The sequence below is a fragment of the Dreissena polymorpha genome, chromosome 3 (genome assembly GCF_020536995.1).
Source record: "Dreissena polymorpha isolate Duluth1 chromosome 3, UMN_Dpol_1.0, whole genome shotgun sequence".
In the NCBI taxonomy this organism is placed as follows: Eukaryota; Metazoa; Mollusca; class Bivalvia; order Myida; family Dreissenidae; genus Dreissena; species Dreissena polymorpha.
The window spans coordinates 91,108,378-91,252,556 of NC_068357.1; the positions used below are offsets into that span (position 1 = coordinate 91,108,378).

Consider the following 144,179-nt stretch of genomic DNA (forward strand, 5'->3'; position numbering starts at 1 on the left):
GGTTTTTTTACTTAAGTTTGCTCAATTATATGTTTCTCAGTTTATGGTACTGGCCTTTGTATAATTATTTTTTAAATATTTATGGTATACTTCGTTGACGCTTTTAAAGAATTTTCCACTCAATGGTTTTATCACGTATCTCAAATATGTATAACATTTGAAAACTAATCAATAGTTGCAGATTGCATATTCCTATCACGATAGTAATGCACTGTACCAAACACATGTATTCAACAAGTATCATGTAATTTTATACACAATAACATATTTGATGAAACGATATGAAGGAAAAAGACCCAAGCAAGACTATAGAGTCGTGCAGACAACACTTAAATCATTTGAAAGATTAGCTTCCGCAAAACAAAAATCTAAATTAAACGGCCAAAACAAACGACTATTTGCATACATTAAATTAATCAATGGCTTCGTGCATTCGTTTTATACCATTATATATCAATACTGATTCAAACGTAATCATTTATTCGCATAATATTTGATTATCATATTTTTTAGAGATGTCATTCCCATTTTGGAGGAAGTTTTCTATGACATAAATCCTTAAAACCATATGATTAATTGAACAAAATTTAAATTAAAAACATAGATGATGTAGATGAGAAAACAACTATGTCTTTCCCGGGATTCAACAACGGCTCTCTTATGCTAGTCCAGCGAACAAGTATGATACAAGATTTGTAGAGTGTAACAGAAAAACTACATAACGTAAAACAAAAAGCAGTCATGACATAGTCATTTATTACACATGTGATCATTTGACTATATTCTGTGCAAGATTACGATAAATCATTTATCCGTGACTATCACACACTTTTGCACGTGGAGTAGGTGGGGTTTCATTTTTTGCACGTGAAGATGGTGAAACGCGAAATGATTATAATTTTATTTCAATTTCTTCCTTTTAGGTGTGTTGATAACCAAGAAAACATAAAATTAATTCGTCTCGTATACAATTTCAGGAGCACAACATTTTGACAGAAGTATACATTAAAGTAAACCTACGCGTTATGCGGGTTGTCATGTATTGTACAAGATTTATCCGATTCTCAAAACATGGGTATGTAAGTATTATTATGTGGTGTTTTAACACGGATGTATTTATGCATTTACGCTACTGTAAGTAAACAACCATTTAAAGTATCGGCCAGTTAATCAACCTGTGGAGTTACTAGTAGTTAAATTCAGTCAATGGACATTCCGTTGTAGTTTCTCTTGAGCTATATACTTTTGGTAGAGTTGCCAGAAATTATATTCCGTGCAGGAAGATTCCGTTGTAGTTTCCCTTGAGCTATACACCTTTGGTAGAGTTGCCAGTATTAAATTCAGTGCAGGGAAATTCCGTTGTAATTTCAATTGAGCTACGTACCCTTGGTAGACATCAAAACGTGCCTCGTCATATTTTCCTTTTTGAAATTCTGGGTATTATCAGAGATACCAGCAACACAAGTTTTGCCATAAATCTATGCAATTTCTTGCCCTTTTTAATTCATAATAATCCTTTTACTCAGAAATATGTTTGCAAAGTAAGATACTTTTATATTGGTAACAAATACATTCTTATGATACTGTGACGGCTTCCGTTTTATGTAACCTAACGATAAACAGCAGTCAATATATATAGCTTTTTGGTATTTCAACTAATATCCGTTGATAGATAATTCTCATACATATGATCCGTCGCATACAGTGTTATTTTAATAATTAATAAAATATATTCGAAATCGATAACATCAACCCAACAATCATTTATATTTTACGGATTACTTCTATTAATAAGTTAAATAATTACCATAACGAATCATGTTTTAAATATGTATTATTTTGTTATTAAACTTATTTTAATTGCAACTGGACAAATGAAATCTTTCAACAATTATTATAAAGAATAAAAATTACATGTAAGCAGATTAGAAGTACAATGCTTTAGTATACCATCATGATAACGAGCAGGTATATTGTCAATACAACACAAGTATCAATTCTTTGTGGATTTTTGTCGCGTCATCGTACGGCTACCCAGCGATTGAGTATCTTTAACTTCCCGTGTTTATAGGCGAACCTCTGAATCTCTCATCCTGATGTCGCTGAAAAACCGGAGATCCCTGACATAATTTAAAATATATCTGGAAACCCACATTTGCATTTCGTGTACCATCATGTATTAGTATGCATCCGGACCCCGGTTTAAATCCTCGTTAGCTTGGTTCGGTCGTGTGTGAGCTATTTTCAACCTTTTAGTCGCTTGCATTGCTTAACCAGTTGACGTATTTTCTTTAATGCACGTTTATGCGATTTTGCAAGCTTATAAACAGCGTCATTCTTAATGTTAATGTAGGATGGGGTTTCTGTGGGCTGCTGATTTTCTGTGACAATCAAAAAGTATATCCCATCAAGTTTTGACGGTTTTGGCCTGTGGCGATCCTTTTCGATATACAGACTCACCTCCGTTTGTATTATTTGTGAAGTTGGAGATTTAAAGTCAAGCTCATTTTAACGAATAATCAGGTCTGAGTTCATTATTGAAGTTTTGTTGTAGAATTCCACTTTGCCAAAATATGCTGAAAATCCAGAAAAAAGTACGATAACATACAATAGACGTACCTACATTACTGTCAATTTTAAAGCATTGATTGTTTACATGAACATAATACTTTAAAATGATATATTTGCATACATGTAACAGGCAAAGATGATAGAAATAAATAATTTTCAAAGAACATACAGCTTTTGTCAGCGATAAGCTTAACTTGCAAGCTTTGAACAAGACTTCACGTCTGATTACGCAACCTGAGCTTTATTTTTTAAATATATTCCATATATACATACGGCGTATGGCATAGTCAATACAAATTGAACACCTTGAATAATAAATGAATGTACATTATAAAGTACATACCTGTTTTCGTTCGACAGGCCTCTTGCATAAGTCTTGTTGATTTCCACAGTTTGGTTACTCTAGGTGCGTTCCAGAACTTGTCGTTGTTCGCTGGGTGATACAAACACGGTAGATCATTTCTTGTGTAGGCCCTTGAAATATCATCTCTGCAACATCTGTTTAAAGTTTTTTAAGAATCAGCATACATGATGATATTTTCTATCGAAAATATAACCCATATTAACCTGTTTCGAATAATATTTTTGCTTTTAATTTCAAAACTCTAAATACAATGACAGCAAGATATACTGAACGCGCAAATAGAAGTACAATTCAATCACCAATTGTAGATAGTATTCGTATTCTGTCTAATTAATTCATATAAACATATTTCATTTACTTTTTTTTAAATGAAGTCTACTTACGTGTAATCCTTGTCAGGTTTTCCAGAATGCACCACAGTTTTCGTCCACGTAATTCCACAACACGTTTGAAAATCCGGTTGGAAAGGAATGTAACCGCAACACTTGTAACCTTCTGGCAGATCTTTACCAAGTTCGCACATGCGCTTTAAAAAAGGCGGAAGAATGGCGTTGCTTGGTTGAGATGTGTCGGTTGTCGACGAAAGAAGGGTTGTCGTTGGTATCGTTGTCGTTTTTGGTACAACTATACCTGTCAATGAATTTAGATGTGTAGATACATGTTCTCTATATAAAAGTTATAAATATTACTTTAAATGAGGTATTCGTCAATGTGTGTTATATTTAGATATTAATACATTATAGGTAGACATTATACACATGCATATTGGATTTGATTCGTTCAGTACTACCTTCTGCGCACATGTATATCTCGTTGTCGTACAAGTCTAAACTTCCTGTCCGCGGATGAAGACATGTCAGAAACGCAGCTTGGCAGTCAGTTAAACCTGTAAAAAAGAATTGCGATACATTCACTTCACGATGCTAAATATGTATATGTCAGTTTACCACACTAAAAGGGAGCATAAGTATATGCAAACCACACGTTTTTTTTCGAATAAAATGTAATTCGGCTATAACTTAATTTTCTTTGGTGTGTAACAACATAACGAAAGACATTTTGGAAAGGTATACTTTTGTGTGTGGATGTACGGTTCTGATTCAAATATTGTATCAAATTATAATTATGGAATATTCTCCATGAGAAATCTGCACGTATCGACAGTACAGCCCGATTCAAGTTTACACTGTCTGCAATATAGCAGACTATAACAGAATGTTTTCTAAATACAATGACTAACGAACTAAATTTGAAAGTAACGCGAGTATCGTTTGACGAATGCGTATTAATTATACTAAACTTATATCATTATAATGTATATTCAAGAATTTGCCAATTAAAAAACCCCATTTCATTAACTGAATAATGTTTTTATATTTGATATGTTGATAAGTACAATAAGCACGCGTGTTATCAAATATCTGTATGAACATGCCGTCCATATAATACTACTATCCACCAAATTTTAATAATCCTCGGACGATTACTATATATCTGAATAAAAGATATTTACCGACAACGAGTGTAATTATCAACAGCATCGTGTAGTTCAATACAACTAAAGAAACTGCAATTCATTAAAGACCATTTCAAACGGGTATACCCAATATAACTGGTTACCATCGTGATAAATTTAAGATAAAAAAAACCAACACACGTCAAAATTTGTGAGAGTACCGGTATTTTGTAATGCAGAATATGTGATATATTTTTGTATAGACTTTTTCACAAGCGATCATTCAATTAGATTGAACTAGTTAAACTAGTACGGAACTTCATTACAGAACACTATTTAATCATCACCATATTAAATATGCTTTCGCGTTAAATGTTACAATTTCATGAGCTGAGTATTCATTATCTGAGATTAAGCTTCTTATTTCGTAAAGAAAACCTAAATTTATTAATTAAAGTACAATCTCATGTATGCTGAACTGTTTACACCACCTTATGATTTATTTAAGTAATACAATCAATACATATGTACTTATAAGAAAGTTTATGTTGGACAGGTAAACAAGTACTTGATAAGTGGAAATCGGAAAATTCAGCCTTGCAAAATTATTTATAAACTAGAAATTGAGCGGCAGAGGCCGACGCGTATCCCCACGCCGCATGTTTGACCCAGGGGCGCCCCAAGGTTGGTAATGTGGCCATGCATAGTTGAGATTGACCATATTGTCATAAGAGAAGTTCAGTATCAATTAGAAGTGAATCGGTGTAGAAATGAAGAAGTTATAGTAAAAGGCAATTTTGGGTGGGTGTGGCCTATGTGAGCGGTGCGCCCCAGGGTTGGTAATGGGGCCATGCATAGTTGAGATTGACCGTATTGTCATAAGAGAAGTTCAGTATCAATTAGAAGTGAATCGGTGTAGAAATGAAGAAATTTTAGTAAAAGGCAATTTTGGGTGGGTGTGGCCTATGTGGGCGGGGCGCCCCAGGGTTGGTAATGGGGCCATGCATAGTTGAGATTGACCGTATTGTCATAAGAGAAGTTCAGTATCAATTTGAAGTGAATCGGTGTAGAAATTAAGAAATTATAGTAAAAGACAATTTTGGGTGGGTGTGGTCTATGTGGGCGGGGCGCCCCAGGGTTGGTAATGGGGCCATGCATAGTTGAGATTGACCGTATTGCCATATGAGATGTTCAGTATCAATTTGAAGTGAATCGTTGAAGAAATGAATAAATTATAGTAAAAGGCAATTTTGGGTGGGCGTGGTCTATAAGGGCGGGGCGCCCCAGGGTTGGTAATGGGGCCATACATAGTTGAGATTGACCGTATTGTCATTAGAGATGTTCAGTATCAATTTGAAGTAAATCGGTGTAGAAATGAAGTAGTTAATGTAAAATAACATAAAAAATGAGTGAAAATCTCTGACCCGGCCCCACCCCAACCCCCATAACTTTTGACCCAGAGGTAAGATCAAAATTCCAAATAGTGCAGGGTCGCACATATGCTCATAGCTACCATGTGTGTAAGTTTCAAGGTTCTAGTGCTTATAGTGTAGGAGGAGATAGTGGCCAGGACGGACGGACAGACAGACGGACGGACGGCGGAGTTAACCACAATATCCCCACGCTTTTAAAAAAGCGTGGGGATAACACAAACAATAACTGAACATGTATGACAAATCTGGTTTAATCCCGCGCACATCATCGCAACCATTTATTAGAGTACTGGCCTTTGTGTAATCATTTTTAAATATTTAAGGTATACTACGTTGACGCTTTTTAAGATTTGTCCACTCAACGCGAAAGGTTTTATCACGTATATATATATACCATTTGAAAACAGATTGCATATTCCTTTCATGAAAGTAATGCGCTTCACCAAACACGTGCATTCAATTATTCGAGGCATGTAATTGATGTTAGTATATTCAGTACATACATGAAAACGTACGCACTTCGCAAAAAAGTAACGTTCCATTGCTTGGAATCAATTACTATGCCATTGCAGCTTTTTGCATTACGTTATGTACTTTTTCGGTTACACTCTGCAAGATTTACAAATACAACTTAAGTCAAAACCTATGACTTAAGCTCGACTGCATCGAAAGTCGCTCGGCGGACACAATATCCACTACGCCAACAGCTTCACCAGCTTTGAAAGCTTGATGCTAAACATGCACAAACGCACACACTTTTATTATATGTTCTAACGGCTTGAATATGTAAAAAGCATTGTTTGTTATCTATCAAAAAAATAAGATTTAATTGTTTGGCTGAATTATATTTTTTATCAAAAGAATTATGTTTTGTACCCAAGAATGTCCTGATATATGAATATTTACTGATTTATTACGCCACATCGGTATCAAATAATTGTTTGCCCGTAAATAAGGTAGCACATATTATTATTTTATATTATATACTATATAGGGCCCAATTAAACATTCATTCTTAATGGGGACATTTCACGTTTTGGTAAATTGACAAAATTTAAAAAATGTTTCAGATTCGCAAATTTTCGTTGTATTTATGATATTTGTGAGGAAACATTAATACTGAACATTTACCATGCTCTAAAATATCCATTATATGCATATTTTGACGATTTAAAACCTGAAAATTATAAAACGTTGCAACGCGAAACGATTGAATAGTTTGGAGAGTTCTTATGTTGTTATTTTTTGTGATAATAAGAGGATTGCTGATATAAAGTATAGAATACATCATTCATTGTATGAGCGCGGGTTGCCGAGTGGTCTTCGCGATAGACATTTACTCCAGGGGTCAGTGGTTCGAGTAAAGTTAAGTTTTTTTTTTTCTTTCTTGAATTTTATTCTTGTTTTTACTGGAGCTTTTTAGATCCAATGTTTACATTTATCAATAAACAGCATTTAATGACAAAGTTCAATACAAGCCAAAATATGTGAAAAAGACCCATTTTAAAGTGAGCTGCAACTAATCATTAAAGAGTCTAAAACGAAACAAGTAAACTATTCAAAATATATCATTTTCTCATAACGCCTTTTTTCAATATTACAAAAGGAAAAATCGAATACAGTGCATCCATCTGATTTGTTTGAAAAAAGTTTATAGACGGAACTTAAAACACTTAAAACATGCAATTCGCATTGGTGTAAAAATAAATAAGGGTTTCCGAACAATGTCGTCAAAGTTTTCGTCAAGTTCGTAATTTTTTATATAGTTATTCAGACAAAGCTCTCGGTATGACAAGTCGTAGATTTTTTAAAGTCATAAACGTTTCCTGTCCGAATTTATCTAAAAATAAGATAATATATTGAGAAACACATAACTGAGCAAACTTAAGTAATAAAAGACTACGCAAAGAAATGCTACGATATCAACATTTACGCCTGGGGTATAAAATCGCATAATAATATATGTACTTTGAAGTATATATACAAGAGACTGATCGGTCTTACTTATATTCTTAGGTCAAATAAAGCGGATTATGTCATCCACAATTTCAACTTAAAATTCCGAAGCCGTTGGAGATAATACACGAACACCTATACTTATGTATGGTATATTATTTATCACAATTAAAATAACTATAACTAATAAAGCCACCTTTTTCCATTGAGGTAATTGATATATTTATTATTATTATTATTGTCATAATCTTCTAGCAGAAGTTCAAAACAATCAAACACAAATGCTCGTGGAGTGAGCCAACCAAATTTATTGCAATAAGTTTGATATATTAACAAAAATGACGCCATGGGCCAATGAAGTTTTTTTTAAATTGAAAACACTGGTCAGATATCAGCAATAACTTTCAATGAAATATCATTATGTGTTTCGTCCATCATTTTCATTTGCTGTCCTTACTTACTGATTTAATTGACAAAGGGCTAAAATATCCTTACAAGTCAAGGGAACGACCAAGTGCCATCTTGTATCAGTATGTAATGGTCAGTCTTACCTGTGCAGTTTTGCATGGAAAGCATATCTACATATTTCTTTGATAAAAACACAACATTCCAAATCATTGGTAAAGGTTCACAACATTCCAAATAATTGGTAAAGGTTCATGTACTGTGGAAATGCTGTCGACAAATATATTAAACGAAGATATGAAGCTTATTGCTAACTAAGATACTTCATATTTGGCTATTAGTCTAAACAGCGAGAAGTACAAGCAAAGCAAATATTTCTAACCCGGCAGAAATATCTTTGGGACAAATGATCTGATCAAGTTTGAGGAACATTTGGCAATACATGTGTATAAAAAGCTGCTCGAATAATAATTAATTTTAAACTGCATTTGAGAATAATTAGACCAGAAATTAGAAAAACGTTTCCTGAGATGCATTTAACAGTGCGAACTTTTACTATCCTCAAGTGACCTTTTGCCGGTAACAGGAGAATACAATTAACAGAATCTCTGAGATAATCATTATAAAACGATTAACATGCAAATAAATATTTAATTCCCGTGAAATCCATATCAAATGTGTTTATTTGCACACTGTTTTTGCGACGCATGAGATGCTGGTTTCATGTACACTTTAATAGCATTAACAATTACCATGGATGACCTAGTTCCGGTGATGTCACACAAAATGGAGAGTACTCAATTGCATTTAGCAATATATATTCTGCGTTCACACAAGTTCAGTCGTGTCTGAACTTTTATGCGAAAATTTCTTTAGGGGACCACTATACTATTCAAATGTATGGAATATGGATAAATTTGGAATAGTTAAGTTGAAGCAATAATTTTAAATGTATTAATACTTTTTCCCCCGTTGTTTATGTGTTTTTATTTATTTTCAATCGTAGTATTAAGAGTCAAACAACAGTCACAATTCTCTTTCTTAATTAAGCAAATATCACCGGAATAAGGTCACTTGATGATAATTATTTTGGAATTGTGCTTTCTTTATTCGTGTAACATGGGGTATATTTACTGCCAATCATGTATTAAATAAAATGCTCTCTTGAATGACCCAACACAATTAAACAAAAGCTTTGTTATTATCTTGATATCCAAATGTAGAACACACAATTATGGTCAAATGACTTGATAATAACACACGTGTGACGTCGTTTATTTAAAAAGCGTTTTAATGAAAAAGAAGCTTCCATACTATTTACAAAGGTTCTACTCGAAACAATGTATTAACCAATCTGAATACAGTTGAGAGATTAAAATAGTATGTTTTGTGTACATACAACGTAAAATATCCGTTATTTAGGTTAGTATGTATCAAATTAAAAGTGCAAATACATATAACGCTATGTATAGAATAATTACAGTTACTACTTATTGTACCTTGATTAAAACATATTTTTGATTCATAAAAATGTTGTAAAATGAATGACTTGCTTTATTTACCGACCGTTAAAACTTTAAGTTATTTCCTTACCTTATGCTTTCAGGGGTGAAGAATTGATTGAATAAACCATACTTAACCACTATCCTAGAAAGGAACTCTGAAGATTTCCTATCATTCTAGATTCATAATGTTTTTGAGTTCAATGACTGCGTAGAGATTAGGAACACATATTTTATGATTGTTTGTTTGTGCATTACTAGTATACACTTTAAATACCATCAGAACTCCCCTATTTGATTACAGCTATATTTTTACGTTATCATAATTGCACCTTATTATTATTTTTAGTAGCCCTTTGTTTTCACAAATAAATGTGTTCATATATGTAAACTGCTACATAAGAAAATGAAGTAAGCTGTCACAACAGGTAATGTCCAAGCATGCACTTGTACATCATATATTATATTATAATAACTGGATTCTAATTAGCATTATAATATGATGTAAACGCTTATGTATATTTCATAAGCTAGGTAACTAAAATATTTTTCACCATGTTTGTAAAATGTTGAAACATTTAATACTATATCATGTTATGTGATGTGACCAGGTTATCAATCGAATAACTAAGCAGCTTCAAATATATAATGCAGTAACTGTAGGAACATAATGGGGTTGTTGGTGTGAGTTGATGGTCTGTACAAATACACACATCAGTTGTTGACAACTACATGAATATATATAAAATATGGAAAACATGCTGATTTAAACTTTCCTTTTACAGCCAGGTTGTTGGTATCAATTAATTGTATATGTGAGGGCACACATCAGCTGTTATTGCATACAAACATGAATATAAAATTATAAACCTTCGTTCATTTTAACATTTTTCATATCTAGGAAACTCTTATATGCATGGGTCATTACTATTAAAATGATGAAGCTTTTAAACTACATGATATATTATGATGTGTTAGTTGATGTTATATGCATGTCCACACATTAGTTGTTGGTATATACAGACATCCATATAAAGTGTGCAGATGAAAACATTGTTCATGCTTTTGCTTGAACAAAACTATGTAAATTAGATAGTTAATGAACGTGTTTATAAAATGGTGAGGTATAACATTGTGAGGCAACCAGGTAGTATATTATTGTTAACACTGGTTACTCGGGATATGATATAAACGTTGCGTTAGATACAGGTTCCGAACTAGTAGAATCTCTAATTTATTGTTCATTTATGTTTTTACTGTTGATTTATATTCATATGTATCTCAGTGCTCAGGATTGTCTGTTTTGTTATTGCTGTGTATGTACACATTTTCATATCAACCTTATAGTTAATAACATAAATTCTCTTATTTTAAACCATTATAAATAAATACATAATTCATGTTAACACTCATTATAACACTCTTAGGGACTAAAATGAATAAAGTTCTATAACTGTTATAGGTCAAAACAGAGACTCTGATCTAAACCATGATAATAACGGTAACATGTATTCAAAAGAAAATTATAAGATAGTGTGTTTACTTCAAGCATCACATGTATGTGGGCTGTGTTGTAATTTTAGAATATGATTTCAATTTAGACTGCTCTGTTTGATGCCATGTGGCATGGTGGGCATTTGTTACCAGAACAGGATACCAGTTGGTCATCATTTTGTAATAAAGATTAGCAACACTGGTCTGTTCTGGTGCTCGCAGAGTCTGCTTGTCAAATATGTCAACACTTGCAATAATAAATACCAATTAAATGCTAAGTCCTATCTGTGTCTGTCCACACATCCAAATATGGGAGGGTGGGCAGAATTGCATGAAAAGCCAAGTTGAGAGAGAGGCTAGGGAGAGTGGAATGGAACGTTGAGATGTAAGAGAGAAGGAGTATGAGAGACTTATTCATTAGTGTATATATTTATTCTTGTAGTGTGTAAATAAAATGTAGAGTACATATACTGTGTGGTGAACTTATGAACTTCCCCCCCCCCTCGAAAATTGTAACACTGGTGGCAGCGTCGGGATAAGGACTTTAACACGCTTGTGAGGAAAGTGCTTATTATATAATTGTGTCAGGATTAAAGTGAGCTGTTGGACTTACAAAATCATCAGGGGACTGTTTCATTGAGGTTGGACATATGGGAATGTTACGATGTCTTATTTTGATTATTGGTGTTGTTTCAATGTTTGGAGTTTCGGTTATTGTTGCCCAAAAAGATTTATTTAGCACAAGCTGGTTAGTGGAACCCGTGGAAAAGATTTATTTAACTGCTAGCTGGTTAGTGGAACCTGTGGACATGTTTGGACTGGATTCTGATCGGAATGATCACAGAAAGTTTAGGGATCGATGGAAATGTCTTCAGTAGTGTGATTGTGACAACAATCCCCTCTGGTTGGAAGTGTTATTGCAGTATGATTTTCGGATACAACACCGAAGTGGCCGAAAACATGTTAATGTGGACAGCCTCAGTCGAATACCGAGTGAACCAGAAGTATGTGAGTGTTATGAAGGACATCTAACGCTAGAGGAGCCATCATGTAAGGGATGTGACACATGTTTGAGGAAACATAAGCAGTGGTCAGATTTCTCTCAGTTTGATGACGCGGTACCTTTATTTGCAAAAAGGATTGTGCAAATCTCGGGGTCATCGAAAGCAAGAGTTTCCAGAGTAAAACTTCAGGAATCCGGATTCTGGGGTTGGATTTTCTTGCTGCTACAGCTTCAGGTGGTGAAGTTGTTGAACTGTGTACGTTTCATGTATCGTGGGTTACTCAGAATTAGGAAATATCGTCGCTACCGGATATTCCGACTGCGCTTCCGTGAACATTCTGAAAACTCTGATGCAGAATACAGTTCGAAGTCGGGTGACAGAAACTACGAAATGCAGAATAAAGACAGAGCCCTTACATTAGGTGAATTGCCATCTTCTGTTAAAAGTCTTGTCAAATTCAGCAAAGTCTTCTGTTCATCGGAGAGAATGGCCAGACTCCAACAGCAGGATCCAGATATTGACGTTGTTTTGAAGTGGCTTAAATCTGACAGCCGAAGACCTCCAAGAGATACCGTTTCTGGTTATTCACCTAGTGTTCGAAATTGATGGCTAAATGGGGACTTTAGGTTGTGCATTAATACTGCAAAATGTTAAAGACTATCAAAGAAAACTACACCAAATGTATGGGAAGGACCTTATCAAATATAGTTTAAATCATGTGGACAGTGGTTTGAATATACTGTGTTTGTTGCACCAATTCGTGAAGACGGACTTATTGGTATGGATTTTCTGTATGACTTTGATTATCAATTAAGTGCTCACAATGGATTACGTTTGAATGGGAAGAGGTGTGCAACATTTGTTGAGAAAATATCTCTCAGGGCAGTTAGGGTCACATCACGAGCCAAGGTAAAAATTCCAGCCAATTCGGAGTGTATCATACCTGGACAGACAATAAATCTTGGATCAATTAATTCAACTCTTGGGATTCTATGCCCTTCGTCAAATAAGCAGCCAACAAATGGGATATCATTAGGGCACACTTTAAGCTCCCCAAGGACAGTTAAAAGCCATCAAATACCAATTAGACTGCTGAATACTTCTTTCAGTAATGTTTCGCTGGTTAAAGGTGCTACACTGGGATTTTTACAAGAATTTGACCCCAATGAATTGTTGAAAGAAAATGTCGACTTAAATTCAGAAATAGAATCTGTCAGCCGACAAGATCATTCTACATGTGTGTGTCTCCACTGTAACAATAGAAAATGTAGTGTCACTGTGTGCGCTTTTATAGTGTTGTTTTTTGTGTGTGTGTGTATTTAATTCCAAACCAATGACTTCGGTATATATGTTTTGCTAATTTGTTGGATTAAGTGAGTTTTTACGGAGTGATTGAAAATTTCACTGGATTTAAAACCGTGTACACTTGGATTTATTCTTTTTCAGAATCAAACATTGCGCCATATTTTCATATAGAATTGTTTATACTATAACCATATGTTCATTTAATAAGTAAGGCGCACAGGACAATTAAGCAGGACGACTGCTACTTATAATTGTATGAACTTAACAAAATTGTTGTGCCTAAATTATACATTCGTTAATGTTAATTTAAAGTAATAAGTGTAAGGCACTTAACGCGGATGCATTTTAGGACTTGTGTGATAGTGATATGTGTGATTGTGTGAATATGTGCAACTAAATATTAAGACTTTCAAGTGATAAGTTGGACAATAAAAGAAGATTTTGTAGATGTGATTATTAAACAGAGTGTTTACTTTGCATATGACTAAGAATGTATATTCTTGCTTTCATATAATCAAACTGTTACGATGTTTTAGATATACTAGTAATGCATGATGTTGAAGAATAATATTTCTTTGAATGTGTTTCTTGTTAATTAAAAGGACAATACTTTTAATAATTCATTATATTGATGGATAGATCTGTGTAATTTTTTATTGAGAAGTTATTTGCAATACAAGTCAATGTATATGGATGTTAAATGCCATGTCATGTAGTAATTTACAAGTAATATTCCTTGTTGTGGAGGTTTCTAATCATGTACAAGTAATTTAAAAGGGATGATTCATATGATGATATGTATTATCACAATGTATCATCATCTCATAGTAAAATTCCTTATTTGTAGAAGGTTTCTAATATAAGTATTAATAATACATATAGTTTATTTGTATCTGTAGATTTGTGATGTAATATTATATTCATATAAAGTGTTTTGATAACAGTTTCCGTTTAATATGTTGTGAGTGCGAGTCTGGCTATTTAGTCATGTATGCAACTATTTGGCTTAATTGAGGACAATTAAGAAGCTAAGGTGAGGGGAGTGTTGTAATTTTAGAATATGATTTCAATTTAGACTGCTCTGTTTGATGCCATGTGGCATGGTGGGCATTTGTTACCAGAACAGGATACCAGTTGGTCATCATTTTGTAATAAAGATTAGCAACACTGGTCTGTTCTGGTGCTCGCAGAGTCTGCTTGTCAAATATGTCAACACTTGCAATAATAAATACCAATTAAATGCTAAGTCCTATCTGTGTCTGTCCACACATCCAAATATGGGAGGGTGGGCAGAATTGCATGAAAAGCCAGGTTGAGAGAGAGGCTAGAGAGAGTGGAATGAAACGTTGAGATGTAAGAGAGAAGGAGTATGAGAGACTTATTCATTAGTGTATATATTTATTCTTGTAGTGTGTAAATAAAATGTAGAGTACATATACTGTGTGGTGAACTTATGAACTCCCCCCCCCCTCGAAAATTGTAACAGCTAGCAAAAAACAAATGACAAGCAGAATGAAGTTGAATCCGTGTATATATACAATAGGAGGTTATTGTTATACAATACTTACTCCAAACCAAGACAAAAAGAATGACAAAATGATCATCACCTAAAAAATCTTTTATAATACAATACAACAAAAAGGATCTGGTTATTTTTAACTTAATAATAATGTAATTTTAAATGAAGATTTAACACTTTAGTTAAAGAGCATTAGCTTTAGTTTTCTACAATGTCTCAAAACGAAATCAGGACAAATTACAACCTTCTGTTTTGACAAAGTTAAGTGAATGTTTAATATGCGAAATTGATTAAAATCAATGCTGTCAGATTATTATATTCACTCATAAACTATATATTATCGACCACAAATGAAAATGTTGTAAAACACAATGTATCTCTTCAATTCATTCATTTACATTAAAGTTGACATAATTTTTGTGTTTTGTATTTAACTGCTCGATTATTATTAGTCTGAAGTTTCAAATTGTGAACGTTTTTCGTCAGAATACCATGTTTCCGTCAACGGCGCAAAATCAATGCTGTCGTCTCGTAGCAATTGCCCGACTAGCACATCCTTTTTATTACTGAATGACAGTTTAATGTAAGACAGATAACATTCTCTGTAAAATTACTGAGTGTGTTTGATCGTTTTGGATATATCAGATTTGATACATTAACTCTATATTGTTTCCTTTGTGTGTTGTAACTATGGTGTGTTACAGTTCCTGATCGGCGACTTCTAAACTGTTTGCTATGTACAGTTATAGCAGTTGAAATTTGTCGAGGCAAATATTGTAGGTTGATGATATTCACACCTTGATTGGTGTCCCAAACACGTCTACTAACTAATCCACTTCCCCTTCGGGTACCTCGATGCCTAAGAATACCTAACTGATTCAGTCAAGCAAAATGACTGGATTTGGTTTGCCTATTGTATATTTGCCAATATTGTGTAGACAATGGCTACTGTGCTGCTTGACGGTTGAAAAGTGCTCACTCGCTGAGGGCAAAATACACTCCAATGTAAATCCAAATGGAAATAAAGTATTGTCTCTTATAGTCCAATTGACACAAATGCACAAAATAATTCCACACAAATGTTTCATATAACCACTTTTCTCACATTCATACAACTTCATGACAATTTTCGTCGCAACGACGATTTTAACTGTAATACACTTCAGCGATTTTTTTGTTTCTTATATAGTACATGTGAAAAGCACTTTCCCACTGTAGGAAAAAATACAAATTTCCCAATTGCAGTTCGAAGATTCCCGAAAGGAAGGAAAGTTGTATCAATACGCATTATATTTAAGTACAAAAAAAAAGAATAAATAAAACGAGCACTGAAACTGAACATTTCAGCAAAAAGGCATGAAAATGAATATTTAAGCAATTAAAAAGACCAATAATTCCCAATCATCAAATTTCAAGACGTGAATTTTCCTAATTAAAGGGTTTACACGCTAATGTTTCCCAATGGGCGCGACACCGGTACTTTTTCCGATTGGGAGTAAAACGCTGCTTTACCTTTTACATATAGTAAAAAAAAAGAAATCGTATTAAAATCAATTTTAAAGTAAATAAATATGTGATACGGATATAAAAAATAAAATTGCGCAAAGCGGAAAAAGGAAAACGCAATGCTGATAAAACTGACACAGAATTAGGCTGCGTTTTCAACTTCGCAATATGTGACATCTCGATGATCGAAATGCTTATTAAGGCGGCCTTTATTGACCTCCTTGGACAGAAAATCGCGAACCATAAACGACCATTTCTGCAATGTCTCCTTGACGTATTCTCTGTCCGCTTCGTGATAGCGAAACAGAAAACGTTCGGGCATTTCCAGCAGCTTTTTCACGTTAAAAACCGGATCCTTTGCTAGGAAGCGTTCTCCACGGGACGCCATCATGTCAATTATACTTTCGTCAAGGAAGTCCTGTCCATAGTCCGGATCCGCCTCTATCATTCTTCGGGACCCTACTCGCTTTCCCTCTTTGTCCCGATCACAGAAATACTCCGGATGATGGGGGTTGTGCGTGTAATGATGCTCAAGCGACAAGGTCCATTCTTCCTTTTCATCTGGCTTTTCAAGCTGTCTGAAGTCTTGGCCTCCTTCTCCGAACATTATAGCATACCCTAGCACTTCCCTGTGGCAAAATTTGCTCAAGTCGTGGCGATCTATCAAATCCGGCATCATGTCCGAGAATTTCACTCCGACTACAACGCACAGTTCGTATGACTTTCGAATCCAGAATCGATGAGAGCATACTACCTTTAAATGTCCGGGGACCTTTATTTCGACGAGCATCTGATAAATGGACTTTATAATGTCATCCTGGTAGTTCATGGTTCCTGACACCTCTCCAGATAGTTTATTGACTTCTCTAATAAGGGCCGCCTCAGTTGGATCCGTAGGTGATCCTGTACCTACTTTATTCTCAAGCCAGTCCTCTACCAGCAAATATAGTGCGCGTTGGAAGTTGAGATAATCCGTGTTTAGAACAGCCACGAACTTCCGAATAACAGCAATAGCGCCAGGTGATAGCGGGAAAAGCCTCTAAAAAGATGAAGGACATTGAAATAGCTTTTATTTTTGAAGAAAAAAACACAAGAAGAAAAAACAACGATATCTGGAGAAACAAACAACAAAACGAATAGATATTACTCAAGGTTAAGATTTGTTCAGGGAAAAATCTGATTTCGCTTAGACTTTGACCTCCGAGGTGAATTAAGCACTTTTCTATTAAAATGTGGGTGGGTGTATACTGAGGTTTATGAGGTGTTTCCGCGCCTGAAGCTGCATTATGTGTTGACCCGGAGTGGGTCCTTACTTACTTTACTTATAAGACTAACGAAAGTTGGGACACATTTTGAATTATACTAAAATAGCTGCAATTTCCAGCTATACATTGGTAATTGAAATACTTTGCAATGTTGGTGTGGACATGGGTTGGGTTGGGTTGGGTTAGGGGGGGGGGGCAGGGAAGCGGGAGTATGGTGACCACCAATCAAACTCACATGCCTCTGGGAACTGGGATGCTCCACAATGCTATTCGGACAAACAAAAACGTTATATACGGTGCGTTACTATAATATAAAATAAATTAATAATAATAATAATAATATTATTATTATTATTATTTATAATTATTATCATTATTATTATTATTATCATTATCATAATAATCATTATTATACAAATTTTAAGTAAAAAACAATTTTGTTAGTAATGAATGAACAATTTAACAATAAGTGCAATCAGAAATTTCATGGATCACCAAAGCGGGTTGCTAATACACAGTCTAGGCCACCGTTGTTGCTTGTTTTATTCCGTGTTTCTGTTGTTGTTGTTTTGTTGTTGTTGTTTGTGTGTGTGTGTGTGTGTGAGGGTGTGTGTGTGTGTGTGTGTGTGTGTGTGTGTGTGTGTGTGTGTGTGTGTGTGTGTGTGTGTGTGTGTGTGTGTGTGTGTGTGTGTGTGTGTGTGTGTGTGTGTGTGTGTGTGTGTGTGTGTGTGTGTGTGTGTGTGTGTGTGTGTGTGTGTGTGTGTGTGTGTGTGTGTGTGTGTGTGTGTGTGTGTGTGTGTGTGTGTGTGTGTTTTATTGGAGGGTTAATTATAGATAGAAGGGTTAAAGTAGGCCCTTTGCCGCCTCAGTGCAATTTTTAATATCAAACAATTTAAATCTCCATTTCCATTGCCCGTACACAAGCCAGTGACAAACGCGAATTTACAAAAAATAAAGAAATAAAAAAACTCACACACAAAACATTCATGCATTTGTAATGAGGTTGGTCTGCGTGGAGGGCTTTTTCAGTGAATTAATGCATGAATACTGGATGGATACATGCAAGAATGAATGAATGCAAGACTGAATGAATTAATGCATGAACGAATGAATAAATGCATAATGAATGAATAAATGTATGTTTGAATGAATGAATGAATGAATGAATGAATGAATGAATGAATAAACGAATGAATAAACGAATGAATAAAAGAGTGAATAAACGAATGAATGAACGAATGAATGAATGAATGCATGAACGAATGAATAAATGCATAATGAATGAATAAATGTATGTTTGAATGAATGAATGAATGAATGAATAAACGAATGAATAAACGAATGAATAAACGAGTGAATAAACGACTAAATAAACGAATGAATGAATAAACAAATGAATGAATGACCGTCGTTTGGGCATTAGGATGTCTGTTTACTATAACACTCTCCGCCTGCGACCGATTTGTGTTCTCCAACATCCTCTACCACACCCTGGACAGGCATGTCTGTGTAGAGTTATTTATAGTTATTTTTAAAGTGATATTATGCGCATCTAACAGTATATGCAATGTTTATAGGTGTCTATTGCAACCATTATTTATTTTTTGTGTTTTCACTTCTTTACACTTATATTTGTTCATGCAGCATCAACATACTAAAACAATATCCTGGAAAGAGAAAAAATGCATTTGAATATCAACCGTACTTTCACACACACACCGGACAACTGATCATGCATTAACGATGTGAATCTAAATTTAGTTTTAGTGCAGATTCGTTTATACGACACCAAGACACAATTTTGTTTTACGGATCATTTTAATTTCCTGCAACGATATCTATTCATATGACACACGCACACTTTACTCCGATCCTATTAAAAAGACAGTTCCGTTCGGCTGGACTGGGATAGTCATGTAAAATATCAAATATAATTTAAAATAAAATTATTAACAACTGGTAGCAAGATGAGTTCCAGATAATTGGTCAGTTACCACATTTTAACTAACTCTTTTGACCTGTTGATTCTTTTCAGCTCAATTCAACCGTGAAAAATGCGCATACTTTCACTTTAATGCCAACAGCGCGATTGAATAGATTGAATTAATCTATTTCATACCGTTTGTGATCGTGTGTGGTATGTTTGTGCGCTATCCCCAGCCAGGTGTGATAACTATGATCAACTATTATCATCCTAGTAAATGAGAACAATGTACAGAAAAACTCGCTTTAGGTCTCTAGGCGATTTTTTGCAATGTAAGCTAGATTACCGGTATGTTAAGTTTTTATGTTAACGTGGCGTCGTTGAAAACATTAATGCGCTACCGTTACGGTTAATTCCAAATCGCTATTTGCAATCGGAATTGATGATAAAACATTTTATTCGAGGATGAGTATTTATAGACCATACTTCGCACATTGTTTTTGTGACCTCATTCGTCATGCAACGTAGTGTACATTTAGCAAACAACATATATATATATATACCGCCTGCGTTATTTCCGACGCACAAAAATCACTATATTGCACGTCTGAGAAATCCGTGGAAGACATTTTCGAAATGAATCCCATGTATATTTCCCATCTGTACACAATTTAGTTTCAGTTTGAAACTCCATTGGGTTTTTCGCTACTGTTACATTCAGCATATGTGGGTTATTATCCACCGAATTCGATTTTGATGAAAATCTTATATGTACATAACTATTAACAGGAAATTAACAAAACCTATCGCTATACAATTAAAGATTTCAGTACATGGTTGTGCATCGCTAGACAAGATTATATTACAATGCATGCATTGATTTCATTTAGTATGTTTCACTTTTATTCACGTATGTTGTCATTTTGAGGTATAATCGTGTGTGTTTTCGGCAAAGCTGTTAAACCACTAAACCAGGGATCTATACAAACAGATTAAGATCCCTGGTTTAACCCAGCTTTTCGCCGGAAATGACCTTTTACATAACGCCAGCAGACCCGAATGAATACACTTCATTGATTCCGTCGGCTGAGTTGAGCAAAATCGCCCGGAACATTTGCGACATTACCGCGTCTTTGTAGTTTAGTTCAATTAAGGGAGATAAGGACACACATTTTGGCCCAGTTACAATTACGGATTATCGGTAATTTCCATCACCAAGACTTTCAAGGTTAGAGCTGGGTCAGTATTTCTTCAGGGATGTTAATAAACGCCTTATGTTGATAACACAGTATTGCGGTCAATATATCAAATAACACAAAATTTTAGGGAAATACATGAATGAAAACCTATCCGTAAATGCCATTGTCTTGCATTGTAGGGCAAAACTACCGAAAAAGTATAGTGTTCATGATATCGCTAAATTATCTAGCCACACACGTGTGGCGTAAGCAAGACAGAATAAGCTAACGACATTTGCGAGTTTGCTATAAATAACACAGTGTGACTCAAATTTTCTATCGCAAAGTATGGTGGTTTGATGTTAAGTTAACAAGACGCATAAATATTTTCAAAGACCCGCGTCATGCAAAAATGGGTCTTAAACAATATACGTCCAGCGTGCTCCAGCTTACCCTTTGCATCGTCGCTGTTTTGTCAGGATATGCGTATTGAAAGCGTAGCCCCTGATCAGACTGCGCAAGTGCATATGCCATTAGACCAATTTTCGCATGACGAGGATGTAACCGTGTTATTTAAATGTGTTGAAAGAAAAATGTCTCTTAAGCAGATATCAACACAGCATTATGTTTCGTTGAAGAAATAAAGTCATAATAATCCATTTGAGGACCCATATTATGTGATCTCACTTAGTAAAATTTGTATCTACGAACACTATTATGTGATTTTATATTATGTGCACTTCATAACAAGCATTTCATGCGGTGTATGTATGCGATTGTAAAGTGAAAAAACAACAACAATACTTAACCCTTTGTTTTTAATTTAATAACTTAGAAACGTCAATTTTCTACCTTCATTTGAAAGTCAGGAAATACGCAAAATATGCTTTTTTTCCCGATATTTCGTGTTTCATTTTAAAGGGGCCGTCCAACAGATAAAGCGTCGTATCGACGCGATGCGATATTTTGGGAAACTACGAGGATTGCTTATATAGCTAAACAATACATCTGGTCTTAATGTGAACGTGGATGGTCGAGTGGTCTAGGCCGGAGCCATTTTACTCCAGGAATCCGGGGTCAGTGGTTCGAACCCTGTTGAGGGTACCTTTTTTTCCCCTTTTTTAAAATTGTATTCTTGTTCTTTTTTACTGGAGATTTATAGTTCAAATGTTTAAATTTATCAATATAAAGCATTTACAGCATTTAATGACAAGCTTAAATACATGCCAAAATCTGTTGGACGGCCCCTTTAAGTAGTCTTTTTGTGTCGAACTTCTTTATTGGTGTGGCTGTTGTTGTTTTTCAATGTTCCTATTAACTATTTAATAGATCCACAAACTTTTCAGGGTACAATCATTTTCTAACTTTAAATCATTTGCTCAATAATTTGTTTCTAGTTTGAGAAATATTCTGATAAGAGCATTTAAACAAAACAAACACAAAAAAAAACAATTATTTTTTATTAAAGTCTCAATCACATTGCATGTTTATACTACAATTGACACATACAATATGACGTATTGACATGAATGTAACCAGTCATAAATGACTTATTAGAGACTATACATTTTAAAACTTTACATTTGACATGACAACAACATTTATAAAAAGCAAGTTTTCTTTCTACTTAAAGACATTTTTACCATTAAAACATACTAAAAGATATTCAAAATTAAGATACTGTATGTACATATATACAGTAAAAGTATGGTTAAGTCCTGGAGTATCAAAATTTTTTTCGTTCATATACAATTTTAAAGCAGGTTTTGGCAGCAACATATGCGTTGTTATCATTTTTAAATGTCACAAGTAATTTTTCCTCATCTGACAAATTTTCATAACTAGAGATAAGTTCTGTTCTACACTCATTGTACAGTGGGCAATGATATAGTACGTGCTTTTCATCTTCTACAACATTCTGGCAATAAAGGCACCATCTGTTTTCTAGTGCTAAGTTCTAATATCTTCCCGTCTCAACTCGTAATGGTGCAACACCGCATCTAAATTTTGTAAAAGCTGAACGGTAATTAAAAGGTATATTTATTTTCAAATAATTCTCTGTACAAAAATCAGATTTAAAAATTCTGTAAGTTCTCAGCTTTTTTCCACCATTTCCTCTGATAGAGGTATTTCTATCTAACAATGCTTTCCATTTAAACTTTTCAACATCAAACAATTTATCTTCAAAGTAATTAAACTGCTGTTTAAACTGCTTATAGCTCAATCCCTTACACGACGGTTACATAAAATTATTTTATGTGAGAGCATGGAACGACAACTCTTCGTGGAGATTATTATTATTATTTATAAATACCGTTTCGGTCTAAATATAGCGCTGGACTTTCCAGTGGAGTTTAACAATTTTAACAATCGTTTAACAATTAAGTTCGGTATAACTATTCCATTTATTATTTTTAATGACTGAATGATGTTACGAGATCTCAATATTTGAAATTTTATTTTTACGGACTGAATCGTTATCATCTAAAAATATAATTAAAACTAAATTTGCCAAATCAGTTTATAAAGCGAGTGTATAGTGATATGTATGTATAGTTAGATATATCAGTTCACAAATTTGGCACATATCAGGGGCGGATCCAGGATTTCTGGTAAGGGGGGGCGGGATATTGAAAGATTTGCTGGGGATCAAGGGGGCCGCTAGGCAAAGCTCTGCTAGGGGTCCAGGGGGGGGGGGGATGCCCACCGTAATCTTCACGATTTTAGTGATTTTGAAGGCTTTGACAAACACTTCTCGACCATGTCACGCCTTATACTTTCATCAAAGTACTTTCTTATAATGCCAAAAAAGTGCATAGTTTGTCGTTTAGGGGGTCCAGGAGGCGAAGCCCCCCGGAAGCTTCACTATTTTAATGATTTTGAAGGCTTTGACAACCACTTCTCGAGCATGTCACGCCTTATATACTTTCATCAAAGTACCTTCGTATAATGCCAAAAAATGAATAGTTTATCGTTTAGGGGGTCTAGAGGGGCGAAGCCCCCCAGAAGCTTCACGATTTTAGTGATTTTGAAGGCTTTGACAACCACTGCTCGAGCATGTCACGCCTTATATACTTTCATCAAAGTACATTCTTATAATGCCAAAAAAGTGCATAGTTTATAGTTTTGGGGGTCTAGAGGGGCGAAGCCCCCCCCGGAAGCTTCACGATTTTAGTGATTTTGAAGGCTTTGACAACCACTTCTCGAGCATGTCACGCCTTATATACTTTCATCAAAGTACCTTCTTATAATGCCAAAAAAGTGCATAGGTTATAGTTTTGGGGGTCCAGGGGGCGATGCCCCCCGGAAGTTCCACGATTCTAGTGATTTTATGGCTTTGACAACCACTTCCCGAGCATGTCACGCCTTATATACTTTCATCAAAGTACCTTCGTATAATGCCAAAAAATGAATAGTTTATCGTTTAGGGGGTCTTGAGGGGCGAAGCCTTCCGGAAGCTTCACGATTTTAGTGATTTTGAAGGCTTTGACAACCACTTCTCGAGCATGTCAAGCCTTATATACTTTCATCAAAGTACCTTCTTATAATGCCAAAAAAGTGCATAGTTTATAGTTTTGGGGGTCCAGGGGGGCGAAGCCCCCCGGAAGCTCCACGATTTTAGTGATTTTGAAGGCTTTGACAAGTCTAAATAGGTGATTTAGATCTAGTTAAGTGTAAAACATCAAATGAATTTACTTTACTGGATCCGCCTATGCATATGCAGGTTTTCATTTCATTATACTGACATTTGAATTTTAAAAAGTATAATAAGAAGGGCGAATTTAAAAAGCAAATCTAAACGTTTTTCAATAGACCAGAATGCCCCAACATGTCACTTTTGTTTGAAAACCCCACTTTACGAATCAAAGTATGGAGGTTCGCATGTTCACATGCTTGAAAATGTGTATAGAAAATTTAACTACAATAGCATAATGGTTTTTAGTAGCACAGAACACAAGTTGAACAATGTGTTGTTTTTTTCTGTATATGGTGTACTTAATAAACTACACGTATGGTTATAAGTTTATTATGCATCCATAATAAATATATTATCAGGCAAGCTGATAGTGCGCGTGTATGTGTTGAGCGCTAGCAATATACTGAGTAAACTGCGGAGGCATGTATGTATATACTAACAGAGTGGCACTGGGTATGACTCATGCATTCAATTTAAGGCCTATACTGTTACATCCTTTCTCTTTTACACAAGATAGACGTAATCTTTAATGTACTAGTAATTTAGAAAAGTAATTATTTTTTGCTCAAGCATGTGCACATAATAAGCAGTATAAATGATCTCATGTTGCCTTCATGAATTCATGCAAATGATAAATAAAATACAAGTAACGCATGTGTAATGTCAAAAGTCTGCATCTATTTACAACACACTATTTACAAAGTTAAGCACATAGTCTTTGAACCGCTCAGGGGGCTTAACTTGTCGACCTGATCTAGTTGTTCTTATCAATGGTTCAATAGATTGTTTTTGTTTCTCCGGCCCTTATCATCCGGAAATTCGATGGGAGGTAATTCTGGTTCATCAAATAAGTGTTCATTTTTACGATTGTCCTCCCTTGGAGTGTAGAGTTCTGGTGTCTTTCTCAGATGGTTTGCGATTTCTATTGATGACGCCGCCAGATTCTGTTCTCACATCATACGAACGAATTTGGGGTTTTGCCTCAATTGTTCCCCTTTTCCATGTTGTGTTCCATTCCGTTGGTTGTATGCGAACGGTGTCACCGACGTGTAATGGCTTTATGTCACGTGCATTGCGGTTGTATTAATGCGCTTGACGTTCTTTACTTTCGTTAAGCTTTCGGTGTTCGTGATTGGGTACTGCAGGCTGGAGCTTCAAAGACTTGATGGGTAACAGTGTTCTTGTTGCTCGATTGAACAACTGTTGCGCTGGGCAATAGCGAGTAGATTGTTGCGGAGTATTCCGGAAATTTAGCAAGGCTATCATAGGATCAGTGTTCGAGTGTTTCGCTTTTTTCATTATGTTCTTGGCAAGTTTTACAGCATTCTCGGCTTTTCCGTTACTCTGGGGAAATCGAGCTGACGAGAATGAGTGAGTAATGTCCCATTCATTTTCAAAAGCTTTGAACTGCTCAGACTTGAACACTGTAGCTTGATGTGACTCAAGCGTTTCCGGTACTCCGTGTCTTGCGAAGTGTTGCTACAGCTTTCTGATGATAATTTTGGACGTGGCTTGTTCCAAGAAATCGATTTCAAAGAAATTGCTAAAATAGTCCACTGTCACTAAGTACTCATTGTTGTTGAATGTAAACACGTCCGTTGCTACTTTAGCCCATGGACGATCTGGTACTTCGTGGCTGATAAGCGGATGCTTACACTGCTTCCTTCCGAACGACTGGCATGTTTCACAATTGCTGACGTAATCCTTTATTTCTGACGTCATGTTCGGCCAATAAACACTATTGCGTGCTCTTGCTAGACATCCTTCAACACCAGTGTGAGAATGAATATGTTCTAGCACGTGTGTTCGCATCGATTTCGGTACCACTACGCGATCTCCTCGGAATATAATTCCATTTTCGCATGAGAGTTCATCGCGCACTGATACATATGGCTTTGTTTCTGGTGGCGTATTTGACCATCCGTTGCCTACTGTGAAACCATTTATTTTCGACAGCACAAAATTTCGTCATTTTTATAAAAATGACGATTTCGTCAGCACTTAAATTCGCCGATTTTTGGTTTTGAATTTTAAAAAAATGCGTCTGTCAATATCCAATTTGTGTGTAATACATATTCGCGATCAATCGCAGTTGCAAAACATCGTGGAACGAATGCGGTAACACACTTGAGAATCACTGCAGGAGGTGGGGCCTGTTTGTCACATGCCAATTAACTAGTCTTTTGTTATCAAGGGACAGTAATGGACCCTCTTAATGTATGCCATTCACACGTTCATTGTTATGATTAGCGGACAAGTGGGATCGAATAACCGTTAACGAGTGTTTGTAACAACGAAGCCAATTGCCAATTAGTCTTATTCTATTATTAGAATATTATCCAGATTGTTAAGTGTTTTTTTTCAAATAAAATGCTTTTTTATTCTGATATCAACATTAAAATTATAAACTCTATGTGTGTGTGTGTTCTTAAAAAGTAAACTACCGGTATATTAATCAATGTCAATAATTTAAAAATAAATAAATTGATACATATAAAATAGTAATAAGTGTGGTTAAACGCAAACAACAAACAACAAACAGCAATTAAAATATTCTTTATTAATTTGTGATAAATACGCATGTTGATCACACATCGTCATCTCATTTGGTTTATTGTCTTTCATCGGCATTCGCTGCGTGATGGCTAATATGCAACACCCCTGAAAAACACAATGCACCTAATGGGTAATAAAGTTATAAACAATTAGCGCTAATTCATTACCATTCTACATAAACGAAGTCAACGCATTCGATACATCTTTACTGCACACGCGTTTAAAGAAGTGTAACGTGTCAGTTAAGTACCTTGTGTAATCTACATCCCTTTGTGTCAAAACCGGATTAATCTTGATAACGAAACAGCAGTGAATGTGTGCATGGATTATGTTGGAATTTAATGCCTCATGTCTACGGTAAAGTTTTAAAATATTGTTTAACTTGGTGTTTGCTTTGTTCAAACATAGAGCATGATTGTTCGTTAGGATCTTAAATTCGCCGATCGGTCGACTGACGAAATTTATGAAAATTAATGCCTGACGATTAATAATGGTTTCACAGTATTTGATCAATCACACGATTCTTAAGGTCAGGGTCTGCTAGTGTTTGCTTGCGTAGATTGTCTTGTTTTGCTTGAGAAAGCACAAGATAGTCCGTCATTTTTGTACTTTCAATCTCTTTTTCGTACTCCGAGAGTAGAACGCCGTCGAGTTTCGTTGAACCATGGCCATGATAAGCTCTTGAAAGCGTATCCGATATGTACATGTGTTCGCCTTTCTTGTACAAAATATCATAATCGTACGTTTGCAGTTTGAGTAGCATCCTCTGCAAACGTTTCGGAGCTCTGATCAACGGCTTTTTGCTTATTATTTCAAGCGGCTTATGGTCACTCTCTACAGTCACTTTCCGACCATATACATATTGGCGAAACTTCTCAAATCCGAATAGCACAGATAAGAGTTCCTTTTCGAGTTGCGCATAGTTTATCTCCGATTTTGACATTTTTCGACTTGCAAATGCAACAGGTGATCCCCCTTGAAACATCACACACCCCAATCGGTATCGGATGCATCACATTGGATTGTAGTTTCGAGCTCTGAATCGAAATATCGTAGCACAGGGGCATTACACACTGTTTGCTTGATCGCGTGTAGTGCTTCGTCGTGCGCATGGGACCACTGGAATAAGTTGTCCTTGTGTGTAAGCTGGCGTAGTGGCTCACACATGTCCCCGAGGTTGTGTAGAAACTTTGTAAACTTTGTGAAATAATTGACAAGACCCAATAGTCTCTGCACACCCTTCTTGTCTGTTGGTTTCGGCATTTTCATGATTGCTTCAACTTTCGCGGGGTCCGGTTTAACACCTTTGTCCGTTAATAAATGACCAACAAACGGCATGCTTGTCTTATGTAGCTGCAACTCGTCCTTGTTTAGCTTAATGTTGCGTTCTATGCATCGTTGCAACAACTTTTTCAAGTTGTTATCATGGTCTCTTACGGCTTCGTCGTATGTGGAGCCTTTGCCGTAGATAATGATATCGTCCGCTATGGCGCATATTCCACGGAGACCACTAAGGCTTTCTTGCAAATACTGCTGGAAGTATTCCGGTGCTGGAGATATTCCAAACGGCATTTTGAGCCAACGGTACTTTCCGTAAGGCGTTTTGACATGCCAAAAGCAGTTTGACATCACATTTACTTTTGCTTGTGAGAGCTCTAGTAATTAATCTTCAACCACTGGCATCAGGTAGTGGCTACGCTTCAGCGCTTTGTTAAGAGGCTTAGGATCGATGCATAGACGAATCTTTCCAGAAGCACGTTTCACAATTACCAAACTAGATAACCAGTCAGTGGGGGTATCAATTTTCGCAATTGTCTCATTATTCTCAAGCTTATCTAGCTGCATTTTGAGCTCAAGTTTCAATGATAACGGCACGCGTCGTACAGACATTTTCACTGGTTGAACCGTATCATCAACGTTCATATGAAGTGGCTTAGAAAATTCACATTCACCAATGAAGACTGTTAAAAATTTCTGTTCAATATCATGCATTGACAAACAATCAGAGTTGTCCACAGGGCATATGTTTTGATATTGAATTTGTCTTAATTGCATTTCTTGGATTGCTTCTGCGCCCAGTAGCGGGTTTACATCTTTATCAATCACTAAAAATTCAACAGTGTGCCAAGCATGTGTCTTAGGAATTTTTATCATTAATTTGCATTTTCCTTCAGCTTTGATACTGATTTGTCATGCATTCGCAATTTTGAGTCAGTGTATTCAATTTCAACTCCTGGTATTAGAGACCGTGGAATGATATTTGTTGTCGCGCCCGATTCTAATTGTTGTTTTCCCGAGTTTCACTAGTAACATGTTTGCATAAATTTTGTTCTGAAAACACTTTCCTGCGTTAAGTGTTAATATGTCATCGCAATTCCCATCATCTGAAAGGTCACATTGTTTTACATGGCCTTTGTGTTTTGATTTTCTGGCTGAGCGACATTCCGACGCATAATGATTAAGCTATCCACATTTTCGGCACTTTACACCTAAGGCCGGGCACTTGTTTGGCATGCAATTTGTTCCACAATAAGGACATTTCTTGACGGCTGACTTTGGTCCTCTGTGATAGCTTTGCTTTTGTTGCGGCTTTGATTTTGGTTTGACGACATGCTCATCATCGGACACACCTGACGCACCATGGCTAATTGTCTTGCTTTTTGCACTTGAGGCTTCTGCGGCCCTGCACATATCGATGCATTTTTGCAAAGTTAATTTTTCTTCTTGTAAAAGACGTTTACGCACCTGTGTGTCGCGTATTCCGATAACCAATCGGTCTTTGATTAAGTCATCGTTCAATTGTCCGTATTCGCATGTCTTGGCAAGTTGGCGTATTTTTTACAAATACGTGTCAAATGAGTCCATCTCACCTTGTACGCACGTATAAAACAGGTATCTTTCGTACGTAACGTTGGTCTTCCCAACACATAATGCTTCGAATTTCTGTAGAATGACGTCTATGTCTTCTTGGCTTTCGTCCTGAGTGAATGCGAACACGTCCATAGCTTCCGGTCCTATGCATGTAAGGAACGTAGCGGCACGTAAATCCTTTGCTTTGGCACTTAGTCCTGATGCGTTTTCGTAGTTAATCCACGAGCGCTTAAATTGTTTCCAGTTTGTGGCAATGTTACCGTCCATGTCAAGCTTTCCAGGAAACGGTTTTAACGATGGCATTGTCGCTGGCGCTGCTATCGCGGCTGCTGGCGGTGCTTCATCACCCATGGCGTAGATCCAGATAATTGGCACAGTTAACAAAATGTTGTTTTTTGAAACTGTCCGAACGGATTAATCCAATTAACAGCTATCCCACTTCTGACACCATGTTTATGGTGTACTTAATAAACTACACTTATGGTTATAAGATTATTATACACCCATAAGAAATATATTATCAGGCAACCTGATAGTGCGCGTGTATGTGGTGAGCGCTAGCAATAGACTGAGTAAACTGCGGAGGCATGTATGTATATACTAACAGAGTGGCACTGGGTATGACTCATGCATTCAATTTAAGGCCTTTACTGTTACATTTTCGAAGAGCAATCAGGACGCAAATGTCGACAAAAAACAATTTTGTATAACAATTCAAACTCACAAGCTAGTCAAAATATTGAGACATTTTATCATTAAATGGACAATACTTCTGCAGTTATGCGCGACACAATTTAACAATTTGCATTGTTTGAACATAATTCGTACACTGGTTTTGTCGAAAAAGAACGCATCTTTATATGGAGGTGCGCTAGTTCACATGCTTGTTAATATGTTCGTAAAGTTTGACCATTATATAAGCAAGACTTTTAAAGTCAAACATCCGAAAAACAATATCGAGGTGCGCACGTTGTGGTTTAACATGTTTGTATTTTTGTATCACTCTAGCAAAAAGTTCATACTGTGGTTAAACATGTTTGTAGTTTTGTATCACTCTATCAGAAAGTTCATGTTGTGGTTTAACATGTTTGTAATTTTAAATCACTCTAGCAAAAAGTTCATTTTGTGGTTTAACATGATTGTAGTTTTGTTTCACTCTAGCAAAAAGTTCATTTTGTGGTTTAACATGTTTGTAGTTTTGTATCACTCTAGCAAAAAGTTCATATTGTGGTTTTGTAGTTTTTTATCACTCTAGCAGAAAGTTCATAGTTTGGTTTAATATGTTTGTAGTTTTGTATCACACTATCAGTGATACAGTTTGGAAGTAACGAGCAACACAAAAATCCGACGGATGGAAGGATGTGCATTGGAGATTAAAACATATACATATACCTGTCAATAATACCCGAAAGGGGAGTTAGACAGTATAGACAGACAGACAGACAGACAGACAGACAGACAGACAGACAGACAGACAGACAGACAGACAGACAGACAGACAGACAGACAGACAGACAGAAGACAGACAGACAGACAGACAGACAGACAGACAGACAGACAGACAGACAGACAGACAGACAGACAGACAGACAGACAGACAGACAGACAAAGGGGGAAAAAATAATGTGAAGAAGCACGTATATTCTGTATTCTTATATCTAAAAATGGATGTGTGAATACTGGCATTGGAAGAATGTTATTTTGATTTATGTTCGTCACCACTGGGGTCTACCGACTACACTTTGGCGTTTGTTTGAGGATATTCAGGATTTTTTTACTGGTATCTAACCTTCTGCTGGTTTTACAAATTTTATTAATTTTAGCACGAATTTTTCGCTTCTTCCGAAATTAAGCAAAATGACAACTTCGGAAGAAAAATATAAAAAGCTTGCTTCTGAGTATGCAAAAGTAACCGACAACTGTTTATCTATATATGTTTGTGTTGTTTTAATTATGTGTGTCTGCACATAATACTCGACGTAAGCAAAATGTGACAAAGTGACACAATTCGCTGTGGACACTCCCACTTCACTGTTCACACCAGTTATTCTAATTTCTAGTGGTCAACTGACCATTTTAAATAATGATGTTATATTTCGTTTAGACAGTTGTTTGCATTTTATTTTCAATAATTCGATTGTCTTTCTTGTGGACTGTCGACCTCAAGATTACCGTTCTTTTTTTATCACAAAATTAATTTGACATGCAATATCTAAGAATATTATCACATTTGTTTTGATTCACATCTTAATTTAAAAAAAAAACAATTCTGACAGAGCTTGCAGAAATTATAGTTTGGGAGGATCTTTAATAAGCTCAAGTTAACAAGTTGGAACTTGAGCAATATTTGAGCTACTTTTAATGTGTGTAATATCACTAATGCATGTAAAAAGAAAAGTTCTAAAATACCGTATTTTTTACAATAATTAGTTTAAATTTATTAAAATATCTCAACTGGTATATTACATTAATTGAAAAAGTTGTTAAGTTTTCATATTTTCTGTAAAACTGTAAAAACAGTTCGAGCGATCCGATAATTCGACCCTCTCAAAGTTGAGCCATCCGACAGAAATTTATATGAATATGTAGCAATAAAAAATGGGTGCTTACGGGAGAGTTTCAGCCAACCAAAAATTCCAGCCAACGGGTTTCGACTGTACTATGCTATTGTTGCACCAGCCACTAAAATTTGGTGCCAGTAAAATGTGAAAAAACATCTTATAAAATTAGTGACTGTGTTTTTATAAATCTTTAAGTAATGAAATATTTAAATATATTCAGGTTGCAGTTTGGCTTGCAATTAAAAAAAAAAAATAGTTTGGAAATAAAAGCTTTATTAATCCAGATTTTAGTAATCATAAACTTTTTTAATGTGCCTGTACTACCCAAAGGTTCATACTTAACGATTTTATTTGTTAATTGTAAATTATTTGAAAATATTGTATTCAAATTAAAAAACATTTATCAATCAATGTGTTTTTACAAATATTGTTTAACGTGTTTTACAGTTAAAGGCTCAGGTCCCAGTTTTAAAGAAAGCATTTTTGGATGAACAGTCATCCCACAATGAACTGAAGGTTAGTTTCACTTTATGTATTAGAACTTTGACTTTGTTTTTTGTGAATGGCACAATATTTTGGCACACATTTGAAACAGTATAAACTAAGAATATTCTCACTAAGTGCACACTGTGCCATCTTGTGAATTCATTTATCTATGATTTTGTTTATTCAATTGTATTTTGTATCATCCAGTGAATCCGTAACATTATAGAATTGATTTTTTTGTTCATATTCCATATGTGAAAAAACGTATACTAGTGTTTCTGGCATGGTCTCATTCACCATGTATTACATAACATGGCCTTCCAGTTTTGTGGTTGAAGCAGGGCTCAACATTAACCTAAAAACCAACTTGCCCTGCCGGGCAAGTACTTAGAAAATCTACTTGCCCTGAACATAAAGTCATTTGCCCAAACATGAAATATCACATTAACTGTTAACCTCATATTTTTTAATGAAGATCAAAATGATACACCACAAAACCTTTTTTATTTTTGCACATTAAACAAAATGATTACAGCAATTAAAGTCTAATTAAAGACTAAATTAAATGCTTTGTTCTTTTTTGCACTTGCCCGGGCGGACAACTAGATTATAAAGTAATTTGCCCGGATCCAACTTTTACTTGCCAGGGGCAATAGGACAACCGTTAATGTTGAGCCCTGGGTTGAAGTACAATGTATTGTGTGGTATGCACCAAAACTTTTCTACAATTATCACGTAAACTTTCAGTGCAGTTTCAAGGAAAGTGAACAGACTGTACGCAAGTTTGAACAGGAAGTGGACAGCCTGAAGTTTCGCAATCAGCAGCTGTCCACGAGATGTTCCTTACTCCAGGATGAACTTGATAGTTTCGAATCCAAGAAGAAAAACAAGGTGATATCTAGCAGTTTGGATTTATCTTGCTGATTATAATTTTTGAATTTCATCTTAAATGTAAATTTAAACCAAATGAAAACATACAAAACAAAAGCAAGTATAAAACATTGGCTTTTGTTGTGTATTTACTTTAGAAACTTGTCTCTTTTTTGCTGGCCAATGTCTATATTTTAGCGACTGATTATGTTGACATTTGGAACTGAATATAAAAAAGATATAATAATGATGTCTTCATAATTTTTAAATGAATATGTTAAATAAAACCCCACCAATTTAGTTTAAAAAATAAAATGAAAAACATTTTATTAAATAATCCTATAATAATGAGGACAACTCCTGTTCGATTCTTGTATGAAACTCCATCTGTATTTTATACTTTCAGCTAATAAAAATTTTGCTTTTAAAGGCTGTCTCTTGTAAACAAAAATATAGCCTAGGCAAAATGTATTGTCCACACAGACTAATCAGGGAAGACAATTTATGCACATGCACTAAGCCTTACTTTCCTAAAGCGTGGCTCATTTTGATTTCTACAGCACAAAGACTCCCCTACTCACAGTACAGGCCCAAGGTCACCAGGGATATTCAATGAGGAGCTGCAAAACAAGATAGAAGAGAATGCAAGGCTTCACAGACAGGTCAATAATTATGCCCCCCTTCGAAGAAGAGGGGGTATATTGTTTGCACATGTCGGTCAGTCTGTCGGTCCGTCTGTCGTTCCGTCCACCAGGTGGTTTCCGGATGATAACTCAAGAACGCTTGGGCCTAGGATCATAAAACTTCATAGGTACATTGATCATGACTCGCAGATGACCCCTATTGATTTTGAGGTCACTAGGTCAAAGGTCAAGGTCACGGTGACCCGAAATAGTAAAATGGTTTCCGGATGATAACTCAAGAACGAATACGCCTAGGATCATGTAACTTCATATGTAGATTGATCATGAATCGCAGATGACCCCTATTGATTTTGAGGTCACTAGGTCAAAGGTCAAGGTCACGGTGACCCGAAATAGTAAAATGGTTTCCGGATGATAACTCAAGAACGCATACGCCTAGGATCATGAAACTTCATCGTTAGATAGATCATAACTCGCAGATGACCCATATTGATTTTGAGGTCACTAGGTCAAAGGTCAAGGTCACGATGACCCAAAATAGTAAAATGGTTTTCAGATGATTACTCAAGAACGCATACGCCTAGGATCATGAAACTTCATAGGTAGATTGATCATGACTCGCAGATGACCCCTATTGATTTTGAGGTCACTAGGTCAAAGGTCAAGGTCATGGTGACCCGAAATAGTAAAATGATTTTCGGATGATAACTCAAGAACGCATACTCCTAGGATCATGAAACTTCATAGGTAGATTGATCATAACTCGCAGATGACCCCTTTTGATTTTGAGGTCACTAGGTCAAAGGTCAAGGTCACGGTGACCCGAAATAGTAAAATGGTTTTCGGATGATAACTCAAGAACGCATATGCCTAGGATCATGAAACTTCATGGGTAGATTGATCATGACTCGCAGATGACTCCTATTGATTTTTAGGTCATTAGGTCAAAGGTCAAAGTCAGGGTGACCCGAAATAGTAAAATGATTTCTGGTTGATAACTCAAGAACGCTTACGCCTAGGATCATGAAACTTCATAGGTACATTGATCATGACTTGCAGATGACCCATATTGATTTTCAGGTCACTAGTTTGTATAGCTCCTGTAGTTAACCCTTTGCATGCTGGGAAATTTGTCGTCTGCTAAAATGTTGTCTGCTGAAATTCTAAAATAAACATTTTCCTTAGGGTTTTTAGCTCAACTATTATTAGCGGGGCTGTTTTCGGAGAAACCCCGAGCTATTGTCATAGCCAGCGCGTCGTCCGCCGTCTGCCATCTGCCGTAGTCGTTGTGCTAAAACCTTAACATTGGCCATAACTTTTTAAATATTGAAGATAGCACCTTGATATTTGGCATGCATGTGTATCTCATGGAGCTGCACATTTTGAGTGGTAAAATTTCAAGGTGAACATCATCCTTCAAGGTCTAGGGTCGAAAAAACAAAGTCAAGAGAAGTAATAAGCTTTAAATGGACATAGTTATCTGACCTGCCCACGTATATATTTTTGTTAAATAAATCAAAGCGGCGCAGTAGGCGGCATTGTGTTTCTGACAAACACATTGTGGTAAAAGGTCAAGGTCATCCTTTACGGTCTATGGTAAAAAATACAGATTTAAGGGAAGTAATAAGCTTTAAAAAGGGAGAATATTATTCAATATTGAGCATAGCCACTTTATATATTTGGCATGCATGTGTATCTCATGGAGCTGCACATTTTGAGTGGTGAATCTACAGTCACGGATTGGCTTTAAATTATTTGCTACTAAAGATAGAGATTTGTTACAGACAATTATTTTCAAGGGAAGTAATTTATATAATTATAAATCTCATATTATATATTTCCTTACCAAGAATTGAAGTTCTTTTCACAGTTACTGTACAGATTTATTATTTTGATTATTTATAACCCAAATAATTGATTTGTCAATTTTTTTTTTTAATGATACAATTATAATTTCTTTGATATTCATTACATACCTGTGGACTTAAGTCCATAGTTACATGATCAACTCTGGCTATGACCTCTTTTAAACCACAGGCCTTGGTTGTCAGTGATGTCTGACATGGTCATGATTGACTGTGAGACCCCCCCCCCCACCTTGGATTGGACAAAATTCAAGGGAAGTAATAACCTTTAAAGGGAGATGATTTCTATACCTGCCAAATGATAAATAGAAATTTTATTTCAATGTGGCGCAGAAGGGGGCATTGTATTTCTGACAAACACATCTCTTGTTGGGTCACTAGGTCAAGGTCACTGTGACCTCTAAAAAAAAATAAAAAAATCTGACAAGCTTTGGCAGCCGAGCGTGGCACCTGTTATGCGGTGCTCTTGTATATGAAATATATATAGTGGAGCTATCCTACTCACCCCGGCGTCGGTTAGCGTTAGCGTGCAAATGTTAAAGTTTGCGTACTACCCCAAATATTTCCTATGTCCTTTGACAAATTGCTTTTACATTTTGCATACTTCTTTTATACTTAAAATATGCACATTATTGATAAATCTATGTTAAAGTTTGCGTACTACCCCAAATATTTCCTATGTCCTTTGACATATTGCTTTCATATGTTGCATACTTCTTTACCAACATGATCCCAATCTAAGAACAAGAGCAGACAACTGTATCAAGCATTTTGACAGAATTATTGCCCCTTTTATACTTAGATAATTGAACATTTTGCTTAAATTGCCATGACTTCTTTATTTATTATCACATTTGATTCATACTTTGACAAAACAACACTTACCTGACATACCACAATGCACTCCACCCAAACCATCCCCTATGCCCCACCCCAGAATCCCCTCCCCCCCCCCAAATTTTTTTATTTTATTTTATTTTTTCCTTATTTTTGAAAGATCATCTATTAAATGACCACACACCCAACATAATACCCCCCCCCCTCTCTGTGATGGCTTACATTATACTGTCAAGCACTTGAATAGTCGAGCACGCTGTCCACTGACAGCTCTTGTTTAATAATACTATCAGAAAAGCAAACAGTTTGGATCCTGATGAGATGCCACGTTTACAAAGACCTTCAAAATTCGGTTCCAGCACTGAAAGGGTTAACCCATTCCCACTCAGAAGTAACATGAAAATGGCTTATGCAACCAGAACAGCCTCAGAGTAACTCACAGTCTGCTTAGGTTTTCTGCTGTTTTCTGCCCATTACTGTTTTAGGGTTTGAAATGGCGCCTTTAAAACTTGAATTTATGACGAAAGTTTTTATGCCCCTGGTAGGAGGGCATATATTAATCGCACTGTCCTTCCATCTGTCCATCTTTCCGTCACACTTTGCGTTTAGGTTTCGAAAAATGCTCATTACTTCTATGTCCCTTGAGATATAATCTTCATATTTGGTATGCATGTGTATATGGACAAGGCCTTTCAATCGCACACAAATTTTGACCCCTGTGACCTTGACGTTTAACTTAGGGTCCACGTTTAGGTTTCGAAATCTGCGTTTAGGTTTTGAAAAATGCTCATTACTTCTATGTCCCTTGAGATATAACCTTCATATTTGGTATGCACGTTTATATAGACAAGGCCTTTCCATACGCACAAAAATTTTGACCCCTGTGACCTTGACCTTGAACTTAGGGTCGGTGTTTAGGTTTCGAAATCTGCGTTAGGGTTTCGAAAAAAGCTCATAACTTCTATCAAGCGTTTATAGGGGGCATAAGTCATCCTATGGTAACAGCTCTTGTTTATTATGCCCCCGAATCGAACGATCGGGGGCATATTGTTTTTGGCCTGTCTGTCTGTCATTCATTGTGTGTGTCCCAAAACTTTAACCTTGGTTAAAGTTTTGCAATAACTTTTGCATTATTGAATATAGCAAATTGATATTTGTCATGCATGTGTATCTCATGGAGCTGCACATTTTGAGATGTCTTGTTTCCTTTGAATTTTTAAGAGATTAAAATGCCTCAAAGTGCGTATTTGAGTGTTAAAGAGTTAATTTGTTGTGAGTCATGGGTGTGTTATAGATGCTTGGGAAAGGAAGTGTGTCATTTGTAATAGGGAATATCAAAGCTAAATTTACATGGTATGATTCAATCCAGTTTGTCTCATCAGAAAAGTATGGAGTGTAAAAACAAGAAGAACATGTTTTGTTTCAAATCATTTAAAAAGGTATAGAGGTTATTTTATTTTGCAGATGACTGAACAGATTTATTGAGACTTATCCTTTTACTTTGTTTGTATAGCATGGATATTTTTACATGAAACTGACCTTTTTCATGTACTGACATATTATAAAGCAGTCAAAATTTTTATTAAAAAAGCAGTTACGTCTTGATTATAAAATCAACAAATCATCACTAAATGTAGATATTTTAACTTATGGCCTTGTGAAACACACACAATGTTATGGTAAAAACAATTCCAAAATGTGATAAATTCTTGTAGATTTCAAGAGTTGGGTCTAACCTACAATTGTCTATACTTTCTTAGTAGGTCAGTGTTTTTCACAATTTGGGGAATGCAGCAAGGGCTTTTTTTTATTAGGAAAAATTGCGTTGTTTTGACTAAAATTGTAAAATTGTTGTTGTTGTTTTTGCTATAAAATACCTTAAACAAGAGTAATAGTTTTGATATTTTTTTTAAACTAAGGTTCAATTTATAGACAGAGAGATGAACTAAATGTTTCAATTAATTTTAAAATGAAAATTTAAAAATAATTTATTTGCTACAAAACATTCAAATGGAAATTTTCAGCAGATATTAGGGAAAAATATACACCTGTTGATTTTGGGAATGGGCCTCAAATTTTACACAAACAAACATACTGCAGGTGTATGAGATTGAGTCCGAGTACAAGTCCAAACTGGAGGAACTGCAACAGAAGTTGGGCCAGTTTGAGAAGCAGTGCAGTGACCACGAGATGGTGCTCAACACAAACATGCACAAGAACAAGGCTGTCGTGGATAAACTGCAGGAGGAGAAGGCGATGCTTGAGGTATGTCTTATCATCGCTTTATGCATGTGTTCAGAGTGTTGTCCAAGATTAGCCTGTGCAGTTACATTTACTTCTGCTCTGATTACTTTTCAGGAAGGTATTTCCCTTTCAAGTTGGCAATTTTCATTGCAGTTCCAGATCTCTGGATCTTATAAGCCACTTTCAAAAGAATGCTTTCTTTCTCATATTTATAATCAACACATGTATCAATAAAGCACATCAATATTATAATATTTGTACTTTTTTAGCTCACCTGATTGCTCAGTCAGGTGAGCTTTTGTGACCGGTCTTTGTCCGTTGTATGTCCGTCCGTTCGTCCGTATACATTTGCTCGTAAACACTCTAGAGGCCACATTTCTTGTCCCATCTTCATGAAACTTGGTCAGAAGCTTTGTCCCAATGAAATCTTGGCCGAGTTTGAAACTGGGATGTGCCGGGTCATAATATGTAAATAAATGTAAAATACTCAAAATAGGGGCATTAAAAAATAACCCAACCGAGTTTTGCAAACATAAACAATTCATCTGGAACTCTAAACACGCCTCAACTTTAGCGATAGAATTTAGCAACGAACCAACAGAAATAATGTCATTAAATATTCCTGAAAAAATGCATGCTTTTGAAACTTGTTTGAATAAATGGAAACAGTGAAAACTATTGTTAATTGGAAAAATTACAGTTTTGAAAATTTTTGCCATACCCAAGCTTGTATATCCATTAACAGTTTTACCAAATCCATCTCAAGAAATCATTTCAAAAATAAATACTCTATGTTTCAAATTTCTGTGGGATGAAAAACCTGATAAAATTGCCAGAAAGAGGATCATACAAGATTATGCCGATGGTGGTTTAAAAATGTTAGACATTGACCTATTCTTAACATCCCTCAAAGCCAGTTGGGTGAAAAGATTTTTATTTCAACCCGCTCAAAACTGATTAGAATATATACTAATATGCTTAACAACTATGGAGGAATGTTAATCTTCAAATCAAATTACCATGAAAAAGATGTAAGAGACCTTAACATAAAACCTGAATTCGTAAAAAACATCATTTGTGGATGGCTCAGTGTCTCATTGGAAAAAAAAAGAAACACCAATACAAAAGCAATTATCTGGAATAATACATTTATAAAAAACGAAAATAAAACTTTCTTTATTAAAACATGGTTTGAAAGAGGTATTCAATATATTGAACATATATATGATTTTAGGAAAAGAGAATTTTACAGTTTCCAAGATATAATAAATCTTTATGAAATAGATAAAGCAGACTTTATAAAATACCATCAAATTGTCAAAAGCATACCCGTCCATTGGAAAAATAAACTAAAAGAAAACGATATCATTTATACCACCCCGGAATACATGCTTAATAAATTAACAGAACATACAAAAGCTTGCAAACTAGTTTTGTAAATCTCTTTTACTAAAACACAAACCTGAAGAGTTCAAACAATTTGACAAATGGAAAGACACGCTTAATAATCCAGACATTAACCAAAGAACTATCTTCAGTCAATCAGTCCAATTAACTATTGACACCAAACTTAGAAATTTCCAATATAAATATCTCATGCACATTTTACCCAACAATACTTACCTACATAAATAACATCTCGTTCTGTCGACATTATGCGATTTTTGTTATATGTACTGAGAAACGAATATTCACGTATTCTGGGATTGTCACGTCATCCAAAAATTTTGGATGGATATCAAACACTTTATTGACAACAAATTAGAAAGGTTAGAAAACATTGAACTAAATTTTGCAAAAACATTATTTTATAATTTCACCATAGCTGACTCCAAAAATGCACACGCTATAAACTCCGTAATATTATTGGCTAAATACTTTATCTTTAAATGCAAACAAGAACAAGCAAACAGATGCTTTTGTGTCATTTTTAGCTCACCTGATTGCTCAGGTGAGCTTTTCTGACCGGTCTTTGTCCGTCGTATGTTCGTCCGTCCATAAACATTTGCTCGTAAACACTCTAGAGGCCACATTTCTTGTCCCATCTTCATGAAACTTGATCAAAAGCTTTGCCCCAATACAATCTCGGCTGAGTTCGAAACTGGGTTGTGCCGGGTCAAAAACTAGGTCACTAGGAAAAAACAAGAAAAACCTTGTAAACACTTTAGAAGTCACATTTTATGTTCAATCTTCATGTAACTTCGTCAAAATGTTTGTCTAAATGATATCTTGATTGAGTTCAAAAGTGGTTCCTGTGTGTTGAAAAACATGGCCGCCAGTGGGCGGGGCAGTTTTCCTTATTTGGCTTTAGAGAAACCTTGTAAACACTCTAGACGTCACAATTTTTGCCCAATCATCATGAAAGTTGGTCAAAACATTGGTTTTATTGATTTCTTGGACGAGTTCAAAAATGGTCCAGATAGGTGAAAAAACATGGCTGCCAGGGGGCGGGGCAGTTTTCTCAATATGTATATAGTGAAAACATGGGAACACTCTAGAAGTCACATTTTTGGTCCAATGTTCAAGAAATTTGGTCAGAAAATGTGTTTTTTGGATATGACAGTTGAGTTCGAAAATGGTTCGGATCGGTAAAAAAGCATGGCCGCTGGGGGGGGGGGGGGGGAATTTTCCTTATATTTGTAATAACAGCTTTTGAACACTATATAGTTTATCATGTCAAGGGAAGTAACTGCAAATGAAAATTATGTTGAATTGACAGAGTTGTCTCCCTTTTTAAAATATTTGTTTTAAGCACAAGAAGATTAAGTGGAATTAATTATAAATGATAGTTTTACATTCTGGAAGATAGCAAACTTTTGAATATGTTTTTTATTGTTTGATGATTCTGTACAATATGGCATTCTTTTGTCAAACAATTAAAGCGAGACTATATGATTTTTATATGTGTTAAATTGTAATATATTGATAAATACATGTTACAATAACACAAAATAGGCAAGATATTGAAGACGAATTTCATAAAATGCAGCAAAGACAAATAAGCGCCCCGAGCTGATGGTGACGAAGATATTTCGTACATATTTTCCTACAATCACCGAAGAATTCGTCTTTTTATTAGGATCGGAGTTAGTATTCGTGTGTCGAATGAATAGACATCGCTGCAGGAATTTAAAAACATCCATTAAACTAAATTAAGATTCACATCATACATGCATGATATACATTCTGGCAAGTTCTACTGTACAGACATTTTCGATTTCAGAATTAAATATCTCGCTTATTTCGCATTTTTCGACACATGTTCTTCTTAAGTTATATTTTAAATTATATTGAAATGTATGACCTTGTTAACACTCTAGAGGTCACATTCATTTTCTGATCATCATGAAACTTGGTCTGAAGATTTGTCCCAATGATATCTTGGATGAGTTCGAAAATGGTTTTTGTTGCTTTTAAAACATGGCCACCAGGGGCGGGGAATTTTTCCTTATATGACTACATATGGCTTTAGTAAAACCTTGTTAACACTCTAGAGGCCACATTTATTGTCCAATCTTCATGAATTTTGGCAGAAGATTGGTCTCAATGATATCTTGGATGAGTTCGAAAATAATTATGTTTGCTTGAAAAACATGGATTCCAATGGGGCGGGGCATTTTGTCCTTATACGGCTATAGTAAAATCTTGTTAACACTCTGGTTTTATTTAATTCAGTTGCCCAATCTTCATGAAATTTGGTCAGAACATTTGTGTCCTATGTAGTAAAGTTTGGTTTTATTATGTCAGTATTATGTACCATTAACTGTTTTATTTAATTTTTCATAACACAGAATTTTCATAATTAACAACTGTTTAAGTCATTATTACTTATGGTAAGCCTATCAACTAAGAGAAAGCTGAAATGAAGACAACATGTACACAATTTTGCAGTATCTATCTCCATTGTTTAACCTGCTGAGTCATATTTCCCAATCTATTTTTAGTTCTGCTCTAGAATTTGTTAGACCCCATATATTGATCATTGCAGTGTGTAACTATTTACCACTCAGCTTACTGACCCTCTCACTTTGCTGTATGCCAGATGTTAATATCAGTGGTCAGTAATAAAAGCTGGTTGAACTGTTTGATATATTTTTTTAGCTCACCTGATTGCTCAGGTGAGCTTTTGTGACCGGTCTTTGTCCGTCGTATGTCTGTCCGTCCGTCCGTTAACATGTGCTCGTTAACACTCTAGAGGCCACATTTCTTGTCCCATCTTCATGAAACTTGGTCAGAAGCTTTGTCCCAATGAAATCTCGGCCGAGTTCGAAACTGGGTTGTGCCGGGTCAAAAACTAGGTCACTAGGTCAAAAAAAAGAAAAACCTTGTAAACACTGTAGAAGTCACATTTCATGCCCAATTTTCATGTTACTTTGTCAAAATGTTTGTCTTAATGATATCTTGATTGAGTTCAAAAGTGGTTCTGATTCGTTGAAAAACATGGCCGCCAGTGGGCGGGGCAGTTTTCCTTATTTTGCTATAGAGAAACCTTGTAAACACTCTAGACGTCACAATTTTTGCCCAATCATCATGAAAGTTGGTCAAAACATTGGTTCAATTGATGTCTCGGACGAGTTCGAAAATGGTCGAGATCGGTGAAAAAACATGGCCACCAGTGAGCGGGGCTTTTTTCTCTATATGTATATAGTGGCAGTTTTCCCTATTTGGCTATAGAGAAACCTTGTAAACACTCTAGAAGTCACAATTTTTGCCCAATCATCATGAAAGTTGGTCAAAACATTGGTTTTATTGATATCTGGGACGAGTTTGAAAATGGTCGGGATCGGTGAAAAAACATTGCCGCCAGTGGGCAGGGCATTTTTGTATATATTGAAAATATGTGAACACAGTAGAAGTCACATTTTTGGCCCAATTTTTATGAAATTTGCTCAGAACATTTGTTTCCTTGAAACGAGAGTTGAGTTCAAAAATGGTTCCGGTCAGTTGAATAATATGGCTGCTGGGAGGGGGGCAGTTTTCTCATTATGCCCCCCCCCCCCCTTTCGAAGAAGAGGGGGTATATTGTTTTGCTCATGTCGGTCCGTCCACCAGATGGTTTCCGGATGATAACTCAAGAGTGCTTATGCCAAGGATCATGAAACTTCATAGGTACATTGATCATGACTCGCAGATGACCCCTATTGATTTTCAAGTCACTAGGTCAAAGGTCAAGGTCACGATGACCCGAAATAGTAAAATGGTTTCCGGATGATAACTTAATAACACTTATGCCTAGGATCATGAAACTTCATAGATACATTGATCATGACTCGCAGATGACCCCTATTGACTTTCAGGTCACTAGGTCAAAGGTCAAGGTCACGGTGACCCAAAGCAGTAAAATGGATTACGGATGATAACTCAAGAACGCTTATGCCAAGGATCATGAAACTTCATAGATACATTGATCATGACTGGCAGATAACCCCTATTGATTTTCAGGTCACTAGGTCAAAGGTCAAGGTCACGATGACCCGAAATAGTAAAATGGTTTCCGGATGATAACTCAAGAACGCTTAGGCCTAGGATCATTAAACTTCATAGGTACATTGATCATAACTCGTAGATGACCCCTATTGATTTTCAGGTCACTAGGTCAAAGGTCAAGGTCACGGTGACCTGAAATAGTAAAATGGTTTCTGGATGATAACTCAAGAACGCTTATGCCTAGGATCATGAAACTTCATAGATACATTGATCATGACTCGCAGATGACCCCTATTGATTTTCAGGTCACTAGGTCAAAGGTCAAGGTCACGATGACCCGAAATAGTAAAATGGTTTCCGGATGATAACTCAAGAACGCTTAGGCCTAGGATCATTAAACTTCATAGGTACATTGATCATGACTTGTAGATGACCCCTATTGATTTTCAGGTCACTAGGTCAAAGGTCAAGGTCATGGTGACCCTAAATAGTAAAATGGTTTCCAGATGATAACTCCAGAACGCTTATGCCTAGGATCATGAAACTTCATAGGTACATTGATCATGACTCGAAGATGGCCCCTATTGATTTTCAGGTCACTAGGTCAAAGGTCAAGGTCACGGTGACCTGAAATAGTAAATTGGTTTCTGGATGATAACTCAAGAACGCTTATGCCTAGGATCATGAAACTTCATAGATACATTGATCATGACTCGCAGATGACCCATATTGATTTTCAGGTCACTAGGTCAAAGGTCAAGGTCATGGTGACCCAAAGCAGAAAAATGGTTTCCGGATGATAACCCAAGAGTGCTTATGCCAAGGATCATGAAACTTCATAGGTACATTGATCATGACTTGTAGATGACCTCTATTGATTTTCAGGTCACTAGGTCAAAGGTCAAGGACACGGTGACCCAAAATAGTAAAATGGTTTCTGGATGATAACTCAAGAACACTTATGCCTAGGATCATGAAACTTCATAGGTATATTGATCATGACTCGCAGATGACCACTATTGATTATCAGATCACTAGGTCAAAGATCAAGGTCACAGTGCCAAAAAACATATTCACACAATGGCTGTCAAGGTCACGGAGACTTAACTTAGAAAAATGGTTTTCGGATGATAACTCAAGAATGCTTACGCCTAGGATCATGAAACTTCATAGGTATATTGATCATGACTCGCAGATGAAATAATGATGAAACTTGACCAGGATGTTTGTCTGGACAATATCTAGATCAAGTTTGACATTTGGTAAAGATTGAATGAACCGACTCCTCCTAGGTGAGCGAACTTGGGCCATCTTGGCCCTCTTGTTTTTAAGTGTGTTAATGGTGAACTGAATTAAATCTTGCAAGGACGATTGAGTATCCTTTGGCTGTAAGTAAGGATCAGACTAATGGACCTCACTGCAGCTGTTGAAATCCTACATCATGCCAAAATGGGTCTTATGCTTTATGGGGCCAGTGTGGATCCAGACCAGCCTGCGCATTTGCACAGACTGGTCAGGAGCCACCCAGCCCACCAATGAGACCATACAACCTTGCATTACCTTATATTGGACAGATGAGGTTACAGTTTTGTGGACTGATCTAACGCTATAATGGCAGCATACAGCATAAGTCCAATTTTCCCATGACACAGATTATAATGTGTGACATGGCTTATTAGTATGCAAATAATTTTAGTGTTAATTAAAAAAATGTTTATTTGCTAACTGACCAGTCTTGTAATTAAATGTTTATTGAAAACATTGTAGCCAAACTGTAATTCCTTCAACAAAAATTAAATGCCATGTGCATATTTTTCAGTAGCAGAGAGAGTAAATATATTCAATTAAGTGACATTACTGAACAATTTAAATTATTTTTTTTCAGGTAAAATTGCAAGCCATCGATGTTGAAATGAAGGACTTGAAATCTAGAACAATGAAGGCGTAAGTTTCACTTTAGTGTTTTAGTTGCATATGAATAGTTTTTGGAGCTGTGTTGAATTCAATAATTGTGGTGCATGTTGCAAAAAGGAAGAATCCTTTAATTACAATTATTTAAGAAGTTGAAAGTAAACTGAATAAAAACAGAACTCCACATTACAATTCTGAACTATATACCTGTATCTATATTTGGGATTATTTTTATATCACTTTCTTCTAAAAGACTTTTTTTCACCTCATTTTTAATTAATTCGATTAATTTAGTTTGTGTTTAACTTTCAGTGAAAGTTTGCTGGGATCTGTTGAGACTGACTTAAAAGAACAGCTGAACCTGGCCAACAGAATAATAGCCGACAAACTACCTTTCATAGACACAAGTATGTGAGCAGTTGTGCCTTTCCTTAAGCACAGAAATGCTAGGGTTGTAATATTTCTATGGATCAGAGGATTTCCTTGGTTCCACTCTATGCAGATGTCATTTCTTAGATTTATGCAAAAATATAGGTTACTTGTAAGGGTACGACCCACTCAATGGTTTATTTCATTAGCGACACAAAAAATCTTGAAAAAAATTTGAAACTTCTCTACATATTTCTTGGGCAGAGTTATCCGCATATTGCACTTTTTGTTTAAATATAAGCAATGTCATTGGCTTTTGTTTCCTAATCTTCCAATCAAATTTGGAAATGTGTTGGTTTTTCTGTGTTGTTGGTTGCGTAGCACCAAATAGTTGAGTCATGTAGGGCTTTACTCATATAGGTTTAATGAATCAGTATATTTTAGTTGAATGCATGTTTGACGGTTTAGACACTTGGTCTGGTTTTGTATTTTGAAAATATTGATATGAAAATTCATAGAGTTAGAGACTAGTAAAGCATTGCCCTGAGGTGGGTTACATTCAACTAGAAAAGAACGTAAAAAAAGTCAAAATTGTTTTTTTTCAAACTCTTTCTTGCATACTACATGTATTATCTTTTTTATTGTTTTAATCAATTTATCTTAGAATGCTCCTGAAGAAACTGTATGTTTATGGCAGTCTCTATGTGCAAAGTATTGCATTTATGTTTAATTTAAGTTGTGGCTTTTTACACTATTAAAATTGCATAGGGATTAAAATTATGTTATTGTGTCCAAAATCAGTCAACACAACTTTCTACTCTTCTGACTTCTCCTCAGTCACATCCTTGAGTGGTGCAGCAAATGCACGATTTTTACTAGGATTGCATCTTGTCAATATGAGTCGTGTTCTGAGAAAACTGGGCATATTGCAAATGCGTAAAGTGTCGTCCCAGATTAGCCTGTGCAATCTGCACAGGCTAATAAGGGACAACACTTTCCGCTTTTATGGTATTTTTCATTTAAAGGAAGTCTCTTCCACACAAAAATCCAGTTAAGGCGGAAAGTGTGGTCCCAGATAAGCCTGTGCGGACTGCACAGGCTAATCTGGGACAATACTTTGCGCACATGCATTAAGCCCAGTTTTCTCAGAACACGACACATATAATCAGTCTCTATAAGTTAACCTGCCATGATTTATTGTGAAAAATACACTGTAGACATTGATATCAGTTGAATGTATAATACAGCAAACCAATTACTGCAAAACAAGCCAATTATAAATTAATAATTATGGGGTCATTTAAAAAAAAAAAAAATTGGACCAAATGATTGTTGTTCTTTATCTGCCTTTTTCAAACTTACCTGGTCTTGCACCAGCTGATTCGAAAACAATAAGATCCCTGGTCACAATGGCATGAAATAACGGTTCGTAAAAGAGCATACATTTCATATGTGGTAAAGTATTATCTTCATTTTAACGAATCTCCCATTATCTTTTTTCAAAGTAATTTTAATGGTTTTCTTATAAATAATTTATCAATAATTACAGTATTTATTACTTATTGCGTCTTTCAGAAATACGAGAACTAAACGGTTTAAATGTGCCTACACATGATCGTCGACACCAACTTCGTTCTCGAGAAATGGTGAACCAGTCTGCAAACTTACTAGGGGAGGTAATCCACGCGCTCTCTAATTTCTTCACGTACACAGAACAAAGGTCACAGATCTACCCAGCAGATGGCAAGGTCGAGCCCATCAGTCCAGTGAACACTCAGGTATGGAATTAAGGGAATCTTGTGTATAGAAAGGAGCATCCATATGGGACAACAGGGCTTCATGCATTTGTGTAAATTATCATCCCAGATTAGCCTGACTCTTATTGTTTTTTATTGTGTATTTCGTTTAGAGGAAGTGTCTGTGTACACTTTAACCCTTTGCATGCTGGGAAATTTGTCGTCTGCTAAAATGTCGTCTGCAGAATTTCTAAAATTAGCATTTTCTTCGATTTTTTTCAAAGAATACTATCAGAATAGCAAACAGTTTGGATCCTGATGAGACGCCACGTTCTGTGGCGTCTCATCTGGATCCAAACTGTTTGCAAAGGCCTTTAAAATTCAGCTCCAGCGCTTTAAGGGTTAAAGGCTAATCTGGGATGACACTTTACATTTACGCATTAAACCCCATTTTTTTCAAATAGCGAGACGTACTTGTTATAAACCTGTTTGATGGATAAAGATTTCTCTGCCTGTCTGATTGCCCAAGTATTGTATGTAAATTGATGGGATCAAACAACCATGTTTTATTATAATAGGTTAAGACAGGATATTTACGTGATTCACATATGATGTCCTTCCATTTGTCTATCCTCTTGTGTAATGACAGATTAACAAAGTTCTTCTAGCCTTTTTAAATATGCAATATTCAAACTTGCATGAACAATTGTTTATCCGTCATTTACTGAAGTAATGGTCCTTTTAAACTTAGAATTTATGTATCATAATAAGAACAACTTGTTTCATTAGCGAGGCTGTTTTCGGAGAAAACCCGAGCTATTGTTATAGCCAGCTCGTCGTTCGCCGTAGGCGTTGTGCTAAAACCTTAACATTGGCCATAACTTTTTAAATATTGAAGATAGCACCTTGATAATTGGCATGCATGTGTATCTCATGGAGCTGCACATTTTGAGTGGTAAAATTTCAAGGTGAACATCATCCTTCAAGGTCTAGGGTCGAAAAAACAAAGTCAAGGGAAGTAATAAGCTTTAAATGGACATGGTTATCTGACCTGCCCACGTATATATTTTTATGTCCCCCACTATAGTAGTGGGGGACATATTGTTTTTGCCCTGTCTGTCTGTTGGTCTGTTGGTCTGTCCGTCTGTTTGCGCCAACTTTAACATTTTGCAATAACTTTTGCTATATTGAAGATAGCAACTTCATATTTGGCATGCATATGTATCTTATGAAGCTGCACATTTTGAGTGGTGAAAGGTCAAGGTCAAGGTCATCCTTCAAGGTCAGAGGTCAAATATATGTGGCCAAAATCGCTCATTTTATGAATACTTTTGCAATATTGAAGATAGCAACTTGATATTTGGCATACATGTGTATATCATGGAGCTGCACATTTTGAGTGGTGAAAGGTCAAGGTCAAGGTCATCCTTCAAGGTCAGAGGTCAAATATATGTGGCCCAAATCGCTTATTTTATAAATACTTTTGCAATATTGAAGATAGCAACTTGATATTTGGCATGCATGTGCATCTCATGGAGCTGCACATTTTGAGTGGTGAAAGGTCAAGGTCAAGGTCATCCTTCAAGGTCAGAGGTCAAATATATGTGGCCCAAATCGCTTATTTTATGAATTCTTTTGAGTGGTGAAAGGTCAAGGTCATCCTTCACAAGGTCAAGGTCATCCTTCAAGGTCAAACATCATATAGGGGGACATTGTGTTTCACAAACGCATCTTGTTGTTAAATAAATCAAAGCGGCACAGTAGGCGGCATTGTGTTTCTGAAAAACACATTGTGGTAAAAGGTCAAGGTCATCCTTTATGGTCTATGGTAAAAAATACAGATTTAAGGGAAGTAATAAGCTTTAAAAAGGGAGAAAATTATTCAATATTGAACACAGCCACTTTATATATTTGGCATGCATGTGTATCTCATGGAGCTGCACATTTTGAATTGTGAATCTACAGTCACAGTATAGTGGCTTTTATTATTTGCTACTAAAAATAGAGATTTGTTACAGACAATTATTTTCAAGGGAAGTAATTTATATAATTATAAATCTCATATTATATATTTCCTTACCAAGAATTGAAGTTCTTTTCACAGTTACTGTACAGATTTATTATTTTGATTATTTATAACCCAAATGATTGATTTTTCAAAGTTTTTTTTAAATGATATAATTATAATTTCTTTGATGTTCATTACATACCTGTGGACTTATGTCCATAGATACATGATCAACTCTGGCTATAATCTCTTTTAAACCACAGGCCTTGGTTGTCAGTGATGTCTGACATGGTCATAATTGACTGTGAGACCCTCCCCACCCCTCCCCCCACCTGGTTGGATTGCAGACCTGTGTACTTCTACGGATTCGCCGTAGTTACTACGGATTATTTGGCTAAACTACGCACTACGGATTTGTACTGAAAATTACGGATCCATCGATCAAAATGGTCAAATTTCAGTTTTTAATCGTACTATCGCTTATTTTTGGTCTTAACAGGTAATGTATCAATCATAATCATTTTTGCGCTTGCGTAGTAAAAAACGTTGAAATTCAAGCCTCCCGTGGAACGAGTACTGATCGAGCTTGTCGAGTCGTCACCGAAGACAACTGAATTGCGTATTGGTTCGCAAATTTAGCCGAATATATACGATTTTACGTTGCTATCCAGTATACACATCTCTCTCTCTATTGCGGAGAATACCGACGATAGTTGAAGTATCAGGATTGAGCACGCCTGTTTTTACACACGTCCAAGATGGCGGCAAGCAGACGAGAAATTGCGATTAACGGCTAAAATAATAAATACCATTCAAATGAACAATGGATATCATATGGTCATTAGGGAATAATGTAATGTGTGTGTCAATTAACGCAACATACTACGTTTGAGATTTGAAAAAAAATATTTATCAGAAATCTGCACAGTGAATGTGCGTCACGGAAACGAGTGTTGGAAAATTGTCTACTCACAAAGTTAAAGCATTTATTAATATAAGAGGAGTATCGTTTGAAAATGGAAAGAGACAAACATGATTTGATTTATATGTTAGTGGATCTGTGTATAATCAGATTCATATGCGTATTCTGCTTTATTATATTTGTTACGCTGTACAGTTTAATGAAATGGCATTAAACTGAGGTTGTCAAGTGCAAAATATTGAAAGGTAAACCAAAGACCTAACGATTCTATAGGTCTTTGGGTAAACAAATAAAATATATTATTTTAACTCTATTTCATATATCATTAACACAACAAGAACACTAAAGGATGTTTGTCAATTTTTGTTTGTTTTCCCCTAATGATATTTGATTTAAAAAAATACTGAATTAAATTAATAGCTTTTCTTAAAGAGCTTATGATCAAATGGTGTATTTAAGAATCTATAGATTATTGCAAGTTTAATATGCATTTGGATGGATATTAACTAAATATTGTCTTCATTTTAAGAAGACATTGAAGCAGCACTTTATAATAAAAAATTCTGTCAAACATGCACTTAAAAACAATTTTAATTCTCTTACTTATAATCATATGTATAATGCTGAATGTCTCCCAATTTCATGGTTTGTCGCACTATTTTTTCCAATTTCGTGGTTTATTGCGCTAATTTTCCCAAACCAAATGGCACTGGCTGTAACAAATCAAAGCAAAACAATCACTTAACAGATTTAATTATTAGCAACTAGATTCATCTAATGCTTTATGTACCGTTAAACTGATATGTGACCCAGTCATGGTGTTTTAATGCTCAAAATGATTGAAAAGTTTAAAACTACTGACAACAGCCCAAAACTACTGAGAGATGCCCTCCATACTACTGAGAAGCCATCGGAAGGGTAAACAGGTCTGGGATTGGACAAAATTCAAGGGAAGTAATAACCTTTAAAGGGATATGATTTCTATACCTGCCAAATGAAAAATAGAAATGTTATTTCAATGCGGCGCAGTAGGGGGCATTGTGTTTCTGACAAACACATCTCTTGTTGGGTCACTAGGTCAAAGATCAAGGTCACTGTGACCTCTAAAAAAAAACAAAAAACAAAAAAACATTCTGACAAGCTTTCGCAGCCGAGCGTGACACCCGTTATGCGGTGCTCTTGGTTTATGACATTGAGCTGGTGAGAGGTACTTGTCCCTATTATGACAAGATCTAGCTTATTACTGAAATATTTACTCATAATTGAGCCTAGCTCGGGTAAAACTGGGCTTGATGCACGCTCGTTAAGTGTTGTCCCAGGTTAGCCTCTGCAGTCGGCACAGACTAAACAGGGATGACACTTCTCCCCTTTATGAAATTTTCCCTTTAAAGGAAGTCTCTACTCAACAAAAATCCAGTAAAGGCGGAAGGGGTCGTCCCTGAATAGCCTTGGATTGTCTCGGATATCTGGGATGACACTTAACACACATGCATAAAGCCCAATTTTTCCAGAATGAGGGTCAGTTAGTCACTTCAGTTTTTGATAGACATGTATCTGGCCATATGGAACTGTGTGTTACAGTTTTGCAAGTTACTTCATGAGCATCTATCACATCTGCGGCCGGTTGAGAACACGTTGAAAGACCTCCTGGCAACGTTTAAAGACGACGCTCTTACAACTCTGGTAAGTAAACCCATGAGCAGTGTTTACTTGAACATTAACAATCATCTGTCTGAATTTTATTCTTGTTTTTTTTTCTCACTGGTATAGATTTAATTGTTATGCTGTTAGTAGGGTGTGAATGTGAATTGTAGAACAAATTTATATTTTATTGATATGTTATGCATGTACACAAGTTAAATTTTAACTCTTTATTATTATCATTTATTATTAAGATAAAAAATATGTCTTAATATTACATTACAATTTCTCCAATGGTGTCTTAATCCACTTATTTTTACAACATAAATTATTATTATAATTGATACCTGTAATTATTTATTTGTTTAGACATCGTGATTGTGTCTTTTGATTCTTACTTTTTATATATATATATATATATATATATATATATATATATATATATATATATATATATATATATATATATATATATATCATCCCTGATTAAGCATGCATTAAGCCCTGTTTTCCCAGAGCCATCATCATATATATGTGTCTGAGAAAACTGGGCATAATGTCTGTGCGTAAAGTGTCATCCCAGAGTAGCCTGTGCAGTCCGCACAGGCTAACTAGGGACGACACATTCTGCCTAAATTGTAGTTTTGCTAAGAAGAGACTTCATTTAAACAAAAAATGTCATAAAAGCAGATGTGTCGTCACTGATTAGCCTGTGCAGACTGCACAGGCTAATCTGAAACGACACTATACACACATGCATTATGCCCAGTTTTCTCAGAACGTGACTCATATAATCTATTTACTTTTTCTGACAGGAAACTGCCACTGGGTTACAACCTTTTTCGAAAGCTGTCAATAAAATGGTCAGCTACATGAACATATTGTTGCCATATCAACTGCTAAGGTATAAAATCTCTGACATTAATGAACTATTGTTTGAAAATATAATGCATACAATAATTAATAACAATTTCATTAACTCTTGACGTTACATAAGAAGCTGAAACAAACTGTTATCATGAACGTAAATGTTACATGTGTTCAAGCACATTTTGCTATTTATTTTTTGTAATAATTTATGACCAAATAAAGATGTTTCTGTTCTGAAGTGAGTTGCCATTTCATACCATTTTATTTTTAAATTAGTACACACATTTTGTAAGTAATCATGTCTTTAGATTATTTGTTAAATGTCTGTCATAGTTATATATAAATAGAAAACAATGCAAATCATGTGATACAATGAAGCCAGTTTGCTATCTTTGACATATCATTAATAGTTTCGACTTAATATTGGTTTCATATTTACTGATGCATATATAGTATATTGTAGCCTTGAAGAAGAGTGTGCTGTATCCTCATGTACCTCAACACTACAGGGTAAAAACATGGACCTGCACAGGTCCCTAAAAAAACTGAATGCCATCTTTAATAAACTAGACACCGTTACCAACCTGCTTGCAGCTCAAAGTAAGTGTCAAAGTCATACCTATATGTGGTAATAGTGAGCGGAAAAAAGTACATTTCTAAATTTCTTATGTTATTTTTACATGTATTGTGGTTTATTTTCAAATATATAATTTTCACCAGTTTAATGATGAAATTAAACTGTGAAGTACATGTATTTTGTAAGGCAGAATTCATACAATTTATATTATATCAGATTATTAACAACAAAAAATTGTTTTTAAGAGACATATTTTCAAGTATTCTTGTATGGCATTCAGTCTTAAACTGACACTGATTAAATAAGAAAAAACATATGTCTCTGAAACTACATCTTCGAGACACGTTATATTTGCTGTGTAGCATTGTATATTGGCCCTCTACTTTGATTCATCAAATCATCAGCTTTGATTCAACTAAGGCCACACTCTTGGTTCAAATTGTTTTTAAAACTTATAGAAAATAACTTTTTCCACTGAACACTCAAGACCCGAAGGTTATTTGGTATTTAACTTTGTATTGTGGTTCTGTATAATCTTCATTCAAATAATACCCATGGGATCAAACTTGCCACTGCCCATGGCCCCATTTTTATGCCCCCGAAGGAGGGCATATAGTGATTGGACTGTCCGTCCGTCTGTCCGTCACACTTTGCGTTTAGGTTTCGAAAAATGCTCATAACTTCTATGTCGCTTCAGATAGCAATTTCATACTTGGCATGCATGTTTATATGGACAAACCTTTCCATACGCACACAAATTTTAACCCCTGAGACCTTGAACTTCTACTTAGGGTCCGCGTTTAGGTTTTGAAATCTGCGTTTAGGTTTAGAATAAAGCTCATAACTTCTATCAAGCGTTTATAGGGGGCATAAGTCATCCTATGGTGACAGCTCTTGTTTATTTTCACAACTTGCTACACATGTCTATGATCATTATGAGGGCTATTTGTTTCTACTGTAATAAGCTATTGGTGAAAACTGTCATAAGGTCCCTTTTTTGCTTTCTTTGATTGATGGAACAAAGTTCAATTTGTTGTATTAGGGCTTAAACCTATATGAGGCAACATATTTATACTTAAATTGAGCATCGCTCTGGGAAAATGGGGCTTAATGCATGTGCCTTTACTAGTCATCACAGGTTAGTCTGTGCTGGCTGCACAGGCTAATAAGGGAACAACTCTTTCTGCTTTAGTGGAATTTTTTCGTTTTTGAAGTCATTTCTAAACTAAAATCCAGTCTAGGCAAAAAGTGTAGTCCCAGACTGCACATGTAATCTTGGACAAAGAACCCTGTAAGCATATGCACTAAGCTCTTTCACACTGTGAGGCATAAATGCTTAAAATTGTTTACACATAGCTCGATCCTTACAGATTCTAGTGTCTGAGTTCTTGAATGCTTGTAATTTCAGGTAGTAAAACTTGCGGCCATAGCCCTAACAATCACCCCCGGATGTTTGTGATGCTCTGTGATAATCTGAGATACCTCCATGAGGCAGTTAAAGGTAGGATTGCATGTCTGCTTGTGTTTAACTCTTTCAGTGCTGGAACCGAATTTTAAAGGCTTTTGCAAGCAGTTTGGATCCTGATGAGATTCCACACAACGTGGCGTCTCATCAGGATCCAATCTGTTTGCTCTTTTAATAGCATTCTTTGAAAAAAATCGAAGAAAATGTTAATTTTAGAAATACAGTAGAAGACATTTTAGCAGACGACAAATTTCCCAGCATGCAAAGGGTTTAACAATATGCAAGAGGTGAGAGTGGTATTTGGGAATCACCATGGATGCCTGTCTGGTTGTCCTTCTGTCTTTCCATAGACATAAATTTGTCCAGAGAAGTTCTCCTACACTTTTAAATGTGAAACATTTAAACTTGAATTGATTTTTAACCAGGTTTTCCGAAGGAAAAACTGGTTTTTAGATTGGCGAATGTCGGCGAACTTTGTCGTTCATTGTGAGATATATAAATCATTTGGCACATTTGTTCACCATCATTAGACGGTGTGTCGCGCGAAAGAATTACGTCAATATCTCCAAGGTCATGGTCACACTTTGAGTTCAAAGGTAAAAAATGGCCATAAATGAGCTTGTGCGGGCCATAACTATGTCATTCATTGTGAGATTTTAAAATAATATGGCACATTTGTTCAGCATCATTGGACAGTGTGTCGTGCGAAAGAATTACGTCAATATATCCAAGGTCAAGGTCGCCACGACTATGAATAGATTGATTTTAAACAAGGGGGTAACTTTGAACAATCAGTAACAATGCACATTGTTGAGTTGGTCTCCCTTTATCAGACTCTTTTTTACAAATTGAAATCAAGGTCGCCACAAGTAAAAATAGATTGAATCTTACACAAGGGGGGTAACAATGCACATTTTTGAATTGTCTCCCTTTATCAGACTTTTTTCAAATTAAAAACCTGGTTTTGTGACAATTTTGTCCCTTGTTTCTTGTGATATGAAGTTGTGCAATTGAAATTTTGGAATTTAAATGTTAAAAAATACAATAGTTAGGCCCTTATCAAGTTAGCATTTCTTAAACATTATTATTGTTACTAAAGACTTTTTTACGAAAGTACATACCTTTGACACAAGGTCTGTAGTATTTTGTTTGGAACATTGTTAATTGGCCCTCTACTTTGTTAAATCTTATCATGACCATGGGGACCCGTGAAAACTGGTCACAACCAGGGGATTAAATATTAACTATATATACAAGTACTTCTGTAGCAAAATAACTTTTAAACAACTATTCCATTGAAATCACAAGGCCCAAAGATTTAATATTGGGTATGCAATATTGTATTGTGGTTCCCAACAAACTTTGTTCACATTTGCCCTTTGTGGTAAAAACTGATCATGCTCTAGGGTCCAATGTTAATTATTACTTAAAAAAACAAAAACGTTTTTAGTAATCTAATTTAATTTGAAATCTGTTTCAACCGATTTATTTAAAAAAAATATCTTAGATAAAAAAATGAGACAAGAGGTATTTTATCATTTGAAGCAATGCGATTTAAAAGCATAATGTAAATGCCATTTTTTACAAACACTTTCAAAAGTGGAGTGCATGCTTAGTTCCCTGTGACATGTGCAATTGTTGTTGTCGAACATTCAAAATTGCTTAAAGTATGCCCCTTTTACTTATTCTATAATTTCTATAGCAGCGGAATAACAAAGTGCTACATATAATGACAATGGCATGGGTGAATTTTTTGTTGCTATTCTAACAAGCTCTAGATTACCTGGACATATTTAAGTTGTTAAATTACTAAACTGGGCTGGAGTTTCCTTTAGAAGAAACTTCATTCTAATAAAAAACTTGGTAAAAGCAGAAAAGTGTCGTTCCTGATAAGCCTGTGAAGACTGCACAGGCTAATCTAAATCAATATTTAACGCACATGCAATAAGCCCCATTTACCCAGAGGGTGACTCAGTTAGAAGCCACCAGAAGCACGAAGATTGGGTTGGCTTTCTTCCCAGAGGTCTCCAAGCGCTATAATGATAGGGGTGCTTGTTTTTCCAGAAATGTCTAAGCAATAAGATATGAATGCTGTTTTTTCCAGAGGTGTCAAAGCACTACAACGGGAAGGTGTCCCTGGAGCATCAGATGCCGACAGCCACCCAGAGGCTGAAGACGACAGACGAGTGTGTTGTGTCCTCCCTCATCTCTCTAGTCACCTCAACCAACAAGGTCAGCCTTTTTGTCGACCTCAGTATATTACATTTACTAAGGTAAGCCACTAGAACATATTGGAGCTACATGTACATGCCTATCTGTAGACATGAGAATAATACCCCTGGTACATGAATCGTGTTGTTCGAGAGTATCAATCCTATCAGGAACAACACTTTCCATTTAAAAGTATCTTTTGTTTTAAGGCAGTCTTTTCTTAGCAAAAATGCAAACTTAGCTGACTATTCTGTGACAACACTTTTTGCACATGCATTAAGCCCCATTTTACCAGAGTGGGGGTCAAATACATGGAGAATATTTCTTGAAAATAGTATAGCTGACAAGGCATGTATTAACCCACCCAATCTGTGTAAAAAAAATATTAAGAGGTGAGATTTCTCATTCTGTGAGCTTATTTCCGGACTTTCATGGCCAAGCTAGTTAAACGCAAATAGGCCTTAATTATGCTGCAATTATTTGTAAATTAATACTTTTAGAGAGCCCTGTATGGGGTAGTGTTTACCCAAAGGCATATAGCGATTGGCTGGTCAGTTTGCTCTGTCTTCTAACTGTCCCTCTGTCCATATAATGTTAACTGAAAAAAAACACCTTTCATCTATCATCAATAATACTTCCAACAAAGCTGTGATCCTTGCATAGATCTTATCGATAAACACTCTCAGGACAAACTGATCACTTGACCTCTTTGACCTTGACAATGACCTACTTTTGGACTTAAGAAGGGCCAAATTCTTTGTGAACCCAAGATGACATTTTTCTTCTTACATTGATATTGCTTGATACAAAGCTTTGATTCTTGCATGGATATTATGTATTTAAACTATCAGCACACCCTCATAAGCCTTATGGTATTTTAACCTAAATATTAACTTACTTTTGGACTTCGACTGATTTCAAAGGTCCAAATTTTTGGTATAGAAGTTACCAGTTTTAACTTACATCAGTGAAGATTGACATAAAGCTTTGATACTTTCATCAATCTTATCTGTGAGCATTCTAAAATGCCCATATTACCTCATTTCATTTTTCCTTAAAATTGACTTACTTTTGAACTATAAAAGATGTATTCAAAAAGGCCTATGAATCATCTGACAATGCTTTCACCTGGGGGTATAAGCGTTTATTGAATGCAGCAGCTTGTTCTCTCTCCCATGAAGTAAAGAACTTACCAAGACCCGGAGTGTGTGTTTCAGAGTTTATTTACAGGTCCTACTGGCCTCTTCACGAGGTTACGGTAGCCCGACCTGCCCCTGTGACCTCTCAGGGGAAAAGCAAGACCCGGAAAAAAATCCACGGCATATATACTGGTCTCCGGTGTTGGTTATGTAATCAAACAAGTTAAAGTCTATTCTTTGTTAGTGAATACAAGCAGCACCTCAAAATACAATTAATAAATATCAATAAGTATGTAATTTTTAAAAACTATTCACTTTTTTTAACTATCAGAGTTTAACTGGTGAATCAATCTGTGCATCTATACTGCTGGTTTTGTTTGTGAGTTGATACATAACACCCCTAATCCTGACTGTGGGTTATTCAATAAAAAGATATGATAGCCAAATGTTTTTCTGAAATATTAAAAAAAGACACGCTTGATTTTTTTGCAGCTTGGTAGAACCAACATACCAGGGAGTATCTTGCTATTGTTGCAAATTTTGTATCATGAATGGTATGCTTGAAGTTTCATGCACTGTTTATATTTCAGCTATCAACTTTTCTATCAGGGAACCAGGAATTTTTCAAGCAGCGGGCAGGGTATCGCACCAGAGGAAGCAGTGTTGGAACCGAGCATGCTAACCATGCCATCCGGTCTAATCCAGTTGTGGTGAACTTCAGGCAAAGAGCTGCTCAATACATCACATCTTTAACAAAGGTTTGAACAGAAAAATAGAAATGCAAAGTCTTTAAGTTGATATAAAATTTTAACATAATCAAGAATATATTTATTCTATATCATGTCTCATTTCTGGCTTATTATGATTGGATTGTGTACCCATCCTTTCTGTAAATTTCAAAATTGTATTGCTGATGTGTTTCAACATTACTATCTGTGCTGTTTTAAGCCCTGCCCAGAGTCTGTCCCACACCACATCGCGGTACAAAACAGGAAGGTGCTGTTGAGTTCAGCAGAGAGCAGGGAGGGTCTCGCTAAACAGGTAAGCTGCACTCGCAGTAATTAGGATTTGAACGTGTATGCCGCCATGGAGTGAGAGCATGAAGCATTGCACTTGTCTTTCTGTCATGGACTTCCCAAAGCTTGTGTTTTGAACTTCCTGGTTGGATCTCCCTCAAACTTTATAGTGGAATAGCATCAATGTGAAGGTGTGAGTAAAGTGAGGTATTTGAGATGGGCCGATTTTTGGCACAATTGTTGCCCTTTGTCTATTTAACCACTATGGAAACTTGTCGTCTTGAATGTAACTTTTCAACTCATCTTGTTAAAAAGAGTCTTCCTTATAACGAACAATTCCATAAAAACAGGAAGTGTTGTCCCTGATTAGCCTGTTTGGACTGCTAAGGCTAATCTGGGATGAAACTTTATGCACATGCATTAATCCTCATTTTCACGTAGTGCAACTCATGAGGAAAAAAATGCTTTCAGATTGAGACGTTCCAACAGAAGGTCAGCAGACTTGAGCAGGAAAAGGAACACTGGATGCTAGAACACCAGCTGCTCAAAATTAAACTGGAACACGAGGAACAGGTACTCACTGTAACCCTTTTTCCACTCAGATGTGCATTTTGACACATTTTTGGTCCATTAGAAAAAAATAAAATTAAATTAAAGACCTGTTTTACTATATTAAGGTTTTAAAGGCTTCATTTCGAACCATAAGATACTGATGAGCAGTGAACAGCATAAAACCTGAACAGACTGTGAGTTACTCTCAGGCTGTTCTGGTTTTATGCTGGTTGCATATAGCCATTTTCACTTAGCTTAATAATAAGAATAACTCCACTTTTTGGCTGATTGAAGAATTGTCTTTAATGGCAAAAGTAGTGAACTAATAGTTCTTTAATTTACTGATCTGCTTGAAATAAAGTTGTGATCAAGCAAGAGTAGTAAAGCATTTTTCTTATTAAGTGTTTTGTAAAGCGCACTCCATAAGTACATGTTGAAAGTTCCGTCACAAACTAATTACAAACTGCAAATAAAAAATTAGAGCAGCGCTGTGGAATAAAAAGATTTATTGCATGTGTGCAAAGTGTCACGCCAGATAAGCCTGCGCAGTCCACATAGGCTAATCAAGGACGACACTTTCTGCTTAATCTGGACATTCGTTTAGAAGAGACTAAAGTTAAACAAAGAAATTCCATCAATGCGGAAAGTGTCGTCATTGATTAGCCTGTGCAAACTGCACGTCTGGGAAGACATTCATATGCACATGGATAAAGTCTGGTTTTTCCCAGGGCATAGCTACTTTAATACTAAATCATTCACCTTTCTAAGGTATGAATTATTCATTGACTCCCAATATTTGCAGAAGAGTCGCAAACTGGAGTCGGAACTCGAGACTGCAAGTCGGGTAGAAGCTGTTACATCTATACATGACAATATAGAGGCTCCTAAGCCAGTTCGCAAGGGAACAGACTCTGATAAGCGTCTGGATGTATCCATGGTAACAAAACATTCCTTTCTATGATTATATTTTGGAATTAAAAGAGTGAGAATTTAATCTTACTAATAAATGTTTATGACATTATTTGAAGTTTGAACAATCGAAGAAATATCATATTAATTGTGTGTCTAAAAACAGATGGAAAAAATGATTGTTAACATGATATTTACAAAGACTGCCAAATAAATATTGTTCATTGAATCTTGTTTTATGTAAATATCAAGATTTGCCTTCACAAAAAATGAGTTAAGGTTAGTAAATGTATGTAAATACTTTCCAGTTTAATATTTGGTATTTATAGTTTAAAAAATAATTGCTAGGAGCTTTTTTCAATATTGTTTTTTCTGTTGATTTGTTGAACTTGCTTGAAGAAAGCTTGATATAGCAGGTCAACGGTTTAATTTGGCCATGAAACACTATCCAGAATATAACTTACCAGATCATTTTGTATGCAATTGAGAAATAATTTACAACAAATTGTCACCGTTTGGAGACTGTGTTTCATGTGTTGCAACTGCCTCCCCAGCTCAAAGTCAAAGTAAACCTAAAAAGTCAAGGGTTTAATTTGGTCATAAAACTGCTTGTCTCGACTGCCACTTCATTATTAATTATGCAGTTGTAAAATAATCTACTGCAAATGTTTACCATGTCAAGAAGGTATGAAACCGGGAAAACCCTTTTGGCAAATGTAAAGGCCAAATTAAAGGTCAAATGTCAAACAAGTGCATAATTCAGCTTGTTAAATAGTTTCAAGAATTATTGGCAAAAGGTTCGACATGTTTCCAACAGACATCGTTATACTCTGATAAAGTTCACGTATGATGTTTAGAGACTCACTGTTAAAAATGATATGTTAGGTTTGTGTGTAAAGGGGAACCAAGAAAGACCAGTGCAGTCTGCAGGCTTGTGTGTAAAGGGTAACCAAGAAAGACCAGTGCAGTCTGCACGGGCTGATCAAGGACAACAATTTCTGCCTTAACTCGATTTTCCTTAAGACGAGGTTTCCTATAAACGAAAAAAATCCATAAGAGTGAAATAAATTAAGCAGTTTTTCCAAAAGGAGACTCTTTACATCATATTGGTTCATTTGTTTTCCATGCAGCTAGGGAAGCTGGATGCCTCCACAAAGACGACGGCCGGTGTGGACAGTCGAGAGTTGCTCATCAAGAACCATTTTACAACCAGAATCAATGAGCTTACCCAGCAAATACAGCTCTCTGACAGCAAGTGTGTCAGCTTCCATGCAGAGGTATATAGGAAATTTGAGCTGTGCTCTGAGAAAATGGAGCTTATTGCATTTGCGTAAAGTGTTGTCCCGGATTAGCCTATGCGGACAACACTTTCCGTTTATATAGTTTTTTTTCTTCTAGAAGTCTCTTCATAGCAAAAAACTAGTTTAGGCAGTAAGTAATGTCCCTGATTAGCACAGGCTAATCTAGGGTGACACTTGATGCACATGCATTCAGCCCTGTTTTATCAGAGCGCTGCTTATTGTCCCCTACCGGTTTCACCGGAGGGGACTTATGGTTTGCACTCGGTCTATCAGTCAGTCAGTCAGTCTGTCGGTCAGTCAGTCTGTCTGTCACACTTTTCTGGATCCTGCGATAACTTGAAAAGTTCTTCATATTTCTTCATGAAACTTGAAACATGGATAGATGGCAATATGGACATTATGCACGTCATTTCATTTTGTTCCTGCGTCAAAAATTCTGGTTGCTATGGCAACAAAAATTAAATTAAAAATAAATAAATCTGACAATGGTGGAAATTTCTGACAATGGTGGAGATGGTAGGGGACATTTATTGCTTGGCAATAGTCTTGTTTGTTTTTGTTCTCAGCATATGAAAGGATGATATAGTCAGTGTACTCTTGCCTAAATCACCTACCTATGGATAAAGAAGTCATTTACATTTCCTTTTATAAATATTTCACAGTTATAATAAGACTAATTTTACTACATCATAATTATTATTTTGTTTACACTGATTCTTGAATATCGCCATATTTTGGTCAAAAAAAAAGAAAGAAAAAACAATTAAATCTAGCATATACAAATTGAAATAAAAAAGCTCTGCTGTCATTTATTTGCTTTGATTGGGCAATTTGTTCGAAACATAGGTATTTTCATTGGCCACATAATTTTAATTAAGGATTATTTTCACCTATGAAAATAATGCATGATGAAAATGTCATTTGAGTGCCAGCTTTAAAATAGTATTCAAATGACTCTTTCTTAAGCTTAAACTTAACATTATAATTGCAGGTTCGAGCCCTTCACAAGCAGATAATCATGGCAGAGAGATCCAAGAAACAAGCAGAGGATGAATTGAAGGCAATGTCACAGACTTATGCCCAGCTCAAGGTAACCATGACAACCAGTCAGTTTATCTGTTACTGTACATTTGTATAATATGCGAGCCAAATTTGATTATCAGTGGCAGTGTTCAGACATCTACTATTTGCTGAGGATTTTTTGTAACTGCATGTTATATAGTCAAACGTTTTTTTTTCATTTTATTTGCTGGGCCCAGCTAGCTTAGTTAGTAGAGTGCTGGACTGTCAATCTAGATAACTGCGTTTGAACCCCAGCTTTGCCTAGGCATAAAGTGTCATCAGAGATTTGTCTGCACAGGCTAATCATCCACGACTTTTTCTGCTTTAGTGTAATTTTTTATTTAAAATAGCTTCCTTCTTAACAAAAATCTTATGTAAGCGGAGAGTTTTGTTCCTTATAGCCTGTGTTAACTTCAAAGGTTTATCATCATCTGTGTTAAACAAGTTTACACACATGCATTTTGTCCCATTTTTCCAGAGCTTGGCTAGATTATTCTTACAGCCATTCTCCCTCTACCTTTGATTCAATAGAGACTGTAAGTGCGCTATTGCATAAGTGCATGCCCATAACACTGGTGGACCACTTTAATAGATTGGCGGGCCATTTCAAACAAAGTGACAGTTGATTAATAATTACCGTTATGCTGTTAACTACAATTTTTTAATCCAAACACATAAACTTATGTTCGCTCACCAGGATGAGCTGTCGACCACCAGTAAGAACTACGAGAGTCAGCTGAGCATGATGAGTGACCATCTGGCGGGCATGAACGAGAAACTGACCACCCAGAAAGACGAGATTGATGAGCTCAAGTCCCAGATAGCCACTACCAAGTCCTCATCATCATCAAATCCAGCATCTAAGGTTGACTGAGATTTTCAGATATTTTGTATCATCTTCAGTTAAAACCTATTTCTTTTTTCACTCAATAGTTTGGAAAGCCATTGGCGTATAGAGAGACTCTTGAGTCTTTTTTCTGGTGCAACCAGGTCTTTTTATCTGAGAATCAAATCCGGGACTCTTTAATCACAAGACTAACACCCTATCCATGACACCACTGTAACTAACCGGTTTAACCCTTTACCATACAGGTTTGATTATCAACCAGGAGCGGTATTCCAGTAGCTTCTTAAGTTTTCACTCAAGTTTAACAAATTTCTGAAATAAATTTCTTAAGTTGAATTTGAAATGTCAAACACAAAACATGAGACGCTTAGTATTTTTCTTTAAGAAATTCCTTTAAGAGTGAAAGGAAGTTAACATAATTTTAATATATGCGAAAAAAATACACAGAGTAAAGAAATTTATTAAGTTTATGAAGCTACCAGAATTTAGCTTAAGTGAAATCTTATGTTTAAAGAAAAAATGGCGGAGATAAGAAAAAATATTGCGCAATATTTCAACTTAAGTTATTTTTTAACTTAAGAAGCTACTGGAATACGGCCCCTGGTATCATAGTTTTGTTGGAAATTGTCATGAACTTATTTCTGTGGTCGTTCTATCTCTACGTCTTAATTCAAGTAGTGCAGTTGTCAGTTATTGGTATAAGTATGTGCGCTTGTAAAACAGCTTACCTAGCTCTTTTACAATAAATTTATTTTTTCCTTTATTATGATACTGGTTTAAATTGTCCATATTAACTTGATTGAAACTACACCATTGCTGTTTTATTGTCAATGAATGGATCTGCATTATAATGGCATCCCATAGCAAATTTTGACTTCACATTTGGATGTTTTGGCTCCCTTGAGTGCAGTTGTAAAGATAATTTGTGCCTGCCCTTCAGTATGTTCTAATGACATTTAAAAAGTGTTGAAATGATCTGTCATTTGAAAATGAGTCTTTTGCCATACGCGGCCAGTTTAGCTCCAGACCAGCCTGCGCATCCACAGGAAAGGGTAGCTCTTGACCAGGCTGTGTGAATACACAGACTTGGCTTGAGCTACGCTGGCCATATATGGCAAAAGACCCATTTTTGCAGGACTCTTGTCATCTGTTTGATGTAGTTTCACTGTATTATACATTTGTTGGAGTGGTTTGATTGTTATTTAGATATGAAAAATTGCTTTGCACTTGTCTGTCCGAAGACCATTTTGTTTCTTTATGATATATATAGAACACTCTCAATTACATTTAGTTGGTACACATGTATACTGGTTATTTTAAGAGAAAGAAAAATATTTTGATTTTGAGGTCAATAGGTCATAGATCAAGTTCATAAAGGCATATACCATGGAATTCATTGCTTTATGATATATTTGCAGAGAGCATTTAGACCTACAATAATTTAAGTTGGTATCCTGGTTGGGAAGAAAGGAAGACCTTATTAAATTTAAGACAAACATATTAAAGGTCAAGGTTGCTTGTAACTTGAAAATTGCTATCTCATCACTCTCGCACATTTTGACACATTTTCTGCATGTAAGATTCAAGTTTTTTTGGTAATCTAGTTTTATAGGAATGGCTTTAGGAATTTCATTCAAACTTATAGCATGTGTTCCCTATAAAGAATTCACCCCATAGGCTACGTTTGATAATTCTAGTTTAAAAATTTAGTAAATTAGAGACTATTGCAGCCTTAAATTTGTTATGTATGCACTATAAACGGAGGTTAAAGATGTTTTTTTGTAAGCTAGGCTCTCAGAAATCGCTTATGGGATATCATTCAAACTTAAAGATAGTATTCCCCATAATGAAAAGATCCAATAAGCTATGTTTGGTAATTCTAGTTTGAAATCTGCTTTAATAAAGGACCTTTTGACATTTTGAAGATTTGTAGACTGGTTAATCAATCTATAATATTTTCATCAAACTTCATATGTTTTTTGATACCTTGTACCAAATTGCCCACCACCCACCCCTTTGGATTGCATATGTTTGGTGTGGATTTAAGGTAAATTGTTACTAAATAATAGCAAAATGTATCCAATTAAAATTCTGGCCAAAAGAATACGTTATTTTTTTATGAAACTTAATGCATTTCTACCTTGTGTGCAGACCTTGCTTTGGATTGCTTAAAAGGTAGATTGGTTCAAAGTCAATGTCATAGTTAGTATACAGAAATTGTTTCAGTTTCATAACTCAAACAGAAATTAAGCTATTGTAATTAAATTAAATTAAATATGTAAATATCTTCTATGTAGACCTGGCTTGGGTTGCATGTAGCATGCATGAGGTCAAGGTCACTGTACAATAGAAAAATGTATCCCGCTACGTAAAACACAAAAACAAAATGAGCAATTGTCATGCAATGCCATTATATATGTGTTCAATTAAAACTTACCCATAAATTGCATTGGGTTCAAGGGCACTGTCTGTTTGAATAAATCCTTAAGTAAAACGGCATGTATGATATACAATTTAAATACTTTTAAAACGTGGTTTGCACTACTAAAGTAGCTGAAAAATATTTGGTCTTTTTATTAGCTCGGCTGTTTTCATAGAAAACCCGAGGTATTGTCATAGCCAGCTCGTCGTGGTGTCGTGTCCGCCGTCCACGTTGTGCTAAAACCTTAACATTTTGTCAAGGTTTTGAACATTGTCTCTAAAATCAAAGTGCTTCCACCTACAACTTTGAAACTTCAAATGTAGCTGCACCTTGATGAGATCTACACACCACACCCATATTTGGGTCACTAGGTCAAAGGTCAAGGTCACTGTGACCTCTAAAAAAAATAATTATCAAGCTTTCATTTATTCACAAATGCACCTGCAGCCGAGCATTGGCACCCGTTATGCCGTGCTCTTGTTATAATTATTGCTGTTTTACTTTGTTTTCAGTTGTTGTCTCTGAAGAAATCAAAAAGATAAAACAGCGCGGTCAACGGACATAATTATATGAAATGGATGGAAAACCAACACCAGTTATATTCTACAAATCTGTTATAAAAAAATGCATTCATAGTGCAGGGAATCCACCTTTCAAAATTTAGTGCCAAGGAAATAGCCAAAACAACTCAACAAATGAAAATTGTTTTTCTTTGCTTATATATATATTAAAATCTTGTGTTCATTTCTGTACATTCTTAGCACTTGATCTTTCTGAATAAGGCTACCAGCAAAATATTTTGTAACTAAATTTTGGTAAAATTCTACAAACTCACTAAATTGTTTTGTTATCCCCCCCCCCCCCCATAGGCGGAGGGATATTGTTTTGGCGTTGTCAGTCCATCCGTCCGTCCGTCTTTCCGTCTGTCTTTCCGTCCGTCCGGCACTTTTGTGTCCGGAGCCATATCTTGGAAGTGCTTTGGCGGGTTACATTGAAACTTGGTATGAGTATATATATGGATAAGAGGATGATGCAAGCCAAATGGCATTGTACACCATCTGTTAATAACAGAGTTATGGCCCTTTGTATCTTGAAAAAATGCTTTTTTGAGTGTCAAATATAACACTTTTGTGTCCAGGAGCATATTGGCGGGGGATATCAATTCAACAAATTTGCTTGTTTTTATTAAGCATTTTCAAGTCAATGTTTTAATTATAGCTTAATTAATTATAAAACAATAAATTAACTGACAACATTTTGTTTGTTGCATACACAATTTTTAAATGTATTTTAAGTATTAATATAAGTGAAGCATTATTTCTACCTAAATTAAAGCTGATAGGTATTATTTCTTAAAGATATATATTATATCGTTTGGTCTATGCTGAAAAAAATATTCATATCATAGGTTGACCATCATTCATTGTATACATTTTCAAGCGTGTCTATAAGTTTGTTTTACATGAAGGTCACAGTATTGTATATGTACATGTGTATAGATGAAAGCTGGTAAGGGCATTTGGGAACTGAAAACTTATTGTTTAATGAGTTGGTAGAGGCTTATGAACTTTGTTCTGTGCAATATATGTTATTGTTGTATTTTTAATTATTTTACATTATAAACATGTTATATGCAGGGTTACTGGTGGATTTATGGAAACAATCAGTTTGTTTGTTTTCATAAAAAAGTTAATGTTTTTATCTACCCCAGTATATTTAATGTTGTGCTACGCTTTATGCATTTCGATTCAATTTTCCATGCTAATTTAATATGAAATTCAAGAAAACTTGTTGCATTATTTTAGTGATCATACGATTTATACAACATTTTGCATTCTCATGTTATCTTTCAATGACTGTTGTGTTACAGTATTGCGTGTTTTGCGATGAAATAAAAACTAAGGTAATTCGTATGTCTGTTGTTGTTTTTATTACATTCATAAAATGTAAAAAATATGGTTTGAATTATATTGTATTATTTAATGTATTTTATACATAAATGAGGGATATATTTTGTTACCTTTGATCAACTTAGATGCAATAAACTCTTTTAAAAGCCAGTTAGTTATTAATGTTGATAATGGTGCCTCTTTATTATTAATCAAATGCAACTGTGGTCGAATGCATATATAGTTGAAACTATTAAAACATATGTTAAATTAGTTTGCACATTGCTCAATAATTTATTTTCCTTAAAATCCAATGACATCTTCACCGTTTTGTCCTGTCATATGTAGACCGTTTTGTAACGACTTGTATGGTGTAGTCTTGTAGCCAAAGTTACTGCCCTTTGCTGTTAACAACATCGTACGACATCAATCGGATCATCATGGGGTTGAAAAAATTCATCGATTTATTTAACTACTGGTATTTACAGTACACTTTAAACACTGCAGTTTACATGCTGGAACCTACTGAAGTTAAAATTGTCAGTATCCTTTCTGAGAAAAGCTGTAGTTTCTCTGTTTCGGCTTTTGACATTGGGCGGGTCTCGGGCATGTCGGAGTTCAAAGTTCAAACCAATATTGTTATAGTTATGCAATCGTTACGCGTCAGATTAATCATTTAAATTGCCGTTGCATATACATTTAACTAGTTTAACTGTTACCAATATATGTAGTGACCCTCCCTAAGTACTACTAGTAGTTGAACTGTAACTTGTTTGTTAAAAAAATTGCTGTTGTTTTTTTATTGAATTTAACAAATAATTTTAAAAGCAAAACAAAATCTGCAATGTTTATGTTTGTCACCTATGTTTATTACAGATTTACATATTTTGAACATTAACTTTTACATCTAAATGTTCTGTTTGACCATTCTTGTCTGCCACATTAATTATTACCAGGTCTTTATTTATTACAAACACATTATACAGTTATACCATCATTACACTTTAAATGTTCTGTTTGACCATTCTTGTCTGCCACATTAATTATTACCAGGTCTTTATACACATTATAGACGAGTTAACGCGTGACGTCACATGCACCTGCAAAAAAAATTGCTGTTGTTTTTTTATTGAATTTAACAAATAATTTTAAAAGCAAAACAAAATCTGCAATGTTTATGTTTGTCACCTATGTTTATTACAGATTTACATATTTTGAACATTAACTTTTACATCTAAATGTTCTGTTTGACCATTCTTGTCTGCCACATTAATTATTACCAGGTCTTTATTTATTACAAACACATTATACAGTTATACCATCATTACACTTTAAATGTTCTGTTTGACCATTCTTGTCTGCCACATTAATTATTACCAGGTCTTTATACACATTATAGACGAGTTAACGCGTGACGTCACATGCACCTGCAAAATTTAGACTCCGCCTACTGGTTGGCAAAAAGAGGTGGAATTCATTTAAGCGCATATAAAGAAGGTTGACAAAATCATCGTTTTTAATGATAATCATGCGCAATATCAAATATAATTTTTCTAATTATGTCTGAATAAACATTAGCATGCAAGGAAATGCATTTTTGGAACGATTATATTGTTGTTATTATTTGTTTTTACTAACAATGAACTCGGGAGTAGAAAACAATGTAAAAGCTCGGTATGTGGTAACGACAAAAATCTCCATACTTGGCACTTTTTCTCGACCATTTTTAGTTAAAAAATTCTCATAAATTGAAATAATTTCAGAATAAATTAAATTTAATGAACGAAAACAAATAAGGATGAAAACAAACAACAAATAGATCGATTTTATGTACGCAACATACCGGTAGTACCTGATTTAAACCCTTATTTGTCTGAAAAAACTTACGTTGTTACACATTAAATAAATTCTCTTGAATAAGGTAATGGTTTGATTTAATTGTTTACACCAATGTTGACATTCTTTGTTGCAGCATTTTCATCTCGGTGTTTTATTGCACCTTTGTTCATCACAACCCGATTATCTCATTATGATCGGATACTGTCCAGACAACTACAAAGAAAACAAGGTGTCATATACCCAGGGACCTACAGTACAGCCAAAGCGGAACAAACGTATTTCGCGATCCGCGGCGGCAAGGCGAAACGAGTCGATGCCGCGTCAGTCGTTGAAGCCGCGTCAGTATGCGGCTGCAAGTCGCATTTCGCCGCGAAACTTCGCATCTGTCCGCCGAGGCATGCCGCGGTCCGCGACATGATGCCGAGTCGATGCGATCATGAATTATTTTTTTTTTAAATTATTAGTTACATGTAGTTAACAAATTTTGAAAGAACAATTATAATTATAATTAAAATCATAATAAATGTATTGTGCGCGGATTGTATTAGCATATACATGTAAGCATAGTTAATGTGTCTGGCCAATTATTAAGTTTGTTTCCCGCCCGTAGCGTATGTATTTCACACGTAAACAAGGTCACGTAATTATGTTTTCGCACATACAAGTGGTCAAGGCTCCAGCATATAGTGGTTGATTCTGCTATTATATTTTAGCTGAGAAAATTAGCAGTTTGAAGCCACATCAATAATCAAGACGGTGACGACGTATTTGTAGTTTTGTTAATTATCAGCTTATTACAACTATTGTTTGAATATGCATATATAAACACGTTTTATTTTGTTCATATTATACAGTTAATATCGCTACTAATTACCCGATAATCCCGTATATTCCAGTTTTAAAGCAAATGCTGGTAAATATTTACGATACACAAACATTCTCGATATTTCCTTAAGTATCAAATACATTTGGGCATTGACCTTATCGCGATGACGTCACAAAAGGGGCAGTCCCTTAGCGACGGTGAAAACAACGCCCTAGATACGGTACGATTTACTACGCTGATTGAGCACCTCTGCTGATATTTCGTCAATTGCATTCCTATTGGGAAGTCGATAGGTAATAAAATGTCCTGGAATTGGTGTTTAAAATGTCTTTTGACTATTATGAAGGGTTAGATTGCACTTCGAAAGCCCGATATGATCAGAAAATAAAACTAATTGGACTTAATGAATGTCCGTACAAATTGCAAGCTGGATGTTGGAAAAATGACCCGACCAAGTGGCCGATGATCGAGTACGGCGACATTCATGATATACTTTCTCACTGAGACACCGTGTAAATTTGTTTATTCTGTAATAATGGGAGTATCCTGGTAGATGTTGATGTAACGAGGATTGTCGTTCTTTTCAGGGTTCATTCATCTTCGAACATTATAATTATATTTCTACTAAGTCAATTTATCATGCTAATGTGAAGCTGTAAAATACGTAGGGACATCTGGTACATGACTTACTGAAAGCCTTAGTTGTGTTCATTGTAATGAGAACGAGTGACAAATATTAAAATTAACACACATATATATGTATAAATATTTGTTTTTCAAACATTATTTACCCCCGTTGCTATCAAACGTAATTTCTTTTTCATGATGTCGATCGTTTATTGTCGTAACATTAAATCTTAATACGGAATGACGTCTTTTTAATTAACTGATACACGCTAAATACGTTACTTGTTTTTTTACGTAAATTTTATAATTATTAAATACTTTAATAAATTAATCGGGCTAGTATCTTTACGGTGTAAATTTCTGATTATCTAAATTGGACATGACTTTATATTTGACCATATGTCACATATCTAATTTAAGCAACTGTTAAGTACATCGGCGTTAATTATTCATCCAAATGACTGCTTAATACTACCAGAAAGAGGAGACATGGTGGCATCTATCGTGTTAAATGATACTGTCTGGACCACCCAGTGTGTTTTATGAAACCTTTTTGTCAGTTAAGTTTGTACAATATTTGATCAAAACGAGATAATTGGATTATGCAAAACAAAGGGGAAATTAAACACCAGAATACAAAAGCTTACACGATTTTAAGACTGATGCAAACAATCAAATGAAATATATTGCATTTAATTTAATTAAATGTTTATTTAAGGTGTCAACGTGTTTTATAAAGCAACTGTATATTAAATTATTTCGGCATTAAAAATTTGGCTTAAATGACTGCTCAGTATGACAAGAGATGACATAGAGGTATCATAAATTGTGTTTAATGACCACATGTGGTTTATGCAGAGCCCCAAGTATAGGTCCCCAGCTGGCTTTATGACACCGTGTTTTCTTTGTCTGGACAGTATCCGATCATAACGAGATAATCGGTTTGTGATGAAGAAAGGGGCATTCAAATACCTAACATGCGGAAACAAAAAGTGTCGAAATTGGTGTGAATTAAATAAAAACAATAACATTTATCATGAGAATTTATTTAATACGTAACAAGGTAATAAGATAACAAATATAGAGGTTCAAATCAGCTACTATATGTTGCATATATTTAAAATTAATTGGTTGTTTGTTTTCATCCTTATTTGTGTTCGTTCATTAAATTAAATTTATTATGAAAGATTTTCTATTTCTGGGTATTTTTATTCTAAAAAATGGTCGCGAAGATGTGCCTTAACTTCAGAAAATTGCGAGCAGTGTTAAATATTTCAATGCAAATAAAATGGCGACAGCGCTTTTGTTTTCACCGTCGTCAAGGGGCATGTAACTTTAACTGACGCAAGTGCCCGGATGTTGCGATAAGGTCAATTTGTTACTATTTATAGAGATGGTGAAATAACGTCTAATCGGGGCGTTTTTTTTCTCCACTGAACACGCGATTTACGCCTGACGTGATGTTCATGTATTTATACAACACAAAATACACCCAAACTTTCCAAACGACGTTCTACATGTCTGCATAATTTTCGCGCGCTTTTTATGAAACAAAGGATATTTTAGCACTGTTTATTTGACGCTAGAATTTGCCAAAGGACGCGTTAGCATTAAAATTCTGAAGTGTGTTTCGTTTTTTCTCTCCACTGAACACGCGATTTACGCCTGACGTGATGTTCATGTATTTATACAACACAAAATACACCCAAACTTTCCAAACGACGTTCTACATGTCTGCATAATTTTCGCGCGCTTTTTATGAAACAAAGGATATTTTAGCACTGTTTATTTGACGCTAGAATTTGCCAAAGGACGCGTTAGCATTAAAATTCTGAAGTGTGTTTCGGATTACAAATATAATAATGATAATCGAACGAAACATAAACAGTTGCGCGTCATTAATTCTACGCTACACATACATGTATGTACATGTAGGTGGATATCTTTTCACTCGATCCGCCGCGTACGTATGCGGCGGATTTACTCCGCGAAAGTACGCGAGGTTAATACAGACTCGGCGTCGTTGCGCGGATCGATGCCGAGTGCCACGGCGATACGCCGCGTGAACACACGATTCGGCCGCCGCGGACTAATAATCTGGCCGTGGCGTAGCCGCGGATTATGTTTGTGCCGCTTTGGCTGTACTGTATACTTGGGTCCCTGCATAAACCACATGTTGCAGACGAGTGTCTGGTCATTAAACACAATTTATGATACCTCCATGTCATCCCTTGGCATATTAAGCAGTCATTTAAGCGAAATTTTAAAGCCAAAATACCGAACAGTTGCTTCAATAAAATATTTTAACATTTAAAAAATGACATTTTTGGAAATGGATTCACAGGAACTAGAAGCCAGTTTAATAATAATAATACAGTGTTTAATAACTATTAATAAATTAAAAATATTGTGCAATTTTACTGCTACGCAATTGAGGTATTTAACGGGTACCGGCAAATGTAAACTCCGCTATTACGTGTATAGATTGTACGTTATTGCAGTGTACGAAACACCGTCATGAAAACAAGCAATCACAATAGGGTAAAACATACTTGCGTTGAATAAATTAAATATATAGATTAATTGATCATAAAATGCTAGATTTTTATCACTCCTTATAACTTGTAAAGCGATTTCAATATACATGCAAAGACAGTTTAATTTGCATAACATGCTGAGTTCTTTTCCGTATGTATGCTAACATTTATTATTAGTGTGATTAAATGTAAACATTCAATGGAAAAGAAAATTACCACAGCATTAAAAAGTGTAATGTATCCAGCTTTTTATTGCTTTGTTTTATAATTAAGATGCACTTTCATTCGCTGATGAAAAATAACACTATCCACACCACTTAATCAAATTATATGATGTTTTGTTATTGTTTAAATATCATATTTTTAAGTCTTACTATCAGAAAGAATACGGCTAATTTATTGTTTTGTTTTGTGGAATTGTCAGTATTTATTCTGACCATGTTTACTCCATGCTTATGACTACGTCATATTTTTATGAAGAGGAAATTATATTTGTGAATATACATTTACTGGTACTAAATATGATATATTTGCACTATTTTTAAGAGTTTTAATGATTGATTATGATTAGTTACCAATTTATTGACTAAACAAAAGCCCTTTAGTTTATTCATGTTTTACGTTACAGTAACCAGTGTTTTTTGCCAACCAGTCTGCATGCGCAGAAAATCCCAAATGTAAACAATAACAATTAACTCATCTATACAGTTATACCATCATTACACTTTTCACAAACAATATCCTTAAGCGCTAACACCAAACCATGCGAAAGACAAAATAATCTTACCCGACAAGAGATCCGATAACTTTAAATTTACAGGACCTCACCAGATTTTACTGGACCTTTTTTTTTTACCAAACAATAGAAAATACCTTTTATAGAGTTTATTATTATGACATTTACCATTTTTAACAATTCTAAATACAAAAAAAACAAAACAAGTGAATAAACCTGTTTTATTAAAAGTATGGTAAAACTTTCAATTTAAAGTAAAAAAAGCTTTGGGACGAGTAATTTAGTCATCAAAACAGACACTTCTACTGCTGAGTGACTGCATACAATCTTTTGATGAGGAACAGGCAATAGTTGTCTGGTTCCCTGCTTTCAATTTACCATCATCATGTGGATTGAAACCAGTAAAATTCAATTCAACCAACTACATTTACCTCATGAAACAATGTGCAATATTTTACGGGTTCTAAGAATGGCATGTGGAGTTTGTTAAGTCACCAGCAAATAAAGCATGTTTGACTGTTTGGTACAATCCAATTTATTTTTAAGTTAAATAATGTATTAAAGTAAACCAAATATAATCCAGGCCACACTTTGAAAGTCTCATTTTGATTTTTAACCAAATCAATTTTTTTTTAATTAATGTTTTTTGTCGGACATAATGTCCGACAGTTTAGTGAATAATATAGGACCTCACCAAAATGTCCGAGGTCCGATGTCTTTTTCGCATGGCTTGGCTAAAACACACAACCTTTTAATAATTATGCTGCATTTTATTTATTGTCCCATTAAAAGCTTAAAATGTTATTTTGTAAGCTATTGAAGCAACAAGCAAAGTTTTTGGTCACAAGCAAAGAAACCTTTAAAATGTGTTCTAATCTTGCATCATGCTTAATTATAAAAATGCTTGGACTAAAAACCTATTTTTCTGGATGTCTGCGAAGGTGTATTATACAAAACATAAAACAGAAGGATGTTAATTTTGTCTTATGTAAGTGTTCTAATTGTCATCCACAACAAATATTGTATCTTTAGTAATTGAAATCACTAATTTTATGCTTACCAATTGAAAATGTGCATTGTGCAATTTTATTTAAGAATAAGATTAAAAGTAGTTTCTAAGCCTGTAAATATTGTGCAATAAACAACCATTTTACTTTAACCTCTCTCTCAGATTCAATTTTGGTGGCAATAATTGCTTTAGCCATGTATTCAGCCTATGTATTCCTGCCAGGCCATGCAGTGATGATGGTGCATTTTGTTGAGTACTTGCTGAACATTGTTAGCGATCCACATGTGGAAAAGGTTTCCTGAGCTGTCATATTTATAAACTTGAAGGTATGTAGGCTTGAACCCCATGGATTTATATGTTACTAGTATTCATTTAAGTTGTTTCTGTTGGATGTATCCTTATTCAGTTATCATACCTTAAAATAGAATTTACTATCATATTGGTATTTGCATGATATTATTTCAACGTAAAAGCATTCCCTCATCCATTATGAGCATCCTAGTACCAGGCACATAATTCTAACTTAAACATGCATTTATACCATGTAAATTATGTGTAAGGCTTGTAAACATTGCTCAGGCACTTGTAGGCTTGCATTCAGTCATAAAACTGATGGAAACAGGGCTCGAAATTAACTCTTGCACACTCGCAAAATGCGAGTGAAAAAAACCGATTGCGAGTTAAGTTTTAAGCCACTTAGCTAGAATTTTTTTGCGAGTGAAGAAATAGTGAAAAAAAAGTTATATTGCTAAATGCGCTCGACGTTGTGAACGCTTAACACGCAGGTCAATTAATAGAACATCGGAATACCCATATGCGGAAGCTCGCACTTTGTATGTATACTGGTATACTTATAGTACATATATGCGGATGGTATTGGTACAAAGAACATGAAACAGTCGATTATCCACACATGTTCACTATAAAAGACAAAAATCCTAAACATTCATGTCGTCGAAGTGAAAAATAACTAGTTTCTTTTTTCCCACAGATTGAAATAACAATACGAAATATAAAGCAAAGTTAACCGTTGAGTTGAGAGAAAAAAAAACGAAATTTGATTCTTCCACGAAAACAGTGAAAAAGTGGGAAAAAGAACTTCATATATAACACCAAAACTTGTGGTTGATGTCATATTTGATTTAGTTTTAATAGTACTAAACTAATGTCCAAACTTTCTTTTATTTATGTTTCCAGCAAAATTTGCGAGAATGTTTTTGATTTTGCAAGCTGGTATTTAAGCTGCTCGCAATGTTTTGCTAGTAGAAAGAAAAGTTAAATTCGAGCCCTGGGAAATTGCTATTGACATTTCTGTCAGAGAAAAAGACCTGAGGGCATGAGGTTTTATTAATGTTTAAAGATATTGATCAACTCTTACAGGTCCAAAGAAAACAGTCACCACATCAACATTTGATAATGAAGATTCTGTGTGAATATCATCATTACAGATTCACATCCTGTTTTATCAACGAGAAAGGATTTTGATTAACATTACACATATTATAAAGTTATAATATGTTGATATTTCTGATTTTTTTTATAAAAGCCTGCTAGTGACAATCAGACATCTTAATATTGAAAATGCTATTTAACATATTTTGATTTTTGTTGTTTTATTGAAAATCTTGATCTGTTTTAAACATACATGTATATTTATTTAAATGTTTGTTAAATATAGTTGTTTAATCACAATTGATAATAGTTAATCTGGTCTGACACCAAGTCACTTTTTAGATGAATTCATTGTTACATGCATTTAATCTTTTTTTAGTATTTGTAGTTAATAAACTATGACTTTCTTAGACGAATTGTAACTATGTTGGCATATGTGGAGTTGAACAAAATGCATAATGCAAGTGCATGAACATCTATTGTTTCAGTTAAAATCTGGAGAAAAAAAGGGTATCAATTTTTGGCGAGTTACAAATTGATTGTATGGACTTGCATATTTAATCTAGAAACTTTGATATTTTACCTGCATATTTTAATAAAATGAAAACAATGTTTTTATATGAAAACATTTTTATTCTACTACTTCGTGTTATCAAGAGCTTCTTTTGTTGAGATGTATGTAAATAATTATACAAAATTTGTCTCGCATGTATACATGAAATATTTAAAAAAGAAATCACTGTAATTTTTTTTCACCAGTATCAGTAACTTATTGCAAATATTCTTATTGGCTATTTTGTTCATTTATCATCTCTTTTTTGGGGGGGGGGGGTGGGGGGGGGGGGGAGGGGGAGGAGGAGTGCAGCTATTGGATTTCTGGTTTTATAATGCTAAATGTACAATCTTTTCATGCATGGTTGTCATTGACTGTTGATTGCCTATTAAATTTATTGTTTAATATTGTGATAAAAACCGGCTGTTTTTTATTTTACATTATGAAGTAATATTAAAACCAGCAAAATGCTTTGTTACATTTTTTGCCCACTTGTTCATGATTACAATCTGATTGAAATCGCAAGATGTGTTTTGACATCATGATAAAAACCTGTGAAGACTTAATACCTGTAGTCATATCCCATTCCTGGGATTGTTTTGTTCTCACTAAACAAGCTGATTGTGGAAAATTAAGGTGTTTTCTTACATTGTTTTATGTAAACATTTATTCAAGAAAAGAATGGCATTTTTTATGCAGCAGGTGTACTTTTTAAAAGTTAATAATACGTCTTTTAAAACAAGTAAATGTTGTTTGATATTTTATCTTTTATTCTACAAAAGGGACTGAAATTCACACTGAACATTTTATATAAATTTTTCTCATGATGATTGTTAAATGTATTGTTTTGCACTGAAGCTAGTTTTGCTTCAAATAGGCCAAATGATGTGTTGTTCGAATGTATTTATCTTACATCTGTTTTATCAGTATTCTCTTGGTAGAAGTTTGATGACACAATGCTAACAATGCCTTTTACATGTAAGCACATTATCTTGAATAATGATGTTCAAATCCGTATTTCGGCATTTACTTTTAACTGAATTTCAATAAATTGTGTAGATGAAGCAAAATCTAAATAGGTTTGCAAACAATAATTTGGCATTTGCTTAAAAGCATTTATAACCATCACAATTCATTAGATCTTCTGACAAATGACTATTGTCAAATAAAAAATGTATTTTGTTCAATTATAAGGTTGGTGTGTTCACCAAAGTATCTAGTCATTCAATTTGTGACTGTGTTCTTCTTTGTAGCCAATTTAACCCCAGGGTAGCTTGACATTGTATACAAGGTCAGGTACTTGCCATGTTACTAAAATACTAACTTATGTATCTGTGTGGACATTTGGAAAGATCAAGAACACAAACATTTGAGCCTAGCTCTGTGAAAACAGGGCTTAATGCATGTGTAATGTGTTGTCCTAGATTAGCCAGCCAAGTCTTTGATTTTATGTTTTTTTTGCGTTTAAATTAAATGAAGACTCCTCCTAACCTAAAGTCCGGTTTAGAAAATGTTTTCTCCGATTAGCCTGTGCGGACTGCAGTTTGTTTCTTACTTATATACACATGATGTAGTTATCATAAGGTGCTTTAGATTTCATATCTGGAAGGTACACAATTGACCCCAATATACTACATCAAAGTTGAACAGCTTTCACTGACAGTCTTGAAGTAGCTTGAAGTACGATTCCATATAGATGTTTGGTCCATGTAAAGGGTTTAACATGAAACTGTTTTATCGCTTTATATTAATTTTTCGTCTGTAAGATAGTATAAAGATACGATACAATAGATGTTGACTCTCAATTTCCATGTTAAAATGTTTGATTTGTTCTAGATCTTTCCGCATGTTCAAGTATGCTTGCTTTGATTTATCCGGTGCTATATCTCTTTAGATGTAAATGGTTGTTGTTAAGATTGTAACTAACAACAGCCAGGTGTACATTATTGATATATGTACTGTTTTCTTATCTACGCATTTGTTACTGTGTGAATATGTATTGTGGAATAAAGTTTTTTTCTTATATCATTGTAGTAGTGTTTACACAATTATTTTATGAACCATAACTGTATTTTATATATGATATAACTTTTAGTTTCTTTACAACCACTGGCTCAGCTCAATCAAAACTTATTTAAATGTATTTCCTTTGTAATTGTCTGAAGTTGTTTGTGTAGTTACTATGATTTTAAAGTAGTTTACCGGTAATGAATACTGGCTGTTATCAGATGTGCTCAATTATTAAGTCCTGTTAAAATTGATTTACAGTTCAATAAGAGTCTTTGTAAAAGATCTACTAAAGAAAAGAAACTTTATATTCTGTTCATGGTTTACAAATCGGTTGCTAGTTTATAAGGTTATCACATTTTACCAAATGTTTGCGAAGACAGAATTTCTGGTGTCCTGTTGCAGAAACTTTTTATAAAAGTTCCACTATTGTTTTCAGATTAAGTCCTATAATTCAATAATGAATTTGATTTGTAAGAAAAACTAAAAAGTCAACAATAAATCAAATATGAATAATGTTAATTTACAATTGATTTAATACATAATTTTTGTACAATTTTAGTCTAAGTCCACCCATAAACAATTTCAGAGAGTTAATTGTTGACAATAAACAACAACTTTTCACCTTAGCTGACCCTTCAGCACTTTTTGTTATGGAGAATTAAATCTAAAAACTACTTTTTTAATTAAATGATTTAATTTTTAAACAACATAAGAATGGTTTTATAAATTTTAGAAAAAAAACAACACCATCATGCTACAATATCGCAAAAACGTAATGAGGCTTTGCACTAAGTAATGAAAGCTGAAACAAACAAACTTACTGGCATCAAAATTTGAAAGTTTTACCCATAATTTTTTTTTTTAGAAAAATTGTTATACAAATTGCATGCATTTTTAGACTTAAAGCTATATACAGAGGTGTCAAAGTTCAGGATTTTTGCCTGTAAGGACCAATTTTTATATTGATATAAATCAGAGGATTTGTTCTGGAATTTTAAGATTATTGTCACAAAATGTCATCTTAAACACAAATTATTTTACTTTGACATATTGTTTACAACGTTATAAACAATAGTTAACAAAGTTACATGAATTATTAACCCTTTTTTGCTCTGGTCCCCAAACGATAGGCTTATTTTCAGGTTTTTAGATTTTGGCCAATTGACACCCCTGTATATAAGTATAAATGGGTTTGGTTATAATTAGTCCCTTTTGGTCATGGGTTTAAGGTAAATTATTCATTAAAGGTACAAACTTAGACTCTTAAAAAAAAGCAAAATCTATTCATGATGAAATTCCTTTATACAACCTATGTAAATTAAAAATAGTATCACATGCTATGCTCTTAATATTATACGTTAAAAACATGGTTTAAATGGTTATTTTGTTTTAAACGTTTGCTTAAATATTACACCAATAACAAGAAGAGTCAATTATTTATAGAAAACAACCAAAACATTGAACAGTAAATATTGAACTAATACAGAACATGATTTGTCCCCTAAACAAAATGCAATTTACCGGTAGTTATTTTTCATACAAACATACTTGCATCATCCATAAATTGTAAGATGCCAAGATACTGTACTCAGAAAATACTTACAAAATATACACTCCATTAATTTTGGTGCCATAAGTTAATGAATCAACAAGTATATAGGTACACGGAGTATATGTAAATCTTAATTCAGATATAAACAGAAAATACAGCTGAAAGGTTTGAACACACAATTTAAAGTTAACAATTGCCCTTAAGCTGTAGCAGTAATAAAAACAAGAGCTGTGTTCGTGAAACACAATGCCCCCTACTACGCAAAGCCATATATTTTGACCTGGAAGGATGACCTTGACCTTTTACCACTCGAAATGTGAAGCACCATGAGATACACATGCATGCCAAATATCAAGATGCTATCTTCAATATTGCAAAAGTTATGAACAATGTTAAAGTTTTCGGACGCACAGACCGACAACATATATTTGACCTTTGACCTAGAAGACGACCTTGACCTTTCACCACTCAAAATGTGCAGCTCTATGAGATACACATGCATGCCAAATATCAAGTTGCTATCTTCAATATTGCAAAAGTTATGACCAATTAATTTTTTTTCGCACGGATGCACATACAGACAGACAGTTCACCTGCTATATGCCACCCTTCAGGGGGCATAATAAGACAAATTGCACATTTAAAATGAGTATTATCAATGCACCAAAGTTTGGAGCTTTCACTCTCAGATCGGTTATGTATATTTAGTAGCACAAGACTTCAACTCTGCCTGTATTCATTCTTGACAAAAAGCCAGCATTCCATGCAAAAACATCATTCACATTGTACTAAATTGCTGTAAAAAGCATACATAGAATTAACATAACTCATTATATGGTGAATATAAATTCAAAATATACACTGTTCAAGTATGTAGAACAAGATTTTAAAGAAACATAATTTCAAAAATAAATCAAACACTTGCATGTAAACACATTCATTTGTTTAAAATCTGATAACTTAGTTCTTTTAAGAATGACATTTCTTTCAACTTCTGAGTTATGGAATTCAAAATGTGTTTAAGTTTTAACAACTTTTATCACGCTATTTTGTGAATGAACATACTTGTATCCAGAAAATATTATGTATTTATAGGGGACCAATACTCAGTTTTGTAATAATTAACAACAATTAAAAACTCAATATAGTAAATGTACAAAGAACTAAACACAATATGAGGATGAAATTAGATTTATAACATGCTTTATTCAATATTACCAGCATTCTGTTTTCAAAAAACAATGCATACTGCAGAACGCAACAGCACTTGACATGCAACTGATGCAATTAGATGTTTTAAACAATCGACAGTAAATCCAAATCAACAAACCTTACAAAATGCACAATAAAAATGATTCAGTTTCTTTCTTGTTACAAATGATTTTAATATTAGAAATGCAGAACACAATTTGACTTTGTACAGATACACACACTGTTTCCTTCATTTACAAAGCTAGCTGATCTCATAAAATGCATGCACATCAACAGGGATATAAATTATCAGAGGCCCATCAGCCTTTGGCCCCTAAAATTTGTGCTCACCTACTAGGTTTTCTATAACTGTAGAAATGCAAAACAAAGTGTGGACAACTATGGTCAAAATGTTAATTTATATCCAAGTAATATGATGAAATACAAAATTATATAATCATGTGTTTCTCAAAGTTATCTGGCTCCATGATAATTGTTGACGTAATAATATGAGTTCGAAATATTCATTTTTTAACGACCCAATTCACAACACAAACAGATTTCCCTTCAGCAAATTATCAGATTATATAAGAAAATAAAAACAAACAAGCCTTGCTCAGAGAAAGTGGGGCGTTAAGTGTTGTCCGAGATTAGCCTTAAGGGGACGACACTTTCTGCCTTTAAGGTATTTGGAATTTAAAGGATGTCTCTTCTTCGGGAAAATCCTGTTTGGGGGGAAAAGCGTTGTCATTGATAAGCCTGTGCAGACTGCAGAGTCTTATCTCGGAAGACACCTTGTGCACATCCATTCTGTCCCATTTCCCTAAAGCGGTGTTCAAATGTTTTATCATTGTTTATTGGCCAATCAGAACCCAATGAGCTTGTATTGGCGGATAAATAACTACATAAACATAAAAATTACTTTTTAAATATTAGTGTGCATGAAATTAATCAGCTCTCTTAGCACTTTTTATGGTTTCTTTATAAAGAGCAACAATTAACAGGAATGTGTGAAGTTTCTTTACAAGCAACCACAAGCAGGTATGCAAATATAGTAAATTTTTAAGGTAAACCTATTTAAAACAACGAGATTCTGTGAAAATTCAATCAAAGCACACTTAAGATCAAAAACAAAATTTTCAGAAAATGTCAGTAAAAAAATCTCATATTAACCTCAATATTTCATATGCTGATCAAGCACAAACAGCAACCCATTATCTAAAAAACTAAAATCTAAATTCTAAACCATTGCACACAATTTTACAATAATTAAATAACGACCAGTAATTAATATATACTAGAAATTCAAAAGACAGACAACCCATCATGTTGGCACAGCAGAGTACTCTCCCCTGTTCCTGGGTCCATACTTCTGAAGGATGCGCTCGCGTTCTCTGTTCACGCTGGTCATGAAGCTTTCATGTTGCTGGTAACGTATCACCCGTATCACAGAGGTGGCAAACAGGAATGCCCAGCAGATGAAGCTTGACCAGCTACCAAACTGAAATGGAAAATTCATTAGAGGTAAAAATCAGCATCGCTCTATGAAAACCGGCAGGACAAAATGTGCCTAAAGTGTAGTCCCAGATTTGTAAGAGAAAGACTTATTTGAGACATTTTTTGCACTAGATGCACTAAGCCCTGCTTTTCTATTTAGAACAGGGCTCAAATCTGTTACTTTAAATTAACGCGAAGCTATTAAAGAGATTGCATTATAGTTTTTTCACTTTAAGTATAAACATTCTTGCCTGTTTTTTAAAGTTCATATTTTCAAATTTTGAGTTGACAGCATAATAATGTATTGTGTGACTTTCAGAGTTTTAGTTATGCAAACAAGTGTTCAAGGTCTTTTTTTCGGCGTAGCTGTATTAAGCCAGCTTTTCACCTTACCTGACCTTTATAAGTGTCCAATAAAATTCAAATAAAATTTTCCGTGGCTAGGTACAAATGAATACGCTTCATTTATTCCATTGGCTGATTTGAGTATACCACCAGAACATTGGAAACATATCCGCGTCTTTGTTACACTGTTCTACTGCATGAAACAATTTTATCTCTAATGAAAAGGCTTAATAGATAGAACAGTTTTACACCCAATTCTTGACATCAATACAGTTTGTGCGTGCACCTTTTATTTTCACAGAATTACCAGCGCAAAAGCATTTATACTTAAAGGCTATGTTCTCATATTTAGTACATACTTCCACATTCCTGTCAACATGTAAAAGTATAAAGAGCAGTGGAAGCGAGGCCTCATTTTAATGGATTGCATTTCAACCCGCGAGGTATCTAGTTTATATACAGGTCATCACCAGAGTTCTCGGCCAGTAAAATAATCATTATATAATAAAGACGCTATCCGTGAACTAGGTGACCTGGAATTTTTTTTAGACCAGAAATATGTTAAATGAAGATATTCAGCAATATAATTATGGTATGTCAATAATAGATTCTTAATGTGTTTTCAACAATACAATAATAAATATTATTTTTGATTAATTTAACAATAATATTCCACCATGTTGACTAATGTATTAAGCATGAGCGCAATGATTCTCGATACTGTTAATAATCGAATCAATTGGCAATGCCCGACAAACCACTAAAACAGGTTTGTTCAAAGAAGGTGCCTATAAATACAGATACTTCGCCTGTGGCCGGTTGACTCATATGTTTTAATTTCACTTCCATTCTTTTTTTGGTTTTCTGTTTTGTTTCTATAGGTTTATGACCAGCAATATGTAATAAAGTAAAATGAGCCGCGAAAACTCCGCGTAACATCCCGTACTGCGTGTGATGCAGCTAAGAACTGCACAAAAAAAGACATTCGCTATCCTTGATCTCATTCATTGAACTATCAATGCCGTATATCTTTTTTAAAGATATTTCTTGTTTCTTTTAATGTGAATCTAAAGCATTCAGTTAAAGAGTAAAACATTCATTATTTATATAAATCTTTTATTATTTATTCTAATTTCATGTTTATACATTTATTATGAAACTTCTATGAATTCATTTTTTGGAAGTCATGAAATATCCAATTCTGAAATTTTTTAAGTCTTGGGATACCAAAGAGAGAGATAATTTCTATAATGCAAAATCCTTAGAGCTCCTCTTTTATTCCATTTACAGTATATCACAATTACAGACTTTCTAAGGAGGTCAACACAGGAAAGTTTAACATTTTTTTTTCTAACAATTCTTTCCATTTGTTTTGCTGATTCCTGGAAATGATGCAAAGTTCTTACTGATTGTTCAGGATTGAAACATACCTCTGCCATTTTCATGTGAATATAGAAGCTGGAGGCGTCAATGTTGTCACTGGAGTCAAATGGAATAAAGGGTGCCAGCTCACACCTGAAGTACAGCAGTATTGAAAATGTTTAACTTCAAACTTTATTCTACACAAACATGCACATCTATACAAGTATGTTATTCACATATTAAAAACCCTGATAATTACTTTTTATTAATTGCATAAAATAGCATATAAGATTTACTTGAACAACAACATAAGGGCTGTGTGTAAATATTATTTTTATAAAGTTCACATTATAAATAAAATCGATATCCTTACGAAACAAGTCCCGCTGGTTGAGTGGTTATCACGTTACACCAGTGTTTGAAGCCCACTGATATTGTGATACTTTCAGCAAACAACATCAACATGATCACAAATGACACCAGTGTGGTTAGACAGGAATCCAACCAGGAACTGAAAAGGTAAGCTATTTAATTAATATGAGGTAATTATCAAAGTATCAATTATCACCTATACTTGCCATTACCAAAAAATATTTACATTTGATAAAATGACCAGAGTAAAATGATCTTAAACCAACTACAGTCATGATTTTTTGCTTATTTTACTATCCATATAGGCCACTTTCCCATTCATAAGACGCATGTAAATATGTCCTTTCTTTAACTCGACCTGGTTCCATTATAAAATTAGGTAAATATTTCAACTTCATTTGCAAAAACAATATTTTTAAATTTATTTTTTACAATTTCCCTTTATCTTTAAAATATAATTCTCTGTTTGGACTGGTAGGATTATTTTTTTTAAATCCCTTTTGATTGGACATGGATGGTGTAAACTACATTTTGCCTGTAAACAATATTTGTAATTAGCTGCAAAGTAAACATGCATGATATCACGGAGGTATCACAGAGTTGAAACAGCAATGCTGAAGATGTACCGTGATATTCTTGAATCAATTGATCTGAATCTCGTGACACTTTTAGTGATGATTGACCTTAGCGTTGCATTTGACACGATAGACATTACTTCAGCTGTTTGGCTGATGCAAGATGACTTCGCCATTACCAACACTGCACTCAGGTGGATTGACTCCTACCTTACAGACAGAACCATGAAGGTCAAGATTGGCAAAGTATTGCAGCAGACAAGCAAAACTATCTAGAGACGCATGCAACAGATGCACAAAGAGGCAGCCTATCAGTACAGAACTAAGGACCTGTACATGTACTCCCATCACCAAGAGATTAGCAGGAAAGTTTGCCAAGCCAGAGAGGCCAGTAAGGGACAAAAATGGAGGTGTTATAACAGATGACAAAGGGCAGAAAAAGAGGTGGATTGAGCACTTCCAGGAGCTACTCAACAAGCCAGCACCTTCAAACCCACCTGAGATTCCGTCACCTGCAAATCTGCCAATTAAATGCTGTGCTCCTATGAAACAAAAGATCAGCTGCCCTTTCAAGCAATTGAAGAACGGCAAATCTGCAGGATCTTACAGCATACAGGCAGTAGCGCTTAAGGCTGACATGACCAGCGTTGGAGCTATTCAGCTAGCCTGGGCCTCACCATCAACAAAGGGAAGAGCAACAACACACCTGTCACCGTCCAAGTTGAGGCTTTGAAGGAGGTTGCAGACTTCAGAACCTGTATTGGTTAAGCAAAAGAAACCTTCCATCAGCTGAAGAACATCTGTGGAACCTGCTTAATTGGCATCACCACCAAGATTAGGCTCTTCAAAGCCAATACTCCTATGGGGCAGAGGCCAGGAAAACAACTGTCCTTTCAGGAAATACAGGCTTTCATCAACACCTTCCCCAGAAAGATCCTTAACAGCCGCTGGCCAGACAAGATCTCCAACAAAGAATTATGGAGAAGAACAAAGGAGCAGCCTATTAACAAAGACATCTTTCAGAAAAGTTGGCGATGGACAGGTCACACCCTTCACAAGCCTGATTCCTAAAGCACATGGCAATCTCTCACATTGAACCTCCAAGGGCAGCCTATATTCATCTGGCACCGCGACCTGCAGGCAGATGCTAAGCAGATGGGCAAAACGTGGGGGCACCTGGAGAGAATCATTGTGAACCAAAACACCAGGAGGAAGCTGGGAGCACATGCGAAGATGAGATGTTGGATTGAGCTTTTTGCAAGCAGGCACAACACAAATGGCAACTTTAGTATTTGCTAATTTAATTACTATAAGCATGACGCTATACAGTGACGAAATTGACCCTCAATTATATGATTGCTAACCTATCGGTGTCACGCAGTAGATGAAGTGCGTCAATGCACATGTAGAAAATTGTGAGAAGCATCATCACAACACCGATGAACATTCCGAATCCACAGGCGCTATTTGGGCCCCACTGAACATTTGTTAACTGCTCGGATGTCGCGTTCCAAGTACCCGTGGCGTACAGAAGACAGTGTCCATTAAACTGGTATTGGTTTACAGCAAGGGGCACGAAAATGAAAAAGGACAGAATGAATGACAGCACAAATGCCGTTATTTGGCACAATACTGTTAGATTGCTTATGCCCATTGTCAACGCGTGTGTGTATGTCAAGCTTTATGATGCTGCATCGTCTTAACAAACGTATGCACGCGATTTTGCATCTTTTTCTGTTTTGTTTCACATGACTGAACAAGGCGTAAACTTCCGGTTTCTCATTATAAAATAATCCTACTCCCTACTATGTATATAACCTTTTTCACGTGTACATTCTTGAAACATAACGGTCCATCGAAAAGATTTAGACCGAATTTTCTTAAATTAAGTATCTATAATTTGTATCACTGATATATGTCCATTCATCAAAAGTATGAAATAAAACATAAAAGGGTATCGGGTCCGTTCGCCCTAGTTACACGTTCGCCCTGGGTCCGTTCGCCCTGGGTTCGTTCGCCCTATATTATCATTTGCATATCGGGGTATGAACAGTTGATTGTTCACACATATAAGCAAGTTTGAACCTTAAGTTTTCATTAATTAATATAGTAAGCAATTAGTGAAAATTACTGGTCTTTGTTACAAACACGCTTACGAGTTAAAGAGCGCCGTCTTGATTTTTCACACATGTAAGCAAGTTTGTACCTTAGATTTCATCAGTAATTAATATAATAAGCAATTAGGGAATATTACTGGCCTTTGTTACAAATACGCTGACAAGTTAAAGAGCGCCGTCTTTTATATTTCGGTAATACTTTTTTGTTTGATATGTTCGGAATAAGCTAACTGTGAATTATCCCAGTATATAAAATGGAGCTCAAATGTCTGGTTCTATTATTTCAAAAATGGATAATGTGTTGTGCATTTCGTGCAATTTGGAGGTACGACCTAGACAACATGCGGTTACATGCGACGTTTGTGAACGTTGGCAGCATTGGCTTTGTGGAACTGGTTATTTTAATTTAATTTGTCAATTGTATATAATAAGCCATCTGAACCGACAGACTTGAATTTTGATGTAAGTAAACAAAGGTGAAACTTAAGCTGCCCAAACAGCACAGTAAGCATAAATGCAACCGTGTTCAAACGCAACCTTGTATGTATTATTTCAAACTTTTTAGTCACGTTTTATGACAAAAGTCTAGGTTTACATGTTTTGTTTTAGGTCGATATGGACTACCTGAAGTGTCACGACTTCTTGATTGCTGATCTTCGCGTTGACGAGCAACGACATCTCGTGTTCGCTACGCAATTCCAATTGAATCTGCTACAGAACGCGACACGATGGTTTATGGACGGAACGTTCAAGGTACGAAACAAAGGAACATAATTATATTAACTTCTTAATAAATGTATTTTTTTAAGTATTACAATCGGTTAATGCATTAGAAAACATAAGTAGAAAATGTATTTGTGTGTTTTGTTTTGCTTCAGGTAGTGAAAGACCCGTTCAAGAGCAGGGGCCAGCTGTTAAGCATTCATGCATTCATCCACAAGGACGGGAAGCTGAAGCAGTTGCCATTTGTGTTCGCACTGATGTCGCGGAAAACGGAGGCCGATTATGTCGCTGTTCTGCGCGCCATCCGTGACAGGGTTCCAAACTTGTCAGTTGAAAACGTCGTCCTGGACTTTGAGAAAGGTGAGAGCAAAGAAAAAAACAAAACAAAACAAATGTATTTTTGTATTAAGTAAGATATAAACTTAAAACAAACAAATCATTGATAATTTAACTTTTTTTTAAGATTTTTTTTGATCTACTTACAGCTGCATGGAAAGGGATCCGCGAAGTATTTCCTTTAGTAAGCATAAAAGGATGTGTCTTCCACTGGGTGCAGTCTGTGTGGCGGAAAGTACAGGAGTTAGGCCTAGCCACCGCGTACCGAAACAACCAGGCCATCCACCAGTATGTTCGGCAGTTGATGGCGTTGCCGTTCCTGCCTGCCGGACACATAACCGAGACGTTCCACCAGCTTCAGGCCCGTGCAAACTCCGTCCAACTGAGACGATACCAGTAAAAATCCTGAATATCTTCAAACAAACGCCAAAGTGTAGTCGGTAGACCCCAGTGGTGGAGAACATAAATCAAAATAACATTCTTCCAATGCCAGTATTCACACATCCAATTTTAGATTTAAGAATACAGAATATACGTGCTTCTTCACATTATTTTTTCCCCTTTTGTTCCATATGGTCAAAAACCTGGAGAATACATTCTCTATGTCTTTGATATGGTGAATGACAAACTGATGGGTGTTGCCTTAACAATCTTTATCACCATAGTTACTCAGAAAACCAAATTCATATTACGTTCTTGTCTAAACAGCTCAAGAATCAATAATGGGTCAAAAAGATTAAATACTTGCGAGTATTCCCAATGTTTTTGTACATTGTGTTGACAACTCTTAATACGATTGGTATATAAAGTATAATTCATACGTAATATAACAGTCTGGATGTTTTGTTAAGACCAAAGTCTTTCAATGCGAAGAACCTGGCTGACATCTTTTACCCCACATTTCAGGTGGGGTATCTATCTATCTATCTATGCTGTCTAACTCCCCTTTCGTGTATTATTGACAGATATATGTATATGTTTTAATCTCCAATGCACATCCTTCCATCCGTCGGATTTTTGTGTTGCTCGTTACCTCCAAACTGTATCACTGATAGAGTCATACAAAACTACAAACATATTAAACCAAACTATGAACTTTCTGCTAGAGTGATAAAAAACTACAAACATGTTAAACCACAATTTGAACTTTTTGCTAGAGTGATAAAAAACCACAAACATATTAAATCACAATATAAACTTTCTGCTAGAGTGATACAAAACTACAAACATGTTTAACCACAATATGAACTTTTTGCTAGAGTGAAACAAAACTACAATCATGTTAAACCACAATATGAACTTTTTGCTAGAGTGATATAAAATTACAAACATGTTAAACCACAACATGAACTTTCTGCTAGAGTGATACAAAACTACAAACATGTTAAACCACAGTATGAACTTTTTGCTAGAGTGATACAAAAATACAAACATGTTAAACCATAATTTCAACTTGCGCACCTCGATATTGTTTTTTCGGATGTTTGACTTTAAAAGTCTTGCTTATATAATGGTCAAACTTTACGAACATATTAACAAGCATGTGAACTAGCGCACCTCCATATAAAGATGCGTTCTTTTTCGACATAACCAGCGTACGAATTATGTGCAAACAATGCAAATTGTTAAATTGTGTCGCGCATAACTGCATAAGTATTGTCTATTTAATGATAAAATGTCTCAATATTTTGACTAGCTTGTGAGTTTGAATTGTTATACAAAATTGTTTTTTGTCGACATTTGCGTCCTGATTGCTCTTCGAAAATGTAACAGTATAGGCCTTAAATTGAATGCATGAGTCCTTCCCAGTGCCACTCTGTTAGTATATACATACATGCCTCCGCAGTTTACCCTGTCTATTGCTAGCGCTCACCACATACACGCGCACTATCAGGTTGCCTGATAATATATTTATTATGGATATATAATAATTTTATAACCATACGTGTAGTTTATTAAGTACACCATAAACATGGTGTCAGAAGTGGGATAGCTGTTAATTGGATTAATCCGTTCGGACAGTTTAAAAAAAACACAACATTTTGTTAACTGTGCCAATTATCTGGATCTACGCCATGGGTGATGAAGCACCGCCAGCAGCCGCGATAGCAGCGCCAGCGACAATGCCATCGTTAAAACCGTTTCCTGGAAAGCTTGACATGGACGGTAACATTGCCACAAACTGGAAACAATTTAAGCGCTCGTGGATTAACTACGAAAACGCATCAGGACTAAGTGCCAAAGCAAAGGATTTACGTGCCGCTACGTTCCTTACATGCATAGGACCGGAAGCTATGGACGTGTTCGTATTCACTCAGGACGAAAGCCAAGAAGACATAGACGTCATTCTACAGAAATTCGAAGCATTATGTGTTGGGAAGACCAACGTTACGTACGAAAGATACCTGTTTTATACGTGCGTACAAGGTGAGATGGACTCATTTGACACGTATTTGTAAAAAATACGCCAACTTGCCAAGACATGCGAATACGGACAATTGAACAATGACTTAATCAAAGACCAATTGATTATCGGAATACGCGACACACAGGTGCGTAAACGTCTTTTACAAGAAGACAAATTAACTTTGCAAAAATGCATCGATATGTGTAGGGCCGCAGAAACCTCAAGTGCAAAAAGCAAGACAATTAGCCATGGTGCGTCAGGTGTGTCCGACGATGAGCATGTCGTCAAACCAAAATCAAAGCCGCAACCAAAGCAAAGCTACCACAGAGGACCAAAGTCAGTCGTCAAGAAATGTCCTTATTGTGGAACAAATTGCATGCCAAACAAGTGCCTGGCCTTTGGTGTAAAGTGCCGAAAATGTGGAAAGCTTAATCAGTATGCGTCGGAATGTCGCTCAGCCAGAAAATCAAAACACAAAGGCCACGTGAAAAAATGTGACCTTTCAGATGATGGGAACTGCGATGACATATTAACACTTAACGCAAGAAGTGTTTTCAGAACAAAATTTATGCAAACATGTTACAATTAAAAAATCAGGAAAACAACAATTAGATTCGGGCGCGACAACAAATATCATTCCACGGTCTCTAATACCAGGAGTTGAAATTGAATACACTGACTCAAAATTGCGAATGCATGACAAATCAGTATCCAAGCTGAAGGAAAATGCAAATTAATGATAAAAAATCCTAAGACACATGCTTGGTACACTGTTGAATTTTTAGTGATTGATAAAGATGTAACCACGCTACTGGGCGCAGAAGCAATCCAAGAAATGCAATTAATACAAATTCAATATCAAAACATATGCCCCGTGGACAACTCTGATTGTTTGTCAATGCATAATATTGAACAGAAATTTTCAACAGTCTTCATTGGTGAAGGTGAATTTTCTAAGCCACTTCATTTGAACGTTGATGATACGGTTCAACCAGTGAAAATGTCTGTACGACGCGTGCCGTTATCATTGAAACTTGAGCTCAAAATGCAGCTAGATAAGCGTGAGAATAATGAGACAATTGCGAAAATTGATACCCCAACTGACTGGTTATCTACTAAGTGTTTGGTAATTGTGAAACGTGCTTCTAAAAAAGATTCGTCTATGCATCGATCCTAAGCCTCTTAACAAAGCGCTGAAGCGTAGCCACTACCTGATGCCAGTGGTTGAAGATTTATTACCAGAGCTCTCACAAGCAAAAGTAAATGCGATGTCAAACTGCTTTTGGCAAGTCAAGTTAGATGAGGAGTCTAGCTATTTAACATCATTTGAAACGCCTTACGGAAAGTACCGTTGGCTCAAAATGCCGTTTGGAATATCTCCAGCACCGGAATACTTCCAGCAGTATTTGCAAGAAAGCCTTAGTGGTCTCCGTGGAATATGCGCTATAGCGGACGATATAATTATCTACGGCAAAGGCTCCACATACAACGAAGCCGTCAGAGACCATGATAACAACTTGAAAAAGTTGTTGCAACGATGCATAGAACGCAACATTAAGCTAAACAAGTACAAGTTGCAGCTGCAAAAGACAAGCATGCCGTTTGTTGGTCATTTATTAACGGACAAAGGTGTTAAACCGGACCCCGCGAAAGTTGAAGCAATCATGAAAATGCCGAAACCAACAGTCAAGAAGGGTGTGCAGAGACTATTAGGTCTTGTCAATTATTTCACAAAGTTTACAAAGTTTCTACACAACCTCGGGGACATGTGTGAGCCACTACGCCAGCTTACACACAATGACAACTTATTCCAGTGGTCCCATGCGCACGACGAAGCACTACACGAGATCAAGCAAACAGTGTGTAATGCCCCTGTGCTACGATATTTCGATTCAAAGCTCGAAACTACAATCCAATGTGATGCATCCGATACCGATTGGGGTGTGTGATGTTTCAAGGTGGATCACCTGTTGCATTTGCAAGTCGAAAAATGTCAAAATCGGAGATAAACTATGCGCAACTCGAAAAGGAACTCTTATCTGTGCTATTCGGATTTGAGAAGTTTCGCCAATATGTATATGGTCTGAAAGTGACTGTAGAGAGTGACCATAAGCCGCTTGAAATAATAAGCAAAAAGCCGTTGATCAGAGCTCCGAAACGTTTGCAGAGGATGCTACTCAAACTGCGAATGTACGATTATGATATTGTGTACAAGAAAGGCGAACACATGTACATATCGGATACGCTTTCAAGAGCTCACCATGGCCATGGTTCAACGAAACTCGACGGCGTTCTACTCTCGGAGTACGAAAAAGAGATTGAAAGTACAAAAATGACGGACTATCTTGTGCTTTCTGATGCAAATAAGACAATCTACGCAAGCAAACACTAGCAGACCCGACCTTAAGAATCGTGTGATTGATCAAATAGGCAACGGATGGTCAAATACGCCACCAGAAGCAAAGCCATATGTATCAGTGCGCGATGAACTCTCATGCGAAAATGGAATTATATTCCGAGGAGATCGCGTAGTGGTACCGAAATCGATGCGAAAACACGTGCTAGAACATATTCATTCTCACACTGGTGTTGAAGGATGTCTAGCAAGAGCACGCAATAGTGTTTATTGGCCGAACATGTCGTCAGAAATAAAGGATAACGTCAGCAATTGTGAAACATGCCAGTCGTTCGGAAGGAAGCAGTGTAAGCAACCGCTTATCAGCCACGAAGTACCAGATCGTCCATGGGCTAAAGTAGCAACGGACGTGTTCACATTCAACAACAACGAGTACTTAGTGACAGTGGACTATTTCAGCAATTTCTTTGAAATCGATTTTTTGAAACAAGCCACGTCCAAAATTATCATCAGAAAGCTGTAGCAACACTTCGCAAGACACGGAGTACCGGAAACGCTTGAGTCAGATCAAGCTACAGTGTTCAAGTCTGAGCAGTTCAAAGCTTTTGAAAATGAATGGGACATTACTCACTCATTCTCGTCAGCTCGATTTCCCCAGAGTAACGGAAAAGCCGAGAATGCTGTAAAACTTGCCAAGAACATAATGAAAAAAGCGAAACACTCGACCACTGATCCTATGATAGCCTTGCTAAATTTCCGGAATACTCCGCAACAATCTACTCGCTATTGCCCAGCGCAAATGTTGTTCAATCGAGCAACAAGAACACTGTTACCCATCAAGTCTTTGAAGCTCCAGCCTGCAGTACCCAATGACGTACACCGAAAGCTTAAGGAAAGTAAAGAACGTCAAGCGCATTACTACAACCGCAATGCACGTGACATAAAGCCATTACACGTCGGTGACACCGTTCGCATACAACCAACGGAATGGAACACAACATGGAAAAGGGGAACAATTGAGGCGAACCCCCAAATTCGTTCGTATGATGTGAGAACAGAATCTAGCGGCGTCATCAATAGAAATCGCAAACCATCTGAGAAAGACACCAGAACTCTACACTCCAAGGGAGGACAATCGTGAAAATGAACACTTACTTTATGCACCAGAATTACCTCCCATTGAATTTCCGGATGATAAGGGCCGGAGAAACAAAAACGATCTATTGAACCATTGATAACAACAACTAGATCAGGTCGACAAGTTAAGCCCCCTGAGCGGTTCAAAGACAATGTGCTTAACTTTGTAAATAGTGTGTTGTAAATAGATGCAGACTTTTGACATTACGCATGCGTTACTTGTATTTTTATTTATCATTTGCATGATTTCATGAAGGCAACATGAGATCATTTATACTGCTTATTATGTGCACATGCTTGAGCAAAAAATAATGACTTTTATAAATTACTAGTACATTAAAGATTACGTCTATCTTGTGTAAAAGAGAAAGGATGTAACAGTATAGGCCTTAAATTGAATGCATGAGTCATACCCAGTGCCACTCTGTTAGTATATACATACATGCCTCCGCAGTTTACTCACTATATTGCTAGCGCTCAACACATACACGCGCACTATCAGGTTGCCTGATAATATATTTATTATGGATGCACAATAAACTTGTAATCATACGTGTAGTTTATTAAGTACACCATATACAGAAAAAACAACACATTGTTCAACTTGTGTTCTGTGCTACTAAAAACCATTATGCTATTGTAGTTAAATTTTCTATACACATTTTCAAGCATGTGAATTTGCGAACCTCCATACTTTGATTCGTAAAGTGGTGTTTTCAAACAAAAGTGACATGTTGGGGCATTCTGGTCTATTGAAATACGTTTATATTTGCTTTTCAAATTCGCCCTTCTTTTTATACTTTTTAAAATTCAAATGTCAGTATAATGAAATGAAAACATGCATATGCATAGGAGGATCCCGTAAAGTAAATTCATTTGATGTTTTCCACTTAACTAGATCTAAATCACCTATTTAAACTTGTCAAAGCCTTCAAAATCACTAAAATCGTGGAGCTTCCGGGGGGGGGGGGCTTTGCCCCCCATGGTCCCCCAAAACTATAAACTATGCACTTTTTTTGGCATTATAAGAAGGTACTTTGATGAAAGTATATAAGGCGTGACATGCTCGAGAAGTGGTTGTCAAAGCCTTCAAAATCACTAAAATCGTGAAGCTTCCGGGGGGGGGGGGCTACGCCCCTCTAGACGCCCTAAACGATAAACTATTCATTTTTTGGCATTATACGACGGTACTTTGATGAAAGTATATAAGGCGTGACATGCTCGAGAAGTGGTTGTCAAAGCCTTAAAATCACTAGAATCGTGGAGCTTCCGGGGAGTTTTGCCCCCCCCCTCTGGACCCCCAAAACTATAAACTATGCACTTTTTTGGCATTATAAGAAGGTACTTTGATGAAAGTATATAAGGCGTGACATGCTCAAGAAGTGGTTGTCAAAGCCTTCAAAATCACTAAAATCGTGAAGCTTCCGGGTGACTTCGCCACTCTAGACCCCCTAAACGATAAACTTTTCATTTTTTGGCATTATACGAAGGTACTTTGATGAAAGTATATAAGGCGTGACATGCTCGAGAAGTGGTTGACAAAGCCTTCAAAATTACTAAAATCGTGGAGCTTCCGGGAGGCTTCGCCCCCCTGGACCCCCAAAACTATAAACTATGCACTTTTTGGGCATTATAAGAAGGTACTTTGATGACAGTATATAAGGCGTGACATGCTCGAGAAGTGGTTGTCAAAGCCTTCAAAATCACTAAAATCGTGAAGCTTCCGGGGGGCATCGCCCCTCTAGACCCCCTAAACGATAAACTATTCATTTGTTTTGGCATTATACGAGGGTACTTTGATAAAAGTATATAAGGCGTGACATACTCGAGAAGTGGTTGTCAAAGCCTTCAAAATCACTAAAATCGTGAAGCTCCCGGGAGGCTTCGCCTCCCTGGACCCCTAAAACTATATAAACTATGCACTTTTTTGGCATTATAAGAAGGTACTTTGATGAAAGTATATAAGGCGTGACATGCTCGAGCAGTGGTTGTCAAAGCCTTCAAAATCACTAAAATCGTGAAGCTTCCGGGGGGCTTCGCCCTTCTAGACCCCCTAAACGATAAGCTTTTCATTTGTTTTTGCATTATACGAAGGTACTTTGATGAAAGTATATAAGACGTGACATGCTCGAGAAGTGGTTGTCAAAGCCTTCAAAATCACTAAAATCGTGGAGCTTCCGGGGGGGGGGGGGGCATCGACCCCCTGGACCCCCAAAACTATAAATTATGCACTTTTTTGGCATTTTAAGAAAGTACTTTGATGAAAGTATTTAAGGCGTGACATGCTCGAAAAGTCAGGGTTGGCACCAATCGACCGCCCCCGGTTTTAACCGGCGGTTTTTACCGGTTAAAACCGCCCTGGTCAATACTCCCGAAGTGGTCATTACTGGTCAATACTGGTCGATTGAACTTTACCCCCAATTTTAATTTATTTTCCATTCCTAATTAAACAATATTGATAATATAAATTAAACAGACATGTTGCCAATAATGTCTTAAGCTATTAATACCCACTATTTTATACCTGTTCGTGCAATTTGTAAGCCAATCTCTCAAAATTTTGCAAATAAGTCAAAGTTGGTCAATTGGATTTTTCTGGTTGATTGAACTTTTTTTCAATTCTAATGAATTTTGATAATCAGATAATTCTGTGCTTCATTCAACAAGAACCTGTCAATTACTGTGTATGAGTTGTTCCTCATTACCCACTGTCCCCACAGTCTTCTAACAGTCTTCTCACCTATACAGGTTGGGGCACCCAAAACTGATAATAGGGCTTAAATGGCACCTTTTTGACACAATCCTTACTTGTTATGTATTCTTGCATCGATTTCTTTAAATACTTATTAAACAAAATAGTGAAAAGAACTTTAATATTTATTGATATAATACTAAAAAACATAATAAGAAATAATTATTAAAAGAAAAAAATAATTGAAAAGAAGAGTAGACCCACAATTGGAAAACATTATTTGTTGGCAAAATCAAGAACTTTGATTGTTTATTCATTTGAATACCAATTGAACTTTTTAATTTGAAAGGGAAAAAAACCCTCTTAATACAGAAAGGAAACAAATTAGAAGGAACTATTAAATTAATAGCAACTACAATGTAATCTTCTTTTGTGTGAGTGATATGAATTAGCCTAAGGGCAGATTTGCTTAATTGTCAATATCAGAGACATAACACTGCATGCATTTTATTACCAACTAAGAGGCCAGATTTATAACCCTAGAATTCACAAGAGTTCTGTTTGTCCATCTGCTTATCAAATAGATAGATCAATAGATAAGTGAAATGCTATGATACCTACATTAGTAATAATACTTTAGTAACAGACATGATACACTGAGATAAAGATATTGCCTGAGTCCTTATGTATTTGAAAATAAATAATAAAGAAGTAACTTTTTACAGCTTTCAAGATTTGTTTTACAATAAATAACTAAAAAAAAAGTTTATCAATTACAGAATAATTATTGATTTAATATAAAATGGCTCCTTTGTAATGTTTAAATGCTACAATTTTAAATCGACCAGTATTGACCAGTAATGACCGGTATTGACCGGTTTTAACCGGGTATTGACCGCCGGCCCGGTCAATACTCAATTGACCGGTCAATATGCCAACCCTGCGAGAAGTGGTTGTCAAAGCCTTCAAAATCATTAAAATCATGAAGCTTCCAGGGGGCTTCGCCTCCCTGGACCCCCTCAACGACAAACTATGCACTTTTTTGGCATTAAAAGAAGGCACTTTTATGAAAGTATATAAGGCGTGACATGCTCGAGAAGTGGTTGTCAAAGCCTTCAAAATCATTAAAATAGTGAAGCTTCCGGGGGGCTTCGCCCCCTGGATCCCCTAAACGACAAACTATGCACTTTTTTGGCATTATAAGAAAGTACTTTGATGAAAGTATAAGGCGTGACATGCTCGAGAAGTAGTTGTCAAAGCCTTCGAAATCACTAAAATCGTGAAACTTACGATGGGCATCGCCCCCTGGACTCCCTAGCAGAGCTTTGCCCTGCCTCCGCCAGGGACCCTAGCGGCCCCCTTAATCCCCAGCAAATCTTTCAATATCCCGCCCCCCCCCCTAACCAGAAATCCTGGATCCGCCCCTGATATGTGCCAAAATATGTGAACTGATATATCTAACTATACATACATATCACTATACACTCGCTTTATAAACTGATTTGGCAAATTTAGTTTTAATTATATTTTTAGATGATAACGATTCAGTCCGTAAAATAAAATTTCAAATATTGAGATCTCATAACATCATCCAGTCATTAAAAAAATAATAAATGGAATAGTTATACCGAACATAATTGTTAAACGATTGTTAAAATTGTTAAACTCCACTGGAAAGTCCAGCGCTATATTTAGACCGAAACGGTATTAATAAATAACGAAGAGTTGTCGTTCCATGCTCTCACATAAAATGAATGTTATGTAACCGTCGTGTAAGGGATTGTGCTTATAGCAGTTTAAACAGCAGTTTAATTACATTGAAGATAAATTGTTTGATGTTGAAAAGTTTAAATGGAAAGCATTGTTAGATAGAAATACCTCTATCAGAGGAAATGGTGGAAAAAAGCTGAGAACTTACAGAATTTTTAAATCTGATTTTTGTACAGATAATTATTTGAAAATCAATATACCTTTTAATTACCGTTCAGCTTTTACAAAATTTAGATGCGGTGTTGCACCATTACGAGTTGAGACGGGAAGATATTAGAACTTAGCACTAGAAAACAGATGGTGTCTTTATTGCCATAATGTTGTAGAAGATGAAAGGACGTACTATATCATTGCCCACTGTACAATGAGTGTAGAACAGAACTTATCTCTGTAATAAATAATATGCCAAATGTCAGTTAATAAAATTTGTCAGATGAGGAAAAATTACTTGTGACTTTAAAAAATGATAACAACGCATATGTTGCTGCCAAAACCTGCTTTAAGATTTTATATGAACAAAAACAATTTTGATACTCTAGGAAAGCAAACACAACATTGGAATTTCTACTAAATATTTTGTTAATTGCTTTCTTTGATACAACAACTAAAACCAGCAATGGGGCATACTTTTGCAGTTTCCCAAATTATATTTATTATTTTATTTTAAAAATGTTGAAAACATTTAGGAATGGTACCTAAACAGAGTAAAACAAGACACCATTGGTTTTGAGCTATTACAAAATAAGCCAATGAATTCAAAACAAACCATGTTAAACATACTTATATATTCTTTCTCTTAAGAAAAACTTTCTATAAAGAAAATACCAATAGTTTATGCTGCACCTATAGATACTTAGTTTTTGAGAACTGTCAGATATTGGATTTATCAATAAACTTTAAGGTAAATCAGAAGCATGCTTGTAAACAGATATCATGATTCACCCGGTTTTCAGAAAATGGTTTGTCCTGGTGTTATCAGCGAAACTTCAAGCCAACTTTATGTACATGGTCTTTTTGTAACTTGACTCTGGACTTTGTACTGTGTATTTAAATATGGTTGTGAGATTAAACATTTATTAACATTCAGCTATTGCAAGGTTTAGGGTTTAAAAGATGGTTTAACATACTTATACTGAAAACTGAGTGTCTCTAAATAAGTATCAATTTAATTCACAGCGAAGGGATTATAACAATAGTGAATACATAGCTTTTCAAAACAATAACAATTCACAATATCTATTTCAAAATGGCAACTTCTATAGGATCAGTTCATAACAGTTCAGATTTAGTGAAGGACTATGTTTGTGGCGCTTGCAAAAGTAAAAATATTCAAGACATTGCTGATTATTTCTGTGCAACATGTTTGAAGTTTTTTTGCGGAAAGTGCATTTTTCAACATGATCAGTTATATGCAAATCATTCCAAATACGGAAGAGAAAATACAAATAAATGGCCTCTCACAAAGAAAATGGAAGATTAGCTTCTTAAATGTGATGTCCACAAGGACAAGAAAGTGACAATGTTTTGCCAGGACCACAGTCAGCTGTGCTGCACTGATTGTGCTTTTCTGAACCACAGGTAAGTTGCACACAGTAATGGAATAACTGGGGAAAACCCAACCAATCTCAAATGGTAAATGAATAAATGGAGAAAACCCCACCAATCTCAAATGGTGCAAACAAAGCTGATCCATTTTGAATCCTTTTAAAATCACAACAACATTAATTGGTATAATGTGAATGAATCTTCCATTGGTGCATAAAATGTGCCAGCATTGATTGTACCTTTGCATAAGAGGGTATTTCCAAAGTCTAGCCAAATCTGGGTTAATTCTATCATTTGTAAATTATTGGGGTAATCAATCAAATATCTGTATATTCATTCTTCAACTGCACTTCACAGTTCTTATAGTTGTTTTATGAATTTACACAGTTTATCTTAAACACAATTAAGTATTTGATGGTTGTAATGTTTAAGACATTATTGATATATGTTAATCAATAATCTGTAGTGTCTAAATCACAGGTGTTGGGCGCCTGGCTTTAGTCACTTTAATACTATAACTATATCATAAAACAACATTTTCTTCATTTTGACCAAAAATAATTCTGATATATTATGTATATATATTATATTATATTGGATTTTTTGTTGTTGGTCAAAAGAAATTTTTTGCTTTATGACATATTGATAGTGTTAAAATGACTTGGCCACACGCCAAATACCTGTGGAGTCTATAGGTTACAAAAGGGGGCATACATATACATTGTTTTTTATGCACAATCTTTGATGAAAAAAGGTTTCTTAGTGTTAGTGGACTATCATTTCTGTCAAAACCTTGTTTTATAACCTTTTCACTTTTTAGTACACTTATGTTTTCAATTTCTCTTTACAATGAGTTTTACATTAAGACTCAAAATATTTGTCAAGACATAACTTGTTTGATATATTACAAATTTAATACCTTTAAATATTTTAGTTCAGTAAGATATTGTATACATTTTAATAATACTTGTGGCAATTATGATTCATATTTCTTTTTCAGACAGTGCACTGATGTGGCTCTAATTACTGATTCAGTCAAAAAGATGTCAGTGGATATGCAACAGCTGTCGAACAGTCTTCAATCTATTCTCGATGAACTTAATAAGTTAAAAAGTGCACAAGAGGCCAGCATGCAGTCTGTGGATTTATCATGGAGTGAAAAACTGCAAGAAATCCAAGACCTGCGAAAGAAATTAAATGCTGCTCTGGATGAATTAGAAAAAACAACATTGAAAGAACTGGATGAAATTAGGGCCACATTGCAAACCTCTCTCAAGAAAAATGTTGACAACTGCACCAGACTGAAGGATGAACTGAAACAACTCAGTGAAGCTGTAAATGCCCTTTGTGATAAGAGCAAGAAAGAAATTGAGTTCATAGCCAAAAGAAAATGTCTGGACAAAATAATGGAGTCTGAGGCATATCTGAAGGAAAACCCTGTGAAGTTGCAGAGTTCACTGATGTTCCAGGCAAACATTGACATTGAGCTGTACCTGTATCAACGGGCAAGTCTAGGCAGGATTGTAGACAGTACTCAGTCGCTCACAGTCAAGATGAATCCAGACCAGGTGATGACTGTGAAGAGGAAATCAGAGTATAGTGTGAGAATATCGAGCGACACAGATCTGTCTTGCACACTTAGTGGCATCTGCTGCCTGCCTAGTGGCCAGGTGATTGTTACAGATTTAGATAATCAGAAAGTGAAGCTGTTAGACCAGCATTACTGTGATGTGTCTAGTGCTTCAAGGGATGTTTGCCAAATCACATCCAGTGAGGTTGCTGTAACTGTTGATCAAAATGTCCAGTTTATCTCTGTGAGCGATGGGGAGCTGGTGAGTGGGAGGAAGTTCCGGTTACTGCATGCAGCATATGGTATTGCCTTCCATCAAGGAGCATTGTATGTCACCTCTGGCACTGCTCTGTACCACTTCTCTTTGACTGGATCACTTGTGAAAATGCTTTATATGGATGCAAGTGACTCTTATACAGGTAAATATATTTGTTAAATATAGATAAACAATTATCTCTAATGTTTGTATTTTTAAACACTAATGAACATTTAAAACAAAAATTCAGAACAAAAAGATGAAAAGAGCAATAGTGATAATGCATATATTTAATCCTAATCCACTTATTTATAATATACATTTAGATAATGTGACTGATATAAAAGTTGTTATTTTGTATGTTAAACACAGGACCATATTTGAGATCTTTTTCTCACAGAGGGAAATCACATTTCTCATAAAATTGATGGATATAACTGCCTTTTATATGATGCCATAAATTTACAGTACCACATCATAGTAATATTTCGATGTCATGATAAAACGCAAATATTCCCTATGTTCCAGAGTAGTTTGATGTTAGAGTACAGAATTTATTCAACATTTGTTGCCTTTGTGACTTATGTTGTTTTTTCGTCATAAGAAGGTATATAATAATTGGAATTGTTCAACGCTGATGGTTTGTATCTGAGGTGATTGTGTGGAATTGTAATCCCCTCGCCCTGTAGAACTTCTCATTCATGTTAAATTTCCATATGTTCCATGTTTTGCAGTGTTTAAATGTGCAGTGAGTCCTGCTGGGGACAGGATCTATGTCACCAACAACTCTCACCACAAGCTGATCACTCTGGCTACAGATGGCACTCTTATATCCACCTTCAAGGACCGTGAACTACAAGACCCATGGGGTGTGTATGTAACACCTGCAGGACAAGTGCTTGTTTGCGGATGCAAATCAAATACTGTCATACAGGTGGATCTAGAGGGAAGAAAGAAACTGGCAACTCTAGTGTCATTGAAAGATGGAGTACTCAAGCCAGTGTCTGTATGCTACAACACCAAAACTGACCAGATAATTGTGGGACTATATGATAACACCAATAAAATCATTGTTATGGAATTGCAATAGCTCTACCAGTGGAAAAAAACATCAATATAAACACGGTCATTACTGTAATTTCCATGTTTTCTTTGAATGGCAAATTTAGTCATAGAACTTCATAAATTTGAATATGAAACAAACACTTATTTTATCTTTTGATGTCAATAATTGTTCTAAATTTAAATTTATTTCTAAATGTGTTGTTTTGATGCCCATAAGATTGTACCATAAGAATTAAACAAGCATGCATTGTAACTATTTGTAATGTTGTTCACAGATAAAAACAAGTTGTGGTCCATTTGCTCAGGGCGAACAACATTGCCCCAGGCAGGCAAGTCAATACTTGGTAGTTTGACCGAGCAAATGGCTTTCTTTAAAAAGCTTGAAACATTTTTCCCACAGTTTAACAGTTTTTAACAGTTTATTCTTTAAATGAATGAAGATTTAGGCCCATTTAAGGGCATAATACATGGATTAATGTCGACAAATCTATATTATTGGCGCATTTTGTTTTCTTTAAGTAGGTATTAGATACTTAACTCCTGTACTTGGTTCTGTGGGCCTTATTATTTGTCACCAACCAAAGATAGTTGCCAGACAGGGCAACCTACCATAAAACATTAGTTTCTCACCATGCTTTTTGCAGATTAGTTCTTAAGTCTGTCTTCATTTTATATGTCGGTTGCTTGGGAAACTAATGTTATAATTTACATAATTATATTTCTGTCATTTGTGCTAAGGAATGAAGCCTGACTTAACAAATGGAAGGGGGTCTAAAAATGGACATGACAACCTCTTTCAAGAAAAACCGTTGTATGTTAAACTTTTAATGATGTGCTGTTTCCTCTGAATTACTTATAAATGCATTCAAGCATCCATTGAGCATATATTCCATGAGTCATGTACATTATTACCATTATGTTGATACTTATACCAAGGAATGAGGCATGTTACTCTGATAATCATCAATAGCCAATACAAACATGTATAGCCTATGGGTGCTTCTGTATTTAAAAGGAAATTGACAAATGTAAGCTGCAAACATGGATGGGATATAAATAAATAATGGGGACGGAGCTTTTTAACCAAAACACAATTTTTATTATCTATATTTTTCTTCTATTTATTTCCTAAAGTTCACATACACTACAGATACTTTACATTGCAGTTTGCAGGATCTACTGATCAGAATTCTGAAATATCCGGATCCCAATATAACTTTTCAGGCCATTCATGTATATATGTATATTAGACCAGTTTGGCTATCTACAAATGTATTATATACCTACCTTTCTATTGTTGCATCCATGTATTTAATATTTGTCTATGAAATAATATTTTATTTAATTAAGCACTTTTTGATGAGTATGATTAAATTGAAACTCAATTGTCGAATTTTACTGTCCCCTGACATTAACATATTATAGCTACAAATAACAGTTCTCATGTATTTCTTCAAAATTCCTCGTCCTGATTTAAAGTTTGCAAAAATTATACATAATGTACATCAAATCATCCTCGTGGAAAGCAGGGGCTTCAATATTTGATTGCTATGTAAGAACTTAGTAGCACAGAAAATATTGAGATGTTTCCTTTTGGTTTGACAAGTTAAAGTTCATTTTTACAAATATGGCACACTTTTTTTCCATCAATTTTAAACAAATTGTTATGTTGTATCTACAGGGCAAGGGTTCTTGATAGAGGTCAGTATTGATCTGTGACGTGTGCAATTTGTGTATACATCTTCATGTGTACCGCGTGTATTTACATGCATTAGTGTTTTTAATCTTTGATGTTTGGCAAATCAAGTTATTGTTTGCTGTAATACACAATTGTAATTGTGATGTACAAAGGACGCACACAAATCTGCACCAAACTGGATTTAGTTATTAAAGTCAAATTACCATAACTATTAACCAATTAGTTTATCATTGGATTGTTCACAAAATATCTTGTAAATTGCTTTCTGTGATTTTTCAAACAAACCTAAAACTAGCCATGGGGCATATGCTTGCTGTTTCCAAAATGGTATTTACTCATTGATTTCTCAGTGTTTTCTTTCTTCAACAATTAAAACAAATGTTGGAAACATTTAAGATTGGTACCGTTACAGAGTAAAACAAGACACCATTGGTTTTACCCGTAACAAAATTAGCCTATGATTTTGAAAGTGGCAACAAAAATATGTAACTGCATCTAAAAATTCTAAATATACATGGAATAAATATGTATATTTTTTGGTATTTTATGTTAGTAAATGTTTAATCCTTCATGGCTGCGTATCTTTGGCAAACAGAACACGCTGCGACGCAACCATTAGAACAAATACGATATGTGGCTTCTAGAGTGTAGGTTTCACTACAGCCATATAAGGAAAACTGCCCTACCCCTTTTTACAACAAACCAGTACCATTTTCAAACTAATGGACCAAATATGTGATTTCTAGCGTGTTTACAAGGCTTCACTAAAGTCATATAAGACGATAGCCCTACGTTTTTCAACAGATCAGAACCATGTTCAAAATCTGCCTAGATACCATTAGAACAACTGCCTTGACAAAAGTTTGTGAAAATTGGACAAACAATGTGACATCTGGAGTCTCAAAAAGCTTTTTCTTTTAATATGGCCTGGTAACCCAGTTTTTTAACTTACATGATCCAGTTTTAAACCCTGCTCAGATATCATTGGGACAGAATCCTCTGACCAAGTTTCATGAAGATTGGGCAATACATGAGGCATCTAGAGAGTTAACAAGGCAAATGTTGGCAACAGACCATGCACAACAAACAATGTCAAAAAGGTGATGACACAATAAAAATGCTCTGTTTGGCTGAGCTAAACACAGAAAAAAAGAAATATTAGAAAGACAAGAGATGTGTTTGTTAGAAACACAATGCCCCCTATTGCGCCGCTTTGAAATAAAAGTTCAATTTATCATTTGGCAGGTTTAGAAATTATCTTTCTTTTACAGCTTATTACTTCCCTTTGATTGTATATTTTACTTTTGACCTTGATAGATGACCTTGACCTTTCACCACGCAAAATATGCAGCTTCATGAGATACACGTGCATGCCAAATATCAAGTTGCTATCTTCAATATTGCAAAAGTTATGGCCAATTTTAAAGTTTTCGGACGGACAGACTGACGGACAGTTCAACTGCTATATGCCATCCTACCGGAGGCATACAAATATTCATACACATATTGTATTTTTCTTGGAGGGCAATAGTGCTCTTTTCCTACTTCACAGAAGAAATTTGTATTAAGGATTTTATACCATTTAACACTTTGCTGAAACGATAGGGCAACATTTGTGATATTTCTCGGCTGAGATACTATGATACTAAATGGTGTTTATTTTCTATAAAGAGTTGATAATAAATCAGTCTATTCATTGACCTTTGGGAACAATCTGTCAAATTATTTTTGAATTGAGATAAATTATTTATAGGGGGGGGGGGGGGGGGGGTAAAAAAATGATACGAAAATCAGAGATTTTGAATATGTCCAAGTCATAAGTCGAGTCAGAAATTGTCCATCCACGAATTTCATAAACAGAAGCCATTTTAAATGTACGGGAAGTTTTCATTCTATACATAGACCATGACGTCATTATAGCCCTGTGCGACGTAGACATAGCGGACACGTGTATTATGTACTTTGTGTAATATAATCAATACGATATATATTTAGGAAATCGAAAATAATGGATAAAAATATAGCCAAGCAAATCATTATGAACCACATAAAAACAAAATCAACAACATAGGAAACCAAGACGTATTTACATGTACATTGTAATTTACACAACGACATACGAAACACCAAACTCGCATTCAGCAGCAATATTATTATTTGATTTATCTGCAGATTCTATCACGCGTATTTTAAACGCATTGTCATACGCATGGCGTTTGCGTTTTCCAGGCATTTTCACAAATCAAATGTGTTAGTCAAATTAATAAATTATTATTATAAAGTTTGCACTAAATTTCCCACGCTAGTAATAATCCACAAACTTATAATCCGATGACACACTGTGATCACTGTAATCAAATCTTTGCAATTTTAATCTGACTATCAAAACACTTGATTACTTCCTCAGTAAAACACTTTTTATTACAATGATTGACATAACCAATAGCCCGCTAACTCCACCTTTGTTCTACATAACAGTTTAAAAGGCGGAGCTATGCACGTGCTCAAACATAATTGGATGATTACCAGTGAATAACAAACTCGCGATTGGTTAAACATGTCGCTTCACAAATTAAAGGAATCTTATTTTATCGGCGAGAAGGGTGATGCTTTATGGCTTCTTGACAGGAAGCGGCTTTCCTTTGATGACGTCAAACTGTCAATTCACACATGTTGCCTCATCGCTCGACTTTAAAGACAGACAGACAGACAGACAGTTTATTTTGACTTATACAATGTACATCGTCAACAGCACATTATGAAAACAGTACAATGTCAATTGTGATAGGTACAAACTTTTACACGTATTTACAAATGATCTACTTAGCTAACAAAGTAAATTAAATATAAAAACAACAAAGACAGAAAAAAGAAAAAAGAACAAAGAAAAGAGGATGAACATCTAAAGCATTATTGCGTTAATAATAGATGTTCGAACTTTAAGTGATTCTTTAACAAAGAGACATACTTTTATAAGTTCTATTTTATTATTCGATTGCAGTAAACTTAAATATTTATACATAGATGGCCTTTTGTAATAACATGGTTTTATGTATTTTTTTCTAATGTTTCTAAACGCCGGGCAAATGCAAATAAAATGAAATTCATCTTCAATATCGGTCGAATTGCAACACATGCAGTGACGCTGATTTCTAGCGACGTCTCTTGCATAACGACCGGTTTGAATATGCAGTGGATGGGCTGACAATCTTAATCTGGTAAAAAAGTATCTTAAACTTCTTGGTAAAATGTCTAAGTACGACTCATATTCAAAATTGATTTTAAAATTTCGATAAACATCTAACATCGAACTATTATTTAAGGTTCTATACCAGTCCTGTGTGAAGTTATCATAAACTCTCCGTTTAAATTCCTCTACAAATGAGTTAATCTCAATATTAATAGTGTTTATATCATCAAATGCATAACTAAAACCAAAGTCATCAAACATTTTTTTAACATTAAATATCCAATTATGACAGCCTTAAAGGGGCCTTTTCACAGATTTTGGCATTTTTTTAACTTATTCATTAAATGCTTTATATTGATAAATGTAAAACATTGGATCGTAAAAGCTCCAGTAAAAAATCAACATTGCCCGGAGCAGGTTTCGAACCAGTGACCCCTGGAGTCCTGCCAGAGTCCTGAAGTAAAAACGCTTTAGCCTACTGAGCTATTCCGCCGAGTACACATTTTTGACGTATTTTATACCTTATATAAGCAATCTTCGTAGTTTCACTAAATTTAACGACAAGAACAGAACTCTCCAAATTATTCAATCGTTTCGCGTTGCAACGCTTTATAATTTTTAGGTTTTAAAATCGTCAAAAGATGCATATAATGGCTATATTAGAGCATGGTTAATGTTCAGTATTACTGTTTCCTCACAAATATCATAACTAAAACGAAAACTTACGAATCTGAAACAACTTTTTTCAATTTTGTCAATTAACCAAAGCGTGAAAAGATCCCTTTAATGATAATCTGAGACGGCCAAATTATATATGGTTTTAATAATGATATTTTCAGATCTACATATCTTAAACCAATATTTAATTACACGTACATATCTATGTATATACATGGGATATCTACCCAGCTCACCATAAACACAAGCATTACATGTGTTAAGTTTTACCTTTAGTAATCGTTTGCAAAATTTCAAATGGATTCTTTCAAGTTCCTTACTTTTAGTATAGCCCCAGACTTCCGAAGCATAATTTAAAATGGATCCAACAAATGCGTCAAATAATTGACAAAGTATCTTGGGTTTTAAATCGTAGTCATTACATTTAGACAATAAAATATTCATTGCTTTAAAAGCTTTACCCGTTAGGTGTTCCTGATTCCATGTGAAACTCCCAGTATAATTAAAAACAACCCCAAGATAATTAAAATCATTCACAACTTGTATGTCATGGCCATTGTAGGTCCATTTTTCATTTGGCAATAATCCGCCTCTTTTCCGAAATACTGTAATTTTTGTTTTCTCTGTATTTACTTTCAATCCCCATAAATTACAATAATAATATAGATTATCTAAGTGGTTTTGAATTTCATTGGGCGTTTTACCTACAATAGCCATATCATCAGCAAATAACAGTAAAATCAATACAATGTCGTCAATATTCAATCCGGATTGTAAATCATTTTGTAAAAACAACTCAAGATCTTCTACAAACAAAGAAAATAATAAGGGGGACATAACTTCGCCCTGTCTGAGCCCCACTGCGTAAGAAAAATAGTCAGAATATGAAGACAATGACTTAACACAAGATTTAACTTTTTGATACATGTCCCTAACAATTCTAAGAATTTTACCCTGTATGCCACATTTATACATTTTTAACCATAATGCATTTCTATATATAGTATCAAAACATTTCATCATGTCCACAAAAATTACATATAATCTCTTATTTTCAAATAAAAAGTTTTGAACAAGAGAATGAAGAATAAATATTGCATCTGTCGTAGACCGCCCTTTCCGAAATCCGAATTGGGCGTCCGAAATAATATTATTTTCGTAACAAATATTTTCAATGCGATTGTTTAAAACGGTTGTAAAGAGCTTAGATAAACAGCTAACTAAAGTAATCCCTCTACAATTATTTACATCTTCTTTTGAACCTTTCTTGTGTAGAGGGACAATGATTCCCTCGGTCCACTTTTCAGGATAATATCCTGAGTTCAATACACAATTAAATAAATCACATATATGTAAGGCTAATATATCAACACTTTCAATAAAATACTCGTTCAAAAGATTATCACTGCCACAAGATTTGTTCCGCTTCAGTAGCTTAACAGCATTTATTATTTCTTGAACTGTAATTGGATCATCAAGCTCCGGGTAAACAGTATTAGGATTATCAAAGTTATAAAAGCTATTAAAACTTTCAGCATCATTATTCTTATCCGTAGAAATGTCTGCGCTTAAATTTTCAAAATAATGTTTAAATGCATCTAGAGAAATTTTGGAAGATGTTTTGGAAGATCTAGATTTAAAATGTTTCCAAAAGTCTCTTGGCCTACTTTTGCGTAAATTAGCTAACTCGGACATACGTTTATTATAATCGGCGTGCTTTTTCTTTCTAACAACATTTTTGTAATTAGTTTTTGCATCACACAAAATAGACCTGTTTGTATTACTTTTGTCTACATTAAACAACCTTAGCGCTTCTAAATACATATTACGCGCAACTCTACAATCATGATCAAACCAATCTTTATCTCTTTTACTGTAACCCTCAAAATAAACATCATTTGAATAAAAACATTCTTTGGCAAACAATGGATCCGCAACATCGCGGATAGTATTTGAAAACTTATCAATCAAAACATTAATTGAGTCCCTGTCAGGGCAGTTGGTATTACGCACAATATCATTAAAAGTTGGTAAAATTCGAATAATCCCTGATCGAAATTGTTCCCGCAGGGAATCATTCCATTTATATTTAATACCTGATTGGCTTTCTTCGCTATGAAATCTATTATTGCATAACAATGAAAAGCAGAGCGGTGCATGGTCACTCCATTCATTAAAACTTTGTATACAAAATTGTTGTATGTGTGAAAAGTAGTTTTCTTTTGTTAAAAGATAATCGATCACTGAACAGCCGTTATTTGACAAAAATGTATACTGATCACTATTACCAATGCGACCATTTACAATACGAAAAGACGAGCCTTTACAAATATCGAACAATTTTATCCCGTGACTGTTGAGTGATTTATCTAATGAGGCCCTGTCAGGGATACAATCTGAAGTATAATCGTTGCTATCGATACAACTATTAAATTTGTCACAAACAATATAATCTTTCTTATCACCAACTCTACTGTTAAAATCTCCACATATATACACACAACCAAGATTATCATATAAACATATATCATGCTCTAAAATCTCAAATAAATCAACGTTAAAAATATTATATATAGGCGAATCATCACCCCAAATATATGATCCACATAAATATATATCTTTTGCAGTATTAAAAAAGGAACGATCTAATTTCAACCAAATTATAGTGTCGTAATGGTTTTTTATTATATGTATTCCATTCTTTAAATATTCTTTGTAAAGTAAAACAATTCCACCACTATTACGTTTGGCATTTTTATGTTTGAATTTACGATAAAAATTGTGAGATAAATATCCGTTAAACTGAACATTACTTGTCGAGTCACACCAAGATTCATACAGAAAACATATGTCATAATTTTTAAGAATATTTACAAAATCGTCAGATTCTTTTTTGTCTCTCGTCAGTCCATGTATGTTCCACGAAAGTATCGATAGCTCACCCTCGCCGTGTTCCTAGGGACGTACCGGCTTGCTAAAAAATGACCTGATCTTTTGTTTACGCGTTCAGTTATAAAAAACACCTGCTTACATGAAAACTTTGGAATAAATTATGAAAATAAAAACAATGGAAATGTTGCAAACTGTGGTTTTATTAATTGGTAAGCATCAGTTAAAAGACGACATTTCATGTGTCGTAAATCAACGAGTTTTTTTTATACAACAACAACAACAATTGCCGCGGGGATCAATCTTCGTCGAATTTCATTAATTTTTTTCATGGTCAGGATTATTATGACTTTATTTCTTCAACGAAACATAATGCTGTGTTGATATCTGCTTAAGAGACATTTTTCTTTCAACACATTTAAATAACACGGTTACATCCTCGTCATGCGAAAATTGGTCTAATGGCATATGCACTTGCGCAGTCTGATCATGGGCTACGCTTTCAATACGCATATCCTGACAAAACAGCGACGATGCAAAGGGTAAGCTGGAGCACGCTGGAAGTATATTGTTTAAGACCCATTTTTGCATGACGCGGGTCTTTGAAAATATTTATGCGTCTTGTAAACTTAACATCAAACCACCATACTTTGCGATAGAAAATTTGAGTCACACTGTGTTGTCTATAGCAAACTCGCAAATGTCGGTAGCTTATTCTGTCTTGCTTACGCCACACATGTGTGGCTAGATAATTTAGCGATATCATGAACACTATACTTTTTCGGTAGTTTTGTCCTACAATGCAAGACAATGGCATTTACGGATAGGTTTTCATTCATTTATTTTCCTAAAATTTTGTGTTATTTGATATATTGACCGCAATACTGTGCTATCAACATAAGGCGTTTATTAACATCCCTTAAAGGGATCTTTTCACGCTTTGGTAAATTGACAAAATTGAAAAAAGTTGTTTCAGATTCGCACATTTTCGTTTTAGTTATGAAATTTGTGAGGAAACAGTAATATTGAACATTTACCATGGTCTAATATAGCCATTATATGCATCTTTTGACGATTTTAAAACCTAAAAATTATAAAGCGTTGCAACGCGAAACGATTGAATAATTTGGAGAGTTCTGTTTTTGTCGTTAAATTTTGTGCAACTACGAAGATTGCTTATATAAGGTATAAAATACGTCCAGTATGTGTACTCGGCGGAATAGCTCAGTAGGCTAAAGCGTTTTTACTTCAGGACTCTGGTAGGACTCCAGGGGTCACTGGTTCGAAACCTGCTCCGGGCAATGTTCTTTTCCTTTTTTTAAATTTTATTCTTGATTTTTTACCGGAGCTTTTACGATCCAATGTTTACATTTATCAATATTAAGCATTTAATGAATAAGTTAAAAAATGCCAAAATCTGTGAAAAGGCCCCTTTAAGATTTACTGACCCAGCTCTAACCTTGAAAGTCTTGGGGTTGGAAATTACCGATAATCCGTAATTGTAACTGGGCCAACATGTGTGTCCTTATCTCCCTTAATTGAACTAAACTACAAAGACGCGGTGATGTTGCAAATGTTCTCGGCGATTTTGCTCAACTCAGCCGACGGAATCAATGAAGTGTGTTCATTCGGGTCTGCTGGCGTTATGTAAATGGTCATTTCCGGCGAAAAGCTGGTTCAAACCAGGGATCTTAATCTGTTTGTATAGGTCCCTGGTTTAGTGGTTTAACAGCTGTGCCTAAAACACACACGATTATACCTCAAAATGACAACATACGTGAATAAAAGTGAAATATATACTAAATGAAATCAATGCATGCATTGTAATCTTATCTTGTCTAGCGATGCACAACCGTGTAATGAAATCTTTAATTGTATAGTGATAGGCTTTGTTAATTTCCTGTTAATAGTTATGTACATATACTATTTTCATCAAAATCAAATTCGGTGGATAATAACCCACATATGCTGAATGTAACAGTAGCGAAAAACCCAATGGAGTTTCAAACTGAAACTAGATTGTGTACAGATGGGAAATATACATGGGATTCATTTCGAAAATGTCTTCCACGGATTTCTCAGACGTGGAATATAGTGATTTTTGTGCGTCGGAAATAACGCAGGCGGTATATATGTTGTTTGCTAAATGTACACTACGGTTCATGACAAATGAGGTCACAAAAACAATGTGCGAAGTATGGTCTATAAATACACATCCTCGAATAAAATGTTTTATCATCAATTCCGATTGGAAATAGCAATTTGGAATTAACCGTAACGGTAGCGCATTAATGTTTCACGTTCACATAAAAACTTAACATACCGGTAATCTAGCTTACATTGCAAAATCGCCTAGCGACCTAAAGCGAGTTTTTATGTACATTGTTCTCATTTACTAGGATGATAATAGTTGATCATAGTTATCACACCTGGCTGGGGAAGGCGCACAAACATACCACACTCGATCACAAACGGTATGAAATAGATTAATTCAATCTATTCAATCGCGCTGTTGGCATTAAAGTGATAGTATGCGCATTTTTCACGGTTGAATTGAGCTGAAAAGAATTAACAGGTCAAAAGAGTTAGTTAAAATGTGGTAACTGACCAATTATCTGCAACTCATCTTGCTACCAGTTGTTAATAAAAAAAATTTAAATTATGTTTGATATTTTACATGACTATCCCAGTCCAGCCGCACGGAACTGTCTTTTTAATAGGATCGGAGTAAAGTGTGCGTGTGTCGTATGAATAGATATCATTGCAGGAAATTAAAATGATCCGTAAAACAAAATTGTGTCTTGGTGTCGTATGAACGAATCTGCAATAAAACTAAATTTAGATTCACATCGTTCATGCATGATCAGTTGTCAAACGAAAGTACGGTTGATATTCAAATGCATTTTTTCTCTTTCCAGGATATTGTTTTAGTATGTTGATGCTGCATGAACAAATATAAGTGTAAAGAAGTGAAAACACCAAAAATAAACAAAGGTTGCGAAAGACACCTATAAACATTGCATAGGTACTGTTTGATGCGCATAATATCACTTTAAAAATAACTATAAATAACTCCACACAGACATGCCTGTATAGGGTGTGGTAGAGGATGTTGCAGAACACAAATCGGTCGCGGGCGGAGATTATTGTTATAGTAAACAGACATCCTAATGCCCAAACGACGGTCATTCATTCATTTGTTCATTCATTCATTCGTTTATTCAGTCGTTTATTCACTCGTTTATTCATTCGTTTATTCATTCGTTTATTCATTCATTCAAACATACATTTATTCATTCATTTCGCATTTATTCATTCGTTCTTGCATTCATTCATTAAATCTTGCATTCATTCATTCTTGCACGTATCCATCCAGTATTCATGCATTAATTGACTGAAAAAGCCCTCCACGCAGACCAACCTCATTACAAATGCATGGATGTTTTGTGTGTGAGTTTTTTATTTCTTTTTTTGTGTAAATTCGCGTTTGTCACTGGCTTGTGTACGGGCAATGGAAATGGAGATTTAAATTGTTTGATATTAAAAATTGCACTGAGGCGGCAAAGGTATGCTGGCTTATAATAAGAGGCTACTTTAACCCTTCTATCTATAATAAACCCTCCAATAAAACACACGCACACACACACACACAAACAACAACAACAAAACAACAACAGAAACACGGAATAAAACAAGCAACAACGGTGGCCTACACTGTGTATTAGCAACCCGCTTTGGTGATCCATGAAATTTCTGATTGCACTTATTGTTTAATTGTTCATTCAAAATTAACAAAATTGTTTTTTACTTAAAATTTGTATAATAATGATTATAATGATAATGATAATAATAATAATAATAATGATAATAATAATATAAAAAAATTAATAATAATAATAATAATATTATTATTATTATTAATTTATTTTATATTATAGTAACGCACCGTATATAACGTTTTTGTTTGTCCGAATAGCATTGTGGAGCATCCCAGTTCCCAGAGGCATGTGAGTTTGATTGGTGGTCACCATATTCCCGCTTCCCTGCCCCACCCCCTAACCCAACCCAACCCATGACCACACCAACATTGCAAAGTATTTCAATTACAAATATATAGCTGGAAATTGCAGCTATTTTAGTATAATTCAAAATTTGTCCCAACTTTCGTTAGTCTAATAAGTAAAGTAAGTAAGGACCTACTTCGGGTCAACACATAATGCAGCTTCAGGCGCGGAAACACCTCATAAACCTCAGAATACACCCACCCACATTTGAATAGAAAAGTGCTTAATTCACCTCGGAGGTCAAAGTCTAAGCGAAATCAGATCTTTCCCTGAACAAATCTTAACCTTGAGTAATATCTATTCGTGTTGTTGTTTGTTTCTCCAGATATCGTTGTTTTTTCTTCTTGTGCTTTTTTCTTAAAAAATAAAAGCTTTTTCAATGTCCTTCATCTTTTTAGAGGCTTTTCCCGCTATCACCTGGCGCTATTGCTGTTATTCGGAAGTTCGTGGCTGTTCTAAACACGGATTATCTCCACTTCCAACGCGCACTATATTTGCTGGTAGAGGACTGGCTTGAGAATAAAGTAGGTACAGGATCACCTACGGATCCAACTGAGGCGGCCCTTATAAGAGAAGTCAATAAACTATCTGGAGAGGTGTCAGGAACCATGAACGACCAGGATGACATTATAAAGTCCATTTATCAGATGCTCGTCGAAATAAAGGTCCCCGGACATTTAAAGGTAGTATGCTCTCATCGATTCTGGATTCGAAAGTCATACGAACTGTGCGTTGTAGTCGGAGTGAAATTCTCGGACATGATGCCGGATTTGATAGATCGCCACGACTTGAGCAAATTTTGCCACAGGGAAGTGCTAGGGTATGCTATAATGTTCGGAGAAGGAGGCCAAGACTTCAGACAGCTTGAAAAGCCAGATGAAAAGGAAGAATGGACCTTGTCGCTTGAGCATCATTACTCACACAACCCCCATCATCCGGAGTATTTCTGTGATCGGGACAAAGAGGGGAAGCGAGTAGGGTCCCGAAGAATGATAGAGGCGGATCCGGACTATGGAAAGGACTTCCTTGACGAAAGTATCATTGACATGATGGCGTCCCGTGGAGAACGCTTCCTAGCAAAGGATCCGGTTTTTAACGTGAAAAAGCTGCTGGAAATGCCTGAACGTTTTCTGTTTCGTTATCACGAAGCGGACAGAGAATACGTCAAGGAGACACTGCAGAAATGGTCGTTTATGGTTCGCGATTTTCTGTCCAAGGAGGTAAATAAAGGCCGCCTTAATAAGCATTTCGATCATCGAGATGTCACATATTGCGAAGTTGAAAACGCAGCCTAATTCTGTGTCAGCTTTATCAGCATTGCGTTTTCCTTTTTCCGCTTTGCGCAATTTTATTTTTATATCCGTATCACATATTTATTTACTTTAAAATTGATTTTAATACGATTTCTTTTTTTTACTAAATGGAAAGGGTATAGCAGCGTTTTTCTCCCAATCGGAAAAAATGTACCGGTGTCGCGCCCGTTGTGAAACATTAGCGTGTAAACCTTTTAATTAGGAAAATTCACGTCTTGAAATTTGATGATTGGGAATTATTGGTCTTTTTAATTGCTTAAATATTCATTTTCACGCCTTTTTGCTGAAATGTTCAGTTTCAGTGCTCGTTTTATTTATTCTTTTTTTGTACTTGAATATAATGCGTATTGATACATCTTTCCTTCCTTTCGGGAATCTTCGAACTGCAATTGGGAAATTTGTATTTTTTCCTACAGTGGGAAAGTGCTTTTCACATGTACTATATAAGAAACAAAAAAAATCGCTGAAGAGTATTACAGTTAAAATCGTCGTTGCGACGAAAATTGTCATGAAGTTGTATGAATGTGAGAAGAGTGGTTATATGATACATTTGTGTGGAATTATTTTGCGCATTTGTGTCAATTGGACTATAAGAGACAATACTTTATTTTCATTTGGATTTACATTGGAGTGTATTTTGCCCTCAGCATGTGAGCACTTTTCAACCGTCAAGCAGTACAGTAACCATTGTTTACACAATATTGGAAAATATGCAATAGGCAAACCAAATCCAGTCATTTTTGCTTGACTGAAACAGTTAGGTATTCTAAGGCATCGAGGTACCCGAAGGGGAAGTGGATTAGTTAGTAGACGTGTTTGGGACACCAATCAAGGTGTGAATATCATCAACCTACAATATTTGCCTGAACAAATTTCAACTGTTATAACTGTACATAGCAAACAGTTTAGAAGTCGCCGATCAGGAACTGTAACACACCATAGTTACAACACACAAAGGAAGCAATATGGTGTTAATGTATCAAATCTGATATATCCAAAACGATCAAACACACTCAGTAATTTTACAGAGAATGTTATCTGTCTTACATTAAACTGTCATTCAGTAATACAAAGGATGTGCTAGTCGGGCAATTGCTACGAGACGACAGCATTGATTTTGCGCCGTTGACGGAAACATGGTATTCTGACGAAAAACGTTCACAATTTGAAACTTCAGACTAATAATAATCGAGCAGTTAAATACAAAACACAAAAATTATGTCAACTTCAATGTAAAGAGATACATTGTGTTTTACAACATTTTCATTTGTGGTCGATAATATATAGTTTTATGAGTGAATATAAAAACCTGACAGCATTGATTTTAACCAATTTCGCATATTAAACATTCACTTAATTTTGTCAAAACAGAAGGTTGTAATTTGTCCTGATTTCGTTTTGAGACATTGTAGAAAACTGAATACTAATGCTCTTTAATTAAAGTGCCATGTATTAGATCCCACAAGGTATTTGGGTTACAATTTGCTTGTTTCCTTCTACACTACGAGTGTCTTGCATAATTAGATTTTTACAATCTTCATTTAAAAATTACATTATTATTAAGTTGAAAATAACCAGATCCTTTTTGTTGTATTGTATTATAAAAGATTTTTTAGGTGAAGATCTTTTTGTCATTCTTTTTGTCTTGGTTTGGAGTAAGTATTGTATAACAATAACCTCCTATTGTATATATACACTGATTCAACTTCATTTTGCTTGCCATTTGTTTTTTGCTAGCCCACATACATGTGATGCTTGAAGTAAACACACTGTCTTATAATTTTCTTTTGAATACATTTTACCGTTATTATCATGGTTTAGACCAGAGTCTCTGTTTTGACCTATAACAGTTATATAACTTTATTCATTTTAGCCCCTAAGAGTGTGTTAATGAGTGTTAACATGAAATATTACAGCAATAACAAAACACACAATCCTGAGCACTGAGATGCATATGAAAATAAATCAACAGTAAAAACATAAATGAACAATAAATTAGAGATTCTACTAGTTCGGAACCTGTATCTAACGCAACGTTTATATCATATTCCGAGTAACCAGTGTTAACAATAATATTTTACCTGGTTATAAACACGTTCATTAACTATCTTATTTACATAGTTTTGTTCAAGCAAAAGCATGAAAATGTTTTCATCTGCACACTTTATATGTATGTCTGTATATACCAACAACTAATGTGTGGACATGCATATTACATCAACTAACACATCATAATATATCATGTTGTTTAAAAGCTTCATCATTTTAATAGTAATGATCCATGCATATAAGAGTTTCCTAGATGTGAAAAATGTTGAAATGAACGAAGGTTTATAATTTTATATACATGTTTGTATGCAATAACAGCTGATGTGTGCCCTCACATAGACAATTAATTGATACCAACAACCTGGCTGTAAAAAGCAAAGTTTAAATCAGCATGTTTTCCATATTTTACATATATTCATGTAGTTGTCAAAAACTGATGTGTGTATTTGTACAGACCATCAACTCACACCAACAACCCCATTATGTTCCTACAGTTACTGCATTATATATTTGAAGCTGCTTACTTATTCGATTGATAACCTGGTCACATCACATAACATGATATAGTATTAAATGTTTCAACATTTTACAAACATGGTGAAAAATATTTTAGTTACCTAGCTTATGAAATATACATAAGCGTTTACATCATATTATAATGCTAATTAGAATCCAGTTATTATAATATAATATATGATGTACAAGTGCATGCTTGGACATTACCTGTTGTGACAGCTTACTTCATTTTCTTATGTAGCAGTCTACATATATGAACACATTTATTTGTGAAAACAAAGGGCTATTAAAAATAATTATAAGGTGCAATTATGATAACGCAAAAATATAGCTGTAAACAAATAGGGGAGTTCTGATGGTATTTAAAGTGTATACTAGTAATGCACAAACAAACAATCATAAAATATGTGTTCCTAATCTCTACACACTATTGAACTCAAAAACATACTGAATCTAGAATGATAGGAAATCTTCAGAGTACCTATCTAGGATAGTGTTTAAGTATGGTTTATTCAATCAATTGTTTACCCACGAAAGCATAAAGTAAGAAAATAACTTAAAGATTTAACGGTCGGTAAATAAAGCAAGTCATTCATTTAACAACAATTTTATGAATCAAAAATATGTTTTAATCAAGGTTCAATAAGTAGTTACTGTAATTATTCTATACATAGCGTTATATGTATTTGCACTTTTAATTTGATACATACTAACCTAAATAACGGATATTTTACGTTATATGAACACAAAAAATACTATTTTTATCTCTCAACTGTATTCAGATTGGTTTATACATTGTTTCGAGTAGAACCTTTGTAAATAGTATGAGAGCTTCTTTTTCATTAAAAAGCTTTTTAAATAAACGACGTCACACTTGTGTTATTATCAAGTCATTTGACCATAATTGTGTGTTCTACATTTGGATATCAAGATAATAACAAAGCTTTTGTTTAATTGTGTTGGGTCATTCAAGAGAGCATTTTATTTAATACATGATTGGCAGTAAATATACCCCATGTTACACGAATAAAGAAAGCACATTTCCAAAATAATTATCATCAAGTGACCTTATTTCGGTGGAAACCTCATTCCGGTGATATTTGCTTAATTAAGAACGAGAATTGTGACTGTTGTTTTACTCTTAATACTACGACTGAAAATAAATAAAAACACACTAACAACGGGGAAAAAAGTATTAATACATTTAAAATTATTGCTTCAACTTAACTTTTCCAAATTTATCTATATTCCATACATTTGAACAGTATAGTGGTCCCCTTAAGAAATTTTCGCATAAAAGTGCAGAAACGACTGAATTTGTGTGAACGCAGAATATATATTGCTAAATGCAATTGAGTACTCTCCATTTTGAGTGACATCACCGGAACTAGGTCATCCATGTTAATTGTTAAAGGCTCTATAAAGGTGACAAATCCAGTTATTATGCATATCAACTGGTCTGATTTTTACCGGATTTCAGTTACTCTTGCATAAAAACTGCTAATAAAACAGCTTAGGTACAACGTTGTCAAGAATTATGGAATATAAACCCGTTTCATAATTGGAAGAAATGTTTACATTTTTGCAACTAACGTGATGTGTAGTCTCAGAGCGGTGACATATGCTAAAAACAGCCGAATGAAAATTCAATTTTAATTCTATTTTAAACAACTTTTAACCAGCAGAAAGTAACTTATTAGATCACTACAAACGTTTTAACCATTTAGAAGAGACCTACTTTGTGGGTGATACCGGAAAACGTTAAAAATCATCGTTATATATTTGGTGACCTGAGTCACTTTAACTTTCTCTTTTCCGAGTAAACAGCGATGTTAATAAACTGATTGTTTGTTAACACAATTGACTTGGAGGACACTTTATTTTGAGCTCAAAACAAGTTGTATTGCTCATTTTTTATTGTAATGTCCAATATCATATATATATTGTTTTTTGATAACCTTTATAAATAAAATATGAAAAAAATATTTAAAAATCGGTAAATAATTACGGATCTTCACCTTTTTAGAGTCTTTAATGCTATTAAAGTGTACATGAAACCAGCATCTCATGCGTCGCAAAAATAGTGTGCAAATAAACACATTTGATATGGATTTCACGGGAATTAAATATTTATTTGCATGTTAATCGTTTTATAATGATTATCTCAGAGATTCTGTTAATTGTATTCTCCTGTTACCGGCAAAAGGTCACTTGAGGATAGTAAAAGTTCGCACTGTTAAATACATCTCAGGAAACGTTTTTCTAATTATTGGTCTAATTATTCTCAAATGCAGTTTAAAATTGATTATTATTCGAGCAGCTTTTTATACACATGTATTGCCAAATGTTCCTCAAACTTGATCAGATCATTTGCCCTAAAGATATTTCTGCCGGGTTAGAAATATTTGCTTTGCTTGTACTTCTCGCTGTTTAGACTAACAGCCAAATATGAAGTATCTTAGTTAGCAATAAGCTTCATATCTTCGTTTAATATATTTGTCGACAGCATTTCCACAGAACATGAACCTTTACCAATGATTTGGAATGTTGTGAACCTTTACCAATGATTTGGAATGTTGTGTTTTTATCAAAGAAATATGTAGATATGCTTTCCATGCAAAACTGCACAGGTAAGACTGACCATTACATACTGATACAAGATGGCACTTGGTCGTGCCCTTGACTTGTAAGGATATTATAGCCTTTTGTTAATTAAATCAGTAAGTGGGGACAGCAAATAAAAATGATGGACGAAACACAAAATGATATTTCATTGAAAGTTATTGCTGATATCTGACCAGTGTTTTCAATAAAAAAAAACTTCATTGGCCCATTGCGTCATTTTTGCTAATAAATCAAACTTATTGCAATAAATTTGATTGGCTCTCTCCACGAGCATTTGTGTTTAATTGTTTTGAACTTCTGCTAGAAGATTATGACAATAATAATAGTAAATATATCAATAAATCAATAGAGAAGAAAATTACCCCAACGGAAAAAGGTGGCTTTTTATTAGTTATAGTTATTTTAATTGTGATAAATAATATACCATACATAAGTATAGGTGTTCGTGTATTATCTCCAACGGCTTCGGAATTTTAAGGTGAAATTGTGGATGACATAATGCGCTTTTTTTTACCTAAGAATATAAGTACTAGAGTTGCGACACCTTAAGGGTTTCGCGGGATGGAATGAGTGGAGAGATGAAATCAAATTGAAAATCGATTATTTCTAAAAAAAAATGGTACGAAAAAATATGCGGGTAGGAAAAAAAAACAAATTTGGGTACGAAAACAAATTTGAGTACGATAAAAAGGGTACAAACAAAATAAGGGAACGAAAAAACTATTTTGGTACGAAAAAAATGGGTACAAATAAAAAATAAGGTACGAAAAAATTTGTGTACGAAAAAAAAATGAGTACGAACAAATGGGTACGAAGAAATTTGGGTACGAACAAATTTGTGTACGAAAAAATTGGGTACAAAAAAATGTGGGTACGAAAAAAAAATTGGTTATGAAAAAAAATTAGGGTACGAAAAACTATTTGGGTACGAAAAAAAAGGTTCAAATAAAAATTTGGGTACAAAAAAAATTGGGAACAAAACGAATTTGGGTACGAAAAAAATTTGAGTACGAACAAATGGGTTCAAAGAAATTTGGGTTCGAACAAATTTGTGTAAAAAAAAAAATTGGGTACGAAAAAAAATTTGGTTATGAAAACCTATAGGGAACGAAAAAATTAGGGTACAAAAAACTATTTGGGTACGAAAAAAAAGGGTACATATATAAATTTGGGTACAAAAAAAATTGGGTACGAAACAAATTTGTGCACCGACGGACAGACGAAGCGGCGACTATATGCTCCCCCTAAAAAATTTGGGGGGGAGCATAATAAACAAGTTATGGCAATTTAAAGGTGGTACGCAAACTTAATAATAGATTTATCAATTATATGCTTATTCTAAGTGAAGAAAAGGCCATAATTGTTACAAAATGCTTGATACAGTTATCTGCTCTTGTTTATACATTGGGGTCATGTTGGTTAATAAGCAAAATACATGGTGTATGAACGCAATATGTCAAGGGACATAAAAAATATTTGAGGTCATATGCAAACTTTAACATAGATTTATCAATAATATGCATATTATTCTAAGTGAAAAAGGGCCTAATTCTGTTAAAATGCTTGATACAGTAAATGAGTTGTCTGCTCTTGTTTATAGATTGGGTTTATGTCGGTAATGAAGTATGCAAAATATAAAAGCAATATGTCAATGGACATAGGAAATATATTTGAGGTGGTACGCAAACATTCCAATGCGCAAGCCGACGCCGGGTTGAGTAGGATAGCTCGACTATATATATTTCATATATAACAGTCAAGCTAAAATGTAAATATACCATAAACAACAGGCTAACCTCAATCACAACTTTAATGCAATGCTTATAACAATAGAGATACAATGATATGCCAGGGATTGAAACTAACTGTTTACTATTGTGGGCAACCATCTTTAGTATTTTGGTTGCCCAGATAAAGAATAACGAGCCCAGAAATATGAACATGTGAATATTATACATTCTTTTAATAAAATAATAGATAATTAAATACATTTGCTGACAACACATGTTCAATGCATGATGTTTTATTATGAGCCTGAATTGAATCATGTCCTATTCCTAAATAATGAATGTTATTTAACTAGTATTGATCCATGGTGATCAATTGTTTTTCAATTTTTATTGCAGTGAATTGTTTTAAGCTTTAAAAAAAAGAAGTTTACCAACTTTTGAAATTGAGTTGCCCAGGCCAAAATCTACTTGCCCCGGGTTCACGGTAAACCACTTATTTCCATCCCTGTATGCTCTTCATTTTCTGTTCTTCCATCGCATTCTCAAAATTAAATTTAAAGCCGATATTTTTTAATAACATTAGTATGAATTACTAACCATTATCACCCAAAAAACAATTTTACAAAGCTGTAATCCCGTCGTAGAGATTTAGTTTACTATTATCAGTGTTCTCTTTAAATACCGGCTGCTAGCGATCTTGCCGGTTACATTAACTCTTGATGCCGGCTACTTTTCCCAAATATATCAAGTAAATGTCACAAATGCTTTGGTTTTACTGCATAGTTGCCGGCCATATAACTGGCTACTCAAATTTTTCTGGAAAACACTGAACTATGCATGACAAACACACAAAAATTAAATACATCTTAGATTCATTGTAAAAAATAAATTGACACTTCCAGCTTGTCGTCACTAAAATCCAAAGATTCAAATAATTTTCCAAGAGATACGTCAACAATTGCGTAATCAAATGAATGAAAAATAAAAGTAAAGAAAGCCGGATTTTACATAAATTTCAGGTTGAAACACAACAAGGTAAAGGTAGTCGGTGAGATATTATAATAATACAGTTAGTAAGGCTCGTACCCTGGGTACGGTAAATATACTAAAACATACCCGGGAATTTTAACACTAAATCGGTTGTTGTCGGCTATTTTGTAAAAATTAATTATGTTTACATTTATGTCAATTTTCTTTTAAATGGCATTTATACAATGTATTATCAAAACTCATTTTTACAATCATTAATGTGATTCAATTTAAAATCTTAAATTGTTTAAAGTTGCGTCATTGTATGACGTTGTCAAGTATATTATCCGCGATGTCGCACGTTCATTTTTTTCCGTCATAGATTTTTTTAAAGAAACATTTTTTGGTTTGCGAGGTCCGTTAAATGGGGAACACCATATTTGGTATTTATATTATGTTTTAACAAATAATTCATGCTGTGTAATAAATATTGTATAAGATATTTCGATATTTATTGAAAATGTTTCAAATTGTTATTTATGAAACCTTTTATTCTAATGAGTGTATGCTATCATATTATACTTCGAATAGCAGATCTGTTGTACTATAATCGTATTATTCATTCTTTATTGTTAATTTCATTTATTGTAGAGAATCGTCAATGTTACATCTAGTCGCCAATCCTTGTCGTTAGTGTTAGTTTTCAATGCTTGTTATCATTGCCGTCAATGTTAGTCGTCAATCCTTATGGTCATTATACATGAAGGAAATAAAAGCAGAAACAGAGACGTTTTCTTGATTACTTGATTATTCCTATGGCGTCCTCTCAACACTAAAAAATAAAACATACTAAAAAGCATGTTGATGCAGATTTTTTTTAAAGAGAAGTTTCTTTAAGGTAAACAATATTGTTTTTCTTTAATCGCTAGCATGTTTAACGACATCGGATTTTTGGCAGATATACAACTCGGATACAATCTAATATTTGCGGGTATGTTTAAGTTTCTTTACCGTACCCGGGCTACATGTAAGTAAAGTTAAGAGTACCCGGGGTACATGTACCGGTAAGTAGTACCCGAGCCGAGAATGTCAATTGAAGGTGTTAGAGATGCATTGAACCATAAGATTAAAAAGGGTAATTAACCACGGGCTTATTAAAATTAAAACGATGCCATTACATTGTACCAGCTGTTTATTGTTGTATATTGTAAGCTTGAAATATTTTAAATAATGTAAACAACTTACCTTGTATAAAGTTGGCACATTGTTGTCAGGTGTAGAAACTATTATACTTATTTCTGTTAAGTTGCACTGGCTGAACCAAAAGAATTATGTAGTCGTTTCTAAATAATCACGAAACAATCTACTAATGCATATATGCTTGCCAGTTGCTGAGTTTGTGCATTTCCATTCATTATACTATCGGCCTTGGCAAACAGCGTAGACTCAGATTAGACGCCGCATGATGTCTGCTATTTGGTACTCAGAAGATTTGCATATCCACGGGTGTTTTATGTCAAATGTTATGGTTTTTCAATAGATCGTATACTTATCTACAAAACAGCGAATTAGCGTTCACTTGACATCATTTTTAATTATGTTATTTTGTGAATACTTTCTCGCGATCTTTTCGCCTTTGGTCGACGCCGTCTGCTATTTCAAACGATGAAGATTTCCATATCCACTGGCGTTTTTTTATGTCAAATGTTAGTGTTTTCCAATGGATCGTATATTTATCTACAAAACAGATAAGTAGCGTTCACTTTACATCGTTTGAGATGATGTTTTTTTGTAAATACTTTCTAAGCGTTCATTCTGACGAAGTCGACCATTTTGACGGGTGTGAAGAAATACCGAATTTCCCGTAATTACCAAAATCCCCAGAAATCCACGAGATCCCACGAAATCCTCATTAATATTGATTGTGTATTGAAAAACTGCGTATTTTAATATAGATCGTTGCGAAATACACTGAAATCACTAATGAAACATTGTTTTTATCAAAGTTTGATTTCGGGAATTTCGGTAGGGATTCGGTATATCCACATACCGCATTTTGTAAATCCGGTTTTGTCAAACTTGCGAAACTTTTTCGTGATTTAATCAAAAACTTGATTTTTTCCAGGTATAACGCCTACGCCAACAGGTAGATCGCATTCTTCTTCATGTACATGTCAAATTTCAGCAAAAGTTGCCGACCAGTTTTCAAGCGCCTCAAATCGCGGCTATATGCACCAACTTAATGAAACTTAGCCCCCTTTATCATTCGTTCGAATGAACGTCATCAATGATGACGTCCAATACATCACTCATTCCATAAGACCGATCAGTCTCTTGTATATATACTTCAAAGTACATACATTATTATGCGATTTTATACCCCAGGCGTTAATGTTGATATCGTAGCATTTCTTAGGGTAGTCTTTTATTTCTTAAGTTTGCTTAGTTATGTGTTTCTCAAAATATTATCTTATTTTTAGATTAATTCGGACAGGAAACGTTTATGACTTAAAAAAATCTACGACTTGTCATACCGAAAGCTTTGTCTGAATAACTATATAAATGAAAGCGCTGAAGGCACTGAAGATGTTCGCTATTGCATGATTTAACACGCAATTTATTTTTCAAAATCAATCGAGTTTGAAATGAACACACGCCATTCAACTTTATAAAGTGTGTGTCATAGCGCACGGGTCGAGTTTTGTGTGAACTTTTTATCATCCTTATTATTTCATAGAAATAACTAAGACAAAATAAAAACAGCATGCTTTATGGAAGTTCTGAAAGCATAGAAAGTATGATGAAAATGGTAATAAGAACTTAATATAAAGAAAATTTGCAGTCACCATCATATTAAAGGAATATTTTTTCTAATATCAAATGACTATCTCACCATGAATATAAATTCATAATGAAAGTTCCGTGTACAAAACTTTTGATTTTTGACACCATATACAAATTCAAAATATACAATAATCTTCGTATCGTGTATATGGAGGAATAAAAGTATATAAACATTGCTGTTTATGCTTGACTTTGTTACCCGAGCAGTTCACACGGTGTCAACAACGCTAACATAAACATAGGTATAGAGCACTAATGCGCTTTTAGGCGAAGCTGTTTCAGTTTTCATCTTAGTGACTTTTACATAACGCCAACAGACACACATGAATATTTTCGAATATTTATTAAGCTGATTCGAGATACAACCTCTGCGTATGTGCTCAATTCAAAGGATGTAGCACTGTTCAGTGTAAGGAATTCCGGACTACTCTCTGTATGCTCAAACGACACAAATTGTGGCCCTGTTACAATTACACGTTACAATCCATCTCGCAGAATTTCACTTTCGCCTCCAAGATGAGAAACCAATCATTAGCGAAACAGTATAGTGTCACGATAAGAGAAAATCGTTTAATTATCATACCACAATGTTTGCCGTACTTGGTCAGCACGTCTGGAAATCATTCCTTAATGTGTGGATAGGCTGCCATTATTAACAAGTTTGCTATTTTGAATTCAATTTTGTATCAAAAAGCATTGTTCTTAAATGTGGCATTTTCAATTCGCAATGAGATTTGTAATGACCCTCGTCATGCGAAAATGGGTCTTTTTCCATATGCGCCCATAATATAAATAGCCCACTCAGCTATCCCTCCTTCTGGTAAGGAGAAACATAACATTTTAAGTGATTTTAAAGCGATCAGCATCGCCTATGGCCTGACTGCGCAAGAGCACATGACCCATTTTCGCATGACGGCGCTATTGACGTGTGATTTAAATGTGTCGAAAAAAACTGCGTTTAAATCAAATATAAACATACGATATATTTCGATAATGAAGAAAGATACTCATAACAAGGCATTTGAGGACACATATGAAGTGCTCTCCCGTAGTTTATTTTTCATTTACTCACACTAATGTGTGGTTTGACAATGCTAACACACATTTCATGCCGTGAATATGCAGCTTACAAGTGAAAAACACAACACAATAGTTTAACTTTTGTTAAATTGTATTTAATTATTTAGAAAAGTAAATTGCTAACTTTATTTCAAAGTCAGCGTATACGCCGACTACATTTTTAAAAGACATTTATTGTTATAAATATATTTAATATAATATATTTAGTTGTTTTCGGTTTTAGCGATTATAAAGCATTTTCGAGATTGCCTCTAGTATGCCTGTAGTAATTGATGAACTCATATCCAACTGTCTATGTATTGAGAACTGTGAATATAAACAAGCTAAACCTTCTACTAACCTTCTACTATTGCGTTGCTAGCACCCGTAAATACAAAAGATCGCCGCTATCTGTTGAGAACCAAAGAACGTTTTCCAGAGATACCCGCTGTAGTAGCATGAACGAGGTTATGAAACAGGTCATTCGTATTATTATTATAAATTGTTTGTTATATTCGGGTTTAGCGATTATGAAACATTTGTTTGTTTTTGTCTATCGTATCGCTGAAGTTATTGTTGAACTTATGTTCAACGTTTTATAAATTGAGAATATAAATAAGCGTCAACTTTTTCCCGAATCTCTCAATTTACGACCTGTACTACGTCATTGAGTTGTATGTGAGAGCGTAACCTATTGCGTTGTTATCGCCCGTAAACTTTCCTTTTGGTTATCGACAGGCGCATCTATTAATAGCCTCATATCATGAATGCCAAAACACCCGCGAAAAAGAACCACGTGACCAAATAGGACGCTTAATACAAATACCATACGACTACGACTTTTATTATGTAAGAACGCTCCGCAATTCCTTTGAAGCCGGGGCCAAATTACGTAAAGAATTGACCTCTAACTGAAGTAAGCTAGGAAACGCAGCACCTAAATGACCCATTCCTTCTATGTGCGAAGGCAGATTGAATTTTACTAATGTATGGTTTGCCTATTATAACACACATTATAATGCAGTAAATATGCGACTAAAAAGTAAAAAACACTATAATTAAACTTTTGTTTTGAATTAAGTTATTTAGAAACCAAAATTCCAAACCTTATTTCAAAACAGCAAGACTATATTTTTTAGAGAATATTCTTGTTATATTTAAATGTTTTTTAACAGTTTCAGCGATAATGAAACATTTTTTATGTTGTCTATCGTATCCCTGTAATAATTGTTGAACTCGTGGTAAACGTATTATTAATTGAGACCTGTGAATATAAACAAGCGTAACCTTATACTAGTGCGTTACTCTCACCCGGACTCCCCTTTGTTTATCGCCAGCCTCAGATTTATGAATGAGATGAGCGAAAATACTACGTCACGCAGACGCAGCAGAAAGGGGACTATTTTAATCATTCATAAACAATCTCCTCCGCGACACGGTCATTGTTTTTTTATTCTTTCTATAAAACACCATTCGAAACTATTGCATTTAACACGATATTAATATAATGTTTCAATTTGTGAATAAACATAATTGGAGAACTCAAACCTCTTGCATAAATTATACAACTCTTTCTTCGCGCGTAGTAATCGGGAATTGGGCTAATCATACCTAGGCCGTACCGACCTGAATTTTACACTAAGCACTTTAGACGGTCGCTAAAACGACCATCTAAAAATTACAAACTAGACGAAAAGTTTTACGACATTGTTCGAAAACCCTTATTTATTTTTACACCAATGCGAATTGCATTTTGCCAGTGTTTTAAGTTCCGTCTATAAACTTTTTTCAAACAAATCAGATGGATTCATTGTATTCGATTTTTCCTCTTGTAATATTGAAAAAAGGCGTTATGAGAAAATGATATATTTGAATAGTTTACTTGTTTCGTTTTAGACTCTTTAATGATTAGTTGCAGCTCACTTTAAAATGGGTCTTTTTTACATATTTTGGCTTGTATTGAACTTTGTCATTAAATGCTGTATATTGATAAATGTAAACATTGGATCTAAAAAGCTCCAGTAAAAACAAGAATAAAATTCAAGAAAGGAAAAAAAGAAACCCTCAATTGCGCTCGAACCACTGACCCCTGGAGTAAATGTCTATCGCGAAGACCACTCGGCCATCCGCGCTCATACAATGAATGATGTATTCTATACTTTATATCAGCAATCCTCTTATTATCACAAAAAATAACAACATCAGAACTCTCCAAACTATTCAATCGTTTCGCGTTGCAACGTTTTATAATTTTCAGGTTTTTATATCGTCAAAATATGCATATAATGGATATTTTTGAGCATGGTAAATGTTCAGTATTACTGTTTCCTCACAAATATCATAAATTCAACGAAAATTTGCGAATCTGAAACATTTTTTTAAAATTTTGTCAATTTACCAAAACGTGGAAAGTCACCTTTAAAAATAAATGTTTAATTGGGCCCTATATAGTATATAATATAAAATAATAATATTTGCTACTTTATTTACGGGCAAACAATTATTTGATACCGATGTAGCGTAATAAATCAGTAAATATTCATATATAAGGACATTCTTGGGTACAAAACATTATAATTCTTTTGATAAAAAATATAATTCAGCCAAACAATTAAATCTTTTTTTTTTGATTGATAACAAACAATGCTTTTTACATATTCGAGCTGTTAAAAAATATAATAAAAGTGTGTGCTTGTGTGCATGTTTAGCATCAAACTTTCAAAGCTGGTGAAGCTGCTGGCGTTGTGGATATTGTGTTCGCCGAGCGACTTTCGATGCAGTCGAGCTTAAGTCATAGGTTTTGACCTACGCTGTATTTGTAAATCTTGCAGAGTGTAGCCGAAAAAGTACATAACGTAATACAAAAAGCTGCAATGGCATAATACTTTATTCCAAGCAATGGAACGTTACTTTTGTTGCGAAGTGCGTACGTTTACATGTATGTACTGAATATACTAACATCAATTACATGCCTCGAATAATTGAATGCACGTGTTTGGTGAAGCGCATTACTTTCACGAAAGGAATATATAAAATATATAAAAATATATATATATATATAATATAAAAAATTATATATATATATATATATATATATATATATATATATATATATATATATATATATATATATATATATATATAATAATATATATATATATTTTATTTTTTTTCCACTCACCGCGAAAGGTTTTATCACGTATCTAATATATATATATTAGACATGGTAATTGATACTGAACTTCTCTTATGACAATATGGTCAATCTCAACTATGCATGGCCCCATTGCCAACCTTGGGGCGCCCCTAGGTCAAACATGCGGCGTGGGGATACGCGTCGGCTTCTGCCGCGCCATTTCTAGTTTATAAATAATTTTGCAAGGCTGGATTTTTCCGATTACCACTTATCAAGTACTTGTTTACTTGCCCAACATAAACTTCCTTTTAGCACCGCTATGATTGTCGTATATGATTCCTTAAAACGAATTTATTAAATAGCAAAACACCATATACAAGTACATATGTATTGATTGTATTACTTAAATCAATCATAAGTTGGTGTTCAGCATACATGAGATTGTACTTTAATTAGTTAATTTAGGTTTTCTTTACGAAATAAGAAGCTTAATCTCAGATAATGAATACTCAGCTCATGAAATTGTTACATTTAACGCGAAAGCATATTTAATATGGTGATGATTTAATAGTGTTCTGTAATAAAGTTCCGTACTAGTTTAACTTGTTCAATCTAATTGAAGGATCGCTTGTGAAAAAAGTATATACAAAAATATGTCACATATTTTGCATTACAAAATACAATAATACTCTCAATTTTTTTTGACGTGTGTGGGTTTTCTATCTTAAAAATATGACGCAATTAATGGTAAACCAGTTGTGGGGTATAAAAGTGATCTTGGAGACATTGCAGTTTCTTAATTTGTATTGAACTACACGATGCTGTTGACAATTATACTCGTCGTCGGTAAATATATTTTATTCAGATATATAGTAATCCTGCGAGGTTTATTAAAATTTGGTGGATAGTAGTATTATATGGACGGCACGTTCTTACAGATATTTGATAACACGCGTGCTTATTGTACTTATCAACATATCAAATATGATAACATTATTCAGTGGATGAAATGGGGTTTTTTAATTGGCAAACAGTTTACACATTCTGGAATATACATTACTATGGTATTAGTTTAGTATAATTAATACGCATTCGTCAAACGATACTCGCATTACTTTCAAATTTAGTTCGTTGGTCATTGGATTTAGAAAATATTCTGTTTTAGTCTGCTAAATATATATATATATATATATATATATATAGTATAATGAATAAGTATCAGAACCGTACATCCACAAACAAAAAGTATACCTTTCAAATATGTCTTTATTTATGGTGTTACACACCAAAGAGAAATTAAGTTATAGACGAATTACATTCAATTCGAAAAAAAAGAACGTGTGGCTCGCATATACTTATGCCCCTTTTAATATGGTTAATTGACATATACATATTTAGCATCGTGTAGTGAATGTATCGCAATTCTTTTTTTTCCAGGTTTTGCTGACTGCCAAGCTGCGTTTTTGACGTGTTTTCATCCGCGGACAAGAAGTTTGGTCTCGTACGACAACGAGATATACATGTGCGCAGAAGGTAGTACTAAACGAACCAAATCCAAAATGCATGTGTATAATGTCTACCTATAATGTATTAATATCTAAATACAACACACATTCACGAATACCTCATTTAAAGTAATATTTATAACTTTTATATAGAGAACATGTATCTACAAATCTTAATTCATTGACAGGTATAGTTGTACCAAAAACGACAACGATACCAACGACAACCCTTCTTTCGTCGCATACGGCCGCACCTCAACCAAGCAACGCCATTCTTCCGCCTTTTTTAAAGCGCATGTGCGAACTTGATAAAGATCTGCCAGAAGGTTACAAGTGTTGCGGTTACATTCCTTTCCAACCGGATTTTCAAACGTGTTGTGGAATTACGATGACGAAAACTGTCGTGCATTCTGGAAAACCTGACAAGGATTACACGTAAGTAGACTTCATTAAAAAAAGTTAAATGAAATATGTATATATGAATTAATTGGACAAAATACGAATACTATCTACAATTGTTGATTGAATTGTGCTTCTATTTGCGCGTTCAGTATCTCTTGCTGTAATTGTTGAGTTTTGAAATTAAAACCAAAATTATTATTCAAAGAAAGTTAATATGGGTTATGTTTTCGATAGAAAATATCATCACGTATAATGATACTTAAAAACTTTAAACAGATGTTGCAGAGAGAATATTTCAAGGGCCTTCACAAGAAATGATCTACCGTGTTTGTATCACCCAGCGACCAACGATAAGTTTTGGAACGCACCTAGAGTAACCAAATTGTGGAAATCAAAAAGACTTATGCAAGAGGCCTGTCGAACGAACACTGGTATGTACTTTATATGGTTCATTCATTTATTATTCAAGGTGTTCAATTTGTATTGACTATGCCATACGCCGCATGTATATATGGAATATATTTAAAAAATAAAGCTCAAGTTGCGTAATCAGACGTGAAGTCTTGTTCAGAGATTGCAAGTTAAGCTAATCGCTGACAAAAGATGTATTTTATTTGAGAAGTATTTATTTCTGTCATCTTTGACTGTTACATGTAAGAAAAATATCATTTTAAACTATTATGTTCATATAAATAATTAATCCTTTAAAAACGACAGTAATGTAGGTACGTCTGTTGTATGTATCGTACTTTTTCTGGTGTTTCAGCATATTTTGGCAAAGTGGAATTCTTCAACAAAACTTCAATTATGAATTCAGACCTGAACATTCGTTTAAACGAGCTTGACTTTAAATCTCCAACTTCACAAATTCAACAAACGGTAGTGAGCCTGTATATCGAAAAGGATCGCCACAGTCCAAAACCATCAAAACTTGATGGGAAATACTTTTTGATTGTAACAGAAAGAAAGCAGCCCACAGAAACCCCACCCTACATTAACGTGAAGAATGACGCTGTTTATAAGCTTGCAAAATCGCGTAAACGTGCATGGAAGAAAATACGTCAACTAGTTAAGCAATGCAATCGGCTAAGAGGTGCAAAATAGTTCACACACGCCCAATCCTAGCTAACGATGATTTAAACCGGGGTCCGGAAGCATAATAATATGGTTGATGGTACACGAAATGCTATTGTGGGTTTCCGGATGTATTATAAATAAGATCAGGGTACTCCGACTATCATGCGAGATAAGGATGAACGATTTAGAGGTTCGCCTATAAACACGGGAAGTAAAAGATACTCAATCGCTGGGTAGCCGTACGATGACGCGACAAAAACTCAACAAAGAATTGATACTTGTATTGACAATAGACCTGTTGTGTTGTATTGACAATGGACCTGCTGCGTTGTATTGACAATAGATCTGCTCGTTATCACGATGTTATACTAAAGCTATATATTTCTAATCCGCTTACATGTGATTTATTTTTTTATAATAATTGTTGAAAGATTTCATTTGTCCAGTTGCCATTAAAATAAGTTAAATAACAAAATAATACATATTTAAAACATGATTCGTTATGCTAAGTATTTAACTTCTAAATAGAAGGAATCCGTAAAATATAAATGATTGTCGGGTTGATGATATCGATTGTGAATATATTTTATCATTGATCAAAATAAAACTGTATGCGACGGAGCATATTCATGAGAACAAATATTTGTTGAATTACCGAAAAGCTATATATATTGACTGCTGTTTATCGTTAGGTTACATTAAACGGAAGCAGTCACACTATCATAAGAATGTATTTGTTACCGATATAAAAGTATCTTACTTTGCAAAAATATTTCTGCGTGAAAGGATTATTATGATTAAAAAAGGGCAAGCAATTGCATAAATTTAGGGCAAAAATGGTGTTGCTAGTATCCTTGATTACTCTCAGAATTTCAAAAGGAAGATATACGTTAGTGATTTGAGTAACGAGGCACGTTTTGATATCTACCAATGGTACGTAAGTTAATGGAAATTACAACGGAATTTCCCTGCACTGACTTTAACTACTGGCAACTCTACCAAAGGTATATAGCTCAATGAAAATAACAACGGAATCCCCCTGCACTGAATTTAACTACGGGCAACTCTACCAAGGGTATATTGCTCAATGGAAATAACAACGAAATTTCCCTGCACTGATTTTAACTACAGGCAACTCTACCAAAGGTATATAGCTCAAGGGAAACTACAACGGAATTTCCCTGGACTGAATTAAACTACTGGCAACTCTACCAAGGGTACATAGCTCAATGGAAACTACAACGACATTTCCATGGACTGAATTTAACGACTGGCAACTCCTTAACTGGCCGATAATTTTAATGGTTGTTTATCTAGTGTAAATGCATAAATACATGCGTGTTAAAACACCATATAAGAATACTACCGTACCCATGTATTGAGATTTGGATAATATTCTAACTTATACAATAATCAGGAACATGACAAACCGCATAACGCGTAGATTTACATTAATGTATAATTCTGTCAAAATGTATTGATTTCGTCGGGCTTCAAATAAAACTATCCACTGCCACCTGTCGAAGAAACGAGACTTTACGACTGGTGCAAAATGTTGCAAATATAATTTGGTATCTGAACACGTTTTCCCGTTTGTATACACCCAGTAATGAAACGGACACGTGATGTATGCGAACATTATATTGGTCTTGATTAAGAAGTACAAAAAGAGCGGATGGAAAATAAAGTCCCCCAGAATGACGTCGTGAATATACGTGAAGAGACTTAAAGAAATGAAACACACACTCGAAACTTATGGAAAGTAATATTGCACGAAAACCTAATAATAAAAAATGTGTTATCAAATATTGTTTAAGAAGTTAAGAAAAGCCGATAACACCACGTGTTTTTATTTAATTTCTGGAAAAAAGAGAGAAAATATCGGAAAAACTGACGAATTAATATAATCTTAGAAATACACCAAATATAACGAACATTATGGGATGCTTAACTATGAAAAGTTTCCCTACAGTTTACGAACGAACAGACCGTTTTTCTGTACAAATAGCAATATATTTAGCGTCTTTGTAAATACATTAATTCAATATGTCACTATACGCTGAGTATACTTCTTTATATGATGTGTTTACTTCTTTAAATGAAGTTGTTATTCCTTTATATCATGTGGATACTCCTTGATATGATGTGGTTACTTCGTCATATGGTGTTGTTAGTTCTTAATGTGATATGGATACTTCTTGATATGATGTTTATACTTCTTTATATTTTGTGGCTACCTCTTTATTAGGTGTAGTGTATACGAAGTTTTGATACGATAAGGTTACTTCTTTATATAGTGTTGTTACTTCTTTATATCGTGTGGTAACTTCATTATATAATGTGGATACTTCATTATATGATGAGGATACTTCTTTATATCATGTGGATACTTCTGTATATGATTTGCATGCTTCTTTATATGATATTCTTACTTCTTTACATGATGTTCTCACTTCTTTGTATGATAAGGATATGTTTTAATAGGTTAAGGGTACATCTCGATATGATGTGATTACTTTTTAATATGGTGGGGATACGTCTTTACATGTGTTGGCTCTTGTTTATATGATGGCGTTTCTTTACTTAATGATGTCGATTTTTCTCTGTATATGGCGCTGTTACTTCTTTATAATTTATAGTGTTTTACATCTTTCTATAGAGTGGTCTTTGTATATATGATGTGAATACCTTTTACATGATGTGGTTATTTCTTTATATTATGTGAGAACTTCATTATATATGGTGTGGTTACTTCGTTTTATTGAGTGATTAGGTCGAGTGATGCACTGATTTTTTTTCTAATGAAGTCGACTAAAATGTCTATATTGCCTGATTATTAATATATTTTGTGGAAATGCCATGGAGCGGCATCACTTCCTTAAAATGAGAAAACTGTTACCTGTTGTGATAGAGCCGTTAATAGATGTTCATTCTTCAATATTGTTCGGTATATTGATATTATGCGCTGCCTATTGATCATTAATGGATATTCATAATGTGTTAAATAATGCTAGTTTTCACGTATCCTTTGCATATGTATCGCTACATGATGATCATTTTCAAATATGCTAGTTTGATATTATACGCTGCTTATTTACCATTAAATCATTTTCGTTTTCCATTGTACGATGTTAACTTGAAATAGTATGTTGACATTTATTTCACACACACACCGTGTCAATTAAGCCCCCAAGTACCGGTCTCCCCCAACTAATCTTTGCAAGCAAGTAGACACGCTGACCCAGCTCCAGGCTAAAAATCACCCCTAAAGCTTGCGTAGAACAGACGTTTCATTTCAAGACAACATACATATGTTGTAGGTTAACAACTGTCTGTACGAATTAAATACTTGATATCCGGATTAATTTGCTTTGATTATGCAAAAAATACACATACTTTTAAAAGCTTACAGTAACTATGATTGACAATCAGAATAATGCAAAGTTACGCATCGACATATCAAGGGTATATTTTTCGAAAAGTATGCGAATCTATATTGATTGTACGACCCATAATTCACAATCATATAACAGTATTAACTTTACAGTACAGTCAAACAAGTGTATTTCATATTGCAAACAACGATACACCAAACATATTGTCAGGAAAAACATTTTGTTATCATCTACTACTTTCGCAAGAGAACAACAACAATAAACAAAACATGATCAAAACTTAATGGGAAGTTCTTCATGTAATTTCTGATCATCACAGAAAATCATCAGCCAAAGGTAACGCCGTCCGACATTACCGAGAGCAGGGCCGGATTAAGTTGTTTTGGGGCCCAAGGCTGCACATGTCACGGGGGCCCCTTTCCCTTTGGTCCCCTTCTGTATATTGAAAATCATACTTCATACTACAACAACAAAGATAAGAAAACTTGCATTTGTACACAGTTGTTGACAGTTGCATTCTTAATATAGCAAAACAAGTTAACCAATGTATAACTATTTTATTAACTGAACTTAACACACATGTTACATGTAACAGAGTCCAGCCTATAAGTCTCTTCTACGACACTTAAGCTGGCCAAAGTCATCGATCAGCTATATAAAGTCTAGTTCTCGGACGACTTGAAATTCAATAAACAATAGTCCCAATGCTGTCAACCTTTCCTGAAACATTGTGTTCCTCGGTTCATTTTTTCACACGTGATAATGTTGAAAATTACCTCTCACTTTGAAAGTTATTAACTGGAATTGTTAAGTATATTCGTACAGCGATGGCAAAGATTGCAAAAGTTGGCTGTAGTTAATCCCCATCTAACTCAAGCAGTCCATTCATGTGGGTAATGGTTCTGTCTTGGTTCGCTTCTAAGATGGCTTTGAACTGAACCAACTCGTCAACAAAAGACGCCTCAATGTCATCTGGATAAGACTCCACAAGATGCGTTGCACATTTCTGTAGATCATCCAAGGTGAGAGACTCAAAGTCTGTCATGAAACCAAACAGTTTGTGAAGACCAGAACATGCGTTCAACCGCTTGCAAAGTTCAACAATGAGACACTCAACCATGCCGTAGCATGTGCGAATTCAAAAATTGTCGCGTGCACTTAGCTCCGAATTCGCATCTGGTGTCACACTCTTGTCACGAAATAGTTCCCGCCGTTTCTTAAGCTTATTAGCATCCTTACATTCCTTTTATTGCAACAAACGCTTTGGCCTTCTCTTCAAGTCGTCAAACGTGTCCAGATGTTGTAATGACCATACGGGCAAGTCGATTAATATACAGAGAAACTAATGGTATTGATGTATTGAATGGACATACAACTCAGAAACAAAACGATAGCATAGTAAATCAAAGCGAACTGTAGGGCTTGCAATTGGATATACATCGGGAAACTGGTAAAATCACACAGGCAATTTCTACTGCAATCCCGATATTGCGAAATAGAGAAAATTAAAATTCGGGGGCCCAAGGCTGCAGCCTTGCTAGCCTAGTGCTTAATCCGGCCCTAACTGTAAGGAATTACACAGTGTCAAAATTGCAAAGACGTACATTTCAGAAGGTACATAAATTAATTAAGCTCTTCAAGCGACTGTAAAAATGAAAAGTGTTAGCACGCACGAAAACCTAGGTTATCAAATTTCAAACTGACAGGTTAACTGAATCATGTTGGAGTGGTTTCTGGTCCTTAAAATGAAAGTCTCAGTGACGCCAATGAGATACTACATAGATATTTTTCAGTTACACAATGCGATGTATATTTTATAAAGAACAAAGGACAAATGCTGTGTGTTTGTAAGCGTTTTTTAACAACAAACAATTTCTTATAAAACAGTTTGGCAATATATTACACACTTATACAACAAATAAGACGAATTCCTACTTTATTTATGGTAAAGTATTTGAAAATATCATTCACTTTGTATGTATGAAAACTCCAGATAATGGAACATTAGGACGTGACAAATAGGCTTTCGATTTAAACGAAATCTACTGTTGTAAAATGTTCGCGTAAATGCATGCAACGTGGTATGAAAGACACATACACGATTGGCAGTTGTGCAATTTTGCGAATCTGCACACATGTTTTGAAAGAATCGTAGCGAGTATTTTATTGACCATTACAAACGTCGTTTTCATGACAATGATGTTTAATAGTTTAACCTGTTTAACGTTTTTCATTTGTAAACTTCCTTATTTACTTCAATCGCAGCTAGTATTCGTTTGTCAAATTCTAAGTTTCAAATACGTGTACTATTTAAAACGTAATTTTTTCAGTGAAGTTATAAATTCTCACAGGAAGAAGAACCATGATATGAATTACTGTATATAAGAGCCAGTTAAGATAAACGTTATAGTTCAACAAAATAAAACCATAATCGAAAGAGCATATACTAGAGTAATATCCATCCATACACAATAACAGTAACTGTATTGTGGAGAAGTTTTGTGATGAGTGTAACGAGTGCTTGTAATCTCGCGTCAACATAGTAAGCTTGCAATCTAAATACCGAAATGATGTTTCTTATCGTGTCAACTTGTTTCTAGATTATGTAACAATCCAATATTTTTGTCTACGACGATACAAATAATATGTATCCTCAATAATACCCATTTTTGGTTATGTATCGGTAAAACACAAGAAAGCCAGAGTTCAAGCCTTCATTTACGATGAGACCACGCGAATACATATGTGTTCATATGAGTGAGGGTTATCACGAACCTCTCTACCATGGGTTTTGCCGATAGGTTTTCCAAGTGAGTTTGCCCTTTCATATGGTTTTCAATTTTCTGGTGGATAAT

The 144,179-nt window shown here is 34.9% G+C and overlaps 9 protein-coding genes across 9 annotated transcripts; 6 read left to right on the top strand and 3 right to left on the bottom strand.

Annotated features, from left to right (window-relative positions):
* Positions 1 to 2,140: 2,140 nt before the first annotated feature.
* Positions 2,141 to 4,539, bottom strand: LOC127875360 (uncharacterized). The gene is made up of 5 exons (XM_052420384.1): positions 4,449 to 4,539; positions 3,726 to 3,821; positions 3,319 to 3,565; positions 2,915 to 3,069; positions 2,141 to 2,576 (listed from the first exon to the last, which is right to left on the bottom strand). Exons 1-5 carry the CDS (start codon positions 4,474 to 4,476, stop codon positions 2,509 to 2,511), a joined length of 594 nt encoding a protein of 197 aa, XP_052276344.1. The 5' UTR covers positions 4,477 to 4,539; the 3' UTR covers positions 2,141 to 2,508.
* Positions 4,540 to 15,828: 11,289 nt separating this feature from the next.
* LOC127875274 (uncharacterized) lies at positions 15,829 to 18,047 on the bottom strand. Its single transcript, XM_052420222.1, has 2 exons — positions 18,016 to 18,047; positions 15,829 to 17,554 (listed from the first exon to the last, which is right to left on the bottom strand). The coding sequence occupies exon 2, from the start codon at positions 17,342 to 17,344 to the stop codon at positions 16,658 to 16,660; it is 687 nt and encodes a 228-aa protein (XP_052276182.1). The 5' UTR covers positions 17,345 to 17,554; positions 18,016 to 18,047; the 3' UTR covers positions 15,829 to 16,657.
* A 13,759-nt stretch (positions 18,048 to 31,806) lies between these two features.
* LOC127875276 (protein phosphatase 1 regulatory subunit 21-like) lies at positions 31,807 to 69,811 on the top strand. The gene is made up of 21 exons (XM_052420223.1): positions 31,807 to 31,914; positions 33,015 to 33,083; positions 33,801 to 33,944; positions 34,484 to 34,585; positions 39,370 to 39,534; positions 46,826 to 46,884; positions 47,164 to 47,258; positions 48,796 to 48,998; positions 53,468 to 53,569; positions 54,343 to 54,431; positions 54,861 to 54,997; positions 56,383 to 56,475; positions 58,544 to 58,671; positions 60,380 to 60,547; positions 60,738 to 60,830; positions 61,277 to 61,378; positions 62,160 to 62,294; positions 63,397 to 63,543; positions 64,559 to 64,657; positions 65,327 to 65,494; positions 68,411 to 69,811. Exons 1-21 carry the CDS (start codon positions 31,864 to 31,866, stop codon positions 68,438 to 68,440), a joined length of 2,379 nt encoding a protein of 792 aa, XP_052276183.1. The 5' UTR covers positions 31,807 to 31,863; the 3' UTR covers positions 68,441 to 69,811.
* A 351-nt stretch (positions 69,812 to 70,162) lies between these two features.
* Positions 70,163 to 81,331, top strand: LOC127875278 (serine palmitoyltransferase small subunit A-like). The gene is made up of 3 exons (XM_052420226.1): positions 70,163 to 70,330; positions 77,524 to 77,687; positions 78,742 to 81,331. Exons 1-2 carry the CDS (start codon positions 70,228 to 70,230, stop codon positions 77,661 to 77,663), a joined length of 243 nt encoding a protein of 80 aa, XP_052276186.1. The 5' UTR covers positions 70,163 to 70,227; the 3' UTR covers positions 77,664 to 77,687; positions 78,742 to 81,331.
* On the bottom strand, positions 79,593 to 89,983 carry LOC127875277 (transmembrane protein 179-like). The gene is made up of 4 exons (XM_052420225.1): positions 89,575 to 89,983; positions 87,637 to 87,774; positions 87,332 to 87,416; positions 79,593 to 85,560 (listed from the first exon to the last, which is right to left on the bottom strand). The coding sequence occupies exons 1-4, from the start codon at positions 89,862 to 89,864 to the stop codon at positions 85,384 to 85,386; spliced, it is 690 nt and encodes a 229-aa protein (XP_052276185.1). The 5' UTR covers positions 89,865 to 89,983; the 3' UTR covers positions 79,593 to 85,383.
* A 959-nt stretch (positions 89,984 to 90,942) lies between these two features.
* LOC127872400 (uncharacterized) lies at positions 90,943 to 91,964 on the top strand. The gene is made up of 3 exons (XM_052415730.1): positions 90,943 to 91,080; positions 91,206 to 91,410; positions 91,536 to 91,964. The coding sequence occupies exons 1-3, from the start codon at positions 90,943 to 90,945 to the stop codon at positions 91,784 to 91,786; spliced, it is 594 nt and encodes a 197-aa protein (XP_052271690.1). The 3' UTR covers positions 91,787 to 91,964.
* Positions 91,965 to 101,729: 9,765 nt separating this feature from the next.
* On the top strand, positions 101,730 to 107,569 carry LOC127875279 (uncharacterized). The gene is made up of 3 exons (XM_052420227.1): positions 101,730 to 103,326; positions 104,294 to 105,282; positions 105,854 to 107,569. The coding sequence occupies exons 1-3, from the start codon at positions 103,268 to 103,270 to the stop codon at positions 106,207 to 106,209; spliced, it is 1,404 nt and encodes a 467-aa protein (XP_052276187.1). The 5' UTR covers positions 101,730 to 103,267; the 3' UTR covers positions 106,210 to 107,569.
* Positions 107,570 to 118,615: 11,046 nt separating this feature from the next.
* LOC127875280 (uncharacterized) lies at positions 118,616 to 121,152 on the top strand. The gene is made up of 2 exons (XM_052420228.1): positions 118,616 to 118,647; positions 119,103 to 121,152. Exon 2 carries the CDS (start codon positions 119,313 to 119,315, stop codon positions 119,997 to 119,999), a length of 687 nt encoding a protein of 228 aa, XP_052276188.1. The 5' UTR covers positions 118,616 to 118,647; positions 119,103 to 119,312; the 3' UTR covers positions 120,000 to 121,152.
* Positions 121,153 to 135,506: 14,354 nt separating this feature from the next.
* Positions 135,507 to 138,363, top strand: LOC127875283 (uncharacterized). The gene is made up of 5 exons (XM_052420238.1): positions 135,507 to 135,791; positions 136,383 to 136,478; positions 136,639 to 136,885; positions 137,129 to 137,283; positions 137,619 to 138,363. The coding sequence occupies exons 1-5, from the start codon at positions 135,764 to 135,766 to the stop codon at positions 137,954 to 137,956; spliced, it is 864 nt and encodes a 287-aa protein (XP_052276198.1). The 5' UTR covers positions 135,507 to 135,763; the 3' UTR covers positions 137,957 to 138,363.
* Positions 138,364 to 144,179: the final 5,816 nt, after the last annotated feature.

Bases quoted from the DNA above. Each gene is read 5' to 3' on its own strand.
- LOC127875360 (XM_052420384.1), bottom strand. From the start codon at position 4,476: ATGCTGTTGATAATTACACTCGTTGTCG. The intron at 3,822-4,448 runs GTAAATATCTTT...TCTTTTTTACAG, and splicing joins GATAATTACACTCGTTGTCG to GTTTAACTGACTGCCAAGCT. The intron at 2,577-2,914 runs GTATGTACTTTA...CTGGATTTTCAG, and splicing joins GGCCTGTCGAACGAAAACAG to CATATTTTGGCAAAGTGGAA.
- LOC127875274 (XM_052420222.1), bottom strand. From the start codon at position 17,344: ATGAACTACCAGGATGACATTATAAAGTCCATTTATCAGATGCTCGTC.
- LOC127875276 (XM_052420223.1), top strand. From the start codon at position 31,864: ATGACAACTTCGGAAGAAAAATATAAAAAGCTTGCTTCTGAGTATGCA. The intron at 47,259-48,795 runs GTATGTGAGCAG...TGCGTCTTTCAG, and splicing joins ACTACCTTTCATAGACACAA to AAATACGAGAACTAAACGGT. The intron at 54,998-56,382 runs GTAAGTGTCAAA...TTGTAATTTCAG, and splicing joins CAACCTGCTTGCAGCTCAAA to GTAGTAAAACTTGCGGCCAT.
- LOC127875278 (XM_052420226.1), top strand. From the start codon at position 70,228: ATGGGGTTGAAAAAATTCATCGATTTATTTAACTACTGGTATTTACAG. The intron at 70,331-77,523 runs GTATCCTTTCTG...CCTCTCTCTCAG, and splicing joins TACTGAAGTTAAAATTGTCA to ATTCAATTTTGGTGGCAATA.
- LOC127875277 (XM_052420225.1), bottom strand. From the start codon at position 89,864: ATGGGCATAAGCAATCTAACAGTATTGTGCCAAATAACGGCATTTGTG. The intron at 87,775-89,574 runs GTTAGCAATCAT...TTACCTTTTCAG, and splicing joins CTACTGCGTGACACCGATAG to TTCCTGGTTGGATTCCTGTC. The intron at 85,561-87,331 runs GTATGTTTCAAT...TTTCCATTTCAG, and splicing joins TTCACATGAAAATGGCAGAG to TTTGGTAGCTGGTCAAGCTT.
- LOC127872400 (XM_052415730.1), top strand. From the start codon at position 90,943: ATGGACTACCTGAAGTGTCACGACTTCTTGATTGCTGATCTTCGCGTT. The intron at 91,081-91,205 runs GTACGAAACAAA...GTTTTGCTTCAG, and splicing joins TTATGGACGGAACGTTCAAG to GTAGTGAAAGACCCGTTCAA. The intron at 91,411-91,535 runs GTGAGAGCAAAG...ATCTACTTACAG, and splicing joins CGTCCTGGACTTTGAGAAAG to CTGCATGGAAAGGGATCCGC.
- LOC127875279 (XM_052420227.1), top strand. From the start codon at position 103,268: ATGTTTTGCCAGGACCACAGTCAGCTGTGCTGCACTGATTGTGCTTTT. The intron at 103,327-104,293 runs GTAAGTTGCACA...TTTCTTTTTCAG, and splicing joins TGTGCTTTTCTGAACCACAG to ACAGTGCACTGATGTGGCTC. The intron at 105,283-105,853 runs GTAAATATATTT...CATGTTTTGCAG, and splicing joins TGCAAGTGACTCTTATACAG to TGTTTAAATGTGCAGTGAGT.
- LOC127875280 (XM_052420228.1), top strand. From the start codon at position 119,313: ATGAACGACCAGGATGACATTATAAAGTCCATTTATCAGATGCTCGTC.
- LOC127875283 (XM_052420238.1), top strand. From the start codon at position 135,764: ATGCTGTTGACAATTATACTCGTCGTCG. The intron at 136,886-137,128 runs GTAAGTAGACTT...AACTTTAAACAG, and splicing joins AAACCTGACAAGGATTACAC to ATGTTGCAGAGAGAATATTT. The intron at 137,284-137,618 runs GTATGTACTTTA...CTGGTGTTTCAG, and splicing joins GGCCTGTCGAACGAACACTG to CATATTTTGGCAAAGTGGAA.